We start from the raw sequence: 113,750 nt of genomic DNA, 5'->3' as shown, positions 1-113,750 counted from the left end.
TAACATGTGGCTTCCACTGTGGAAATTACACTCTTACCTTGCATTTGTGGATGCAGTGACGAACAGTGTTTATTGACAATGATTGGTCAAAGTATTCCCGTGTCCAGGGGTGCCTGATTTTGAGTGGGGGTGGGGGGGGCGCATTTTGCTCTCTGATGCTAATACATATTGCCTATCAAACATTAACCAAGTCAAATAATTTCTACACAGGTATGTTTAATGATATAGGATTATATTGATGAAGACCAGTGCTACATATATTAACAATATGGAAGTGTCCAGTTGCAAATAAGACATCATTTTGACATAGTCATAATCTTGAGAAAATAAGCCAATATTTCAACATAATCAGTCAAAATGTCAAAAAGATTTTACATAGAACCATCTACAGCACATTCTCCGCCAATCTGAAGAACACTTTCATAACGCAAAGAACCCTTTAATCATGCAAAGTGTTCTGTGAGTGTTCATGGTTCTTATTTTTTTAAACGAAGAACCCTTAAAGAATCATCTTTTTCAAGGGTGTACAGTCAGCAACTGGAAACTCAAGCAGTGACATATATGGTTGGCACTTCTGATAATATTGCCAATAAGAGTAGATACAATGTAGGACTACCTAGGAAACTGGAAACCCAGTGTCTGTCCCATACAGTACAATACTAAGACATACTGTCACCTGCACTGAAATAAAGCTGCTTGACAGAATAATACTATGTGTAAAGAATGATTATAGAAGAGAATTTGTTATTTCTACCTGCTTGTTGTGTTTGTAAGGTCCTCTTTGTGTTGGTGTCCTCCGTCTCCACTGTATTTTCTCTGTTCAGCTCCTCAGGACACATCACATCATCATAAATCCTCTCACACATCCCTGATGTATAAAACACCCTGAATCTCTGAAGGACGCTGGATTACTGAAATCTGTAGGAACACTACAGTGCTGCACTTGGCTTATATGGTCAGTGGTAAATGTTGTAGTGGTTTTAGTTTAGGAAGTGGCCAAATTCTTAGAAATACATCTAAACAATCCTGCCTTCCTGTCTGTGGTGGTGGTGCTATTATTAATAATATCATTAAAAGCCATCAAGTCGTTTCCAACTCATGGCGTGCAAACCTTGGTCTGCAAACAGGAGGAGTGGATTGCTTTTTGCACAGTTTGACTGTGGGTGTGCACTGGTGATAAATTTAAAACAATAACTACAAGCAACACAATTAACACTGGCGAATGTAAATAACTTACACTGCCATGCCCGCTTCTTGTTCGAATTTTCACGTTCCACCTTAAATGGTCAGGTGTTATAATAATAACTGCAGCACCATTTAAGGTGGAACGGGAAAATGTATTCGAACAGGAAGCCAACTCGAGCCACGTAAAGTTGAATGCCTCCATACTTTAGTATGCTTTTTGTTTGTTTTCATGAGTAGAAGAATGTCTGAAGGACAAGATGGTTGCTTATATCTACTGCCTCGATAGCAGGCAAGCCTTCAGTTCAGTTGAAAATTCACTCCTCTTCATAACATGAGGATCACGTCCAATTTATCTTGTAATTTTCTGTTTAGGTGACATTACGAGAGAAACGTATAAACAGAAAATCATGTTAACATGCTGTGATTTTCTGTTCATTCCTTTCTCTCATAATATCACCTGAACTAGCACTGTACTGGCCTGCTTCTCACCTCCAGCCACACTTAAGTCATGAGAGAAAACAGATTTGTTATTAAAAGCAAGCTTTCTTTTTGTCTTCACTTAAAAAAAATTCAAATTTTTTCAAGTTTTTTTACCTTGGCCTGTATATTAGCTTTTCCCTGTATGAAAAAAATGCATTTATCAATTACATTTAAAGAAAATGTGAAAAGGCCAAAAAGTGTTCAGTGCACTTTTGGAATACATATAATGGGTGCAGTCGTGGGCTGGAGGTAAGGAAACCAGCCTCGTGACCGGAAGATCGCCGGCTTGATCCCCTGAGCCAACAGTACATGACTGAAGTGCCCTTGAGCAAAGCATCTAACCCCCAACTGCTCCCTGGGGCTGCTCACTGCTCCAGGGCAAGTGTGCTCACTGCCCCCCCAGTGTGTGTGTGTGTTCACTAGTGTGTATGTGGTGTTTCACTGCACGGATGGGTCAAAAGGCAGAGGTGAAATTTCCCCATGTGGAACTAATAATGGTCACTTAACTTAAATGTTTAAAGATACATGTGTTCTGACCGGCCACTTCCTTAAGTACACCTCCTTGTTTCTACACTCATTTTCCATTATATCAGCTCCACTTACCACATAAGTGCACCTTGTGGTTCTACAACACACTACAGACTGTAGTACATCTGTTTCTCTGCATACTTTGTTAGCCCCCTTTCACCCTGTTCTTTAATGATCAGGACCCCCACAGGACCACCACAGGGCAGGTATTGTTTGGGTGGATTGGGACCAGGACTGAGAGACGCTGGTTCATGCCTTGCAGTCTCTCTGATGTACAGTTTATTTTTTTCTGAAACTGCATAACACCAGAGTCTAAAAACAGTAAGCAAGAGTAATAAAGGGGAACATTTCAAGAGAAACAAATCTTACTTGCCTCATCCCACACTTTCTATCTAGAGTGCATGAAGAAACCTCCCAGACCCACCCAACACTCCCACCCACACACACACACACACACACACAGACACAATCACTCTTAAAGCTGATGATGGTGGTACCATTTGAAACTGATACTGCTCTATAAGTGCTCATCTGGCCATGAAGATCAGGATTAGTGAAAAGAACAGAATAGATATGACAGAGGATTAATAAGCCATTAGGGTGCGAGGGGAATATTAGGACTGCGATTAAGCTGAAATATCAATTTGTGTTTTTCTGGTTGGCATCAGAAAAGAAAAGAGGGAGACTGAGTCTGACAGACATTAAGTGAGAATAGCTGTATTATAGGCAGGGAGTGAGGCAGTAAGTGAGGCAGGGGTGCTTAGAAACACTGTTAGTCTTTTTCATTAATTGTGCTCTTTACCTTTGTTTTAACTTCTAGTGTTGACATAAATGGAGATTTCTATAAGGTTTTGATGAATGTGATATATAGATAAAGTAAACATTCAGGAGCTTTTATGTAGTTTTGAGTAGTAACTAATCTAACAATGGGATATTTTTTATATTTTATATATACAGTTAAGCCAAAAATTAGTCATACCCATGCCAAGTTTTGATTTATAGTATATAAAGTATGATTTATAGTACAGGGTGATTCAAAAACATTCATCCGATTTCAAAGCGCCATATTTTTACCACTGTGAGGCGACTAGGAACCAATCACATACCAGTTGTAAGAGGGGGTCACAGAGTTTCTGACTGTTACCGGAAGATGGCTCCCTTCAGTCTGCGGGGAGATTGCGACCCCTGAGCAGAAAGTGTTTTGCGTTCTCCACTTCAATAAAAGTGAATCCGTCAGAACTATACAGTGTGATTTTCGTCAGCAGTGAACCTCCAACATCTCGGAGCATTCGTTGTTGGTTCCACAACACTGGATGATCTCTGAAATCACAATGAAAGAGCCATGAGTACAGTGACACCCGACATGCTCAATCTAGTATGGGATGAATTAGACTATGGTGTTGATGTTGTCCGTATGGCTGGAGGAGGTTCATATTGAGCACTTGTAAAATTACATAATAAACTTTATGCTCTCTTAAACCATTTACAATTTACTGCATTGTTCTATAATGATTTACAAGTGAAGTAAATCATTTTGAAATTGGATGAATCTTTTTGAATCACCCTGTATATATGTTTTATTTGACCATTAGGTTTCTTCAGGCTGGAAATGACATAAACAACTGACAAACGATTGTAAGACATTGTGCTACGTATAATAATCCTAAAATTTCTGTTTTATATTTTTACTAAAAATGCCATGTCCAAAGTTCATACCCCTTGGAATTGCTGCAAATTTTTGAGAAAATGCAAGCTTCTTTACCATTCCAAATGGTCCTGGTAATTTCTACCATGTTCTAGAGAATTCTAATTAGCTATAAATTGAGAACAGCTGATGCAGTAGTTCTCCGGTCAGTTACAAGTCTAGTCAAGGCTAAAACGAAAGAGCTTAGTAAGGACCTCTGTTTGCACATTGTGGCTGCTCACAAGATGCGGACACAGCACAATGCTGGTCTCCATGGATGTCGATCAAGGAGGACTCCACTTCTGTAAGACAGGCACGGATAAGCTTGCCTAGCCTTTGCAAAACCTCACCTGGGCAATGAAGAAAGCTGCTGGTCTTCAGTGCTATAGGCAGATGAGATATAAATGGAATTGTTTGGACATAGGGACATAGCTTCCATTTGGCAAAAGAAAGGAAAAGCATTCAACCCCAAGAGCACAATCCCCATGTTTTCATCCAGTGGGTCAAGCAACCCTGTCAAAGTAAATGGCATCATGAGAAAAGAGAACTACACTAATATTCTGGAGGAAAGCATCAGGCAGAAAATCTTGGTCTTTGCCAGCACTGAACCTTCCAACTAGACTATGAACTAAAACATAAAGCCAAAGTGGTCAAGAAACAGTTAGGAGAAAACAATATTAACATTTTGGAGTCCAGACCTGAATCCCGCTGAGAATCTGTGGAGGGAAATAAAGACCAGAGTAATGGCAAGGAAGCCGTCCATCCTCAAAGACCTGCAGATTGTCGCAAAAGATGAGTGGTCCAAAATCTCAGTGAAGACATGCAAAAAGCTTGTTAGCAATTATAAGAACTGATTGATTGCTGTTATGGTAAATAAAGGCTTTGAGACAAGAAATAGTTAATTTTTTCATGTATATCTTTAGCACAATATCTTACTGTCTTTTGTTACTTGTTTATGTCATTTACTGCCAGAAGAAACCTGTTGGTCAAACAAAAATTCATTACAAACCAAATTTGGCATGGGTATAAATAAACCTTAGTATATAGTATCTAATATAAGCGTTTGTATCTACAACTCATTTGGACTTCTGGCTACTGTTATTACACTCTCCTATTTTTATTTTGTTTCCTGGCTGCAGATGCAGATGCGTTCCAGCAATCATCAACAGATTACAGAATGTGGTTAAAAGGTCTCTGTCTCAGTACGATGGAAAACCACTGAATGATCTTGAAATCATCCTTCAAGGCTTGAACTTTTTCTTTTTTGTGTTATACATCCATCCATCCATCCATCATCTAAACCGCTTATCCTTCTGGGTCGCGGTGGGGTGCTGGAGCCTATCCCAGCTGTCATCGGGCGGAAGGCAGGATACACCCTGGACAGGTCGCCAGTCCATCGCAGGGCAGACAAACAGACATATACATCCACACACACACTCACACCTAGGGGCAATTTAGCACGTCCAGTTGACCTGACTGCATGTTTTTGGACTGTGGGAGGAAACCGGAGTACCCGGAGGAAACCCACGCAGACACGGGGAGAACATGCAAACTCCACACAGAAACGACCCTGGTCACCCAGCCGGGAATCGAACCCAGGCCATTCTTGCTGTGAGGCGACAGCGCTACCCACTGCGCCACCGTGCCGCCCTGTGTTATACATATATGCTACAAAGTTCTTTAGTCCAAAGGGCAAGGGAATTTTGGTCCTGAAAGTTTGGTTGGTGTGCTAGAGCAGGGAAATTACCACATTGTGCTACAGAAACACAGGAGTTTCTATTGCTTTAGCTGGAGTTAAATCCAACTTTGGGTGTTTTTCAGACTGCGTTGTTTGTTCTCACTGCATTGCACACATTCAACAAAGGACTGGGGAATGGAATTATCTACATACTGAGACTACATACATACCAGAGGAAGGCCACCAATAGCATCCACAAAAAAGACCACTGTAGCCCATGTGGCTTCCATACAAAAAGCATGTGAGACAAATATGTGGTTGTATTGCACTGCTTATATGTTAATGACCAGGTACTTAGAAGAAAAGAAGGTAAATTAGCCACCTACACCACAAAGCATCAGTAGACTGTCTGCAATTAGCACCTCTTTTAGTAAAGCTTTACAAAATCATTACATAGAATTATTGAAAATTATTGAAAATGTCGACTTATTTTCTTTTTTGTTTTTGTTACCTTTCTGGCATTGCATTCATTAACAGCCATGGACATTTTAATATGTAATTTTTTGATAAAATGTGTAACATAGAAGCTGGTGAGGTAGACAAGGAGACGGGGTACAAATTAACATTTTGTCATGGGCTCTGTAGTCCATCTGCCCCTTTGTTGGTTTCTGCCCCTGTCTAGTTTGTTTTCTTGCTCCATGCGCCGTTTTTTTCCCTGTTTTTTTTAAGCTTTTGTTTGTTTTAGTTTCAGCTCCTCCCTGTCCTGCCCTGTCATCAGTCTTCAGCAGTTCCTAGTTCATGGCCCCACCCTCATTTAGTGTTCTCAGGTGTTCCTTGTTATCAGTGTTTGTTTATATATACTCAGTGGAAAATATTTTATGAATGACTCCGGGTGAAGTTAATTTTCTTGAATGAAATGAGAAACAAGATATAATTTAACAAGAATTACCACAACAAGATTTAAAAAATGAACTAAGATTTTCTTCTGTCTGCAGTAATTCTATAGGTTTAATAATGGCATTCCAGCAGAGCCCTCCTCACAAGGAAGGAGAGCATGTTCTCCTTTTTATATTTGTTGTTGGTGTGCTGTGCAGTTAATAATCAGATCAGAATGCTAGTACATATCAAGCTCAGAGGACAGAGGATAAGTGAAGTTTAAATGTTCTAAACACTGGGGTAATTGCACTGTCATTAACTAAGCTATGGTTTAGAGTTTAACCTGAGTTTAAACCTGAATGAGTCATGTGGGCTCTTAAACTCCAAATATGCCCTCAGAAGCTCATCATGGTTTGCTGTCTGTTTCTTTGGGCCCTGATTAGCTCCAGCTTCAATCTGTGCTCCTCTTGGCTCATCTGTACTATTGCCCTTTACAGCGAGGGAGCACACCTGGGGCACCATTCTTAAAGGTGCTGGTTGCTCCTCATTTTCTGAAGACTCCTGCTGCTTGTTCCTAGGTGGAATTAAGCCCAAACAGGTGGCAGGGGCTTGTGGAGAACTTGATTGTGATGTGTTGGATGATCATGACAGAGTCATGGGTGTTTATTTTGTATGGCTAAGTGACCATAATGCAGATCTGTTACTGGATTTTTTTGTGGCTTGGATGACTGGCTGAGTGTGGTGCAGATATTGTGCTGGATGTTTGGCAGCTTGGATGACTGGCTGAGTGTGGTGCAGATATAGTGCTGGATGTTTGGTAGCTTGGATGACTGGCTGAGCGTGGTGCAGATATAGTGCTGGATATTTGGCAGCTTGGATGACTGGCTGAGCGTGGTGCAGATATAGTGCTGGATGTTTGGCAGCTTGGATGACTGGCTGAGCGTGGTGCAGATATAGTGCTGGATGTTTGGCAGCTTGGATGACTGGCTGAGCGTGGTGCAAATATAGTGCTGGATGTTTGGCAGCTTGGATGACTGGCTGAGCGTGGTGCAAATATAGTGCTGGATGTTTGGCAGCTTGGATGACTGGCTGAGCGTGGTGCAGATATAGTGCTGGATGTTTGGCAGCTTGGATGACTGGCTGAGTGTGGTGCAAATATAGTGCTGGATGTTTGGTAGCTTGGATGACTGGCTGAGCGTGGTGAAGATATAGGGCTGGATATTTGGCAGCTTGGATGACTGGCTGAGTGTTGTGCAGATATAGGGCTGGATATTTGGTAGCTTGGATGACTGGCTGAGTGTGGTGCAGATATAGTGCTGGATATTTGGCAGCTTGAATAACTGGCTGAGTGTGGTGCAGATATAGTAGCTGGATATCTGGTAGCTTGGATGGATGGCTGACTGAGGTAGAGTTATAATGCTGGATTATTGGTGGCTTGGAGGGCTGGGGTTGGGAAACAACACTCTGGGTTTCAGGTGCCAGAAGCTTTTCCTTAAGTGAAGAGCAGACTGTGTAGGGTTGCAATGGGAGAGCTTGTTGGATCGAAACAGACAGGGGAAGTTGATACTGCCCTGTTCCTCTGATCCATCTACTACAGGAACGCTGTGATGAGGCACCTATGATGAAACAAAAGACGATGTGACAAGATAAATGCACATGAAGACCAAAACATGTAGATAAAAATGACTACACTTGACAGAGCTTAACGTGCAAGCTCTGTTTACATGTCTTTTTTTTCCTCATGCCCCAGCCTCTTAAATGTCTGTGTGTATGTCTGAATGGTAAACAAGCAGTTATCAGTCATATTATTAGTTTGAAACAGCACATCTCCAGGAGAACAGACAAAACAATGTAATTAGATTAGTTAAAAAATACAATTTTTTTAGGTCAAGCACTAATGAGAACAGACTGTGAATGAGAGAGAGACAGAGAGACAGAGAGAGGTTGTACACAAAAGAAACCACACACACCTATGGCTTATAACCTACATACTCTCAGCTCAGATGCATCCTGTGGGTTTTTTAATTGGGTCACTGATAGTCACACAGAGAAGCTTTGTGAGACATAATTACCATCCAAAATTAAAGCATGGATAAGCATAAAAATCAGTGAGTTTATGACCCCGTAAGCAGCAATAAGGGCTGTGTAAGACAAAGAGAATAGAATATGATGGTGAATATGACAGCAGATGCTGTTAAAGCCCATGACTCAGATGCAGGACACCAACACACACACAAAAAAACCTCACACAGAGATACTGCATATTTAGCTAAGTATGACATTATTGTACCAGTTGATTTTGTGTACATTCTTTTTCATTTTTTTGTAAATGTATGATTCCCCAAGTATGAAACTAAATAAATAAACAATGAAATAAATATTTAGCGCCACAGTTATCTGCATAAGTGTTACACGAGACATTTATTGCACAAATGTGCATGCCAAAATGATTAAACCTCTTACATGGACAACACACGCACAGTAGTCCAGTCTAGAGTCACAAAAGAGAGCTGGTATAGAGATGGGCTTCCGAAAGTGCTGCATGGTTTGTGTGTGAAACGGCTTTCGACTTCCTGTCCAAAGAGCATCACATATATTTTACAATACCACACCCATACAGTCACTTTGAGAGCTCATTCAGACACAATTCATCAAGACTGAAATCGGCTTTATTGCTCTACTTGTTCGTCAAGAACAGAGATGGAGATGAGCAAAGATATATATGGAAACTCGGAAATTATAGCAGACCACACATCAACTGATTCAAATGACTACGAGAATATATATGAAGATATCTATGCCAATGAAGATGTCCCAGAGACGTGCAAGACCAATCGCCCTGGGGGAACCTCAGGTACAGACACACTCAAAGCCAGTCCTGGAAAAGTTTTCCTAGTTTGATTCAGCACATGAGGAGGTTGTTCATTAGCTGAATCAGGTGTGCTAAATGAAGTGTGAAAGTGTGAAAATCTGCAGTATAGGGCAGAGACTGGAATTGGGAAGACCTATTTTTTTCTCAGAAGTAGGGGTGGGGCACTATAAATTTGGGGCCCACTCATAAAAAGGTCTTTTTATTTTTCTGCTTAAAAGTTATATTTCAAACAAACGTCATTGCTCCTTAATCATCACTGTAATAGCATTTATCTAATAATTGTGCGTGTCATATCAAAATAATTATGCAACCTATAGTATACCTCTGAAATGTGTGCAGCAATGGTGTAATGGCTCTTTGTGTTACCTTGTCTGATTTCTCCCTCTAGAGTGTGGTAGTGCAGGGGAATTTTCCTATAACTAACTCCAGGGCTATGGCCAGATTAACTTTTCTGCTGTCCTTGGCTATGATAAACTTCACAGAAGGTGTAATAATTTCTGTGAAGTTAAAAAAATGCCTGTAATTTTTAGGTCCTATCTTATTTAATATGATCATCATGGTTGGAGGCAGACTGTAAATATCGTAGGAATATTCTTACTTCATTGTTCAATTTTGGTTGGAAACAAACGGGTAAATTGTGAAAAATTGTCGAATTAGGATTGTTTTCTCTGTGATATCTAGATAGATATAGCCAAGTGAGCTGTCCTATTGGTTTGGACATCAGAAGTTGAACTGAAGGACTAAAGGTGTCAGATTAACATAATTATGAACTCACATAGAAACCAACCAATCATGGCATGATTTCCATTGAGTGGGACCAATATTGGAAGAAAAAATCCCTCTGTGCCTTCTGGCAGTCCTAGATACATCACTGATTGGATACGAGCTGTAGTCTAACCAGTTTTCAGTGGCATCTCTATTTCATCGTTCTTTACAGAAAGTCACAGTAAAACTGTGCTAAAAGGTAAAATATATGTTAATATGTCTGTTAGAAACTTCAAATAAACATGCAATGTCTTTTGCGTTGAATCTAGAATGGCCAAGGAAAAAAAGTCCAGGTGAATCAGTGTTAGCTTATCACTAACATACTCCTAGAATTACCATAAGGACACTAGCAGAAATTATCATTAACATAGAGGCGTTTTTCCCCTCGATTTCAGACAGTGGTCAACCTTTATGGCCTGAGCTAAAGCCCTAGCTCTAATAATTGTGGTTTGGCACCCACAATTTTGGCACTTTTCTCTTTCAAAAGCATTAGACTGGAACCTTAGTGAAGTGCTTGATAGTTATTGCAGACGGTTTACATATGAAAACAAGCAAAAAAATAGTGGGCCAACAACAAAAGAAAAAAAAAGAGCAAGACCACAGCAGGGCAGTGACTATATGTGTGACAGAGAATACTGGTAAAGTCCCTACAATAACCCCATGCTTCAGAGCACGAGGTTAGTACATGAGTGAACATGAGTGACACACAGCACTGACACACTTGTATTAATGAGAAATAGCAATGATGGAGAGGAGATGGTGCTCATGTTTAAAATTTAAAATTATTTAAAAATTTAAAAAATATTTAAATTGGTTGTACATTAAAAAGTGTAGGTAATCATCAAGTATGTGTTTATTTCTACCTTCAGAAGTCCGCACTGCTGTGGGGGGCAGATTCTGCAGACTGACTGCAGTGTTTCTGGGGCTGCTGTGTGTTCTCCTTTTGGCTGGTATTACAGTGCTGTGGATTCATTTCACCGCAGAGAAAGAGCAGTTACAGATCAGTTACACCAACCTGACTATAGAGAGAGACCAGTTACAGACCAGTTACACCAACTTGATCATAGAGAGAGACCAGTTACAGACTAGCTACACCAAACTCATTAACGAGAAAGACCAGCTGCAGACCAGTTACACCAAACTGACCACAGAGAGAGACCAGCTGCAGACCAGTTACACCAAACTGACCATAGAGAGAGACCAGTTACAAAAGGACAGAGATGGACTCAGGAAAAAGCTTTCTGAACTGGGTGAGTGAATGTTTGTAAGTACGAACACTGCTGAAGTTGTAACTAAACATAGAGCTTAAACAGATAGATATATGACCACCTTTAATAGTGAATTTTGCTCATTCATAAAATGTACCGCCAGATTTACTATGCGTAGTGCAAATTGAGGTAATACATTTGGTCATTCATAAACAAACATTACCAAAGTTTTACCTATTACACTATGTGAGGTGTTGCTGCGTTTTCTTCATTTCCGTGTTTTCTGGCAGCGATTCATAACACTAAACAATATCATGAAAATAATGCCCCAACCAATCTGGTGGTAAGTTTCCCCGTAAACCTTCTAAGTGCTGTTGTAGGAGTATCAGATTTGAAGTTTGGTGAATCCCCCTCCTGTGCATAGAAAGAAGGTTTAACTTAGATTCTAATTACGTTTATATTATGTTCAAACACATTTTGAATATAATATAAAATATATGTAATACAAATTTACAATAGATTTTTCAAATGAATTCTATTTACACAAGAGAAAATGGCATTTTTACAAGTTGAAATTTAATATTTACTAGTGGGAATTTATTTTCACATGTAAATTGAATTTCTGAGATCGAGAAACATAAGAAATAAAAGCTAGAACAGCTTGCCATAGTAAACAGAATTCAAGCACGTCAATTAAATTTTTTAATTGAATGAAAAAATGAGTGCTTGGCATAATTTATGTTAGTAAAAATTGTTACTGCACTTATAATGTATTGGAAAAAGGTTTCAATTCTTATTAATAAGAAATTCAATCTTACATGCTAAAGCATAATTCTTACAACTAAAAGTTGAATTTTAAAAAGTTATAATCACATTTTTATATGTAATTTTTTTCTAGTATCTACTTTTTTAAAAAAGAGACTTTGTTTCTTGTTTAAATGTATCTTTACCAAACAATTTACTATTACTTGCCAACAGTTTTTCCTGAAAAATCAACAACAGCCAACAGTTTTTCCTGAAGAATTTTGGTTTTCTTTGACACATTCTTTCTATTTTGGCAGCCAACCAGAGGTTCACTTGGCGGGTCGTTAATATGTATGACCTCATTTACATTTCAATTCAAAAATGAGTAGCTCTTGCCTAGGACACAGGTGAACATACCACAGCGTAAAAAAGATACTGGGTCACTAATTACTGCCTCAGTGTCTTTATGAATAGTTGTTGTTTACGGTGCCACTCATTTTGCGTGGCATAGCCTTGCTACAAACAAGTTTTATGAATCTTTGGCCCTTTTCCTTCTATTAAAAGAAAAGGTCAGCAATCAGGGATGGATCTGCTTCAACTGTATTCTCTACTGGATCTCTACTGAGAAGAAGAACTGGGCTGAGAGCAGACAGGACTGCAGAGACAGAGAAGCAGACCTGGTGATCATAAACAACAAAGAGGAACAAGTGAGTGAGTGAGTGAGGGAGAGAGAGAGCGAGAGAGAGAGAGCCCTTGTGGGGGTGTGTAGTGGATAAAGGAGGTAAAATAATTTCATGTTTGTCTATTTTACAGTGTATTCTTTTGCAGTATATTATGTAATTTGTTTAGGTCTTTTAAGGGCCTGTAATATACTGGTGGAAACATTGGAGGGTTGGAAAAGAACAAGTTATTGATGTGAACTATATTTATTCGTTCTGTTCTGACAGGAGTTCATCACCAGAAAGTTTGGTGGGACTGAGGCTTGGATTGGTCTGACAGATAGTGACACAGAGGGGGTCTGGAAATGGGTAAATGACTCAGCAATGACCACCGGGTAAGAGACCACTGAACTAAACTCTGGTTGTGCCAGTAGTGGCATTTAAATACAGTATCAGTGTCAGCAATAGAAAAAAACCAAAACCATGAAGGAATTTCTGACACATATGTGCTACTGAATGATGTGTACAGTTGCACTAGTAGGTGGACCATAACTAAAGCACGCAACAAGTTGATAGCATTGGAGACTGTAGTTATCAGATTATTAAGTGCATGTAAATGCACCCACTGAGGACATTTTGATTCTCTGTTTTTTCAGGTACTGGTGGAAAGGGGAACCCAATGATCATGAAAGACGTGAGGACTGTGCTATAACTAACTACAGGTCTGCTTCATCCAATGTGTCAACCTGGGCTGATTATCCCTGTTCACACCCTGTAGTTGGGATCTGTGAGAAAAATTTTAACTGAGAGTGACTGGCAGAAATTGTAGTTTTCACTTCAACTAATGCATTGGATTATTAAAAAATGATTGAGAAGTGCACAGTGGTCTATATGAGGGCACTTGTGCACATGTGAGTCACTGTAGATTGTCAAAACTGTAAACTAACCTTCAGTGTGTTAAAATGTAAACCCTCACAACTGTACAGTAAACAATAACGCATCAGTGTTTTGCTGTTCGGAGCTTTTAGGTTCAAGCAAACTTTTTACTGAAGGATTCTTTTGAAATAAATTTGGTTGTAGTTGTTCTCTGTGTTCTCAGGAGTGAGAAACAAGGGGACAAGAGGAGTATACAGACTGTTAAGACTACACAGGCACAGAGGCTGCACTATGTCATACATGGACCAGTAATAAGCACCAGTGTCCAGCCGTCTTAACGCTGCAGCAGTTTATTTTGAAGTGCTTCATTATATAAGGCTAAGCTCTTTCGATTAAATGTGTGTTTGTTTATATTGCAGAGACAGTTGTACCTGTAGTGATAATAGCCACTGTTTTTCTTTTATTCTTTCTTTAAGTATATGCTGGTTGTGTTACATTGGATATTTGTGTAGAATATGATCAGGGATTAAACTGGGTGCCCAGTCTTTTAATGTGTGTAGTAATGCTGTGAATGATTCAGCTCCTTAATGATGAGTAGTAGTGCTGAGCTCATGTGCGCTAAACTATGGACTATATCAGACTATACTAGGCATTTTTAGCACAGATTTCAAGTAGGCCTCCCTCCCTGTTTTCCTGTACCCTGTATGCTGGGTTGTGAGTGCCCTTTTTAGGAACTGGTGCCTGATTGACCTGTAATTGCAATGTCCCATGACAGTTATCTTTAGCCACTTTACAAGGCCCTTTAATTGAATGGATTTCATCTTTTACTGGTTATTCTATTGCCCTGTTTGTAAACTGAGCTTCAGAAAATATAAGTAATAATAAGTTGTTTAATTTGTTCTTTTATGATTGAACTGGTTTTAGAGACCAGCAGGTTTGACTGCTTAAGTTGAATAAATAAACTTTCCTACAGTGTCAGCCTCAGTCTGTTTTGGTGTACCTATTCAGTAAAATTTGATTTTAAATTAGAGATGAGACGGATCTGATCCCATATCGGGATCGATGTTGACGTAAATCAGTAATCAGATATCGGACGGACAGGGCCGATCCACTTACCAATCCATATTCCAGTCCGCGGCTTACGCTAAACCATGAACCTGCCATAACGTAACAAAACGTAACATGAATTGTCACAAATCCAGATTTCTTTCCACATCTTATCATGAACCTGCAGCAACTAAAGTCTGTAACTGAGTGAGCAAATAACATCAGCTGTTGGTTTGACTGAAATGTCATTTGGAGATATTTTTGTCAGGACACGGCAAAAAGCAAGGCCGTTACTTGTGTGTAAACCGGTGTTTCAAGAGCTGGTAGTACGGCTGCATCGTACAATGCAACCAGTTTAATCAAGCACCTGCAGAGGTTTTACATGAAAGAGTACCAGGAGTTCATTAACACCTTAAACACAATACCAACAATAATAAAGATAATATTAAAGTAAAAAGAGCTCTTATATTGGAATCTGTATCAGTATTGGCAGTTTTGTATCGGAATGGGAACTGAAAAAATGTGGGTCGGCCAATCACTACTATAGATTAGATAGTTTTTCTCCTACTTCTGCACTGAGTTCTGCAGTGCACTGTTAATTGAATGCTCTTTTCTTGTGCAAACTGTTGCTCACAGAAAGAGTTCTTATTAGAACTGAGAAGTCTAATTATATCAGACCTGTTTTTCCACCTTTCACTCGATACTGATTAAAAGTATTGATTCGAAACTTTGTTAATGTATAAAGAAATACACAGCTTAGCCCACCACTGTTTAAGTGACCTAGTGACTTTTTTATAAACCTCCTTGTTCAATAAAGTAGGATAGGATTGTAGGTGTTACTGCTACCAAGGGTCAAAACATCTACATCAGGAGAAAAGGCACACAGAGCCTTGAAATTATGGAACAATGTATCAATTAAAATTAGTTGCTGTAAGAAATTTAAGGTAGTAGTGGAATTAAGGAAGCATTGAATTTAAGAGAAAAGTGAATTCAAGGTAGCACAAGATTCCAGGTGGCACTGGATTTAAGGTGGCAGGGTCTTCGATGCAAACTTGCTAAACTATTCTTAAGGTATAGAAATGTGAAACTTACACACCTGGCTATGGAGAATAAGCTGTCAATAAGAATTACATCTGGTAGTATTTAAAATAGCTAAACAGTTTTATTGCTGGGTAACATAAACTAATATTGGTGAATATAGATCCATATAAAATAGATGCACCTAAAAACTGCAGATGATTTTTACACATAGTTTAAATAGTATCTGCAATTAATATTTACAATATGTGTACATAGCAACTTCACTGTATTTACACTAAGTGTAATAGCCTGATGTTACTATGTACGCTTGTAAATAGCATCTGCAGGTACTATTAGCAGTAAGCCTACATAATAACTTCATTCTATTTACAGTTAGTCTAAATATTATGATGTTACTATATACACTTAATATACATAGCATGGATGTAGAGTGTTTTAATCAGTGAAAGCTAAGCTGTAGTAGGAAACCTTCTGAGTGTTTGGATTCATCAGTAGGTCAATTTGTAAAAATAAGTGAGAAATGGCATATGGTGGGGGGTGGTGGGTGGGGGGTGTGGGCAGTTTTTACTCATATTCAAATAGGGCATACAATGTTGAATTTCACACTACATTAAATCCAGAAACATTACAATGGAGTTTTTATCAACACTGTCAAAGTAGAGGAACAGCACTGCTTCATGTGTTCTGCCCCAAAGGAACTTCAAATACATTCACTGACGTCACAGGGTCACAAGGTCTTCTCACGGTAGGGCTTATTTTCATATGAGTCATATATTTGTAAGGTGCACATGAAAGTTTTTCAGTTTTGGAGATCTAATGGGGGTTATTTATTTATTTACTTACTTACCTTCCTCTACAGCTCAGCTCTATTGACATTTAACACAGTCATCCCATATAAACTCTCAGAAAAGCTCCTCACCCTCGGACTGACACCCGCCCTCTGCAACTGGGTGCTGAACTTTCTAACAGACAGACCCCAGTCAGTCAGTCGGCAGCCGCACATCCAGCACAAGAACAGTGAGCACAGGGGTCCCCCAGGGCTGTGTGGTTTGCCCCCTTCTGTACACGCTCTTCATGTATGACTGCATGGCCTCCCAGAACAACACCAGCATCATCAAGTTTGCTGATGATACTACAGTCATTGGACTGATCACTGGTGGGGACGAGACAGCGTACAGGAAGGAGGTGGCTGAGCTGGTGGCTGAGCTAGTGTTATGACAACAATCTTTCCTTGGATGCAGACAAGACCAAGGAAATGATTGTTGATCCAAGGAGGAAGCGGGAGCTGCACACACCCCTGTACCTAGGTGAGACAGAGGTAGAGAAGGTGAAAACCTTCAAATTCCTTGGCATCCACATCAGTGAGGATCTCACCTGGTCTCACAACACACCTCATCATCAGGAAGTCCCGGCAGCGACTGTACTTTCTGAGAAGGCTGAGGAAATTTGGCATGCCAGCCAAAATTCTCAGCACCTTCTACAGGAGTACGATCGAGAGTGTTCTTACCAGCTCCATCACGGTCTGGTATGGAAACTGCACTGCTCAGGACAGAAAGGCTCTCCAGCGTGTGATCAAAACTGCACAGTCTATCTCATCATCACACCAGGGTCATCAGGAGGGCCCACAACATTATCAGGGACAGTACACACCCCCAGCACAGAGTCCTTCCAGCAGACGTTACAGGAGTGTCAAGTCCAGGACTACAGGACTGACAAACAGTTTCTATTCACAGGCCGTCAGGCTTGTGAACACCTCACTCACTACCTCTTCCCCCCTCCCACTCTGAACCATTTTAACTTTGTGCCGACTTTGCACTCAATAACTGCACCTTACATACACTGTACTGCTGCTGTGAGAACACTACCGTTTACATCTGTTACTTGCTTGCAACATGCACTTTATGAACCGCTGCTCTGCATATTTGCACATATGCACATGTAACTTTAATTTTTCTTTCAACTTTGCACATAAAACGGTACTTTTTTTTTACCTTTTTACTATTGTTTTTAGTGTTATATTTTCTAATTTTTTCTATTTTTTTCCTAGGATTATATTAAGATTATATTTGGTGAATGGAGGAACAGCAAAGTAAGAATTTCACTGTACAGTGTAACTGCCTGTTGCTGCTGTGCATATGACAATAAAACTCTAGAATCTTGAATCTTCCTCTCCCGAAGTCTCACTCTACTCTCGAGCTCAGTAGGTGGCAGTAATGCACTGTGTTGGCCTGACATCCCCCATTCACATAGAGGAAGAAGTGGCCGGTGTTTGAGAGCTGTCCGGTAAACACAGCTGCTCTCTGCTCCTCCGTGTCTCTGTGGGGAAACCGTTTAGTGTTGTGTCCTCTGTAAGTACATGTACATCTGTTTTTTCTGTGAAAACTACATTGTTACACCTGGTTTTATTGCATCCTTTGTATGCCTGTTTTAAAGGACTGACTTCAGGTTGTTATGCTAACACGCTAATGCTAACAACGTAATTTGCTTGCTGCACTCTGTATGCTGGCCATGCTTTACTTATTGAAGTGTATGTTTACACTGAGGGAGATCTATATTATATCCTCATTAAACTGCTCTGGTTTGAAGAGGATTCCTGTGATGTTGTGTGGCTTCCTATGGTGTGAACAGTAAAATGTAGGTTACAAGACTGACAAACTGACAAGGAGAAAGGCAGACTCGGATAGATAGAAACACTCTGGGAAGCAATGCCTTAATTCAGTGGTTCCCAAACTTATTACAGTCCCATAACCCTTCAGACGTTTGACCACCTGCTGCGTACCCCCTCCAACTCTTAATACATACACAGGCACATATTGCCGTGATGCATTTGTAAGATATGTAGCAATTTAAAGTCAGTGCCCCTTAAATTATCAAACATTTATGATGCAAAGAGAGTTATTACCAGGTATACTGAATAATACTGAATAAAAAATGATTCCGAAGTGCACAGTGGTCTATATGAGGGCACTTGTGCACATGTCAGACACTGTAGATTGTCAAAACTGTAAACTAACCTTCAGTGTGTTAAAATGTAAACCTTCACAACTGTACAGTAAACAATAACGCATCAGTGTTTTGCTGTTTGGAGCTTTTAGGTTCAAGCAAACTCTACTGAAGGATCCTTTTGAAATATATTTGGTTGTAGTCACTAGTCACTAGTGAACTAGTGACTTTTATATAAACCTCCTTGTTCAATAAAGTAGGATAGGATTGTAGGTGTTACTGCTACCAAGGGTCAAAACATCTACGTCAGGAGAAAAGGCACACAGAGCCTTGAAATTGTGGAATTAAATTATCAATTAAAATTTAGTTGCTGTAAGAAATTTTAAATCTAGCTTAAAAGTAATTGGTTTTCCAGCAGCTGATACAAACTTTTTCCACTTGACTACTGATAAACCTATGTTTGTCAAACATTTGTTGCATTTGACATTGAATGTTCTTTCTTGTTTCTCTTTTCCAGGGGATGCTAGAGAAATACTTTTGAAATCAGTAGAGATTTAACGTGAGCCTGTTGTATCCAGAAGCAGCTCTGGTACTGCAAACACCATCTGATTCTCTCCACACCAACACATCTCACAGGAAAAATGCCAAAGGATTCCAGGAAAAAGAGAACTCACCACTGCTCTGAGTGTGGAAAGAGTTTTGCTGACAGACGTGCCTTCCAAAGACACCAGCGCATTCACACAGGAGAGAAACCGTATCAGTGCTTAGAATGTGGGAAATGTTTTATTGCACACTGTACTCTCCGAAGACACCAGCGCGTTCACACAGGAGTGAAACCCTATTACTGTCCAGAGTGTGGAATGAGTTTTAATCAAGAAAGTCATCTTCAAGTACACCAGCGCATTCACACAGGAGAGAAGCCATATCAATGTTCAGAGTGTGAGAAATGCTTCACTATACAGAGTAATCTCCAAGTACACCAGCGCACTCACACCGGAGAGAAACCGTATTACTGTTCAGAATGTGGAAAGAGTTTTACTGTACTAGGTAATCTCCAAGCACACCAACGCATTCACACCGGAGAGAAACCATATTACTGTTCAGAATGCGGAACGAGTTTTAATAATAAGAGTAATCTTCATGTGCACCAGCGCATTCACACAGGAGAGAAACCATATTACTGTTCGGAGTGTGGAATGACTTTTAATCAAGAGACTCATCTTCAAGTACACCAGCGCATTCATACAGGAGAAAAACCATATAAATGCTTAGTGTGTGGGAAATGTTTCACTATACAGAGTAATCTCCAAACACATCAGCTCATTCACAGCGGAGAGAAACCATATAACTGTTCGGAGTGTGGAAAGAGTTTTAATGTGCAGAGTAATCTCCACAGACACCAGCGTGTTCACACAGGAGAAAAACCATATAACTGTTCAGAGTGTGGAAAGAGTTTTTCTGTGCAGAGTAATCTCTACAGACACCAGCGTGTTCACACAGGAGAAAAACCCTATCAGTGTTCAGAATGTGGGAGGTGTTTTTCCCACATTAGTGCTCTCAAAAGACACCAGAGTATTCACACAGGAAAGAAAGCTGAAGAGAAGTAGATAGCCAAACATCTCCACTGGACTTCAGCCTCCTTAACCCCACTGAATCAGATAAGCCAGCAAAGTGAAAATACTAGCACTCTACAAAATCTTTCATTTCATTCTGTAAGATAGGTAGTGGGAGGTAGCAGAGTTTAAGGCCTTTTTGTGTGGACCATCAATGTTTGTACACATTATAAAACTCCTCCTGCTTAATATGTTTTGTTCGTGATACATTTGAGAATGATAATTTGGTGTCTTAGTGTCTTATTATTGAAGTATTGTTACATTGTACATTGCTGAATGTATAATATTAAATTGGATTTGTTATGTTGGCTGGGTGGGTAAAATATGGTATTATTTAATGACCTTCTCAACAGCTGTAATACAGCACCATTTTAAAGCATAGGTAGAGCTGGGTGATATGGCCAAAAACGCTATCACGATAAACAAAATTCATATCGTTCGATATCGATACATATCGCGATAAATGTCAAATCATGATTTCTTTCACGTTTGAAGGCTGATTTTTGCTCCTGGGTGGTTAATTGTGGTTTTAAACTATCACTTATAGTCCGATCATGACAAACACTCAGCAAACAGTGGAACATTTCACAAATCTGTCATGGAAGAGTGGGAGAAGGTTTCTGAGCTGTTTTTATCAGCTGGAAAAGCACGGCTGCAATTTTTGTAATAGTCATGATTTAAGAAAGAAAACCCTCTCTCCCTCTCTAATCAAGTCGAAAAATTCGGAAGTGCGCCCTCTCCTGGCGACAGCAGAGTAGTGTCGCTTTCCTTGCAGTAGAAAACGCCACCAAGGCTTTCGCTGAAAACGTGGAAGTGTGAGAATGGTGTATTATATCGAACATTTATCGAACCTGTCTTATCGCTCTATCGAGGAAAAGTTATATCGCAATACTTATCGTTATCGTTTATCACCCAGCCCTTAAGCATAGGCTATAAACAATTCACAGTGAGAGCTAATCAAGCAAACGTACAGCCACCACTGTGGGGGCTCAGTTTTCTAAAAGCATCTTAAGCCATATTCGAGCTGGATTAGTTTTATCAGAAGTGGTCTGGTAATGTAATTTGTGCATGATTTGATTACATCAGCATTATGCAAAAGAAAACACATTGCCTTCCGAATGATGCTTTCAAGTTAATTTTTATTCTCCTGGATTAATGAAAAATCCATTTTAGCTGTTAGCCTTGTCTTAAGGTTACAACAACGAAAACAGTGCCTTCCTTTAGTTTTCTCTTGAAAAACAACACCATTCAAAGAAGAAACAATAAATAAACAACAACCTTCTCTGGGCCTGAGCTCATTTAAAATGGACTGAGGGGAAATGGAAAAGTGTCTGATGAATCAAAATTTGAAATCATGGACACTGCATCCCTCACGCTAAAGACCATCCAGCTTGTTATCAGTGACAGTTCGAAAAGCCAGCATCTATGATGGTGAAAGGGGTGCATTAGTGCACATGGCATAGGGTGAATTACATCTGTAAAGGCACCATTATTGATACAAAACAACAAAATGATTGTTAGACAATGTCTTTTTCAGGGAAGACCTTGCTTATTTCAGCAAGACAATGTAAAACCACGTTTTGCATGTATCACAACATCTTTTGAAATCATTTTCAAACTGCTTCGATACTGGGACCGAAATGCCATCCTCTAAGGTGCTCGTGCCGAAGGTCCGATACAACACAAAGGCAGACAGCTCCAGTTCTTCCCAGACTACAGCACTTTCACCACGAACAAGAGGAGAGCAATGGCCCAAGCCAGGAAAAAGCTCACACAGATTGGTGTGTCATCGTTTCATGCTTTACCCTGCTGTGGTCATTCACAAAGGGAAGTCACTCACAAAGGGAATGTTTCTCTTTACCCCCGTGGATGTTAAGCAGCTTGCAGCTGAAATGGCTTCATCTTTCCCTCCAAGCACCGTTGTGATGAGTGGTGACAGGATCGATATGTAGATGGATATTTTGAATGGTTATCCATAACAGGGGTTTACCTTGTGAAGATGGAGGCCGGATGGGATGACTAACAGAGGCAACCCAATGCCGTTTTGGCCATGTATCCTTTTGTTTATTTTTCTCGTTTTGATTTCTAAAGTAAATTATAGGAGGTTACCTTCTTATATTTTAGTTGTAATGTATGGTCAGTGGAATAGGCTTTATTGTTCTTGTTTTTCTGTTGGATGTGTTGAAGTTACATTATGTCTATTAAGATAATATCGTGGAATGGGCTAAATGGTGCTGTTAAACAGACCAAAGGTTTAGATTACTTATGATGTAATGGGGCATCAATTTCTCTGATACAAGAATCTCATTTAAAGTCCATAGATGTGCACACATTTCAAAATAGATATTTTAGGGTGGTAGCCTCATCTTCGGCTACAAATAAAGCTGAAAGAGTACTAATACTCTTTGCAAGAAAAATGCACTTTTCTGTCGATTCTTCTGGTGGGGATAATGAAGGCGGTATCACCTATGTTCTTGGCACTTGGAATAGTACAAAATATGCTCTGATGTCTGTATATGCTCTAAATGAAAAGGACCCTACATTTTTTTTTCCTAATTTAATGCATATCATCCTAGGTTTTGGGGCTTGCCGCCAAATCATAGGCGGTGACTTCAATGCAGTTTGTAACCCCACATGGGATAAATCATGAATGTCTCCAATTGACACTTTATAGTCAGATTCTTTGAGTCATTTTCTGACTGAGACTAATATTTGTGATGTTTGGCGTTTAAATAATACTGGAGTAAGAAATTACACTTTTTTTTCAAACCGTCATAAAAGCTATTCTCGTATAGATTACTTTTTTATCTCACCTACTCTTATTCCCTTCTTCAAAAAATGTAACCATCTTACTCATTCTATTGTCTGATTATTCTCCATTATCCTGCTTTTACCCACCCCAATATTACATAAATCTAATCGCTGGAGGTTTAATATCTCCTTTTTACAGGACCCAGAATTCCTACCCCCATTACGTAGTTCCCTCATCGAATTCAACAGTCAAGCCACTAAGTGTCACGTTTGGGGAAAACATATAGCTTTTTCCTCTCATCAAAGTAAGATTAGTTGTACATGCATGGTGGAATTGGAGAACTTAATGTTCTGGAGCAGGAGCTGAAGGGCCAATATTGTTTAGAGAAAGCCAACGAGCTGAATGCTCTTAAATCAGAGCTAAAGGGCATATTTTTAAGAAGAGCAGAATTTATCATGCATCGTACTAAACAGTCCTACTATTTCAATGGTGAACGGCCTAGTAAACCTCTAGCTTTACGGTTAAAATTTAATGAACAGAGAGCTCACGTACATGCAATTAGAGATGAGGGTGTATTGTATACTCAGCCGAATGAGGTGAATAGAGCCTTTGTGAGATTTTATCAGTGGTTATACACTTCAGAATTTCAGACATAATGAGTCATTCCCCCTGAATTGCTGTGTGCCCTCTGGGACACTGTTGGTCCCCTCATTTTAAATTCCTTTCATTTTGCCTTAGAGCATGGCTCTCTCCATAGGGACCAAAATACTGCATTGATAGCGCTTTAATTATAGAAAGGAAGGGACCCCTTAGATTGCTCCAGTTACAAACCAATTAGTCTGATATCTACTGATTCCAAATTATTTGCCAAGAACTTGCTTCAAGACTTGATCAGTGTATTGGAGATTTGATCAATTTCGACCAAACTGGCTTCCTCAAAGGAAGATAAGCTGAGGCGATTGCTTCATATTATTGAACAGTCTGACTCCTATATATCATCTGCTGCAGTTCTTTCTCTTGATGCAGAGAAAGCTTTCGATAGAATTGAATGGAGCTATCTATGGTCAGTTTTAGAATACTTTGGTTTCGGGTCCAACTTATTGAAAATGGTAAAAACAATTTATTGCAACTCCCCAGCTTGTGTACTTACTGACTCCTTGCAATCTCCATCATTCAAACTCGGCAGAGGCACACGCCAAGGGTGGCCTTTATCACCATATTTGTTCAATATGTCTTTAGAACTCTTGGCTCAAGCAGTGCAGTTAAACTCATCAATATTCCCTATCATATGTATGAATACCTCCCACAAAATCTCACTCTACGCTGATGATGTTTTGCTTTACATATTCAATATTACTGATTCTGCTCATGAGTGTTTAAAACCTTTTGGAAGATTTGGCAGACTTTCTGGTTATAAAATTAACTGGAATATTAACCCAAATTCCAATAACCAAGAACTTCACCTACTTGGGTATTTCAATTTTGCCAACATCATCGCAAATAACTAGATATAACTATATTTCTCTCTTAGATAAGATTAAGAACAATCTCGACAGGTGGTCCCCACTATGTCTGCATGGTAGGATAGCAACTGTTAAAATTAATGTTCTACCTGGATTAAATTTCCTTTTCTCAATGCTTCCAGCAGCACCACCCAGTTGGTATTTTAAGGTACTTAATTCTGCGGTGAGTAAATTTATATGGAACAACAAGAGACCCAGAATTCGACTCAAAAATATACAACACCTCAAATGTGTCAGAGGATTATCTCTTATCTTTCTTCCAGGTTTTAAATCATACTATCTGGCATTTCAAATTAGACCTCTGAAGACCTGGAACAATGCTGATTCCTCTGTACCTTGGCACAGTCTAGAAGCTAACATTGTTCACCCCATTAGACTAAAGGACTTGTCCTTTACAGGGATTCCTAAAAAACTTTTGGCTCTATAGTTTCCCACTCTTTTAGAATTTTAGAATCTGGAAGGAGGTGGAAGCAATTATGGGAGCCCCCTTTCCTTATACTATTAGAACATCTCTCTGGCATAATAGTAACCTCAATACAGGCTATAAACCATTTGTATATAAAGTTTGGTCTAAGCAAGGCATACATACCCTAAAAGATATTTTTAATGAGGAGGGTTTGAAGTCATTTCAAGATCTCGGAGAAGAGTTTATTTTGCCTGGCTTTTCCTTTTTTTTTACATCAAAGACTGAGATCTGGCCTAAAAGCTTATGGTGTCCCCTGGTCCAACCAAATCATTTCACACCCTCTACAGAAATAGATAGATTTTGCTGCTATATCAAGAGGCATGGTATCTACGGTGTATACGTCACTCCTTAAACAATCGTATTCTAATCCTTCAGTGTCTTTGTTTTGGGAGAAAGAACTTAATGTTAAACTTAATTGGGTTACGGTGTGGAAGAATTGCTTTATTACTTCAAAAACCCCAGCACACCACATAATTCATTTTGAGCTCACACATAAAAGCATATGTCACACCTAATTTGTTGTATAAATTTAAAGTTAGGACAAGATCCTTATTGTCATTTATGTAACTCAACAGTAGTCGGTACATGTATGCATATGTTTTGGACGTGTCCTATCGTGGATGTCTTGGTCATATGTTCAAAATACTCTCTCTGATATTTTGGGAAAATGTGTACACAAAGATCCCTGGACTTTCCTCCTGCTTGATGACTCTTTTCTACTCATCAAAAAAGTTCTGTGACCCCCCCACAACAGATAAAAAGACAATACTGAAAATATGGTTTGAACCCTCCGTTCCTATGCATTTTCTTTGGCTTACTTATTTTCGGGACCTTGCTCTTTTGGAATGTTCAATGGCCAGGATAAATAAGGTAAAAATAAGAACGATTGTGTCCTGGGGGGGTATTCCACAAAACAGGATTTCTCAGTTTAGCTAGGTAACTTAAGCCCAAAGAGCAGAAGGACATTCCCATTGGACAGTCCTCATCTTTGGGCTTAGGTTATCTGGCTAACTGAGAAATCCTGTTTTGTAGAACACCCCCCTGGTCAAATACTGAGAAAGAATTGTTAAAAACAATGAGAGCATAGCAATCTTTGCTAACTGATATGAGGGTGGAAACTTCAGTATACTGAGTTCTATGTAGTTATTAATTTGTGTATATATCTTTTGCTGTATGTCTTTTCCTCTTGTGTTGGTATGCCACTGACCATCACTGCTGTCGTCGCTGGTGTACTTTGATGTCTAGCATCTGATTGTTGACTCTGTACTATGTCTGTTGTGGGGAGCTCTGTGGGCTTTTTGAACATAGTTCTTGTGTTCTTTGCGTTTGCAAATAAAATAAAATATTCATCACAAAAAAAGTGACTAGGTCTAGTGGCTTAGACAGGAATGAGGCAGAAATACTTTTACCACAAAGGATTAGTGGTTGTATGAGCCCATAATTTATATTCATATTAAATATTAGTCAGTAAAAAGAGACCCTGGCTACAGAAAAAAGACCTGTGGCTGTAGCCCAATAGTCAGACCCTAAACACACACCTGGGCAACTCCAGTTCTGGAGAGGCAGAGATGGCTGCTGTCAAAATGCTTGTACAAATCAGCCTACTTAGCACCTGGTAGTGCAATTCAAGTCCTGTGACCCCCACCCCCTCACTTTTAATCCCTGGGATATCTTGTGTATTTAAAAGACATTTGTAGTGATGTTGTGGACTTGCTAGCTTCTAGTTTTGCACGAGAGTATTCTCTAAAACTAGGCGAGCAAGTGGCCAGCCCCCTCTGTTGGCCAAAACAAGCACAACATGAGGTGTATGCTTGTTTACTCTGCTGCCAGGTCTTTCTTGGGACTATCGAGTATGTTTTTTATTCACAGTTAAAACGGACACATATCTGGAACAGGTCCAGCTAGGGAAAGGCCCCCAAAACGGGGATGTCTGGTCACCCTAACTAAAGACAGCTCAAAATGAATGTGAGTGAAAAAAGAGCTTCTTTCAAATGGTCCTCTCATGCTTAAGCAACTCACGTCTTGTGTTGGAAGGCCTGATCTGTTGTCATCTTAATGAAAGGGCACTCCATGGTAGAAGGCCCAGGAGGACCCCACTGCTGGCATAGGAAGCCAAAATCCTGGGAGAATCTGGGATAATGTTTTGTGCACATATGAGACCAAAATAGATCTTTTTCGTAAAGAACATTATTATTCTGTTTACCAAAAAAAAAAAATGTGTATGCATTAGTTGAACGTATGCATTACATCTTTAAATCCGAACACTACTAAATAGTATTGAAGTGCAACGTAGGGCCCAGGGTCAGTAAGTTGGGTCTTTGTCAGAGGTCATGGGTCTTTCAGCAGGACAGTCACCCAAATCACACACCAAAAAGCACCCAGAAATGGTTTGATAGGAAGCACTGAACTGTTTTGAAGTGGCCCATGGGAAGTGCACAGAGGTGGGTAGTAACTAGATTTACTCAAGTACATCTACTGCATTAAAATATCTTGATGGATTAGTGTTCTTCTGGTTATTTTCAAAGCCTATTAATTTTACTTGAACTCATGTATAGTAGCGAGTAAAGGAATCTACTTTTTACTCAGTTACATGTTAATTACATTTAGTTACTAGTTACCCTTTTGTGTTAAATTTCATGTTGTGTTGGTGACAACTGTACTGCTTTGTGATTGGTCTCATCTCTGACTTGGAAGCTTTAGCAGTTCTTTTTAGACCAAAAGAATCCCAAAAAGAGAAGAATAGTGCTGTACAATCTTTAGTTCCTATGATGATAAATGCTGGATTTAGTATGTTTTTTGACCTGATATTGTTGTGCTTTTTTCTATATGAGTTGTTTTGGGAAGGTACTTTTACTTTTAACCGTGTCATTATTTGACCCCCTCCTCTTTTTTCCTGAATGGATATATTAAGTTCTGAGTGGATAAAGGCTAGAATTGTGGAAAGCTTACAATTTAAGCTGTTTTTGGAGTGAATCAGATTTTTTCATAGTAATGTGTGAGTAATTTGCAAGAAAAACTGCAAGGCAGCCAATATTTCTGGTCATGACTGTACATAACGCAGCAATCATTGATGATTTTATGCAATGTATGTGACTGCAGAACATACCATATACCAGTAATAATGTGTGTTGCTGTTGCCAAGTACACGCCAGGCTCTTGCTCTGAGTAGCGCATTATCCCCAGCCACTTTGGCGTCCAAAAAAGCATCGTCAAGAAATTTGTTTTGCAGTGGACTGGTACAGTTGCCAATTACAAAACGTATAAAGAAGAAGCTTTGTAGCTGGTCTGGAACTTCCCATATACCTCAGATTATGGGATGGATTAATGGAACACATTCCAGTCCTGCCCTGCACAAATGTGTAGAGAGATTTTGGAAAAGGAAAAGGTCGGCCCTCCTATGTGCTTCAAAGAGTTGCTGATGAAAAAGACTGGTAAGTCAATTTTACAGTATAACATTTTATATTATACATTTGTATTTCATAATTGTTGCAATTACAGAAAACCTATACATAAATTAGAACCTGTGTTGAGCTATATACTAAGCAAGTTAGTAACTTTACTAGATGTATGTATATGTATATTGAAAAAGATTCATTTTTTTGTTATGGTTATGACCATACAATACAGATGTCAATCAATTTTGTTATCCATCTTTACCATCTTTTCTAGCTGCAAAAATGCCTGGGAGCGCACATGATGCCATTGTGCTTCATAGACCTGAGCTCTTTCAGAAGGCTCACTTCCTGCTCAAGGTAATGTGACATGTATATATACAGTGTTCGTAAAGCCTGTTCATAGTTATGGTAATAATATCCCTTCTTATTTTATAGGGGGTGAAAAACATTGAGAGAGAAGAAGTTCGGCTCCTGATCAGGGTGATCCTGCTTACCCGTTACTTGCCTGGTTAATCAAGGGTTACACAACTCCCCTAACCTTCTACCAGAGCAGGAATCATTCAGTTTTTACTTTAGCTCACTCAGGGTAGGGGTACAGATGGCAGGTTTTAGCAAGTTAAAGTGGCAGGGTACTGCTAAAGAGACATGACTTTCACTTCTCATTCGCACCTATGATGATTGCCACATGCTGTGCTTTGCACAGTTTTTGTGAGAAGCAGAAAGATAGCATCAGTACAAACTGGTTGGAAAGGTTTAATCAAAGTATTGAAATACTTCATCAGCTCATTTAACCAATTCATACATTTACCAGCACCAGTGGCACCAATGCAAGGGAGGTACTGACCAAGTATTTAGCCAATAAGTTTCTTAGTCTGCGAAACGACACCATCGATCATATGTTTCTGGAAAATGAAGCAAGCACCGATGCAGTTCTTCAGACTAAAGGGCGTTGCTTTCTTGACAGATGCTCTGGATCTTAAGTATCAAAGGTAACATCACTACATTTTAACTCTGGGGGTGTGTTTTATTTGGGAGATTTATCAGTGCACTTCCTAACTCATGGAACTTCGTCTTTTGTGTTAGGTTTTGTTCGTTTCTTTGGTGCTGCCCACAGTTCGATTCACCCACACAGTGTTTTTATTGTGGTTGGATTTAATAAAAAGGCTTCAAAAGCTGTATTTGTTTGATGCTTTTATACCATCATCACCAGTTCAGTGTTACTGAACTGCTAATGCTACTGAACCCACAGTGCCCTGCACAAACTGTGTGGTCATCTTCTTTTATTAGAGGGCAAAAAAGCACGACTTGGTGAGACATTCAGGGTAGTGTTGTACACAATAACACTACAGGTGAGTTTGAGTCAAGACCAAAACTAGATTAAGAAATTGTCAAAACATAAAACTGTATAGAAGAAAGAGGGAAAACTTTAATTTGTTTGTGTTTCACTGTAAATCCATTAATGTTTATTATACATGATTATATATTAATAAATAATATTATTTTACAATACATACTGTAAAACATAAAGTTCATTAATATATAGCCTAAAATATTTTACAATTATAATGATATTATACTGTTAGTCCAACTTTGCATTGTAGCCTTTGGAAACACATGACTATGAGGTTATTCTCTGTCACTTGTTCTCTAAGACTTATTCAGAATCACCATCTAAAGTCAATTGAATGTAAATCAAACAACATGCATTCATTTTTATTATTACATTAAAACATTACAATCTGCCCAGTAAGGCTATCATGGAAAGGATCAGTTAGAGTCTTCATTTGCAGCAATAAGGGGTTTTATTCAAATAATAACCTGGTGGCTACTAGCAAGGTGGTCTTCTCCAAAAGGGGCTGGTAGAAAAAATGTAGGGAAAAGTGTCCCATATTTTTTCTTCAAGTATGAAATTGAACTACATGTATGCACTCGTTTAAGCACATCTTAGCCAATGCTCATTAGCAGGTTTTCTGTCACCACAAACCAATGCAACCACTACTACTGATTACTATTATTATTATTGTTATTACTATTATTATTATTATTATTATTATTATTATTGTAGAATAAATACAACATGTAAATCATATTAGTGTTTACTTGATTTCTACACTTACATTTAACAGCAGAAATGCATGGGAATCTTAAGCCGCTTTTCCACTGTATGTTACCAGATCGACTTGACTGTACTTGTCTTTTTTTGGTTTTCCATTACACAAATCTGGAACCTGGTATCTGGTACTGGGTAATATTTTGGTACCACCTCTGAAAAGGTTCCAAGTGAGCCCAGCTGATACCAAAAGGTGACATAAAAAAGCCACAGACTACTTTTTGGTCAGAGAGAATTGCTAAACAAATATAATAGCTAATGTTAGCTACCAGGTTAGCCTCTTGCATCGCCTTTGAACAGTTTTATTCTGTTGAAAGAATTTCTTGAAATCCACTTCGATCCACTGAGGTTTATGCGCGTATATTGGCTTTTATTTTTATTTATTTCATTTTTTTCTGCTCCTTTTGAGGGATGTACTGGGTGGTCCTGCTTTCCTGAAGTCTCACTCCACACTCGAGCTCAGTAGGTGGCAGTAATGCACTATGTGTTGGCCTGACATCCACCATTCACACAGAAGAAGAAGTAGCTGGCGTTTGAGAGCTGTCCGATAAACACAGCTGCTCTCTGCTCCTCCGTGTGTCTTTGTGGGGAAGCCTTTTAGTGTTATCTCCTCTGTAAGTACATGTACATCTGTTTTTCTCTGAAAACTACATTGTTACACCTGCATCTGTTGGAATTGCATTTACTGAATGTGTGTTTTAAATGACTGACTGGGTTGTTATGCGAACATGCTAATGCTAACATGCTTATTTACTAATAGTCTTCTGTATACAGGCCGTACTTTACTTAATTCATTGTATATTTACACTCAGAGAGAGATTTATGTTACTTTAAATCGGTCTGGTGTTGGTTCTGGATTCTTATTTTCTGGGTTCCTGTTTTCATAATAGGATTTTAATAGGATGGCTTCGTCTTGTGGGAACAGTACTGTATAGATAGATAGGTTAGGTAGATAGAGTTACAGCCGTATGCAGATAGGAAAAACAGCTTGATAGAGAGATGGATAGACAGATACAGATAAGCATAAATAGGCAAATACAGACATAGACGAGATATAAAATGAAAGATATTTTCAAATATGTAAAATCTGATTTACTAATTGAACAATAATTAAACTAATTTGTAAATTTGAGTTGATTTAAAAACTAATTTAAATCTCAACACTGTATTTACATGAGATTTATCTAATATCTATAGTAGAAAAAAAATAGATGCACTTACTGCTGCATGAACAGCAATGTTACAAGCATAAATAGTGCAGCGCTTCAACAGACATGAATGTGGCTTCATAATGACTCCTTGAAAAAGTCCAGTTGTTAGCATTAAAATCTGTATCCATTAAATGCAACCAGATGATAAACTGTCAGTTAAACGTCACTGTTTATTTCTATCAGACACATTATGACTTCTTTACACATTATATTCTCTTTATAACTGGATATGTTCTGCCCTCACCAGTACACTGGACAGGTGACAGAAAGCTAACCAGCTAGCAGGCTAATGCTACAACAACAAAAAAAAGACCTCAAATTCAAGCCTTTTAAAATAGAGCATTATTTAAAAACTGAGACATACAAAGTAAGGAATGTTGCTCACATTTCTGTTACAAATTTAAAACAAGCATGAAAATCCCAAATAGCACTAAGCTAACCCTGCTAGCTTGACGCCAACACAGCTACCAGGGGTGAAAATACGAGGAGCATTATCGAAATGCTGATTTGTTTGGCTGATGTTTGTAGCTAATCGATCTGTGAATAGAAGCCTGAACCTGTGTGAGAAAAACGCTTTAGTCAGAGGATCCTATTTATTACCTACACAGATTATTCACATTAATGAAGTCATGACATTAGAACTTTTTGTGTTTACACTGAGAATAAGGAACAAGCAGAGAAGCATAAAGCAATGGCGTTGTGCCCTCTAAAATCCACTAGTCATGTTTTTTTTTGTTTTTTTGTTTTTTTGTTTCTCTCTTTCACAGCTATCAGATCTTTAAGTGTTGTGGCACCTAAACTCACAAACTGTCACAGAGCATCCGTAGCATCTCTTTCATCTCAGCCAATCCCAGTTACAGACTCATCTGTTCTCTCCATTCTATCCATCTCATTCTTCTAAAACTTTATTATTATTATTATTATTATTATTATTACTATTAGTAGTAGTAGTAGTAGAAGCAGTAGTATACCAAGGGTTACGAAGCAGGAGAAAAGATATTTGCATGTAAGTAATTCATGTCTGTGATAATGCCTTGCAAACCCAGCAGCTGATGCAGCCTTTTTTTCCCCTTGGCTACTGTAACCCCTAATCAATTTGTGCTTGTAAGTTTTGTTGCATTTTACAATGAATTTTATATTTGTTCTTTTTCTTTTCCTCCTGCAGAAAGAAATGACTTCCTACTGCAGGTCTTCTCCAGCTCCTATCGTCCACTTCAACAGGAGATGGTAGAGGAAAACATCTGAGAATCTAAAACCTTTGTGAGCAGCCAGAAGCAGCTCTGGTACTCGGCAAACACCACCTGATACTCTCCAGACTAACACATCTTACAGAAAAATGCAGAAAAATACCTGCAAAGAGAGAAATCACCAGTGTGAAGAGACTTTTTTTGACAGATATAACCTCCAAAGACACCAGCGCATTTACACAGAGAAACCGCATCATTGCTCAAAGTGTGAAAAGAGTTTTAAACGAAAAACTCATCTCCAAGTGCACGAGCTCATTCACACAGGAGAGAAACCATATCAATGCTTAGAGTGTGGGAGGAGCTTTAATCGAAAGAGTAATCTCCAAACACACCAGCGCATTCACACAGGAGAGAAACCGTATCAGTGCTCCGAATGTGGGAAGAGTTTTAACCGAAAGAGTAATCTCCAACTACACCAACACATTCACACAAGAGAGAAGCCATATCGCTGTTCAGAGTGTGGGAAATGCTTTGCTGCACAGAGTAATCTACTCGCGCACCGACGCATTCACACAGGAAAAAAGCCGCATCACTGCACAGACTGTGGGATGAGCTTTAATCAGAAGACTCATCTCCGATCACACCAACGCATTCACACAGGAGAGAAGCCGTATCAGTGCTCTGAGTGTGGGAAATGCTTTACTGCACAGACTAATCTCCAAGTGCATGGACGCATTCACACTGGAGAGAAGCCGTATCAATGTTTAGACTGTGGGAAGAGTTTTACTGTACGGAGTAATCTCCAAGTACACCAGCGCATTCACACAGGAGAGAGACCGTATTATTGCACAGAGTGTGGAATGAATTTCACTCTGCAGAACAGTCTACAAATACACCAGCGCATTCACACAGGAGAGAGGCCGTACCACTGCTCAGACTGCGGGAAGAGTTTTTCGCAGAGTGGTCCCCTCAAAACACACAAGTGCCTTCGGACAGGAAAGAAAGCTGGACAGGGGTAGACGGACTCAGACATCAAGACTGTACTTCAACCTCCTTAATTCTGCAAGAGCAGATGAACCAGCAAGGTCAAAAATATGTGTAGGATCTACAAACTCTTCAAGGTTACTTTCATTCCTCAGAATTTATAATGGGAAGCACTTGTTAGACACAAAAGCCTACCTGTTTCCCTGGGCTGTTTTTCAAAAATAAAAATATTTCAAAATTATTCCTGTGTGTTGCTAAGTTTTTGTGAAACTCATATTTTTTTAGCTCCCAACCCCAATAGTAAGCCTACAGAACTACGCTAATGTCAGCCAAAGTAGTTTTTAATTTGTTGCTGAGGCGGGGACAATGCAGACTCTAAAGTATTAATAATTAATTGGTTATTTTTTCAGCTAATGACTGCACTCTGCTTGTACAAATACACAGTTTATCATTTACAAGATTATGTAGGTATGTGAGTTACACAAATACTAGTAACACAAAGATTTTTATGTATAGGTTTAATTAATGAGTATGTGCTATCAATGTAAAGCCACAAGGGTCAGCTACAGGATAGTAACGTTTAATGGCATGTATTAATGTGCATTAAACATATTTTAAGGAATAAAAATCATTATCAAAACTCATGGTAATATTTTCTATGATTTCTAAGCATGTTTTTGATTTTATTATTTTTCAAGGATTATTCAGTACTGGATTTTTGCACATTTGTATGTGGCATTTGTTGTTCACCATTTCAACAATACGGCCGGAGTAACAGTGATGTGGAAAGAATTGGCAGTTCAAGAAATGTTCTCAGACTTGTATTTAAACTACACTATGTGCTGTTACATCCACTGTAAACGAATAATGTTAGTAATACATAAATACCTGTACTCACCACTGAGCAACCGTATGAACATTGTCCACAGCTATTCCAAAGGCCACTGAAATAAGTGTTTGAAAAACGAACTTGCTCCTCAACTATTATCACTAATGAACATGAGCCAAAACCATCAATTATTTTGTTTTACACCTAAAGTTGTAAACAGCTGGCTGGGCTTGGCAAACTTTTACCACATCCTATTGGCCAACAACCTAAGACACATCTTTTCTTCTGGTACACTATATAGACAAAAGTCTCGGGACACACCTCTTAATCAATTCAAATGTTTCATTCAGTCTCATTGCCACAGGTGTATGTCAAGCACCAAATAATGGGTTGCTCTAAAGAGCTCACTGAATGTGAGTGTGGTACTGTAATAGGATGCTGCTGTTGCAACTAGTCAGTTTATGAAATTTCTTCCCTCCTAGTTTTTCTACTAACAACTTTGAATGGTATCCTTGAAGAGTGGAAGCGTTTAAGAACCACAGCAACTCACGAAGTGTCAGACCACGTAAAGTTACAGAGTGGGGTTGCTGAGTTCCAAACCTCCTCTGACATTAACATCAGCATAAAAACTGCGCTGGGAGCTTCATGGCATGGGATTCCATGGCTGAGCAGCTGCATGCAAGCCTTACATCACCAAGCACAATGGCAGGCGTCGGATGGAGTGGTGTAAAGCACACAGCCACTGGACTCTGGAGCAGTGGAAACAGATTCTGTGGAGTGACGAATCGCACCTCTCTATCTGGCAGTCTGATGGATGAGGCTGGGTTTGGCGAATGCCAGGAGAATATTATACTGTAATGTTTGGTGGAAGAGGGATAATGCTATGGGGTTGTTTTTCAGGGGTTGCCCCGAATTTCAGTGAAGGGAAATCTTCATGCTTTATCATTTTGGACAATTGTATGCTTCCAACCTTGTGGGAACAGTTTGGGAAAGATCCTTTTGCTGTAATGCACAAAGCAAGCTCCGTACAGGCATGGCTGGGTGAGATTGGTGTAGAGAAACTTGACTGACTCACACAGAGCCCTGACCTCAACCCCATCGAACACCTTTGGGACGAACTAGAACGGAGATTTTGAACCAGGCCCTTTAGTCCAACTTCAGTGTCTGATCTCACAAATCCTTGTCTGGATGAATGGGCAAAAATCCCCACAGACACTCTCCAGAATCTTGTAGAAAGCTTCCCTGAAGAGTGGAAGCTGTTATAGCTGCAAAGGTGGGACCAACTCCATATTAATGCCTATGGATTTAGAATGGGATGTTATAAATCTTGCATCAAAACACCACAGGACCAGCAAGTTTCTATCCAAGTGTTGATAATCATGTGCATATGTGAATATAAAGTAATGCTTTATATTTTTTGTAGACCAGATAGAGATGAAGTTCTACAACCCAGATCTAGTAAATGATTTGGAAATGTGGCACTGTTTTGAGAAGTGATTAATATAGATATGCGCACTAGGAGCCTAAATACTGTCAACAGACTTTTACTTCCATTATGAGGCAACATCTGCCAATAAAATTGCAGAGATGTGTATCTAGACGGGACTAAAATTATTAGAGCACCACTGAATCCAAAACTAAGAAAACTGCCCTTAAAGATTCTACTGCATTCCATCAAGGTTGTGTTTAATCAGCATGCAGCAGGATACAATATAAGAAACTTTAAACAATCTGCTATTGTATTTATGAACCACGTTTCCATGGAAACATTTTGCCCCATCAGTTTCACTGTTACTCCTAGAAATCATTTTCAAACTCATAATAAATAACAAGACTGGGCTGTTATCCCAACCTGCTGCTATTTCCTTTCTTGCACACACTGCCATTATTCATTCTTTCATTTTCTTTCACTTTCGTATTGTGTACTGTTATCTGTGTTTGTTTACATTGGAAACAGGTTACCATAACATGGTTGAAGCCATTCAAATATCTGCAGACATTTCTGCTGGTTTAGAAGGTTTTCTAGGCTGTTGTTAGGTGTGTCAGCGAATCAAGCACGTAAAAGAATCAAGGTACCAAAAACAGGTGTTTTTCTAGTTGTTTATTGTTCTGACATCTTCACTGTATTGGCTGTGTGTCTGTGTGTGCTATTGGTATTGTCGGGACTAAGTGCGATTCTCAGAGCCCCAACATATGGATAATTAAACACTAATCTGTTCTATAACTGTGTTTCAGTTCTTTAATAAATCTGATTGCTTGTTCTCGTCATAAACGCAAAATGAAAGAAAGTTCAGTCAAAAAATAAAATAAAGTTGAATAAATGATTTCAGCCGTTGAGTTCTTTTGGAAGGAATGAAAAGGCCCTCTTCTTTATTAAGCTTCAGGTGGCAAGATGGCTTCCGGACAACCAAATGCAAAGTACATTACAGAAACATCCTTTTTTATATCTTGTTTTCCCATATCATTTTGATTCCCATTATTTCCTGATTCTACACTTCAGTTGGAAACCCTTATTTCCAACCGCACCTGACCTTGATTTTTTAAAAACTTTCCATGCTTGGCTATACCAAGCTGCCCCCATCCTTTCAAGGCTATTAATTAGCTCTTGTTTAAAATTTTGTTTAAAATTGCCATTTTACCCACCATTTTTCTTCCTTCTTTTGTCTATTGCAGAACTGGGATATAATACCCACCACAGACTGTTCAACACTAATCCTATCAAAGGTTTTCTTGTTTAGAAATACATCCTGAGGTAATTTCTACATTTGTTTTTAGAGTAGATTCAAGGTGTAATGTTTACTGTTAAAAATGACTGACATGGCCTATTCAGACAGGACTAAAATCACTGATTTTACCCCACCTCCCCATGTAAAACCCTACTCACATCTACTTAGCAGTATGTACCTGGTATGTCTGGTCAATTTCTGTATATGATGATAAGAGAATAAGTAGTCGCTGTGTAATTGATACACTTTTTACAGTCCTGTTTCCACAGTATTACAGTGTATGAACCACTATGTAACTGGTAGTATGTGTGGTTAATTTCTGTATATGATAAGGGCAAAAGAATAGATCAGGATTTCCCTTTAGGAAACCATCAAATGCATTCAGAATCAGCCACTGCTCACCTGTTAACCGTTATAATCCTTTGTGTTGAGATGTCAACCTATTAAAAAAGCCAAAACACATTACAAAATCATCAGGAGCCAACAGAAACATTTGGTTTCCATGGGTTTTTTTGATGGTGATGGTGCTCACATTAACGCAACTGATGTATATTTGTTGATGTAATTGGTAGCTAGCGAACATTAGAGATAAAGAGAGCCAAGCGAGCTAACTTTTTTGAAACAGTGACTAAAAAATATGTAATGTTACAACATAAACTCATTCAAAAATGAAGCAACCACATTTGATACATTTGCCTTTCATGTGCATATCATTCTCACTAGCATTAGCCACTTGGTTTTGTTTTAACATGTAACTTAATGTTAAAACTCTACGAAAAAGTTAAATTGTCTTCATAACTTGATTTCAATACATTTTGCCAAATACACACACAAAGACATACACAGATAGCTTTTCTAATTACTATTTTCAGTGGAACTGAATTTTGTTTGTTTGAATTATGTTTGTCTTGTATTTAAAATGCCTTTTTATTACATTCTGTTCACAGGGGAGCACTAACTAAACAAACTTTTTTTTTTCCATTTCCTTTAAGGAAGCACCAGCACAATGGAGCGAGTACAAGTTAGTGATAAGTAACTAAAAAAAGAACATTCGAGTCATAGTAAAATGTAATGGGGGGAAAAATCTGAAAAACTCATACTTTAATCACAATGACCCAATCATTACGACGTAATGATGTCCTGCTCATCTACTCCAGCAGGACCCATATGGGGAAAAAAAAACATATGGACATGTATTTTTATATATTTAAAATACATTTCAAATACATTGCAGTCCATGCCAAAATAGATTCTAAGCAATAAACTGTATATCAGAATATTTTGCCAGCTCAATCAAATATATTTAAAAATACATTTATTTTTAAATGTATGGGGAAATATTACATCTAGAAATACACCATACAAAAAAAAATGTAATGTCTTTATCAAATACATTTGAAAATGTAAGAAATAGGCAAAATACTATCTAATGCACTTCACTGTTTGGACAACCTTTTAAAATTAATTTGTATTCCAGTGTCTTAATTTTAAGTATTAGCAAATGAACCTTTAACATGACAAAAGCAAGTGTTGTAGGTATTGATGCACTGTGAAAAGGCAGTTTGATGATTTGATATCTTGTTTTATTTGAAATACATTTAGTGTCTTACTGCATACATACATGATTAATGCACAGTACAAAACAAAACACAGTACCATTGATTCAGTTCATGTATATTTTGTTATATGTGTAATCTTCGTTAATAAAACAAGGAAAAAATATTTCATAACAAATAAATGCATTTTGATAAATATATATAACAATTTTTTGGCAATTTTCATACATTTCAAAAATATATTTGAGAAATACATTTTAAATATATATTTTTTCTATATGGGGAAAAACCTCGAATGAATTAAGAGAGTCCATCTCGTTGCAGGGCTTTACCCACAGATGAGGATCATGTTGTCTGCAATCACCCAGTGACGTAAGTGGAGATCCGCAAACCTAAAGAAGATCAGTAGGTCCTGGAAATGAGTGAACAGTGTGATGGCTAATTCTGTTTTGATTGTCAAGGGGGGTATCAAACATCATCCACCCATAGTGTTTGACAATCCTTGGCTGTTGAGATGATGTTCATTTGTCTCTTTTGGGAAATATTTTTTAAAGTGATACTGCTGAATGTCTGAAAGCCTTAACCCAGCAGGGCCCACCAGAGGGAGACACAGAGCCAATCCGCCATGATTAGGGGCAATCAGCTGCACCTGTTCCTCCTCTACTCAAGGGAAGCCAACCTCTGTGCTCGGCATTTCTTGGCATTCTTTGTCTCCTTTCTTTCCGTCCTCTGGGAAACTTATTCTTTGCTTGTTTCCATGTGTTCTGAGATCTCAAGCTCTTTAGTTATCCCTTGATAACCTTTGTTTCCCCCTTTGCCTACTTTGTTCACTTGCCCTGTCTGGTGAGGTTATGCCAGGCTTCCGTTTTTGACATTGGCTGTTTCAATCCTGCTTCAGGCTTCAGCACCTTATATTTATATTTATATTTGCTTTTTATCTTTTTACCTTTTGTTTGTTTTCCCTGTTCCCTGGGTGAGCTACCCTGTTACAGGATTAATCTTTCAGGCAAACAGTTTTGCCTGAAACAGTCCAGGCTTTTAAAATTAATCTGTGGTGTGATCTGCCTTTTCTCTATTTGTATGTAACTGCATATATTATTAGTGGTAACATTGTTAAACATTATCACTGTTCCTCCCCTTTTAATCTTCCCCACTGCTTTTTTTCCCCCTGTTTTTAGCCCCTCACTCACCCTAGTCATTCCACCTCAAGGACCTCCTCTCTTTTCACCCCACTGTGAATCTAGCAAGGGGAGTTATGCTATACAGAACTGGTATGGTCTACCCATACTGCATCTTGGCTTATACTCCTTTGGCTCAATTGGTAGAGCAAGGTGCCAACAAAGTACTAACTAAAGTTTTGGATTTGAGACATCAGAGGCATCTGCATGGTACTGTACCTTGCTTTAAAGCATCAGCAAATGGAATGTAGCTTGCCAAGTTTGGTTGCCTCCCAAATGCGGGCACCTTCATGGGTAATATGCATTGCCTAGAGTCCTGCTAAATGGGTTAACTGCCTGGTGTGCAAGATGGCATCTATCAACTTCTAGGATTTGAGGGTGTGGATGAAGTACGTCCAGTTTGAGCATTTCTGCACTGCTTATAACAGAGGAGTTTTGACATAGACATTCAGAGGCATCTAGTAGGTAAGGAAGAGTACCAGCACCTGATCATGATTGCTGTGTGACTCCAGTGACAGCAGTGATGGCAGATTAGATGACCAATGAGAATGAAGCCTTGCATCGGAATATAAGTGATTAGTGCACTCCAACACCAACTGGAAGTACTACAGCTGTCAACCCATTTTGGTATAACACGCCTGGCAGGGTTGGACAAGGACATTCACTTTTACACCAGGCTGGTTCATAAGACATTTGGAAAAGCATTACACTGACCTATTATTAGTGTGCTGTGTAACATACTGTGGCTATGAGAATATCCTCCACTGCAAAAACATCACACCGATCCATCTCTGTAAGTAGCGCCAGGTTTTTCAGCAGAACTCCGTAAGTGGGAAGAAGTTATTCTTGGCCTCCTGACACAGTGCCACTCCACAGTGTTGCTCTGCTCCCTGGTAGCAACCTCTATTTTCCTTGCCATGCCTAATTTAGTGACAAGTGACTGCAGATGGAGGTGTTGTTGGTAATTGAACATAAACTGGCAGCTAGCAGGTACCAGCCTATAGTCATCTACAGGTAGAGGTGGTGGTGGAGGGGCATCTGGTTGATGTACTACAACCCAGCTCACTGGTAACAGATGCAGGTAGGAGATGGGGCTACCTTCCTGGACTTTCCCAAAAGCTGAATCAACCAGTGGGACATCTGCACTTATTGCCATGGTGATGATAAGAGGAGCAATATCTAAGAAGTCCTTGTACACCTTGTCAACTTTGAGGACATCCAGATCTCGCAGCTGCCCCGTACTTCCTTGTAACGTTTACGCTTTTGAAGAATTTAATTTCACAATACGGACTTTCAGAACAATTTTACACTCAAACAACAATCACAAAATTATGTAGTAGGCTATACAATTACACCAGACAATAGATATTACCTTACACTGGTTTGGCTTGGTGGAAATGAGCACTGCGTCACTCACTTAGTACATGTCTCCATTCTTTATGGGTGACGTTACTTTTCTGTGAAGAACTTATGCATCAGACACTTCTGAGTCTTAATGGTCCTCCAAAGAGAGGGACTGGTGTTTAGCGATGTCTATGGGTTCAAGTTTAATGCAGTTATTTACTCCAACAGAGTTGCAACCATGTATTAAAAAATGACAATTTACTTTAATAGTTTGGCCAATTTTGAGGCAATAAAAATATGGGAATGTATAAAAATGGACTATGGACTCTGCACTATGAGTTCATGCTTATTTAATTTAAACTTCAACATGCTGTAATGCACAACTAAAATAACAATAATTGTCAAAGTCCAAATATCTGTCTATCTGTTGTCCATCAGTTTTATATTTTATCTATATTTTTCTGTCTATCTGTCCAACTGTAGGCTTGGAGAGCTTCGGTTTTGAAAGCGTTCTGGCTCCTCCTCAAATCAGTCTACATAGAGGAAATCTGCCATACATGGTGGAGAAGCTTCAGAGACACACACAAAAAAGAAAAAAAACAAAGACAAGGAAAGGAACAGGAGTGGGGCTGGGGCCTCATCACATAGGCCTTGGAAATTGATCAATCAGGTCAGACAGCCTAGATCAGCCAGCAGCAGCGCAGGAGCAGTCGGCAGCTTTATCCCCCAGTCAGCGAGCAACAATCTCAGAACAACAACCATAGCCTGCCCCACCAGAACAAGAAGCAACCACCCTTGAACAGGTAGCTGCAGAGAAAGGTGCAGCCAGACCAGACCTTCTTCCCAACACCCCAGGGCTTAGGGCAGGAAGAAAGAAGCACTCTGGGGGACGTATCTGTCCCAGCGACACCTCCACCATGCACAGATGAGGTTCAGCTCTTTTTTTCTAGATTTAATCCCTTCGCTAAAAAGGCTCTCTTTGTCCAAAAAAGCAGAGGTGAAGTTTAAAATACACAAGCTAATTTTTGAGGCAGGGCAGGAGAATCAATAAATAAATCAACAATACCTGAAACAAAAAAGAACTGAAAAAAGGAAGTTTGGAATGCTTTATAAACTGAGTTCATGTGAGTTCAATTAAATATTTGTGTAGAAAATAATTTGTAGTATGTCTTTGTTAATATATATTATATTAATATGATAATATATTAACATGATGGGGTTCATAGTCCATATATACAGTAATGGATATTCAGTACTGTAAATTTGAGAATGTAGCTCCATAAAATTTGAATGTGTCTACTTCAACATTACATACATAGGAGGGGTACTGTTGTACACTAAAGTAGATGTTCTGACAAGGATAATATACACACTTAAAAGAGATGGTTCTTCAAGGGTTCTTTAGTAAAAACATTCAAAGAACGCTTTGCATGATTAAAGTGTTCTTTGCGCAGTGAAATTTTTCTGCAGATTGATGGAGAATGTGCTATAGATGGTTTTGTATAGAACTTTTTTGAGGCTCTATATAGCTAAGAAAGGGTTCTTCTATTGTATACAAGCTGTATACAATAGAACCCTTTTCAAAAAGGTTCTATACAGAACCATCTACAGCACATTCTCCATCAATCTGCAGAAGAATTTCACCATGCAGAGTGTTCATGGTTCTATATAGAACCATTTCCTTTACCAAAGAACCATTGAAGAACTCTCTTTTTAAGACTGTATGTGTTATGTTAAATGTAATTTTAAGATTTATACATTTTTGTGCTTGTGCAGACTTTTGAGTACAGCACTGACTAAACACGGATGCAGCACTCTCTTGATTAAAGTAATAGGTGAAAGTGGCCCCCATCCTGGATACTTCCTGGAGAGCAACATGACCATTATCCTCTGGCACAGGGTTAGGATCTGATCCCCTCCACTCTGCCCTCAGGCTTGTGACCCTAAGAAAGTAATAAAGTATGCAGGTGGCCTTGATACACATCTCAGCAGTGGCAGCGATAATAGAACCCCTCAGCTATGGTCTCTCACAGTTGGAATGGGCATGAAGTCATTCAAGAGGGACACGCAGATAGGCTCATGCCACTGCAACAGCAGAGAATTCGGTTTTTGATTATTAGAAAATTAATTTATTAATTAAAATTTGACTTAGCAGGACGTGGTTTAATTGGATGATGCAGGGAACGTGTTTGTTAATGGCCAGCTGAAGAGGAGGAGTGCGTTCACGTCCGTCGACACATGAGCGTATGCTCACAAAAAAATATATATATTTTTTATATACATATATATATATATATATATTTATTTATTCTGTGACAAATAAAACATGCAATTTGCATGAGTGCTGTGGAAGCTCCATGTTTACACAAATATTGTCTTAAGAAGGATACAATTAGGTTACAATGGGCCTCTACCTGTGAATCATAAAAGGCACCTTTTCTAGATAAAAGACCCCTTAATTCAAGTACCATTGGTTGTTCAGACTGTTAATCTGAAGGAAAACTGTTATAATGAAGACCAAAGATTATTGTAAAGAAAAGAGAAATAAGGTTATAGACATGCACAAGATAGAAAAAGACCACAAAATAATATAATCCAAAAGTGTTTGGATATCCCAGTGAGCACTGTTGGATCGAATCTGAGGAAATGGAAGCTGCATCTTATCATCCAGGCACTGCCTAGGTAAGCTGTCCCGGATATGTGGGATAAGCTCATCAGAAGAGACAAAAATAGAGCTTTTTGGCCCAAATCCAAAATGCTATGTGTGGTACCGACCTAACACTGCTCCTTCCGTAACAAACAGCATTCCAATAGTGAACTATAGGGATGACAGCTGGAACAGCAGAACGTCACAGTACACCAGAGAGTGAACCAGCATGGCAGAATGCCACAGTACGCCAGAGAGCCAAATCAAAGCATAAACTGAAAATGCCACCATTTATCTTACCATTATATTGTGCACTGTGCTTGACTTTGCTAAACTGCTGCTGAGTTGCAAGGCAGAATCTCTGTTCTCCATTAAATAAGAGAACTTTTTATAGACTCACTTATCTCGACAAGCGTCCATCTCATTACTAAGGTTGGGTCTAACTATACCTCACCGACCCAGGCATCTGCTGCTCTGCTGAGCCAGGCTGACAGCCCATGGGTCGAAACCCAAGTTTCTGGTCAGCTCTAAAACTTGCCCATCTAAGCTTTGGATTGTAGCTCGTATTCATCAGGCTGTGTATTACTGGTGGCTCTGTAGCCGAGTAATAGATACTTGGTTTTGGACGAGGCTTCCATCTGCCAGTCTCGAGCTGCATACCACATCCTTCGTTGATCCCAGCAACACGAGTGGCAAGGCTTGCGAACCATTGGCCAAGGACTCTAAAGAAATCTGCTCAAGGACTGCTCTCTACAGGGGATCTCCTACCAGGTGATGCACAGTGCGGCCTGCTCCCGGGCAGTGCATATCAGGAGGTTCTGCTATGCCGGCACAGGCAATGACCTTGCCCATTGGAGATTCCATCATTAGGGGGATGGGGTGAAAAATACAGTAACTCTGCGTGGTGCTACAGTCCTGGATGTTTTAAGGAATCTCCCTGACATTTTGTATCAGCAGCCATTGTTGTCCACGTATGCACAAATAGCATTGTGTATCAGGAGTCAGAAATCCTGAAGTTGGATTTTATTTGTTTGCTCAACTCCCTGTGGGAAAAATGTTTTGATCTCGGGTCCTCTGCCCACATCTGGCCATGGGATTGACCATTTTGGCAGACCCGTGAGTCGTCACACTAGGCTGTAATCGTATCTGAGTAGATAATGTCATTTCTGGATTATTTTCATCTCTTTTGGGATTGGGTTTTTCAGGAGAGACAGTCTTCATCCAAATAGTTTGGGGACACGCATGTTGGGTGCAAACATTTTCCACACATCTTGTGCCAGTGAAGCTTCAGTGAATCAGACTATAGGTCTATCCACCTCTGTGACTGGGTTTGTACCTATCAAGCAGTTTTTTAGTATTTGGTATATCCACATATTTGTTTGTCTACCTTTCCGTCTGTCTGCTTTCTGTATACATGGCTGTATGTATCTATATATCTGAACTGCAATAAAACACCACGGTCCAGTCAGATCTTTCCCATTTTTGAATAATGAGTAATTTAATCTGTGGCATTCATGGCAGGGTCTTAATATTAAAGACTTCCTTCCTTCTTCTAGTTAACTCCTACTTGCTTTTGAATGTTATATAAATATTTTCCTCTCTTTTCCTTCCTCACATCTGTCAAAGCTTGTTTCCACTCACTTTAATGAAAGCTTTTGCTTTTATCTTGCATAATGAGACTTTTAATGATTAATTTCCTTCAGACTACTGATTGGACCCATAGGAGTGCCAGAAGGAAGGCTACGAGTTCAGCTGAGGATACTACTCACTTTGTCGTTGCCACGCTGCCAGCAGTCCTTCAATATATTCTTGACAGGATGCCCTACACTGTGTCCTTTTGACTCTACCCCGTTTGACATTACTAATTTAAGCCTTCTAATCTCCTTCTCTTTCTACTTGTATTAGCATTAACATATTTGTGTTGTGTTGCCTGATTTGTAGTCCCTTGATATATATAAAATATTAAATATATAAATAAAAAATAAGTCATGCCCACTCCACAAACTGTGAACTGGCACCATAGTGGCAGAATGTGTCACGTGTATTTTAGTCAATCTCTGGTGTTGCAGTGGCATGACTGACATTTTAAACATTGTTTTCAACCTTGTTAACATTCAAAAAAAAGTGCCTTGTTGGCTGGGTCAGGCATAGATAGACATACCTAGATGCCGCGTTGTCTGTGGTTCTCTATCTGAGGTGATACGTCTGCGCGTCCACCATGTTGGACTGGTCAAGATCCGCTTGTGAACCAATACACTTGTATTGAGAGATGATGACTCTCAGGACTAAATCGGCCACAACCTATTTATTACTCAAACGATTTTCTCCAAATCCGTTTTGTTATAATCCTCAGACACAGATTAATTGAGGCTTTCTTTAATAACTGATCATGCTAATTAGCCGTTCGGACCAGTAGGAAAGTATTCAGTCTGCACCTGACGTTAAAAACCGTGTTTAGCGTGAGAAACATAATCACACACGCATCAGCAAATCCATCAATGTGTGAATCACACAAACAATACGCATAGCAAAAACATAAGCATGGGTCGCTGCATTCCCTCTGTTATATAATCCTATCCCACTTTCTCAGTGCAGTATACTTTAAATAGTGTAATTATGGACGAGATCTTTCTTAAACTGCCGCTCTGTAACTATACTAAATGCAGTCCAGCAGCGATGTTGACTGCTCTAAAATGGCAGAGTAAAGAAAACACAAAAATGTGCAGAGCAAATGGTTGCCAGGACTGGTATTGGGAACCTTTGGGTTAAATCATTAACAAAACATGTTTGGGGTCGTGCAAATCAAACTACATTACACTGTCATAAAAAGCTGTAAGCCTTTTTTTTGTAGATGCTAGCACTAACTAGCCTAGCAGTGTTAGCTTAAGGGCTGAGGAGACTAGACTAGCAGTTAAACCAGTACTTGTTTAAATGTCGAGCTCACTGCATATTGTGTATTAATGTGCAAAAAAGTGCAGCAACTGGAATGCCGACATAGAAATCTGGTTTCAGTCACTGAAATTGACACTAGGTAGTCTCAGTTTCATTCCTATTTATAGCGATCAAACAATCAGCCATGTTTGTTTTTAAACTGCTATTGTTATTTCTTTGATCTGAAGTGGCTACAGTCAGCATTTTCTACTCAAAAATAAATGCTGCAATTGGCTGTGATAGTTACTCATAGGTGGCAGCTATCAGTGCCACTTTCCACTCTTGTTACTGGTACACCACATGCCAGTGGCACATTAACATTCCTTTCTTCTACACGTGGTTGTTTTTCTTTATTTACATAGTCACATTGCTAGTCTTCTCAGCTCTTTAGGCTATAGATGGTGCTAGCATCTGCAAAATTGAAAGGCTTGTAGTTTCACCTGACAAGAAAATTTACCTCATTTGGTTCAATTTGCAATATATATATTTTTTTACATGGAGTGACACATAACCCCAAATGTGTAACATTAATCATTTAAATGAAAAATATAAAACACTGAAATCTCAGATATGCCCAAGATTGACTACACTTGACACAACGCATTCCACCATGGGCGTGGCTAAGGGGTCAGAGCACCAGTCGCTCCAAATTAGTTGACCAATAGATACTCATAAAATGTGCCACAGGTCATGAGCAAAAAAAGAAGTACATCAGCAAAATGAACAAGCAATAAAGTTACTAAATACTGTAAAAATGATTTTTGTTTTGATTTTTCATTATTTGTATTTAGACATATAATATATGACAAAGTATGTGGATACCCCTCCTAATTACTTCAGGTTTCAAATACACCCTTTGTTAACAGGTCTATATAATCAAGCACACAGTCATGCAATCACCATAGACAAACATTGGCAGTATGGATAATACTGAAGATCTCAGTAGCTTTAAACATGGCACTGTCATAGGATGCTGCCACAAGTCAGTTCATGAAATTTCTGCACTCCAAAATCTGTCCTGATCAACTGAATCTGGGGACAAGTGAAGTTTGGTTGAGGAGGAATAATGGTCTGGGCTGTTTTTCAGGGTCTGGACTAGGGGCAGGCGATATGGCCCTAAAATAATATCACAATATTTCAGGGTATTTCTGCGATAACGATATTTTTGGCGATATGACAAAACACTGAATATTTTATTAATTTCAAAAACATACTATTGCAACAAAATAAATGTTAAAGTTTTATTTAGTATAAATATGTGTTTCAAATATTCAGTAGAAACAAAAAAAAAACTAAACTTTTTTTCTATTTTGTAATCAGTAGCTTACCAACTCTGATTTTGTATAAAATAATAAATTACAAATAAGATCTAATAATGTAACAAAGGTAATGTATTGTAACAAAAGTAAAAAAAATCTACCACAAAATTAAAGTGCAGAAACGTTTGTGCATGCAAATAAACTGCAAATGTAAACAATTACTCGTAAAAAATAATAATACTCTCAAAGCTTCACAGTAAATGCAAAACAAATATGGCCTTCAAAAAAAGGCATAATGTGCAACACATGTACCTTCATTTCTGAAATGCTGCCTAAACATGCTGTCAATTAGAAGCAGAAATTAGTAACCCATGTGGCTTTCCATGCACCAACATCACAGTCTCAGATTCTTTGTCAAGAACACAAGCATGTTCACTGTAGCAGGCTTCAGTGCTGATCTTTGGCAGGTCACAATATTGCCTCCTGTGCTAAAAAGCCTTTCAGAGGCTGCACTGGTAGCTGGGATGCACAGGTATTTTTTTGCTAAACGACTAACCCGAGGAAAGTTAATCTCGTGCAGTTTCCACCACACAGAGGATCACTCTCACTGTCTGCTGGAGAACACTGTAAATAGCTGTTCAGCTCTGCTTCAATTGTCTCTTTTTCAGACTGTCCACTCTTGTCAGGTACTGCCCTCTTGAAAAAGCTTCCAAGAGTCTTCTTTGGCCTCTTTGCATCACTTGCTATGCCTTCTGCTGATCCTGAACCTTGTAAAGGTGCTTCAAAGGCGGAGGTGCTACTCTGTTCTGACAGAAAAGATTCCATCTCTTGAACTGCTCTGGCTTTCATCATCTGGATCTCTTCTGGGCCCATGTACTGAGTGTGGAAGCCTGGGTCAAGCATAGTTGCCTGACTTATCAGTTCCTCAACCTCAGGGTCTTCATACTTGCTGTTCAAGTACTCCAGTATTGAGTTTTTTATAGTCTTGGTGAGGTCTCTGTCATTCTCCTTCACTTGTAGATTGTCACTGTTAAATAACTGAAGTACAGACTTCAAACATGAAACAGTGACACAGTCCTCAGCAGACAGTGCGTCTGTAAATTCTAGAAGAGGACCAAGGGCCTTGTTCACGGAGTCAAGAACCTCTATATCTTGCCACGTCAGGACTAGGTGCCTTGTTGACCTGTCAGCAGTCAAGACCTGAGTGATGGCCTTTTCTTGTTCCAGTAGCCGCTGGATCATCCTTTGCCTAGAACAACATCTCGTGGGAGTTTCTGTTACAAGTTTATGTTGGGGTAGGCCCATGTCTTTCTGAACATCTTGAAGAGCCCGTTGCCTCTTCCAACTGTGAGAAAAAGCACTCACAATCTTTTTGCAAACTCCCACTGCTCTGTCAACCCTGGCGTCCTTAACACTTCTCTCTGCAAAGCAAGGACAAGAAACGTTAAAGTTAGACATTTGGAAACCATATATTTTTAATATCAACATTAGCTTAGCATAAATATTAAATGACTTGTTAATGCAATAACTATGTAACATTTCTCAATTTATAGAATTTTAATCTCCTCAAGGTCCAAACAAAACAAAACTTATATCTATAGTACGATTTGATGGGTAAACAGAAAACAAACCAGTCAGTTGTCCAGGCTAAAATATATGCTACAGTTCCACCGTTCACCACTAATGTACACTGGCTTTGATTCACTTGGTAGCAGTGAATCAGTTTGACACTGACAATGACTCTATAGCAAAACGAATTAGTTGAATCACAATCGGTTAATTGATTCGCAATCGGTTCAGGAAAATGAATCAAACTTTCTATCAGGCTCTGAATGAAACTTCAGACAACGTAGACGTTAATTTCAGACGATATCAGATGTTTTATGGGCCCTCTGTGTAACATTATTGTAAAAGTATTTGTTCATGTGCTATATTAACGTCAAAGGGTAATATTTCATAGAAATTAAAAAAGGAAACTTACCAAAAGCAATGTGGAGACGATGTCCAAAGCATGACAGTCTGGTTCAGTTATTCAGTTTGATTGCCTTAACAATGTTTGCCCCGTTTGCTGCCTTAACACTTGTTTCTCCTCTTTGAGACACCACGACTGGAGAAACTCCCTTAAACTATCTGCTATATTTTGCCCTGTGTGGTCCTTGGGAAAGTAGCTCGTCTCAAGACAGGAGCTGCACAGCTTCCATTTGCTGTTAATGTAGTGCACTGTTAGGCTAAGATAAGGCTCTGTAGTTCTGCTTGATCATATGTCCATGGTTGAGGCGTAGAACTCTGCACAAGACAGTGAAGCTGCTACCTTATCACGGCATTTTTTATACATGTCTGGGAGTGCTGTCCTTGAAAAATATTACCTTTTAGGAACGCTATATTCACAGCATTTTTCGCGGCATTTTTGACTTTTCTCATACTCAACTGAGTGCTTCTGCTTGAGGTGGTGAAACAGATTAGTTGTGTTTCCCCCTTTCGTTGTTACAGGCTTCTTGCATATCTTGCATTTTACTGTGGTCTGTTGTACATCCGAGATTTTATAACCAAACCACCTCCACACTACCGAAGTCGCTCCCCTTTTTGGAACAAACTTCTCCACCACAGAGCTGCTTTCTGCCATACTTCTTTCTGTTCCAAAATGACTCACGTAACGAATGTACGCCATGCGCATGACGCCATTACGTCAACAAGTCAGAATATCGCTATTATCACGATATGGATTTTTTTTATCGTTTAAAAAATTATACCGGTATTATCGCGAGCGATACAATATGGTACACCCCTAGTCTGGACTCATAGTGCAAGTGAAGGGTAATGTTAATGCTATGACATACAAAGATATTTTAGACCATTTTGGACCTTAGAATATTCTTTCAGTTTTGTGGCAGCAGTTTGGAGAAGGCCCTTTCATTTTCTTACACTGCTGTGACCCACAAAGTGAGCTCCATAAAGACATGGTTTGATGAGTCTGTTGTGGAGGACTTCCAGTGACCTGCACAGAGCCCTGACCTCAACCTCACTGATTGCCTTTGGGACGAATTGGGGTGGTGACTGTGAGCCAGATCTTGTCCAACATCAGTGTCTGACCTCACAAATTCTTTTTTGACTAAATGGGTACAAATTCCCACAGACACTCTTCAATGTCTTGGGTAAAGCTTCTCTAAACAGTGGAGGCTGTTATAGCCACAAAAATGAGCAATATCCACATATGTTTGGCCATATAGTGTATTTGTAATATTTTGAAACTTAATATTTTGCTTGTAGATTTTAGAAACTTTTTAGAACTTTGATTATTTAAACAAGTTTTGTTAACAAATCATGATTGGTTCAATTTGTAGCAGTTAAAAATCAATTTTTGACACATGCATATGATTCAGTATCCCGTAGTTTCCTTTTACAATTAATGCAGTTGTATTGAAAGGAGTCATAGGCATTTTTAAACAAGTACCCCAATACTGCTGATAGGCTCTTCCAGTAATATTCCGAGACAGGCTTTAAGTTCAAATATTTGGAGTCACAGAAGGAGTCGCTGTAAAACTGCAGCAAAGAATGAAGTATATTTCTTGAATGTTGATGGCTTGGAAGCATCAAATGTCTGTATTTAAGCTAAAGCTGCCATGAAATGTGAATGTGCACTACCATTAGCTTGCTGCTACAATAACATTTCAAATTTCATAGGAGTGCTAACAGAAATTAGCATTTTGGAGCTATTTGGATTTTGTGTTTTGTGAAGAAACACTTTCCATCTCTTTAAATAGATTGTAACACATATATTAGGTTATGACAAATAAAGAAGAGTCACAGAACTATTTGTCTACTATAGCCTCAAAACATTGTCATATATATCTGAAATATAACATGATACCTGTATGTAATCCTGTACAAGGTAAATGCTTGCCCTCTTTAACACTTCTCCCTTATGCACATATTCACACAGGCATATGCCTAATCAGACAGATGTATTTTATAAACTGAGATTGTTTATTGTACAGTTTTATACTAAAAAAAACATTTTCATGTAGGAAAGAATATTTTTTACATTAAATTATTTTCTGTATGAGTAAAATTAAGCAATTTAACAAGTGTCTTATTTTAACCATATCAGATTCTTCAGGTGTGGATTTCCACCCACCCCTGTCTATTCCAACTTTGAAAAAAATCAACAGATATCATCAATACAGGTGTCGAATCTAGCTAAAAAGGGACTGTTCACTCATATGCAGCAGTTTAGCTAAATACTCTTCTCACAGATCCAAACAAACTTGTCTTCACAGGTAAATCAGCCCAGTTTTCTACAGGATCAAACCGATGGCCAGTTACAGCGCAGTCCTCTTCTCCTGCACTACTGTCTGGTTCCTTAATTCCCCAGTGTCTGAAAGAGAGAATCAGAAAAAGAGTGTCCACTGAATGTTATCAGAGCAGTGAGGCGTAAAGGCTGCTACGCACCGAACGCGACACGAATAAACAGCACGAAAATGCAAAATATTCAGGCGTGTTTTTATTTTTTGCTATTTTTACTGTACACGCCTTACGCGACATGCTTTTTCTTGGAATTTTGCCACGCTGCACCTGGCAGAATATTTATGGACAAATGGTAACATTGTGCAGGGTGCTTTCCACCTTAGAATAGCCAAAAGAGAACGGTAGAGTTACTCCACCTCATTTCAGAAGCTAAAACTTTGCGAGTGCTTTCAATCACAGCTGGGATCTCAGCTCAGTTTGCGCTGGTATTGGAGATCTACACACTAAATAAAGTACAAAACGAACAGGCTGAATGTCTTGAAGTTCAAATAAGTTCTTTGCTCCCAGCAAAACGGACAAACAGTGACACTGGGCTACTGTCCATTTTGTTAAGTGCAAGTAGTGTGAAGCGCTTCATCACTTCATTCAGAAGCTGAAACCCTGAGTTCTTCCACATAAAACCTCAATGTCTGTTGTCCAGTTTGAGCTGCTTTGGGAGAGTTCAAGACAGTAGCTCACTTACACAATGGTCAGTGCTGAGCCATCCACCCATTTCCAGATCCCCTCTGTCTCACTGTCAGTCAGACCAATCCAAGCCTTCTGACAGCATCTCAACTTCTCAATAAAGTCATGTAAAATGTCACACCTGTTAACACACTCACAGCGACAAACACACATACACACATACAGTTCTATGAAAATTTTTGGGGCACCCTTGGCCAACTGTCATATTTTGTGGATTTTTTAAGTGAACCGAAACTACAACCCCATTTCCAAAAAAGTTGGGACACCATGCGAAATGTAAATAAAAACCAAATGCAATGATGGGCAAATCATTTAAACTCTAGATTTTATTACAAATAGTACAAAGACAACATTTCAAATGTTGAAACTGAGAAATTTTATTGTTTTTTGAATAATATATGCCCATTTTGAATTTGATGCCAAGACGTTCCAAAAAAGTTGGGACGGGGGCAACAAAAGGCTGGTAAAGTTGTGTAATGCTAAACAACACCTGGTGGTTGATTGGCAACAGGTCAGTAACATGATTGGCTATAAGAGTCTGTGTCTGTCTATGAAAACAGTTCATCGCTGCATCCACAAATGCTAGTTAAAACTCTAAAACACAAAGAAGAAACTGGACATAAACAGGATCCAGGAATGCTGCCACCTTCTCAGGGCCCGAGCTCATTTAAAATGGACTGAGGGGAAGTGGAAAAGTGTCCTGTGGTCCGACGAATCAACATTTGAAATTCTTTTTGGAAATCATGGAAACTGTGTCCTCCGGGCTAAAGACCACTCAGCTTGTTATCAGTGCACAGTTCAAAAGCCAGTATTCATGATGGTATAGGGGTGCATTAGTGCACATGGTATGGGTGACGTGCAAGTCTGTGAAGGCACCATTAATGCTGAACGATATATACAAGTGGTTTGTGGAAATGGGGTTGTATAAAAACAAACAAACAAACAAACGAAATGTCAATACATAGTAACACCCCCCTTTACCAGATACCCCAGCCTGCAAACACTTTTGGTAAGCAGCTCGGAGTCTTTCTGTTCTTGTTTTAGGAATTTTCACCCACTCTTACTTGCAGAATGCTTGTAATATTACAACTGGAATGGTCTCTGATTTTTATTTTTTAAAACAAGTTTTTAGGTTAATCACATATAAAGTAACTGTGTGTTAACATTTGCAGTTAACACTAACAGTTAGCTGCGGGGTTTATGTTTTTTTTGACATCAAAAATCAACAAAAGATGTAATTTGGCAGTAATTGTCTAAGATCAGAATCAGAATACTTTATTGATCCCAGAGGGAAATTGCAGTTGTTACAGTTGCAACCATTAGTGTAAAAGAATAGACACTCTAATAATTTAAAACAAATAATTTAAGAACAGTGCACATTATCTATTACTATCTACAACCTCATTTTCAAAATACCATTTCACTTTCAAAACTACAGCAGTTGGTCTCCTATGTTCTCAAACGAAGAGGTGATGAAACACAGTGGTAAACAGGCCCCCATCCCAACTTTTTTGGAACGTACTGTTGGCAACAATTTCAAAATGGGCATATATTTTTAAAAAAACAATAACATTTCTCTGTTTCAACATTTGATATGTTGTCTCTGTACTATTTTCAATGAAATATAGGGTTTAAATGATCTGCAAATCATTGCATTATTGTTTTTATTTACATTTTGCAAAGCGTCCCACCTTTTTTGAAATGGGGTTATATGTGTATTATCTAATAGTTCCAAATCTGCTCCTAGGTAACTTCACACATAAGGAATATTTTTAAAAATGCTAAATGATAATTGGCTTTGGCACTATTGTCTGATGGGAGAATAAATGGCATAAAAGGAGTTCATTCTGGGGACATAAGCAGCCAAAGCAGTAGCTCAGCTTATGGAAGACAAGAATAAGGCTGTTTAGCAACAGCGACAACAATGTTATCTTGGCTGTTGGAGTTACACACTCATTTCTGCAGGAAGTCTCTAAAAGGTATGTTACTGTTACTCTGGCTGCATCGGGAAACACTGAAAGTTACTGCTTTTTCCTAGTGATCCTCATCCTCTCTTCCGTGGCACGCAAACCAATTTTGTCACTGCATCTTACCGGCTGTCCGAATAAGAGTAGGTTAGAGAAGCCGCTAAAAATATCCCCCGAAGTGGCTACAAGCAGAGGATACACCAGTGTGTAATGCCAAGGATGCCCTATTTTTTATTGATTTTAAAGTGACATCGCTGCAGACATGCCCAGAGACAACGAACAAACACAGAGCAATCCAGCTATACTTTAAAAGTTTTATTTGGGTTAATGTAATTATGTGCTCTGTATTACATATTCAGTATGGGAAAAAAACATGGAGTAGAAAACCACAAAAATGCGAATAAGCGTGCTCTGTGTAGCTGTATTAGGGGTGTGCTTTCAACGCTAATTTCATCAATAGTCGACATCAAATTTAATGAAGTTTAAAGTAGTCAGCTGTCCAATTTCCCCAATTTCTGGTCATTCTATCCATTCCTCCTCCTCCTTTCCTCTGCTCGATTCCTCTGCATTCTTCCGGGGAAGGAGAGGAGCAGTAGGAAGAGAGGGGGAGCACAGGAGCAGTAGCAAAAGTTGCTGGACGCAGCCTCAGTCTAATGATATGGAGGAGCAGTCATAGAAAAAAAAAATGAAATAGGCTTATGAATCTGTAACTCTGTAACACAGAACCCCTCTCTGTCCCTTCTTCTTGCCCTCTCACCTGTTCCTCTCTGCTGTTGATGATCAGCAAGTCTGCTCCTCTCTCTCTGCAGTCATGTCTGCCCTCAGCCCAGCTCTTCCTTTCAGTAGAGATGTAATACATACTGGAGTTGAATGTGATCCATCCCTCCTTCTCTGCCTTTTCTATAGACAGGATTAAAAAAAAAAGTCAATCCTAATACAGCCAACATGATCTGTCTATTGTGAAATATGTGTATCTGTTCATTGCTGTTAAAACACTCAGAAAATTTCTAGAAAGAAAGTGACAGACTTGTGTTAAAGGCCCAATCCCATTTCTTATTTTTACCCCTACCCCTTGTTTTCGAGTGTCGCCCTGCCCCTTGGAACTGAGTTACAAGAGGTAGTGGTTGAAATCTCCCCCTATAAAATGGGACAACCCTCAAATAAAGAATTATTTCATTATAATTTCATTACTTCATTAAAAGACTACTATCGGTGCTCTGACAGCGACCCTGCCAGTCTGCAGTGATAGCAGAGGAGGATAAAGTTCAGAAACCTCACTGCTGGTCTTTAGTTACATTTAGTAAATCATATGCCTTTAAAGGGGGGGTGCGACAATCATTTATCATTATTATTCTTCGGTGATATGAAGCTCAAGTCAGCTATTTGCTTCTTGCTAGAATTTTCCTGTTCCCCCTTAAATGGCGCAGCAGTTCTGATGTCTGAGGCACCAGAATGTAACTACTGCACCATTTAAGATGAAACAAGAAATTTAGCTAGCTAGCGACCGAGACATCAGCAAACTACTAGCAATTTTTTATGCTAGTTATGAAGAAAAGGACCATAATACAATGAAACGATTAAACTAAGATAATACAGTGGTTATTACAATTTTTATCGAAGAAAATTCTCACATTTGTGTGTTTCTTTGGTCGCTTGTGCAGCCATCTTGCTCTTTTTTTTCTCATAACACTCTGTTTGGAGTGAGAGTCTGGAAAACCTCCGTTTGGAGGGCCATGAAGCCCTTACACTTCACCCTACTCCTCTATCTCAACAAAAATCGGTACACCCCCTAGGCACGAATGGCAGCTAAGTGGCAGGGTCAGTGGGTGAAATGGGATTGGGCCTATTTGTCTATTTGGACAAAACATTAAAATATTAGCTACAGTCTGCATTTTTATGAAGAAACACAATAACTTTTATAAGGGCAATACATTATGAGCACAAAACGCAAATCAATCAGATAATTGAAAACTACAACTATTTGCTTACCCAGTTCAAAAAGCCTCATCTGGAATTCATCTCTCTCCATCTGTAACTGGTCTCTCGCTGCCATCAGGTTGGCATAACTGGTCTGTAACTGGTCTCTCTTACAGTTAGATTGGCATAACTAGTCTGTAACTGGTCTCTCCCTGCAGTCAGGTTGGCATAACTGGACTGTAACTGGTCTCTCTCTTTAATCAGTTTGTGGTAACTGGTCTGTAGCTGGTCTCTCTCTGCAGTCAGATTGTCATAATTGGTCTGTAACTGGTCTCTCTCTGCAGTCAGATTGGCATAACTGTTCTGTAATTGGTTTCTCTCTGTAGTCAGGTTGTCATAACTGGTCTGTAATTGGTTTCTCTCATTAGTCAGGTTGTCATAACTGGTCTGTAACTGGTCTCTCTCTGCAGCCAGATTGTCATAACTGGTCCGTAACTGGTTTCTCTCTGCAGTCAGATTGGTATAACTGGTCTGTAACTGGTTTCTCTCTGCAGTCAGATTGGCATAACTGGTCTGTAACTGGTTTCACTCTGTAGTCAGGTTGGTGTTACTTGGTTGCAACTTGTCTCCTTCTTTAATCAGGTTGAGGTAGCTAGTCTGTAACTGATCTTTCTCTGCAGTCAAGTTGGTGTAACTGGCCTGTAACTGATCTCTCTCTGCAGTTAAGTTAGTGAAACTAGTCTGTAACTGATCTCTCTCTGTAGTCAAGTTGGTGTAACTGGCCTGTAACTAGTCTCTCTCTTTAATCAGGTTGATGCAACTGGCCTCTAACGGGTCTCTTTTTGTAGTCAGGTTAGTATAACTGGTCTGTAACTGGTCTCTATTTTTAGTCAGACTGGTGTAACTGGTTAACTGGTCTCTCTTAACAGTCAGGTTGGTGCAACTGGTTTGTAACTGGTCTCTTTAATCAGATTGGAGAAACTGATCTGTAACTGGTCTCTCTCTGAGGTCAAGTTGGTGTTACTCTTCTGTAACTGGTCTCTCTCTAGAGTCAAGTTGGTGTTACCCATCTGTAACTGGTCTCTCTCTAGAGTCAGGTTGTTGTAACTGGTCTTTAACTGGTCTCTCTCTAGAGTCAGGTTGGTGCAGCTGGTCTGTAACTGGTCTCTTTCTAGAGTCAGGTTGATGTAGCTGGTCTGTAACTGGTCTCTCTCTAGAGTCTGGTTGTTGTAATTGGTCTGTAACTGATCTCTCTTTGCAGTCAGGCTGTTGTAACTGGTCTGTAACTGGTCTCTTTCTAGAGTCAGGTTGATGTAGCTGGTTTGTAACTGGTCTCTCTCTAGAGTCAGGTTGCTGTAACTGATCTGTAACTGGCCTCTCTCTAGAGTCAAGTTGGTGTTACCCATCTGTAACTGGTCTCTCTCCTTAATCAGTTTGGAGTAACCGGTCTGTAACTGATCTCTCTTTGCAGTCAGGCTATTGTAACTGGTCTGTAACTGGTCTCTTTCTAGAGTCAGGTTGTAGTAACTGATCTGTAACTGGTCTCTTTCTAGAGTCAGGTTGTAGTAACTGATCTGTAACTGGTCTCTCTCTAGAGTCAGGTTGTTGTAACTGGTCTGTAACTGGTCTCTCTCTAGAGTCAGGTTGTAGTAACTGATCTGTAACTGATCTCTCTCTAGAGTCAGGTTGTAGTAACTGATCTGTAACTGGTCTCTCTCTAGAGTCTGGTTGTAATTGGTCTGTAACTGATCTCTCTTTGCAGTCAGGCTGTTGTAACTGGTCTGTAACTGGTCTCTTTCTAGAGTCAGGTTGATGTAGCTAGTTTGTAACTGGTTTCTTTCTAGAGTCAGGTTGTAGTAACTGATCTGTAACTGGTCTCTTTCTAGAGTCAGGTTGTAGTAACTGGTCTGTAACTGGTCTCTCTCTAGAGTCAGGTTGTAGTAACTGATCTGTAACTGATCTCTCTCTAGAGTCAGGTTGTTGTAACTGGTCTGTAACTGGTCTCTCTCTAGAGTCAGGTTGTTGTAACTGATCTGTAACTGGTCTCTCTCTAGAGTCAGGTGGGTGTAGCTGGTCTGTAACTGGTCTCTTTCTAGAGTCAGGTTGAAGTAGCTGGTTTGTAACTCGTCTCTCTCTTTAATCAGCTTGAGGTAAATGGCATGTAACTGGTCTCTCTCAAGAGTCTGGTTGGTGTAGCTGGTCTGTAACTGGTCTCTCTTGATCCACAGCACTTTGGTGACAGTCAGCAGGAGAACACGCAGCATCCCCAGAAATGCTGTGGTCCATTTGTAGAATCTGGTCCTGGCAGTGTAACACTCTACAGGAAATACACATAGAAATATGTGAGCTTTAGTCATAACCAACAATCACTGTTTAAACAGATATCACAATCACACTATCGCTTCTTATTCCTTTGCATTAGAACCAGTTTTTGGACATGAATGATTTGATGTTTTGTATGGTTATTTGATTTAGTTATTTTAGATTAACACTGCTGCCAGCAGTATGATATTTATCTGAAATTCCAAAGCCGTTCTAGGTAACATACCATCCAGTAGGTGTCAGCACCACCAAAAAGGCCACAAAGCAAGCTCCTATCAAAGAAGAAAAAGGGGCATGTATAGTATCACTTGTCCCCAGGTTTTAAAGACCTCTCCTAGCAGTTTTGCTTTTCTCCACTGTCTGTGCAATGGGGGCGATGGGACAGATAAAGAAGGAATCAACTACCAACTGGCCTATCTTCAAATAGTTTAACTATTTCAGGTTAGATTACGTAAATGTAGACTGAGAGGCAGATCACCATTCAAGAATACTCAAACTCTCATTCAAGCTTGCAAAAGGTGGTGTAAAGTGAAGGTGGTCCTTCATTTGAAACTGCAGACAATACTCTTCCTGGATTAGTAGCCATAGGATCAGCCACTGATTTTCAACAGTAAAAGCAGTAAAAATTCCCTCCAAATTCCACAGAGGAATGCTGCAAGAACAATGAACTTGGGTATATTCGAAAACATCCATCACATGAAACTGAACTGATCTTGGCAGAGCATAGTTTAAAACCCTCAAAGTTTGTAAAATGTAATGCCTTTTGTAGGTATTTATGCTTTTGTTTATAAGCAGCTTTGTTGAGAAAATCTAAACTCAGGTTTTTGCACACAGCAAATTGGTTCTCTTTGCATGCAATCTCTATTTCACTAACATACCAACCTAACCCTAACCCTAACCCTATTTTTTTTTAGCATTACCAGCCTTTTGTTGTGCCTGCCTCAACTTTTTTGAAACATGTTGCTGGCATCAAATTCAAAATGGACATATATTTAAAAAAAAACAATAAAACTTGTCAGTGCAGTGTTTTGATGACCCCACAAATGCCTCCTGCATTCAGGAGGCAACAGATGTCCTCACAATGATTTGTGTTGATATAAGAGACTACTGTTCTTCCAACATGGATGACAAAGTGTATCATGTACCTTATTGCAACTTTGTGATACCAAATGCCATGAGTTAAACACAGCAGTGCAGTTCATGAGAGAAAAGGCAGTGTCTGGAATTGTGGCTTACTGAAGCATTTATTAATTAAATATTCATTATTGATTTTGCGCTTTTTTTTGTGTACAATCCCAAAAGTGTTAAAAAAGTTAAAATTTTACTCCAGTGGAATTATCTGTGTGACATCACTAGTACAAATTCAACAGTAGGCAATGTGGAGTAGTGTTAACTTTCTTAACTTGTTCAACTTACTCAGTGTTTAAAAAGTAACACTAGTGTGAGTGTTTTTTTGGACAAATCTACACACGTTTTCAGTGTTATATTTAACTGTCAGAGTTAATTTAAACATTAGCGAGTTTACTTCGTTAAATTAGCAGACTTTAGTAGACCAAACGAATTTCAAAAGATGTGTACCTGGGTTTTCTGATTCATCGTGTTGGTGTCCTCCATGTCTATAAGAACCATTATCTTCTTTCAATATCTTGTGGTCAGCTCCTTTAAGCAGTTCCCGACATTCTGAGCCATCTCTAAAACATTAAAGATAGAAGATTCACTAAACTTTCTATTACTGTGTCATGCTGCTGTACAGATGCACCTCATTACTCGTGATTTAAGTAGCTGACTGTCTCCTGTGAGGAAGTGACCAGGCATGGGCTTTGTTCCTGTTTGGGTGGACAGAGCACCAGCACTTACATTTGATTTTGTGTTTGTAATTGAAACGTTGCTATGGGAAATTATGCTATGGCATAGTAAAACAGAGCAGGTAAGGAAGAGGAGTGGTTTGTGTTTATAATGGTGATTTTAACTGCCAAAACACCACTGTTGGCCAATTTAAGTCTTTTGAGTAATAGAAAATAGAGAAATAGTATTTTTTTTTGCAGAACTTGCAGAATTACTCTTGATTGCTTCCACTCGCTATGATAAAATTCTTCTCTCTGGGGACTTCAAGCATATCAATTAACCATCAGACAGGAGTGCTATAGAATTCATTAGACTCCTCAATACCTTTGAATTTAAGCAGCACAACCCACAAACTAGGCCACAACCTGGATCTGGAAAAAGTAAGGAACAAAGTGCCTGAATGTAATTTTTGAGAATGTTACAGACTCAGAAAGAGTTGAGAAGCTTTAAACATGTAATAGTGCATCAAATACAGCTGACTACATCCTGTAATGACCTCTGATCTAAATGCAAGTCGAATAGAAGAAAAATTGGCCAGCATCAGAAAAACTCGTGCTTATGGAGGAAAACTAAACTGCTGGTACATTATGATATTCTGAATAAGCAGATCTCCACCTACAGAAATGCTATGAAAAGATCAAGACAAACCTCTCTAGTGTAATTAACAAGCACAAAGATAACAAAAGTCCTTTTTTCCACCATACACCAATTAATTTACCAGAACTTTTATCAGTTTTCTCCCCTATTTAGTCACGTCCAATTCCACCCACTAACTAGGTCTCCCCCAGTCACCAGCACTAGGAGGATGAAGGCTAGCATGTGGTTCTTCAGAGTCTTGTGAAGTGAGCCGCTAACACAACGTCATTAGACAGCTCTATGTGCTTGGAGGAGAACACAAACTGCCAGTTCTTTAACATCAACTAACACAGTGGCGTAACTACTGGGAGTGCGGGGGGAGTCGCTCTAGGGCTAATGGTACACTAAAGATGAACTAAATTAGTACACAGCACAGTCACATCTATTAATATGTGAACAAAGATATTTATCTGGGCAGTAAGTGTTTAGCTGTTTGTTCCCAAACACTAACTAGAGTCAATACATATAAAGAAATAAACAATCCAGCCTGTTTAGTAATGTGTGCTAGTTTAACCTTTTTCCATATCTCTCCTCAAGAAAGTCAAGTATTTACGGTTTCTATTCAATATCAATTTTATCTAATCAGCTCTTCATTAAATAAATACAAATAATAATAAATAACTTCACTGACAAATTACTCTACTGTATATGTTTACTGTATTTATTCTGTTATGTAGCAATTCAAATAGGTAGTCTTACAAACATGTAACATTAGATGCTAAAGGGTGGAGCGGCATGCCTTGAGAGCATCAACTCTCACAAGAGAGAATAAACCTGCAAATTGCAATCTTTTTTTTATATTACATAAGTAATTTTGGTAACACTTTCTATGAATGTCATCTTTGTAAGCATCTATAAACACATTCATAACATGTTATAATGCATTCATAAGGCATTATAAACATGGCTATAAATATTTATAAAAATGCACCACACGTTATAGCCATGCTTATTATGCATTATGAATTGTTATCATAATACATGAGTACTGTTCGTAACAAATAAGAGCTCATAAGTCGTATTTGTCCGCTCTGAGTAAAGTGAAGCGTACTGTACTAAAGCCTCCTCCATTGTTAAGAATGAGGCTTCAAGTTGAAGTATTTACTGAAGAATTTACTGAAACACTAAAACATACACAATAAAGCACATTACAGGCTTCAAATGTCAGATTTTAAACTAGTGCTGCCATCAGTGTTTTACCCAATGTGGGAAAGGTAATGTACACCATCGTTAGCTTGGCACTAACTTAACACTACTTGGTTTGCTGTAATGTAATGTAACATTTAAAGTGAGAGCGCTGGTTAAGAAAAACTAATTGTAGCAATAATTCTAGGCTGGACAGCCTGTTTGGAGCATCTGAACATTCAGGACTGAAGCCCTGAAGATACAGCCCTAAGCGCTGAGAAATAAAATATTGGAAATCTCAGGGCGTAAATAACTTTGTAGTTGTCTTTAGTTTACGCTCTTCAAGCTGGAACTGACTTCTTTGGCACTAACATTATAACATATTATGAACACTACTTATAATGCATTATATTAAAATTTCATAATGTAGAATAAACATGTTTTAACACCATATGAATGCATTATAACATGTTATAAATGTGTTTATAGATGCTTACAAATGTGACATTCATAGAAAGTGTTACCATAATTTTCATATGGGGGAACAATTAATCCCTTAAAATCCCAGGCTTATTACATTCTAAGGCTTATTATTCAGCAACTACAGGAACTTCAGAATGCAAACTGGCTGAGCTATTATTAGGTTATAGAAGTGTGTAATAAAACTTTGGGCCAGTGGGCCTGGCTATATAAGGGTTTTTAAGATCCTAGTTACACCACTGAGCTAATAGATGTCTGCATTGGCTAGTATCATGATGTGTGACGGCGAAGCGGGAAGGTCATCCTACCCACCTAGAGAGAGAAAGCAGAATTGTGCTCTCTTGGACTCCTGGCCACAGCTGTAGCAACACTGGGGACTTGGGCCAACGACTGGACAGAGCATCAACAGGTGCTTTTCCAGATTCCTTTAAAATTGCCCTGGTGAAGCTCGCTGGGTAGGAAAAAAAATTAAATCACTGAGTAGGAAAAAAATTAAATTAAAAACACTAATTGTTAATTTCACTAAGCCATCATTACTATTATTACTACTATTGTTGTTATGGCAACAAAAGATAAGAGAATGAAAACTACCGCTCCTTTTTAAGAGTCTCATTAATCAGTGCACTTTGAGAGTTTTATCTCTCTCTCTACAGCTCTGAATATGTGAATGTGAATGTTTTTGATTCATCTCTCTTGATAGATCTACATAATGTTCTATACTGTCCTCTAGTGGGGAAAATATGGGCAGAATTTTTCATACTGTGAGTGAATTCTGATGTTCATAATAGAACTTTATATATTTATTTAAAACTGTCACTCGGTTAAGAATGACGTCCTGTGCATACAAAATGCTTCTTTGTCCACTTGAAACATTGCTGTTATGGCAGTCTTGTTCTAGTACCCAGTATTTAGCCTCCTGGTCGCTGTACTATAATTCCAAGAAAACATGAAATGTCTTTGCATAAAGCTGTGAAGTTGGAACAAACACCTATTTTATGATTCTGGAAAAACAAAATATCTAAAATCATCCAATACAGGGATGAAAGTTGGATTCCAGAGAGGACATGTATGAGATCAGTGTAGATCCAAAGAGAAATAAAGCAAGGGTTGGGAGGGTTTTACGGGAAGAATCATACTACCAGATTTGTATAGGCATTCAATCTACTTGGATGTCTCTAATTATATGTATCCTATAGTGTCTGGGCACTGTACTGCACATAATTCACTGCCAGCTGTTACCTGCCCAGTTGTCATGCTGTTTATAGCAGTGCTGTATTGTTGATTGATGATGTGCTGTTCCGTGACATGTTGTGGTGTGTGTGCATAAACCAAAGAACTTACATTAACAAGAAGTGAAAGCTAACTGATCGTTCTATTGCAACATCAGCGCACAGCAGTGGAGCTATGCCGCCACCATTTTGGACTGAAGGCGACTATCAATGCCAGTAAAACGTCCCACCTACACAGTGGCATACTACAAAACAAAAGTGTAAAACAGAATGCTTTCTATTCTGTAGTCATATATTTGATACCTCTCCTGAAATGGCCTGGGTTGGACAATTAAAGGTATTATAAATAAGTATACAGTTACACCTGATGAAGGTGTTTGGGTGAACAGTGAATGCTGACTTTCATTTAACAGTCTAGTGATTTTATTAAACATTTTTAAACACTGTAATACCTGAGTGTTAGTGTTAGTGCTACTCATAGCACTAGCACTCAAATGTATGAGTGCTATTCATACATTTAATGATCACTTATTTTTAGAAGTTTCCTGTTGCGCTTCTGATTTGGCTGTAAGATTTGCTTATTATGGGTGATGAATTCGGATCGATATGAACAGTTTAACCATGTAGATGAGTGACTTTTTGCAGTTCCTTTAACACTGGTCATTTTTAAAGTTTATTGCCGAACAATGGGCCTCATTCACCAATATCTTCCTAAGTTTTGTCTAAATTTCCCTATCCAATCTCTCTGGAGAGTCAGTTAGTAGTGCCCAGAATCAGAACGAAACAGGATGAGGCAATATTCAAATCAGATTCAAAAAACAATTTCACTTCATAAAATTACTTTAATGGCCAGACTGGTTCAAGCTAACAGAAAGGCTACAGTAACTCAGATGACAGAAGTTATGGTAAACGCCTGCCTGTTGAACCTTGAGGCGGATGGGCTACAACATCAGAAGAGCCTGGCGGCTTCCACTTCTGTCAGCCAAAGACAGAAAGCTGAGGCTGCAGTGGGCACAGGCTCACCACAGCTGATCAGATTTAGACAGAAAAAACATTACCTAGTCTGATGAATCTTTGCTGAGATGCTGGGGTCAGAATTTGGCACCAAAAACATGAATCCATAGACTTAAACTGCCTTGTGTCAAACAGTCCAGGCTGGTGGAGGTAGTGTAATAGCATATGGAATGTTTTCTTGGCACATTTTGGGCCTGTTAATATCAATCACCGCTTGAATGCCACAGCCTATTTGAGTATTGTTGCTGACCATGTTCACCCCTTCATGGCCCTAAGTTACCCATAAGTCAAATGATTAATGGCTGGTTTCATGTACATAACAATGACTTTCGTGTTCTTCAGTGGCCTTCCCAGTCACCAGATCTGAATCGAATAGAACACGTCTGGGATGTGGTTGATTGGGAGATTTGCAGCATGACAGTGCAGCCTAAAAATCTGCAGTCACTGCATGATGCAATCATGTCAACATGAAATGTTTCAAACATCATGTTTTCATGCCATAAAGAATTGAGGCTATTTTGAGAGGCCATCAGTTTATCAGTCTTAAAGATAGTAGCAACAGCCTGTTTAATTCTAAGCGATAAAGAGAGGTTAGAAAATGGCCATGTAAAAATGTACTATGACTGTTTTGGTACCTAAAGTGAACTTCAGGAACAAAAATATGCAAGAAAAATGTAGGATATCAGAGTTATTTCCTCAAATGGTGCCATATTACAGCTGGTAAGAGGCTAAAAAAGCAGAGGCCAGCACAAAAAATATTATTTCACATCAACTAATACTAAAAAACTGAGTGAATGACACTAAATTGTCACTGTCAGATTTATTCAAAATAAAACTTCTTTGGCAGCACCCTTCCCACTCTACTGATTTCCACTATCTATACTAAAGAATAAAGTGCTCATTTAGTTCAGTAATGTTTGTTTTTTTAAGGGACAGAAATGATGGTAGATGTTTTGAAGCATGTGGGAACAGATCAGAGTTACAGTGATTTGTTCAAGATGTTGGGTGAAAATTTGTGTAAGTTGGTAACAGCAGTATTTTAGGGTGGATGGAGAGACTGATCAGGTCCTGGAGCTTTTCTCACCTTCTGTCTGCTGAAAAGTCCTGTTAACGTCCCGCTTGTTAATGATGAGATATGGGGGGCAGAGGTGAGAGAGGTGGTGGAGGAGATCGGGGGACTGGCAGAGGGGCTAAAGATTGTCCTTTTTCTGTTTAAATCTGTAGTAAACTCATTTCAGGGTGTTGGTGAGTTGGTTGTCTTTCCTTCTCACCTTCTAACTAGTGATCTCTTCGAGGCCTTTCCAGACTGATGTTGTGTTCTTAGCAGCACTGTGACTTTTAAGAGTGTTTCTTCTTTGCTGCTTTAAACCCTTTCTCCAGCTTGTGTTTGGCCTCCTTGTAGAGAATTATGTCCCACTCCTGAATACTGCCTCCTTTTCCCTGCCTCAGTTCAGCTGAAAACCAAGGTTGTTGCTGTATTTCACCTAAGCTGTAGTTGAAATGCAACTGTTCTTGCAGATACTAATGTACGACAATACAGTGTCTGTGTTTTCATCTTGACTGTCTGTTTTTTTTTTTCAAAAATAGTCCAGTTTGTTGATTCAAAGCAACCTTGTGGCTTCACAGTGTCTTCACTGGTCCACATCCTTACTGTTGTGATGACAGGCTTGTTGACTTTGAGTTTCTGCGTGTATGTGGGGATGAGGTGAACAAGACTGTTGTTACGTTGCGGTACGATTTTCAGTAGTGGTGTAATAATGGTCCAAAATGTTCTCTTCTCTCATGGCATAACTGTTGTCTGTACTTGGGCACTTATTTTGTTTGATTTGCACTGTAAAAGTCTTCCTTAATGATAAGCAGTTAACAAAAACAAGCACAAAACCTACAAGCATCTCACCCTCAACTGCTATGAATTATTGTGGAATGTTTCAAAACAGTGTAACTTGAACATTCTATAAACTTTTCACTCTTATTTTTCTCCGGGCTCTACTTTTTTTAAAGGGGGGTGTTACAGGCATCAGATTCAAAATTTGTTTATATTCATAAAATACAATCAAGTTGGCCAGCCAAAACATTAAAAGTCACTTCTTTGTACTTTTGTCAGTAAATAATGATTCAAAAGAATTAACAAATCACAGATTCTTGTTTTTATTGCATTTTACAAAATTTCCCAACTTTTCAAAAATGTGGTTTCAGTGTTATTTAATCACCAATCACCAAAATGCTATGCCAGTAAGGCTATGCCCCAGGTTTTGTGGAGGAAAGCACTTAAAGATGGTAATGTTTAGATGAGGGTTGCTGGTTAGTGGCTCCTAGATTAAGAGCTAAAGTGGGTGATTGGGGGCTTTTCAACAGCGTGAAAACAGAGCCGTTCAGGATGGCCTGGCCATAGAAACTGTCCTAAAAGCTGATGGTTCTTATTCTCACTCCCACTCCAGACAGCATGAGTGTGAAGAGAGTGTGAGTTTTCCTGCAGAAGTTTATGATTTATGACCTCTTGTGGTAAGAGGGCCTCATCATTCTTGCCTAATCTAGAACAGTGAATTGTTCCAAAAAAATATGGAGTGCCAGAGTTCTCTGTGGGGGAGGGGTTTGGCTGGATGATTGTTCCTGTCTAGCTCTTGTGGCCAAACGCTGTAAATCCTGCATGGTGCCAAAAAGCATGTATTTCCATAGACTTTCATTCAAAATGACCTTTTAAAAATGGGGTGGTGGGACTTCTGTCATGGTCCCCAGCTTTTGCTGCGGAAAGAAAAGACCCCATGAGGCAAAGATGGCAGCACATACTTCTAGGTGTAAATGCACCACTGAGAAAATCCCGCTGAAAAAAATGTACATTCATCTTTCTCCTGCTCCCTTTTCTCCCACTCTCGGTTTTAGTGGTCTAAATGATGATAAGAAACATTCTTAGAATGTGAAATTTGTTAGTTATTGTTATTAAAGACTCAATGATACTTCAGATGCTTTCAAATATTGAAATAGAGGTGTTTTCTTTTCCTGTGTCACATGTTCTTATATATTCTGTGCCTGCAACAGTGATGTGAACCACTTTTCATCTGGCCAGTTGTTGGACTACTTGTACGAACTATTAGCCAATCCTAGCACAGGTGGTGGGGTTTTCAGAATATGGGTGGGGTATAAAAACACCCTCAAGTGCTGCTGTGATCATGTGGTTCCAGTGTGAAGCCCCTCACCAGTATTGTCAGCAAGAGAGACAGGAGCTGCACTACTGAAGGTAAAGATCTTTTCAAATAGTTTACATTGTGCTTTTAATTAACATTAAAATAAATGGTTGGAGAGATGTTCACTCTTTGAAAAGTAGACTTTAAAAACATTGTCTAAACTTGTACTGTTTGCCGTTGTGCTTGTGATTTGATGTTAACTGACATTTTTTGTGGGGTTTGAAGGTTTGTTTGATTCTTTATTTAAGATTCACACTATATATCCTGAAAAAAATACATTTTGGTCAGTAGTGTTATTTATGGAGATTAATAATGCTGTTTTGATTTCAAGCAAACTTTGCCAGGTTGATCCCAAAGGCAGAGGTGTATCCTATGTGCTTCTTTTCATTTCATAAACCAACATGAAAACAGTGTGCACAAAGATATATGCATAGAGTCATCTATAATTAGCTATATTGCATGTGCAGGTATAAACAATGCAGCAGTATGAACAGAGACACAGATATAATCCAGTGTACCTAAACTGTGCAGCATGTGGGGAAAATAGCTAGTTTTAGAAAAAGATGGAGTACTCTATGAAAGGTGGTAATTGTCTACGGTGAGTCATTTGTGGGCATTTAAGAGAGTGATAAAAGAACCTTTTCAAGGGAGCTTGATGGCCTGGTGGTAGAAACTGTCTTGAAGTCGATGATCTCGGTCATTCTCCAGACAGCATGAGTGTGAGCAGACTGTGACAGGGGTAGATCTAGTAGGTGAGTTTTCCTGCAGAATTGTGGAGTATTATTGCCACTGATAGGACAGCAGTAGTCCATTGTGTACAACTGTTCATTAAATCATTGGTTACTTAGTTTTGCTGTTTGAGAAAATAACAGTTTATTGACTTCAAAATATTATTATTCTTGTTACTATCCATCTGCTTCTGGTCTCTATTCATTATTTACTGTCATTTATAGAGATCTTCTCAGGTTCAGTGGTATGTGAGGATAAAGTGCCGGTAGTATTTTTAAAAGGAAAGTGATCTTGATTCTGTGGCATTTGTGTTCATCTATTTCTAATCACAACCTTCCATATGTTAGAATTAGAATCACTTTATTTCACCAAACATATTACACATACATGGTGCACGCATGTATGACACGTAACATGCTAAACAGCTAAATAGCTTTTTTCAGACTGGGTTCAGGACTCCTTACAGCACTGAGACTGCATTAATATATATATATATGTTACAATTAGGAGATATAATCTGCAACATGGAATGTATTGTCAATTTTATGCAGAGAGAATTATATTTGTTTGTTAAGGCAGAGGAACTATGATCTCACAATGATCACCTACTGTGATCATATCTAAACTTAAGATTTACTCACTGAGTTCGTTTATGTGCACTTAATAAATCCAATAAAATATAGACGTGACGGAAACATCACATAAAACGCAAACTTCATGCCTTGGCATTTTTTTTAAAACAATGTGCCTCTTTAACTGAAAATGTGAACATACAATATCTAGAACAGGGGTCTTTAATTAATATTCATTTAATTAAAAGGTCCATTTAAAGACAATTTCCTCAAGCAAAGGTCCGGAACATCATAATGTCTAACTTGCGTTATGATTCAGTGCCATATACTGTAAACTGAAAGTACAATTCAGTAATATTTCAGCAACATTGTCTGTTTCCTTTTTTTAGAGCACACCATGTAAAATAATCACTCATTTGAGTCTCAGTGCTCATCGTAATGCACAGATCTGATTGGCTGAGTAGCGTCACATGTGATATTTTGAACGCATGCAATTGGTCTGTGAGTTTCCTGGGCTGCTAAACCGGTATCGTAATGACTAGAAATGATATGCCGATTCAAATAGGACCACCCGTCGAAATTAAATAATTCTTCAGAGAACGTAGTTGGTTTCAGCGCTGCTCCACATGTTTTGCTGCCATCTTACGGCAACGCTGCTTATTTCCGGTGCCACGGTCTGTTTTGCACATGCGACTGAGAAATCTGAAAGAAATCAGAGTAAGGTTATACATGCACTAAGAAATCTGATTACCGAGCTAAAATTCTGCTGTCCTTATCAGATATGTAAATCGGATTTCTAAACGTTACTCCGATCTAACAAATGCTTTTTACATGATTATTTAGTAATGGCCATGACTAATCAGACAAATGCAGAAATATGATTATGATTGGATTATTAAGTGCATGTAAACACGCTTGTTGACTGTAAGAATATCTGAAATTTTAATTGATGGTTATTCTGTTGCCTTAAGGACTGTTACAGAACTCGGCATCAAAACTGACTCTGAATAATCATTTACTTAATAAAGGTATAACGTCTAATTTTAAAGTACAAACTATTAAAGTACAAAGCTGTTGAGACATTAGATTGTCTTTATTACTTCAAATAATTTTAAAAAGCTGGAGCACCAGAATTATGAAATACTTTACTAATCTTCAAGATTCAGTTACTGTAGTAATTTATAAATCTAGGTTAAACTGTTTTATGGTTGAATCTTAATGAAGACACATTTCCTATAATTAGAGGTCATCTTTGTCTGTAAAACTACCTTGTAACCCCAGCAACGGATACAACCTTTTCCCACTTGACTACTTTAAACTGTGTATTTATTATGTTTTATTTAAAGCCTAAAAAAACCTTTAACATCTAAAATTTTTACAGTCAAAAAAGTATTAATATATATATATATATATATATGTATATATATATATATATATATATATTCCTTTTCTCCTGCAGAAAGAATAACATCCTTTTTCAAGTCGTCTCCTGCTTCTAGTATAAACCTTCACGAACACATGAGGAGCTGCTAGAGGAACACTTCTGAAATCCAGACAGACTTAGTAGGCATCCACAAGAAGCTCTGGTACCCAGCAAATATCACCCAACACTCTCCAGACTAACATATCTCATAGAAAAATGCAAAAAAATACCAGCAAAGAGGGGAATCACCACTGTTCTGAGTGTGGAACGAGTTTTGCTACCAGAACTAGACTCCAAAGACACCAGCGCATTCACACAGGAGAGAAACCGTATCACTGCTCTGAGTGTGGAAAGAGTTTTAGTCTGCGTTCTACCCTTCAGACACACAAGCGCATTCACACAGGAGAGAAACCGTTCCAGTGTTCGGAGTGTGGGAAATGCTTTACTACACAGAGTTGTCTCCGAGGGCACAGACGCATTCACACAGGAGAGAAACCGTATCACTGCTCAGAATGCGGGGCGAGTTTTAATCAGAAGAGTCATCTGAAATCACATCAGCGCATTCACACAGGAGAGAAACCGTATCACTGCTCAGAATGCGGGACGAGTTTTAATCGGAAACATCATCTGAAATCACATCAGCGCATTCACACAGGAGAGAAACCGTATCACTGTTCAGAGTGTGGAAAAAGTTTCACTGAGGGACGTCTTCTTCAAACACATCAGCGCATTCACACAGGAGAGAAACCGTACCAGTGCTCAGAGTGTGGGAAATGCTTTAAGGCACTGCCTCAGCTCCGTGTGCACCAGCGCATTCACACAGGAGAGAAACCGTACCAGTGCTCAGAGTGTGGGAAATGCTTTACGGCACTGCCTCAGTTCCGTGTGCACCAGCGCATTCACACAGGAGAGAAACCGTACCAGTGCTCAGAGTGTGGGAAATGCTTTACGGCACTGTCTCAGTTCCGTGTGCACCAGCGCATTCATACAGGAGAGAAACCGTATTACTGTTCAGAATGTGGCAAGACTTTCACTGTGCTTCACAGTCTCCAATATCACCAGCGTACTCACACAGGAAAGAAAGCTGGACGGGGGTAGACGGGGTCAGACATCTACACCATACTTCAACCTCCTTAAACCCCACAGAAGCAGATAAACCAGCAAACATCCATAGATTTTCCCCGTTGTTGTTCTGTTTTGGGTGTGCACCCCCAGTCAAATGACAGTTTTTGTTGTAATTTGAAGTGAAAATAAGTTAACACATCCTCTGCTGAGAACACACTTAAATATGCTTTTTAAATTGGACAACATATTCTATTCTTGTTTAATATCTTTGGAGTTAAAGATATGCCATTGCCTTTGCACAGCACCACATTTTCTTTCCACCCAATATGTTAATTTCAGCAAATAAACAGTAATTGGGCATTTAAATGTGCAGAAGTGTGTTCACTGTCTCCAAAAACACTACCGTACACACACAGGAGAGACAGCTGGACAGGGTAGACAGACTCAGACATCTATGCTGTACTTCAACCTCCTTAAACCTCACAGAAGCAGATAAACCAGCAAGGCCAGAAGTGCTAGCAGGTTCTCTTCCTGCAGGATGAGGGTTTTGAATGAATCTGTCAGGACAGTTTGCTGTTGTGTTTGTTACAAAAGTATTCTTAGATTACATTTTGATAGATTTTATTGCTTTACAATATTACTAATTAATGTAATATATATCAAAATATTAGGTTCCGTGCTGTTCCCTTTGGCGTTCAGTCTAAAACGGCAGCAGCACTACTGCAGCACCATCTAACGGGAGTTGTCAAAAAAGCAAAAAAGTATGGCTTCTATGCTCTTCTTTAACTGACACATGTGGATTAAATTGAGTCAGAGTTAAAAATTATAAAACACCTCTCTCTGTGTCTTTGCTTCCCCTTCAGGGAGTTAGATCAGCTGTCTGTCTTTTGTTTATTCTTTTGATTTGCTTAAGGCTCGTATGTATCTTGAAGTTAGTGTGTGTTCTGTTTGTTGTTTTGGCCAAACCTGAAGACAAACTGCTGATTAAAAGGTACAGCTGTATAATACATTGTGAATTTGCCATTTGCTATGTTTGGTCTTATTATTATACACTACACACACAATCACAAAGCATATATTTCTCACTTACAGCACTGAGACTGCATTAATATATATGTTACCATTGGGAGATAAAATCTGCAACATGGAATGCATTGTCAATATTATGCAGATAAAACACAATTATATTTGTTTGATAAGGCAGAGGAACTATGCACTCGCAACGATCACCTACTGTGATCATATCTAAACTTAAGTTTTACTCACTGAGTGTGTTTACATGCGCTTAATAAATCCAATAAAATATAGATGTCACAAAAATGTCAGGTAAAACTCAAACTTAATGCCGTGGCTTTTTTTAAAACAATGCGCCTCTTTACCTGAAAATGTGATCATATAACATCTACAAGATATTCAAATCCTTCCTTTCATAAACCGTGTGGTTGGTTTCAGGGCTGCTTCACAGTGTTTTGCACATGTGCAGATATTCTGAAAGAAATCAGAGTAAGGGTATACATGCACTAAGAAATCTGATTACTGAGCTAAAATCCAGCTCTCTTTATCAGATTTGTTAATTGGATTTCTAAAAGCTATTCCGATCTAAGAAATGCTTTTTACATGACTATTTAGTAATGACCATGACTAATCAGACAACTGCAGAAATATGGTTATGATCGGATTATTAAGTGCATGTAAACACGCTCGTTGACTGTAAGAATATCTGAAATTTTACTTGGTTATTCTGTTGCCTTAAGAACTGTTACAACTCCTTATTTTAAAGTACAAACTATTGCCAAGTTTGGAAAAACATTAACCATAAAAGCTGTTAAGACATTAGTATGTTTTATTATTTCAAATAATTTTAAAAAGCTGGAGCACCAGAATTATGAAATACTTTAGTGACTAATCTTCAAGACTCAGTGTAGTAATTTATAAATCTAGGTTAAACTGTTTTATAATTGAGTTTTAAGACACAGTGTGAACCTTCACAAACACATGAGGAGCTGCTAGAGGAACACTTCTGAAATCCCGACAGACTTAGTAAGCATCCAGAAGAAGCTCTGGTACCCAGCAAATATTACCCAATACTTAATAATAATGTCTGCAAAGAGGGGAATCACTACTGTTCTGAGTGTGGAAAGAGCTTTACTATCCGATATAGTCTCCAAAGACACCAGCACATTCACACAGGAGAGAAATCGTTCCAGTGTTTAGAATGTGGGAAATGCTTCAATAGACAGGGTCGTCTCCAAATTCAGAGACACGTTCATACAGGAGTGAAACCATACCAGTGCTCAGAGTGTGGGATGAGTTTTAATCACAAGAATCATCTAAAATCACATCAGCGCATTGACACAGGAGAGAAGCCGTATTACTGTTCAGAATGGGGCAAGACTTTCACTGTGCTTCACAGTCTACAAAAACACCAGCGTACTCACACAGGAAAGAGAGCTGAACAGGGCTAGAGAGGGTCAGACATCTATAATGTACTTCAACCTCTTTAAACCCCACACAAGCCGATAAACCAGCAAGGCCAGAAGTGCTAGCAGGTTCTCTTCCTGCTAGATGAGGATTGTGAATGAATCTGTCAGCACAGTTTGCTGTTGTGTTTGTTATGAAAGCATTCTTAGATTATGTTTTAGATAGATTTCATTGCTTTACAATATTCCCCTAGGCATTCAGTCCAAAATGGCAGCAGCACTACTGCAGCACCATGGCAGTTGTCAGAAAAGCAAAAAAAAGTATGGACATGTGGATTAAATTGAGTCACAATTAAAAATTATAAACCACCTCTGTCTGTGTCTTTGCTTCCCATCAGGGAGTTAGATAATGTTTTGCTTAAGGCTAGTATGTATCTTGAAGATTGTGTGGATTCTGTTTGTTGTTTGGGCCAAACCTGAAGACAGTGTATGGTACAGTTGTGTAATACACTGTGAATTTGCTATTAAGAACCGTTTTCTGTGTTTGGTCTCATTATTATACACTACACACACAATCACTAAGCATACATTTCTCACCACACCATTCTTTTACAGCCTTACCCTAGACAGGGTCATACCGGAACATTACACAGTGATGCCAAAAAAATAGATAGTCTGGTTTGAGCATTTTTAGAACTGCAGATCTCTTGGGATTTTCACTTGCTGCAGTCTGTAGTGTTTAAAAACACTCAGTGAGCAGCAGTTCTGCAAACAGGAATGCTGTATTTCAACTGAGAATGGCTATAGTAAATTAGACAACCATTCTGTATAGATATAATGAACAGAAGAGCACATCAGAATGCCTGTTTAACCTTAAGGAGGATGGGCTACAAAAATAGCCCATCTGCTGCTAACCTGGTCTGATGAATCTTGATTTTTGCTGAGGCACAGAAACAGATGGTAAGATCAGAACTTTGTGTAAACAGTCCAGGCTGGTGAAGGTGGTGTAATGGTGTGACGAATGTTTCCTTGCCACAATGGGGGCCTGTTAATATCAATCTGTCATTGCTTAATTGCCACAGCCTGTGTGAGTACTGTTGCTGACCATGTGCATCCTATCATGGCCATTTGTTACCCAACTTCTAATGGCTGGTTTCATGAACATGACAATGAGTTCAGTGTTCTTCAGTGGCCTTCCCAGTCACCAGAAATGAATTCAATAGAACACATCTGGGATGTGGATGCATTTCAGCTTGACCAACTCTCAATGTAACATTTATATTCCTATAATGGTGCTATATTACAGTCGGTAAGAGGGTGATTAAATAATGCTGCACTTTCCCCACCCAGCCAGCAAATTTGAATATTTCATGTAATGAATACTATAAAACTTTTTTGATGGTCCAAAAAAGCAATTTTTTCCAAAAATGCGACGTTGGGACACTGTGCAAAATGTAAATAAAAACAAAATTCAATGATGTGCAAATCATTTAAACTCTGTTTCATTGAAAATGGTACAAGGACAATAAATGTTGAAGCTGAGAATTTTATTTATTTATTTTTTTAATATATGCCCATTTTAAATTTGACGCCAACAATGCGTTCTAAAAAAGTTGGGACAGGGTCATGTTTACCACTGTTTCATCACCCCTTCTTTCAACAATGCTATGTAAGCATTTGGAAACTGAGGAGACTGACTGCTGTAGTTTTCAAAGTAAAATGTTTTTCCATTTTTACTTAACATGGGATTTGAGCTGCTCAACAGTTTGGGGTCTACTTTTTAGTATTTTTCATTTTATAATGTGCCAAATGTTTTCAGTGGTGACAGGTCTGGACTGCAGACAGGTCAGTTTAGCACATGGGCTTTAGCCCAGAGGACACAGTGTCCATGATTTCCAAAAAGAATTTCAGATTTAGATTTTCGGACCACAGGACACTCTTCCACTACCCCTCAGTCCATTTTACATGACCTCAGGCCCAGAGAAGGTGGCAGCATTTCTGGATCCTCTTTATGTACAGTTTCTTCTTTGCATTTAAGAGTTTTAACTTGCATTTGTGGATGCAGCGCCAAACTGTTTTCTCAGAAGTGTTTCTGAGCCCATGCAGTGATTTCCACTACAGAATCATGTCTGTTTTTAATGCGGTGCCATCTGAGGGCCCAAAGATCACAGTCAGCAAATACTGGTTTTTGGCCGTTGCATTAAGATATATATCCCTTGCATTAAGAGATTTCTCCAGATTTTCTGAATCTTTTAATGATATTATGTACCATAGATGATGAAAAGCACAAAAAAATTTTTGCACTATTTGCTCGTGCAGTCTTTCACAGAGTGGTGAACACCTTAAGCATTACACAACTTTACAGCAATAAAATTTCTCAGTTTCAACATTTGATATGTTGTATTTGTACTGTTTCCAATTAAATATAAGATTTAAACAATTTGCACATCATTACATTTTGTTTTTATTTACATTGTTCACCGCGTCCCAGCATTTTTGAAAATGGGGTTGTAGAAGGAAAGTCAAGAAGAAAAAACATAAAAGGCACTAATATTCATAAGAGCTGATTATTTTGTGATTTGGAAGATCCATCCTCTCCACTATACTGCTTTCCACTATCTATACTAAAGAATGAAAATAACCTTAACCTTTTCTGTTGATCTGATCTGTCCCCGTCTACCCATGTCCAGATTTCTTTCCTGTGTGAATACACTGGTGGTTTTCTGCAGTAGAACTCATTCGGGGTACTGGTGAGTTGGTAGTCGTTGAGGAGAGGGTCAGTCTTTCTCACCCTGTAGTTGGTAAATCACTTGAAGGCCCCAGACCAAAGTTGGGTCGCTCTCTAGCCTATATTTTACCTACTTGTACAGACTCCTACCCTTCGAGGTCATCCAAAAACCATGCGTTATTGTTGCTGTATTTCACCCGTGCTGTAGATGAAATGCAGCTTTTCTCACAGAAACTGATGTACGATGTATGTACAGTATCTGGGTTTTCATCTAGACTGTCTGTTTTTCTTCAAAAAGAAATTAATTCAAATCAGCCCTTTAGCTTTTCAGTGTCTCCACTGGTCTAGCTCTTCACTGTTGTGATGACAGGCTTGTTGGTTTGGAGGTCCTGCCTGTATGTTGAGATGAGGTGAGCAAGACTGTAGTTGGAATGACTGACAACTGCATTCATGATTTTCAATAGTGGTGTAATAATGATCCAAAATATCCCCTTCTTTTGTGGCACACCTAACATGTTGTCTGTACTTGGGCACTTAGTTAGATTTGTGCTTTCAAAGTCTCCCTTAATGGTGAGCAGTGAGTCCAGATTCCCTCTTCCTGCTTGCATTATCTGTTTAGTCAGCAGTTTCTGTTTGTTGCTTGTGCACGTCCAGCAGAATGTAAACAGTGACCAAAATGCAAGAAAAAAACTCTCTGGGAGAGCAGAACGGTTTACAGTTAAAGAAAGGTTACTCTAGATTAGGAGAGAGTCAGATTGGAAAGACTGAAGGTTTTTGAATAAACTCTGGACTAATATTAGGTGAATTGTTGCCCCTGAAAGTCATTAACTGTTCCCTGCACCAACTGACTGAGTTTGACATACAATAGATGATGTTAACAAACAAAATCAAACACATAATGTACAAGCATCTCTCCCTTAACTGTTATGAATTATTGTGCAATGTTTTAAAACAGTGTAACTTGAACATTCTATAAACTTTTCACTCTTATTTTGCCCCAGTCTCTACTTTTTTTAAAGGGGGGCATCAGATTCAAAATTTGTTCTAGAACAGTGTATTGTTGAATCAAAGTGGGTTGAATGAACATGAAGAACCAAGAGTGCCAGAGTTCTCTGTGGGGGAAGAAAGAATGTTCTTAGAATGTTGGTTGCTTAGCTATTATTTTTAGAGACTCAATGATACTTCATACACAGTCAAATAATGAAATAGAGGTGTTTTCCTGTGTCACATGTTCTCATGTATTCTGTTCCTGCAACAGTGATGTGAACCACTTTTCATCTATTAGCCAATCCTAGCACAGGAGGTGGTGTTTTTCAGAATATGGGTGGGGTATAAATAACACCCTCAAGAGCTGCTGTGATCATGTGGTTGTACTTGCTCTGATCAGCAGTCCAGACCAATGTTGTTGGGCAGATACAGGAGCTGCACTTTTTTTTGGTTAACATTGTGCTTTTTAATTGACCTTCTTGGAGAGATGTTCACTCTTTGAAAGTAGGATTTAAAAATATCACTCAACACTGAAGGAGCTTTTGTCCAAACTGGTACTGTTTGCTCTTGTGATTTGATTTTAATTGATATTTTTGTTGAATTTGAAGGTTTTGTTGATTCCTTATTTAAGATTCACACTATATATCCAGAAAGCATGTAGTAGTGTATTAATTGTGGTTAGTAATGTTATTTATGGAGATTAATAATGCTGTTTTCATTTTAAGCAAACTTTGCTAAGTTGGTCCCAAAGGCAGAGGTGTATCCTGTGTGTTTCTTCTGTTCTTTTGTGTGTTAGTGAGAATGAGGATGTTACAGTGTAAGAAAAATGACTTGCATTAATTTCTGTACATGTCAAACAGATCTTACACACCGTTATGTAGAGATATCAAGCTATATCGCATGTGCAGCTAGAAACAATGCGAGAGTATGAACAGAGACACAGATATAATCCAATGTGGATATAAAATGTGCAGCATGTGGAAAAATAAGAGCTGATTTTAGAGAAAGATAAAGTATCTTATGAAAGGTGGTAATTGTCTATGGTGGGTGAGTTGGGGGCTTTTAAGAGGGTGAGAAAAGAACCTTTTCAGCAGCTTGATGGCTGGTGGTAGAAAAAGTCCTGAAGTCATTGATCTCATAGCATGAGTGTGAACAGACTGTGATGGGGGTAGATATGATAGGTGATAGGAGGGCAGTGGTCTGTTGTGTACGGATGTTAATGAAAACACTGGTTACTTAGTTCTACTGCAAAAGTTTTGATCCAGTAAGATTTGCATTTGTGTTCATCTATTTCTGATTACAACCTTCTACATATCAGAATTAGAATCACTTTATTTCAACAAGTGTGTTACACATACAAGGAATTTGTCTTGGTGAGTCACACATGTATGACATGTAACATGCTAGACAGACCAGACAAGCACACAGACTTGTATTTAGCTGTAAAATAAGTATTTAGCTGAAGGAAAATTAATACAGACTGATGAATATTTGTAACTAAACAAGATTATGGGCTCATGGTTATGGATGATGTGAGGATGGACTCGATGATTGCTGTGAAGAACTGGATCATCAGGCTCTGTGGCAGATTGAATGTCTCAGGAAAAGCATTCATTGCTGGGCTCTCTTGGCAATGGAGAGTGTCCTGCTCCCTTACTTCAGATCCCAGGTGGTCGGTCAGAAGAAGGGGAGCAATGTTGTTGTTCAACAGAACAATTTTAAACAACAAACTAATGAAACTGGCCTGGACACAAATGATGGTACCCTTAACTTAATATTTTGTTGTACAACCTTTCACTGTGAAGGAAGTTAATGTGCTGTGTTGTGTGTGTGTGTGTTTTGAAGCTGTATTTTACGTTGCCTATTGTTGTCTTTCTCCTTATGGTCATGTTGTCACACGTGTTACTTGTCCTGTATACGCTGGGTCTAATCTTGGCATCAGTCCAGCTATAAAAGTGTGACAGTCCATTGTATGGGGGGGCTGGCTGGGTGTCTGGAACCTGCGCGCGCAACAAATAAACTTCACCTGTCCAGACAACAGATTGAGTCTCCCGGGTTTAGATTCTATCAAGTGGTGCCGTTCCCGGATTGGACATCTCATCTCTATGCTGTAGGTGAGTGCCCATTTCGAAGCAAACCCTGTAACCAGTGGAATATCCTCCTCTTGTTGACGGAACAGAGGAGAAGACCGCGGTAGTGTTCCCATAAGCCCATGGCAGGAGAGAAGGCTACCACACAGAGGGGTGGTAGGGTGGCACCTGATTGGCCTGATGATGTATTCATTGTCAGACTGGATGAACAGTTATGTAAACATATAGACTCATCTAGTTTGGACAAATACTATCAAAAGAAATTGCCTGTTCATCCTGATAAAATTTGGTCTCTAGATGAGTGTAAGAAAGCCCTAGGTTATGCAATACGGAAAAATAGTGGTAAACACGTTGCATATGACGCTAGGCAATTTATGGAGGCTGAGCGAAAACACTATGAGCAAGAAATAACATGCCTTAATACTAGAATTAATAAGTTGGAGTCAGCGTATAAAAAACTGCAACAAAAGCATCAAACTAATTTGCAGGAGGAAAAAGTAAAGTCAAATCAGTCTGTAGTCCCCTGTAACCCAACACCAACAACCGGTAGTCCAAAATTATATGCAGATTTGAGGGCAGAACTTCCTACTGATTGTCAGGATAGTGAGTCAGGATCAGATTCCGATAATCATGAACCATCTCAACTGCAGTGTGCTCCGCTGGTAAGGACGGTTACGCATTTAGCCACAGGGGGAGTATGTGTAAAAGACCAGCATATACCCCTTAGTCCAGAACAGCTTGATAAACTAAGCAAGGATTTTAAACATCCTCGGGTTATGGGTACTGTTCCTTTCATCAGTATGTTGCGTAGCAAAAGACGATTATATAATCTGCATCCATTGGATGAGGTGTTAATTTTATCCCAACATATTGCTGAAAGGGAGGTCCAAGAATTGCATGATGAACTAGTTGTGGATGAAACCTCTACTATAGATGAGCACAGGAAAGTAATTGAGGCTTTTATTAAAGAGCATGGGTCAGATGTTACATCCTGGGCTACTATAGCTGATTGCAAACAAGGAAAAGGTGAATCTGTACCTGCTTACACTACACGATTTCGTGAATGTTTCCTGGCACATTCTGGTTTGACAGAATATCGGGATGATACTTTGGACAGAATTACAGGTCCTAGTCCATTACCTCAATGTTGGTTTGATGGCTTGAGTGACAAAATTAAACAACAGTTGCCCATTGCATATAGAGACTGGAAAGTCAGGAATTTTAGGGACCTTGTGACCTTAACGTCAGATTTAGAACGTGACCTTTCTAAGTCCCATAAAGTGCATGTTATTCAAACTATACCAGGGCAACAGGTCAGTGCTAAACAAGGAAATGTTGTAGCACAATCTAATGTACGTAGGGGCCATTGTTATTATTGTGGGGCAGTAGACCACTGGCAGAAAGATTGCCGAAAAAAGAAGCGTGATCAGGACCATAAATCTTCTAATTATAACAAGGGCCAAGGTAAGGCTGTTGCTCTTTCTCCTGAACAAGCAGGGGCCATCCTAAAATATGTACAACAGCATACCATACAGCCCACAGCTCCTCCAGCAGGATCTTTAAACTAATAGATGCTGTGCAACGCAATTTGGGTGCTCGGTCGAATGTTAATCCATATGATAATCGTTTGTTTGTAACATTGACCGTGTGTGGCACAGACGTTGATTTTTTGTTTGATACAGGCGCCCAAATATCTGTCTTACCTTCAACACTGGCACAGTCATTACAAATACCTTTGTCAAAAGAAGAAAGCTTAGCTTCTGGAGTTACAGGTCAGATTCAGTTGCACTTGTCTGAACCATTAGAGGTACACTGTGGTCCACATACATTGTCAGTGCCTTTGTGGGTGGGACAGATATCCACATCTCCTATTTTAGGTATGGATATAATTACTCAGTTTGCATCTAAGCTTACACTCTCACCGACTTCTGTGACATGGTTATTAGCTACCATTAGTTTGTCTACCATTAAAGAACACCCTATCTGGTCCAAATCTCCCACAGACTGTGGTTTACTAAAGGTTGAATCTGTCAAACTGGCTGGTACTCCTCCCCCGAATACCAAGCAGTATCCAATTAATGATGCAGCATTGGCAAGTATTCAACCTATAGTGGAGGATTTGGTTAGACAAGGTGTATTGTGTCCAACCCAAAGTCCCAGCAACTCACCGGTATGGCCGGTTCCTAAAGGGGATTCATTTCGTCTGGTTGTAGATTATCGTGAAGCTAACAAATGCGTAACAAAAATTGCACCTATGGTAGCTGATCTGTCCACTATTTTTAAGGGATTGCGTCCAGAACATTGTATTTTCTCTGTAATTGATATGGCAAATGGATTTTGGTCTGTACCTTTACATGAAGATTATCAACCATGGCTAGCTTTTACTGTAGGTTCCCAACAATACCAGTGGACAAGATTGCCACAAGGCCTTCATAATTCACCTACTATTTATCATCAAATCCTGCGTAGACAGTTAGCATCATCTGATGCTCCAACAATGACTAGTGCGGATCTACAATATATAGATGACATTTTGATAGCTTCCTCAATTGCAGAGGAACATGAACGTGACTTGCTAGCTTTGTTAGATTACCTACATTCGGTAGGACACAAAGCCTCTTTTAAAAAGGCCCAGATTAACCAATCCTCAGTTCAGTATTTGGGACAGCTGGTGTTGCAGGCTCAGAGGTCGATCTTGCCTGACCGGTGTGCCGCGGTACGTGCTATTTCACCACCTGTCACCCTAGCACAGCTACGCTCTTTTCTGGGATTGTGCAATTACTGTCGGCCTTGGATTGAAGATTATGCAAAAACGGCTCAACCGCTATACGATCTAACCAAAACAGAAAATCAGAAGCCTGAGTTTCAGCTAAATGATGATCAGTTACAAGCGTTCCATTCCCTTAAAACTGCTCTATGCAAGGCCCCAGCACTAGGCTTAGTGAACATGGAACTACCATTCACCCTGTATGTTTCAGAGTCACTAGGATTTGTGTCTAGCTGTCTAACCCAAAGTCATGGAGAGAGAGAGAGGCCGGTGTTTTATTACTCTGCTAAAATAGACACGGTAGCACTAGGAATGTCACCTTGCCTGAGAGCAATCCAGGCAACATATCTGTCTGTTTTAGCTGTTGCCCCAGTTGTTTTGGATCAGATTCTTACTGTTAAATGTCCACACTCAGTTTCCTCTTTGCTCTTAAATGGCAGGATTGTTTCAGTGACAGCACAAAGGTGGGGTAACTGGCTTGCAGTTTTAACTGCCCCTAATATAGTGATCAAAAGGGCACCTGTGAATGCTATTTCAGAGCATTTGGTGGAACTGGAGTATGACGCAGATGATCATGACTGTGAAACTCTGGTGTCTAGTGCGGTGCAGAGCATGTATGCTGAAACACCTTTGCTAAATGCTGATATTGTGTTGTTCACAGACGGCTCTTCCCACATCCTTGATGAGGGACGACGCACAGGGTGGGCTGTCACTACACAGTATGAAGAAATAGCTACCGGTAGATTGCCGGATCATTATTCCACACAACAGGCAGAACTGGTAGCACTAACTCGTGCCTGTGTGCTTGCTAAAGGTTTAAAAGCAAATGTATATGTCGATTCGAAGTATGTCCATGGCATATGCCATGATTTTGGCTTGTTATGGAAGCAGAGACATTTTTTGACAGCAAATGGAACCCCAGTGAAAAATGCTCAGCAGGTGGCAGACCTAATGGAAGCGCTCACACTTCCAAAACAGGTTGCTATTATTAAAATAAAAGCCCATTCTTCTGCCACATCTGCTGAACACCAAGGCAACTGTTTAGCTGATAATGCAGCTAAGAGGGCTTGTCTTTTGCCTATTGAATATATCCTGTCACCCTGTGAACAACCTGTTGTTAAAACTTTGGATGATCTACTTGCTTTATACCAGCAAGCCCCGGGTTTGGAAGTTTGGACTTGGGTTGAGCGAGGTGCAGCTCTTCGCGATGGTATCTGGGTAAAGGGGGGGTAAATATGTGGCTCCTGATGCCCTGCTTCCCTATTTGGTGGCTAACATACATAGCCTAGGTCACCCTGGAGTAACCCAGATGGTACACCGCTTCAACCAAGTATGGTGGAATCCTAAATTCCGCAAGTATGCAGAGAGTCATTGTCTAGCTTGTACCACCTGTCTTAAGGCAAACCCAGGACTTGCAGTCTCCCTCCCCTACCAAACTGTAAGACCACCAAGTGGCCCGTTTCAAGAATTGCAGGTAGATTATATCACTTTGCCAAGATGCCAGGGAAAACAGGACTGTCTGATAATAATTTGCAAGTTCTCAAGGTGGATTGAGGGATATGCCACTACTAAAGGCACCGCCCTGCATACCACTAAATGTCTGGTGAAAGATTTTATCCCAAGGTGGGGTCTCCCAAGGGTCATTGAGAGTGATCAAGGAACTCATTTTACTGGGAAGGTTTGTCAAGAAGTAGCAAGGTTGTTGGAGATAAAGTGGCATCTCCACTGTCCCTATCGACCTCAAGCATCAGGTCAGGTCGAAAGGATGAACAGAACTTTAAAGTCCAGACTAACCAAGTTACATCATGAAGGGGTTTCATGGGTGGAAGCGTTACCAGCTGTACTTTGCAGCATCAGAGCTTCAACTAACAGAAGTACCCGGCTGTCACCATATGAGATTATTACTGGTCGTCCTATGTCACTTCCAGGAACTATTGATTTAAGAGCGGCAGACATACATGTTATGTCTGATAGTTTGCTGCAATACTGCCAGACATTATCTGAGGCTGTTGCCGCTGCTCAGAAACAAGTGTTGGATGCATGGAAAGAACCCACAAAGGGGGGTCATCCTATCGTTTCAGGTATGTGGGTAATGGTTAAGGTGCATAACACTCCGCCATTAGGGCCAAAGTGGGAAGGTCCATATCAGGTCCTCCTTACTACACCCTCTGCTCTAAAATGTCAAGGAAAGTCAAAATGGATACATGTGAGCCATACCAAGGTGGTACCACCACCTGATGGTGATGGCTCATTTAGGGATAAAATGGGTGACTCTGGTTGGGAGATGCTCTGAGGAGGAACTATGATGTTTAGGTCATGGGGGTCAACCTCAGGAGTGAAGATCTTCCTAATTCCCCTTTGCGGCTAGCGCTCCCCTACTCCCATCAGAGGCCAGGACCCAGGTTAGGTAGGGAAAGAAGGTATCCATTACAAGGGCTAAACCAACCCTTTATACAAGGGCATACGACATGGGTTGTGTACTAAGAATATGATGCTGCTGCTGTGTCTGTCTGTTTTGTTTCCAGGATATACCCAGAGCAGACCTGACACTGTGACGAAGGAACAGGACATCAGACGAGTTCCTGAATGGTGGTCGACGAACTGACATCAAAGCCTATCTAGGTCCCTTGACGCTGCCCTGTGAGCTGTGTGGACACATCAACACTTTCTCCCTATATTCTGGAAGAGAAGACGGCTACCACGACGACAAGCTGCAAAATAAAAGACTTTTATAACAAAAAGGGAATAAAGAAGAATGAGATCTGTGGTTTTCATAAACATCCTGACAATAGCTTTTGCAGGCATGATGGAGGATGTTTGTGACCACAACATGGTCTGTGCTCAGGCCATCCTGTGGGCACAAAATCATACCTTAGGAGGTGATGGGTGTTTTGTCTGTCATGCCTTGCATCACCGCTATTATGTGATTCCAATGTCTAACATTTCTGCGCAAGCTTTATGTACAGACCATTCTGCATCTGAATCCATGAGAATAATAGCACAAATGATGGTAGATGGTATAAGTGAAGATAACTGGCCATTGCATATTGTTAGATGTCTCAGGTCAAATAGAGCTGCCTGTTACAATCCTAATGCTGATAGCTCCCGGATTGTTGGCTGGCAGTATACTGTTAGAGTTGATAGTAGTAATTACAACTTTATGGTTTATCCAAATTTAACCATAGCGCGTGATTATCAGGATAAATCTAGCTGGAATTATGGAGTAGCAGATCCCATTCCTGTGAGGGCTTCCTCAGGCTGGGTATGTATTGACAAACCTTGTTATCCAGAGGACACTTATCTTGGTAACAGTACATGTTCCGTTTCAATCTCTGCCTTCTCTATGAATGGCACATTTTGGTGTAAACATTCTACCGCCACAAATACCAACCCATGCGGTATTTGGATGAAGGAACCACTCCCTTTGGGTTTCTATTGGGTTTGTGGAAACAAGGCTTATCCATCACTCCCATCTGATTCATGGTGCGGTTCCTGTTACATGGCTGTAGTCATGCCTCCTATTACGGTCCATACCAACCCATGGACCACATTACAATCTCATGGACTTTTACTTCGTATGAAAAGAGAACTTGGCGTTTCCCTAACAGGTAAACAAACATGGAATGGTCACATTATAAAGGACCCCTGGTCTAGTATAGCGCAGACAGTAGGGTGGGGAATATTTCCATTTGGAGGTGTTGTAGATGCCTTACAGAAGATAAATTATTTGGCTTATTCCACACAGAAACTAGCTAATGAGACTAGTGAAGCCCTCCGCTTAGTAAATGATGAACTCCGTGCGTTACGAGAAGTAGTGCTGGAGAATAGGAAGGTTTTAGACTTGCTGACCTTAGAAAAAAGGAGGGGTATGTCACATTCTCAATACCTCTTGCTGTATCTATGTCCCAGATAACTATGAAAATATTGATAAATACGTAGCAGACCTTCATAGACTCATTCCAAATCCTGCTCCGGAGGGATCGCTTGATAAGATCTTTAACTGGGTTGGCAACATTTTTGGAGGTATATTTTCTGGAATCTTACAGCAACTGCTCCGTTATGTACTTCCCTTTGTAGCACCGGTAATAGTTGCTATTGTTATTTACTTTTGCCTCAAATTACTCACCGGCATCGGCGTTCCCTATAACCATGGAACCACTTAATTTCCCCAATTTGCCTGTATGCGGACTGAAGGGAAAGAGACCCATCTTTAGGACGTGAAGAAAGAGGGAAATACTGGCCATATTTCTCTGGAAGAGAAAAGGATAGATTGATTAAGCTTGCGAGAACATACCTTTTCTAGTATGTTCTAAGGGGGGAATGAAGGAAGTTAATGTGCTGTATTGTGTGTGTGTGTTTTGAAGTTGTATTTTAGGTTGCCTATTGTTGTCTTTGTTTGCCTTCCACAGATGTTCAACAGGATTTAGATCAGGGCTCATAGAAGGCCACTTCAGAATGGTTGAATACTTGGATGTTTTTAGCTGTGTGTTTTGGGTCATTATCCTGTCGGAGGACCCATGACCTGCGACTGAGACCTAGCTTTCTGACACTGGGCAGCACGTTTCGCTCCAGAATGCCTTGATATTGTCTTGGGATTTCATTGTACCCTGCACAGATTCAAAATAGCCTGTACCAAATGCAGCAAAGCAGCCCCAAAACATAACCGAGACTCCTCCATGTTTCACAGTAAGTACAATGTTCTTTTCTTTGTATACTTCATTTTTGCGTCTGTGAACATAGACCTGATGTGAATGGCCAAAAAGCCCCGGTTTTGTCTCATCTGTCCAAAGGACATTTGAATGTGAAGCTGCTCCACCAGGCGGGCGTGAACGAAATTTCCTTCTGCTCCGGAATCTATTAGGGCTGAGAGAACAACAGATTGGGGATGACAGTATACAGTTACGGGTAACATGAAGGATTTTGAAACCAACCCCTTTGTGGGCACACTCACCACATTAGCACGTGGAGTATACTCCATGTGCTGTCCAGGGATTGGCGCCTTATGCATTTGTGGTCTGGCTCGGCACTCACAAAGTTGATGTCCGGCTTTACCACAACACAAGCAGAAGTGGTCTCTCATCCAACGCAGTCTCTTGTGACAGACATGATGAGTCACACTGCATGGGTTCCGAGGTCTCCCTCTGTTTGAAGTTGGTTCTAGCCCTGGTGACTAGTCTTCTGTCATTGCTTTCAGTTTTGGGCTTACTGCGATGATGCTTGAGTTGATCTAACCGGATGGCTAGAGTGATAAGCTGTTCCAGGTTCAGGTCGTCATCTTTACAGGCTAGTTTAGTTAGTATATCTGGGTTCAGTCCTTGCTGAAACATGACTAACAGCGCAGCCTCAGTCCAGCCACTGCTAGCAGCTAATGTACAGAACTCAAGAGAATAATCCACTACTGAGCGAGTCCCCGACAAAACTTCGAAAGTAATTCCCCATTCACTTTACCTTCATACTGATGGTCAAACACAATCTTGAATTCTTTAATAAACTGAGTGTATGAAAGGTGATGAATGCTGAATATGAGTCCAGTTTGCTGACGCCCACTCTAGAGCTTTGTCCGTCAAGCGAGAAATGATAAATGAAATTTTGGCTTGATCAGAACTGTTTGGGGAATTCTCAAAGTAAACAGAACATTGCAGCAAAAATCCATGGCACCTGTCTAGGTCACCTTCATATTTATCAGGCTTGCTGACAGGAAAAACACAAGATGAGGCTTCAGCCTGAAATCGGGGGCTAGTAACATTCACCTCAGTAGCGGCTAGGTTCATGCTTTGAAGCTGAGTGGTTAACCCCTTAACACTAGCGACTAGTTGGACCAATTGAGCCTGCTATTCAGATTGCTGTTGGGCTAAAGATTCGAGGGAATGAGTGACTCCTGACAATACCTGTTGGTGCCGTCCAAGGAGTTGTCCTTGCTCTGCCAGAGCTTTCTGAAACGCCTCCGGGTCTGCCGTCTGCATTTTAGGCGAGGTATTCTGTAACGCGCCAAGCAGATTCAGACGCTCGCAGATGTAAAACTCTAAGGAGGCTTTACTGATAGAATCACAATCCAAAATCGTCGTTACAAAACAAGCATGGGTCAATTCCAGAAAGCACAAAAGAAGCAAACACACAATCATAACACCAGGTGGAATGTCCAAAAAGGGAGAGGCAAAAATGTAGTCGGGAATACAGGCAAAAGGTCAAAAATCAGAGATCGTACACAATGGCAAATAATCCAAAGGGCAGAGCAAAAAGGGCAAAGTCGAGAAATGAAAGGCAAAGGTCATACACGAAAAAACATACAATGGAATGAACGCTCAGTAGATCACGCAGTGGATACAATACCTTGCAAAGTCCCTATGCTAAAGCCCAGGCTATAAACTAAGCTAGCTTTGTCATATGAACAAGAACACAGGTGGCACACATCAGAATTCAGGTGACCGAGAGCGCTGATAGGAGCACGAAGTCACGTGAGGAGTCTCGTGACCTCCCATAGAATTCTGGGATGTTGAGTCCAGGTTAGTGTCGGCATTGGTTGACTGTGTGGAGGTCATGTGATTGAGTCTGAATCCAACGAGGTACGCGGAGGATGCGTGACATTTTTATTGACCTTCTTGGAGAGATGTTCACTCTTTGAAAGTAGGATTTAAAAATATCACTCAACACAGAAGGAGATTTTGTCCAAACTGGTACTGTTTGCTCTTGTGTTTGTGATTTGAGTGTGAAGGTTTTGTTGACTGTGTATTTAAGATTCACACTATATATCCTGAAAGCATGTAGTAGTGTATTAATTGTGGTAAGTCATGTTATTTATGGAGATTAATAATGCTGTTTTCATTTTTAAAAAAAAATTTGCAAAGTTGATCCCAAAGGCAGAGGTGTATCCTGTGTGTTTCTTCTGTTCTTTTGTGTGTTAGTGAGAATGAGGATGTTACAGTGTAAGAAAAATGACTTGCATTAATTTCTGTACATGTCAAACAGATCTTACACACCGTTATGTAGAGATATCAAGCTATATTGCATGTGCAGCTATAAACAATGCGAGAGTATGAACAGAGACACAGATATAATCCAACGTGGATATAAAATGTGCAGCATGTGGAAAAATAAGAGCTGGTTTTAGAGAAAGATAAAGTATCTTATGAAAGGTGGTAATTGTCTATGGTGGGTGAGTTGGGGCTTTTAAGAGGGTGAGAAAAGAACCTTTTCAGGAGCTTGATGACTGGTGGTGGAAACTGTCCTGAATTCCTTGATCTCACAGCATGAGTGTGAATAGACGCTGAAGGGGTTAGGTATGATAGGCGATAGGAGTGCAGTGTTCTGTTGTATACAACATACAACATATTGTTTTCTTAGTTCTACTGCAAAAGTTTTGATCCAGTAAGATTTGCATTTGTGTTCATCTATTTCTAATTACAACCTTACACATATCAGAATCACTTTTTGACATGTTGTAGTACGAAGTGCAGGGCTAAGTTGACTGGGATCCAGCAGAGGGTTTGTAATGGCCTTCAGGTTGTCTATGACCAGGCAGTTCAAAGGCCTTTATGACTACAGCAGTCAGGGCTACTGGCCTGTAGTCATTTAGCCCAGTAATGTTCACTTTTTTGGGAAACAACAGATTTCCAGGGATTTGTTAAAGATGTTGGTGGAATTTGGCACTAGTTGGACACAGTGTTTTAGGGTGGATGGAGAGACTAGGTCAGGTCATGGGGCTTCTCTTACCTTTCGTCTGCTGAAAAGCCTGTTAATATTTTGCTTGTTAATGGTGAGATGAGGAGGGGACAGTGGTGAGAAAGCCAGGGAGAGGGCTTACTTACAGGGTTAGTTAGGCTAGCTAATAAACAGAGATTAATCTATCATAGGTGGTCACATTCAAATCTAGACCCCCAGTAATCTTTGCAATTACAGATATTAGACATTGAGTTTATCACAAAGATCTTACAAAAGGCAGTAACTGACCAATTCACTTTCTTTCCTAAGAGGAATCAATATACTTGATGTTTTTTTCAGTCTGGGTTCAGGACTCCTCACAGTACTGACACTGCATTAATATACACATGTGGACAAAATTGTCGGTACCCTTCTGTTAAAGAAAGAAAAACCGACAATGGCAAGTGAAATAACTTGTAACTGATAAAAGTAATAATAAATAAAAATTTACTGAAATTCAACTAATGAAAATCAGACATTGCTTTTGAATTGTGGTTCAGCAGAATAATTAAAAAAAAAACCAAAACTAATGAAACTGGCCTGGACAAAAATTGTGGTACCCTTAACTTAATATTTTGTTGTACAACCTTTCACTGCAATTAAATGATTTCTGTAACTCTCAATGAGACTCCTGCACCTGCCCACAGGTATTTTGGCCCACTGTCCATGAGCAAACTGCTCCAGCTGTTTTAGCTTCTTCCACAGATGTTCAATAGGATTTAGGTCAGTTCTTATAGAAAGCCACTTCAGAATAGTCCAATGCTTTGCTCTTAGCCATTCTTGGATGTTTTTAGCTGTGTGTTTTGGGTCATTATCCTGTTTGAGGACCCATGACCTGTAACTGAGACCAAGCTTTCTGACACTGGGCAGCACATTTTGCTCCAGAATGCCTTGATATTGTCTTGAGATTTCATTGTACCCTGCACACATTCAAAACACCCTGTGCCAAAGCAGCCCCAAAACATTAACAAGCCTCCTCCATGTTTCACAGTAGGTGCAATGTTTTTTTCTTTGTATGCTTCATTTTTGCGTCTGTGAACATAGGGCTGATGTAACTTACCAAAAAGCTCCAGCTTTGTCTCATCTGTCCAAAGAACATTCTCCCAGAAGCTTTTTGGCTTGTCAATATGCATTTTGGCAAATTCCAGTCTCGCTTTTTTATGATTTGGTTTCAACAGTGGTTTCCTCCTCAGTCGTCTTCCATTAAGTCCACTTTGGCTAAAACAGCGATGGATAGTGCAATCTGACACTGATGTACATTGCCCTTGGAGTCCACCTCTAATCTCTTTGGAAGTTCTTCTGCTCTTTGGTTACAATTCGTATTATCTGTCTCCTCAATTTGTCAACAATTTTCCTCTTGTAACCACGTCCACATCCATGTCCCTATGGTCAAATTATTTTCAATGTTTTCTAGGGGTGCCATCATTTTTGTCCAGGCCAGTTACATTAGTTTATTTTTTTTAATTATTCTTTTGAACCACAATTCAAAAGCAAAGTCTGATTTTCATGAGTTGATTTTCAGTAAATTTTATTTATTATCACTTTTATCAGTTTCAAGTTATTTCAGTGACCATTGTGGGTTTTTCTTTCTTTAACGGAAGGGTACCAACAATTTTGTCCACGTTTGTATATGTCACCATTGGCAGATATAATCTGCAATATGGAATTAATTGTTAATGTCATGCCAACAATACAAACTTACCATTGTTTGTTAAGGCAGAGGAAGTATGATCTCGCAATGATCACCTACTCTGATCTTATCAAACTCACTGACTACATTTACATGCATTTAATAATCCGATAACTGCAGAAAATCAGATTTTGTCAGTAATCTAATCAACACATTTACACGCACTTGAGTGATCAGATATTGTGAAATTCTGAGTTTATGTGAGTCAGGCAATAATCAGATTTCTGCTTTGCAACCAGGCAATAAGCTCACAGAAGAAGATGCGACATAAACATGATATAAAACTTCATGTCGTGACTTTTTAAAACATTGCAGCACTTTACCTGAAAATATGAACATACATCATCTAGACGATGAAGAATATTCAAATTCTTCTTTTTGTCAAGAAAGTAGTTGGTTTCAGCATTGCGGCAGAAGTTTTTTGCTGTCATCTCACAGCAACACTGCTTGCTTATTTCTGGTACCGCTGTCTGTTTTGCACATGCAACTGAGAAATAGGAAAGAAATCAGAGTAAGAGTTTACATGCACTGAGAAATCTGATTACTGAGCTAACCTTCAGCTCTCTTTATCAGATTTCGGATTTCTAAGCATTACTCTGATCTAAGAAATCTCAGTGTGCTTTTTACATGATCATTTTGATAATCAGATAACTGCATAAATATGATTATGATCGAATTATTGTGTGCATGTAAACGCAATCACTGGCTCTAAGAATATCTGAAATTTTACCATCTGCTAAAGTCTTGATGGTTATTCTGTTGCCCTAAGAACTGTTACAGAACGCTGCATCACAACTGCCTCTGAATTACTTAATATATGTAAAACTACTATTTTCAAGTACAAACTATTGTCAAGTTTAGAAATGCAATCTGCTGAGACATTAGTATGTCTTTATTACTTCAAAGGTGGATTTCTTTAAAAATCTGAAGAAAAGGCATTTGCATGCAGAGCAGTAAACTTTTGGAATACTTGACTAAATAAGACTCAGTTGCTGTAGTAATTTATGAATCTAGGTTAAACTGTTTTATTATTGAATCTTAATGAAGACATATTTCTTATAATTAGAGGTCATCTTTGTCTGTAAAACTACCCTGTAAACCCAGCAACTGGTACAACCTTTTTCCACTTGACTACTTTAAACTGTGTATTTATTATGTTTTATTTAAAACCTAAAAAACATTAACACCTAAAATTTTTACCGTTAAAAAAGTTTCTTGTATTTAAAATTGAATTTTATATATGTGTATTTTCTTTTTCTCCTGCAGGAAGAATAACATCCTTTTGCAAGTCGTCTCCTGCTTCTAGTGTGAATCTTCACAAACACGTGAGGAGCTGCTAGAGGAACATTTCTGAAATCCAGACAGACTTAGTAAGCATCCAGAAGAAGCTCTGGTATCCAGCAAATATTACCCAATACTCTCCAGACCCTTCCTGGATCGGGGCCTTGTCGTGGCGGAAGGGCTTGTGTGGTCTAGGGATCTTCAGAGCTAAGTCGTCGGGAGCAACATGCTCCTGGTAGGGTCTCCCAGGGCGAACAGGTCTGGAGTGAAGAACCAGACTAACTCGATCCAAAAACCTCCATGAAAAACGGACACAGAACATCGTGTACCCTGCCCGGGAGAGGGTCACCGGGACCTACCCCTGGAGCCAGGCCTGGGGGTAGCGTCCCTCGGCGAGCGCCTGGTGGCCGGGCAGCCCACGTAACCCGGCCGGGCTCAGCCCGAAGAGGCAACGTGGGGGGACCATGTGGGCCCACCACCCGCAAGGTCCAGCATGGGGGAGTGGTGCAGTGCCGTACAGGCAGTTGGAGATTGCAGGGGGGCCCTTGGTGGCCTAGGCCCCTGCGGCAGAAACTGGCTCTTGGTACGTGGAATGTAACCTCACTGGGGGGGAAGGAGCCGGAGCTTGTGCGGGAGGTTGAGAGGTACCAACTAGATATAGTTGGGCTCAAATCCACCCACAGTATCAGCTCTGGAACCAAACTCCTGGATAGGGGTTGGTCTCTCTCCTCCTCCGGGGTTGCACAAGGTGAGAGGCGCCGGGCGGGTGTGGGGATACTCACGAGTCCCCGGCTGGCGGCAGTACAGTTGGAGTTTGTCCCGGTGGACGAGAGGGTCGCCTCAATGCGTATTAAAATCGCAGAGAGGAAAACTCTGACTGTTGTGTGTGCTTATGCACCAAACAACAGGTCGGAGTATTCGGCCTTCTTGGAGCAAGTGGGCGGGGTTCTGGAAAGGGTCCCGACTACAGACTCCATAGTCTTACTGGGAGACTTCAATGCTCATGTTGGCAATGACTGGGAGACCTGGAGAGGCGTGATTGGGAAGAACGGCCTGCCCGATCTAAACCCGAATGGTGAATTGTTATTGGACTTCTGTGCCAGGCATGGATTGTCCATAACGAACACCAAATTCGAACACAAGGATGTTCATAAGTGTACATGGTACCAGAGCTCCTTGGGTCAAAGGTCAATGATCGACTTTGTTGTCGTTTCATCTGACTTGGGACCATATGTTCTGGACACTCGGGTGAAGAGAGGTGCTGAGCTGTCAACTGATCACCATCTGGTGGTGAGTTGGATCAGATGGCAGGGAAGACTGAGGGTTAGACCCGGTAGGCCCAAGCGAATAGTGAGGGTGTGCTGGGAACGACTGTCGGAGGCCCCTGTTCGGAATGATTTTAACTCCCACCTCCGGGAGAGCTTTTCTCATGTCCCGGAGGAGGTAGGGGACATAGAGTCTGAATGGACCCTGTTCAAAACCTCCATTGTGGAAGCTGCCAGGCGCAGCTGTGGCCAAAAGCTTGTTGGTGCCTGTCATGGCGGTAACCCAAGAACCCCCTGGTGGACACCGGTGGTGAGGGAGGCCGTCAAGCTGAAGAAAGAGGCCTTTAGGGACTGGATGGCCCGAAGGACTCCTGATTCAGCAGATAGGTACCGACATGCAAAAAAGGTGGCAGCTGCAACGGTGGCAGAAGCAAAATCCAGGGCGTGGGAGGAGTTTGGTGAGGCCATGGAAAAAGACTTTCGGTCGGCCTCGAGGAGGTTCTGGACAACTGTCCGGCGACTCAGGAGTGGTCGGGGTGGCTGCGCCCAGGCTGTATTCAGCAGGGGTGGAGAAACTCTGACTTCAAATGAGGATATTGTCGGTCGGTGGAAAGAGCACTTTGAGGAACTCCTTAATCCGGGTGACATGCCTCCCTCATGGGAGTCAGGGCCAGAGGCCTCTGGCGTGTCAAGCTCCATTTCCCTGGTGGAGGTCACTGAGGTAGTTGGCAAGCTCTTCAGTGGCAAGGCACTGGGGGTGGATGAGATTCGTCCGGAGATGCTTAAGGCTCTGGATATTGTGGGGCTGTCGTGGCTGACACGCCTCTGCAATAGTGCATGGACCTCGGGAACAGTACCTCGGGCATCTGATCCGGATGCCCCCGGGACGCCTCCCGGTGGGGGTGTACCAGACACGGCCTACCGGAAAAAGACCCCGGGGTCGTCCTAGGACCCGCTGGAGGGATTATATCTCCAAGTTGGCCTGGGAGCGGCTTGGGGTCCCCGGGAATGAGCTGGAGGAAGTTGCGGGGGACAGGGTCACCTGGGATTCTCTGCTCTCCCAACTGCTACCGCGACCCTATCTGGACTAAGCGGTTAACGATGATGATGACTCTCCAGACTAATACATCTAAAAATATTGCAGAATAATACCAGCATGGAGAGGAATCACCACTGCGCTGTGTGTAGAAAGAGTTTTACTACCAGACCTAGTCTCCAAAGACACCACCGCATTCACACAGGAGAGACACTGTATCAGTGCTCAGATTGTGGCAAGACTTTCACTCTGCTTCACAGTCTACAAAAACACCAGCATACTCACGCAGGAAAGAAAGCTGGACAGGGGTAGACAGGGTCAGACATCTACACTGTACTTCAACCTCCTTAAACCCCACAGAAGCAGATAAACCAGCAAGGCCAGAAGTGTTAGAAGGTTCTGTTCCTGCTGGATTGGGAGGTTTGAATAAATCTGACAGGACAATTTGCCATTGTGAATTGAAATTGATTTCATTGCTACATTCATTGATACATTTGCAGTGCAGCGTCCTATAAACCTAATCTGGATCTAGAGTGCAGTATAACCACTACAGAGACGCTGGAGTCTTTTACTTTACTCCAACAAACAGAGCTCGTCCAAATTATTTCATCTACAAAAATAACAACTTGTATACTAGATCCTATTCCTACAGGTTTAACTAAAGATGTTTTGCCAGAAATAACTAAGCCCTTTCTAATTATAATAAACTCTTCTCTCAGCCTCGGGTATGTTCCAAAATCTCTTAAATTAGGTGTAATTAAACCCTTAATAAAGAAACCTAGTCTTGACCCCTCTGAGCTATCAAACTATAGACCTATTTCAAATCTTCCCTTTTTATCAAAAATTTTAGAGAAAGCTGTGGCAAAACAATTATGTTCCCATCTGCATAGGAGTAATATATATGAAAAATTTCAGTCTGGCTTCAGGCCTCACCATAGTACCGAAACAGCGTTAGTGAAAATTGTAAATGATCTTTTATTATCCGCTGACAAAGGAAACATGTCCTTACTGGTTTTACTCGATCTTAGTGCAGCATTTGACACAATAGACCATTCCATTCTATTAGACAGGCTTGAGAAACTAGTAGGAGTGACAGGTAAAGCTCTTTTGTGGTTCAAATCTTACCTTAGTGATCGCTTTGAGTTTGTTAATGTAAATGGTGAACCATCAGCTCTCACAAGAGTAAAGTATGGTGTTCCACAGGGCTCTGTCTTAGGACCCATGTTATTTACCTTATATATGCTACCACTAGGTACCATCATTAGAAAACATGGCATCAGTTTCCACTGCTATGCCGATGATACACAATTATATATTTCAGCTAAACCAGAGGACAAAACTGAACTTAATAAGATAGAGGACTGTGTCAAAGACATTAAAGACTGGATGTCAAGCAACTTCCTTTTACTAAATTCAGACAAAACCGAAGTCCTTCTTCTTGGTCCAAAAGCTGCTAGGGATAATCTGCCTACATTTACTCTTAATCGCGATAGTTTCTCAATTGCACCAGGCACATCTGTAAAAAGCCTTGGTGTCACGATTGATCCCAGTCTGGCCTTCGACGAGCATATTACCAATATTACCAGAATAGCTTTCCTCCACCTGCGTAACATCGCTAAATTAAGAAATGCACTGTCGCTACAGGATGCAGAAACGTTAGTTCACGCCTTCATCACGTCCAGGTTAGATTACTGTAACGCTCTGCTTTCTGGCTGTTCCAGCCAAAACCTTAACAAGCTTCAGTTAGTCCAGAACGCTGCAGCCAGAGTTCTCACCAAAACCAGGAAATTCGACCACATTAGCTCAATTTTGTGTACCTTACATTGGTTGCCAGTTAAATTCCGCATTGAGTACAAAATTCTTCTACTGACGTATAAAGCTCTGAATGGCCTTGCTCCTCAGTACCTCAGTGACCTTATTTCCTATTATCAACCGACACGCCCACTTAGATCACAAGGTGCGGGCTCATTATTAGTACCCAGAATAAATAGAGTTACGTCAGGGGGAAGAGCCTTTTCATACAAAGCCCCCCAGCTTTGGAATAGCCTACCAGTCTGTGTTCGGGACTCAGACACAGCCTCTATCTTTAAGTCTAGGCTAAAAACTTACCTGTTTAATCGAGCTTTTGGTTAATTTGTTTTTCTAACTATGTCCCTCTCATCCCCCCTCCCCTCTACCCCCCCCCCTTCCCCCTCCCCCTCTCTTTCCCTGAGCTGAGCGGCTGCCTGTCCTAAGAGGGTCTGACCTGAGATGCGGCCGGTGCACTGCACAGTGGTGTTAAACTGTATCCACTATACTGTTTTGTGTCTGTCCTCTTATCCGGTGTCGACCAGAGGAGGATGGGTTCCCCTTTTGAGTCTGGTTCCTCTCAAGGTTTCTTCCTCCTTTTGAGGGAGTTTTTCCTTGCCACTGTCGCCAAGGCTTGCTCACTGGGGGCTTGGACCCGGATTCTTTGTAAAGCTGCTTTGTGACAACATCTGTTGTAAAAGGCGCTATATAAATAAATTTGACTTGACTTGACTTGACTTTATCATATTATTAATTAATTTAATATACATTAAAATAATAGTTTAGGTTGGGTTGGTAAATTTCCCAACAACATCCATAGATTTTCCCCTTTGGTGTTCTGTTTTGGTCAAATGACAGTTTTTGTTGTAATTTGAAGTGAAAATAAGTGAACACATCCTCTGCTGAGAACACACTTAAATATGCTTTTTAAATTGGACAACATATTCTATTCTTGTTTAATATCTTTGGAGTTAAAGATATGCCATTGCCTTTGCACAGCACCACATTTTCTTTCCACCCAATATGTTAATTTCAGCAAATAAACAGTAATTGGGCATTTAAATGTGCAGAAGTGTGTTCACTGTCTCCAAAAACACCAGTGTACTCACACAGGAGAGAAAGCTGGATGGGGTACACAGACTCAGACATCTATGCTGTACTTCAAACTCAACCCCACAGAAGCAGATAAACCAGCAAGGCCAGGAGTGCTAGCAGGTTCTCTTCCTGCTGGATGAGGGTTTTGAATCTGAAACCTGTCAGGACAGTTTGTTACAAAAGTAGTCTTAGATTAAATTTTTGATAGATGTCATTGCTTTACAATTTTACTAAAATATTAGGTTCTGTGCTGTTCCCTTTGGCATTCAGTCCAAAATGGTAGCAGCACTACCGCAGCACCATCTAGCGGGAGTTGTCAAAAAAGCAAAAAGGTATAGACTTCTATGTTCTTCTTTAACTGACACGTGGATTAAATTGAGTCATAATTAAAAATTATAAACCACCTCTCTCTGTGTCTTTGATTCCCATCCGGGAGTTAGATAAGCTGTCTGTCTTTTGTTTATTCTTTTGATTTGCTTAAGGCTACTATGTATCAAAGTCAGTGTGAGTTCTGCTTGTTTTGGTCAAACCTGAAGACAAACTGGTGATTGTCAGTCAGTGTGTAATACACTGTAAATTTGCTATTAAGAACCATTTGCTGTGTTTGGTCTCATTATGATACATTACACACACAATCACTAAGCATACATTTCTCACCACACCATTCTTTTACAGCCTTACCCTAGACAGGGTCATACCAGAACATTACATAGTGAAGACAAGTAATGTACTTGACGTTTCTATCTTTAATTTTAAATGTACACACAGCCTTGCTGTCTCAATACACAACACTGGCAGTAGAATGGGTCATACTTATGAGCTCAGTGACTTCAAACATAGCCCTGCCACAGGATGCCACCTCTGCCATGAGTCAGTTTGTGAAATTTCTGTCCTGCTAGATCTGCCCCTGTCAACTATAAGTGCTATTAATGTGAAATGGAAGCACCTGGGAGCAACAACAGCTTAGCTGTGAAGCGGCAGACCATGCAAACCACCAGAGTGAGGCCAGCATGTGCTGAAGTGCACAGGGGCTATCCTCTGTTTTTTAATTACTCACTACAGAGGCATATTGTGTAGGTGTCCCAATACTTTTGTCCATATAGTGCACACCTGCCCATACAGCCTACAGCAGTTCAGCCCCACCAGTTCACACTTAAGTTAGAGCGGTTCAGCTCAGACTGCTTTTTGAGTAAAGCATGAAACAAACCAACCAATCAGAACAAAGCTCGTTTACATACACTCACCAAACACTTCATTAGGAATAACTGTACACCTACTTGTTCATGCAATTATCTAATCAGCCAATCATGTGGCAGCAGTAAAAAATGTGATCTTGGTGATTTTGACCGTGGCGTGATTGTTAGCGTCAGAAGGGGAGTTTAGGCAGCAGTCTGTAGTGTTTACTCAGAATAGTGCAAAAAAGAAAAAACATCCAGGCAGTGACAGTTCTGAGGACAGAAACACCTCATTTTAACTGAGAATGGTCAGACTTGATCAAGCTGACAGAAAGGCTATGATAACTCTGTATGGTTATGGTAAACAGAAGAGCACCTCAGAACGCCTTTTGTGGTCTGGTAGATCCACCTTCTCCACTCTACTGCTTTCCACTATCTATACTGAAGAATGAAGTAGTCATTTAGTCCACTAATGTGTGTTTGATGTTTTGAAGCATGTGGGAACAGAGCAGAGTTCCAGTGATTTGTCGAAGATGTTGGTGCTAGTTGACCACTGCTGTGTTTTAGGGTGGATGGAGAGACTAATTCAGGTCCTGGAGCTTTTCTCACCTTCTGTCTGCTGAAAAGTCCTGTTAACGTCCTTCTTGTTAATGGTGAGATGTGGAGAGCAGAGATGAGAGAGGCAGTGTGGAGGAAGAGGGCAGGGGTCTGTCAGAGAGGCCAAATAGTGTCCTTTGTGTGTTCAAATCTGCAGTGGAACTCATTCAGGTCATTGGTGAGCTTGTGGTCATTCTTTCTCACCTTGTAGCTGGTAATCTGAAAAACCTTTGGTGGATATCCCATCACGACACCCTCACCTCTTACTAACTCACCTGCTAATTGTGGAATTATTCAAAACAGTGTAACTTGAACATTCTTTACAGTTTTCACACTTATTTTGCCACAGCCCCTAATTTTGCTTTAAAGGGGGGTGTTACAGGCATCGGATTCAAAATTTGTTTATATTCATGAAAAACAAGTTGGTGAGCCAAAACATTAAAAGTCATTTCTTGTACTTTTGTCAGTATCACCAAAAAGCTATGGCAGTAATGTACCAGGTTTTGTGGATGAAAGCACTTAAAGATTGCAGTGTTTAGATGGGGGTTGATTGTTAAAGCTTCTAGATTAAGAGCTAAAGTGGGTGACTTTCAATAGGGTGAGAACAAAGCCATTCAGGAGACTGATGGCCATAGAAACTGTCCTAAAAGCTGATGGTTCTTATTCTCACTCCCACTCCAGACAGCATGAGTGTGAAGAGAGTGTGAGTTTTCCTGCAGAAGTTTATGATTTATGACTTCTAGTGGTAAGAGGGCCTCATCATTTTAGCCTAATCTAGAACAGTGGATTGTTCCTAAAGAGTGTGTCGTCACAAAAGCAAGCAACTTATACTTAAAAATTTCAATAAAAATCCAGGACTGGCAGGAAAGGCACTATTTCTTTTATTAAGATTAAGGCTCTCCAACAGACAAGCGTTAATCTGAGTTGGTCCAGGCAGCAACTGACCAACTCACAAAACACAAAGCTTGCACCTCACGCCCCTTTCATCTTTCTCCCACTCCCCTCTCTCCAACCCTTGATGTCAGTGACCCTGATCTGTTATCAGTGTTGGAGACTGAGAGTCCAAATGCTGATAAGGAACATTCTTAGAATGTAAAGTTGAATATTTGTTGTCATTAGAGACTCAATGATACTTCATTACAGTCAAATAATGAAATAGAGGAGTTTTCTTTTCCTGTGTCACATGTTCTCATCTATTCTGTGCCTGCAACAGTGATGTCAACCACTTTTCAACTGGCCAGTTGTAGCCAATCCTAGCACAGGAGGTGTGGTTTTCACAGTATGGGTGGGATATAAATAACACCCTCAAGAGCTGCTGTGATCATGTGGTTCCAGTGTGAAGCCCCTCGCCGATGCTGTTGTACTTGCTCTGATCAGCAGTCCAGGCCAGTGTTGTCAGCAAGAGAGACTCAGGAGCTGCGTTACTGAAGGTAAAGATCTTTTCAACACTTTTTTCAAATGGTTTATGTTGTGCTTTTAATTGACCTTTAAATAAAAGACTATGAGAGATATTCACTCTTTGAAAAGTAGGATTTAGAAATATCACAACACTGAAGGAGCTTTTGTCCAGACTTCTACTGTTTGCTCTTGTGCTTGTGATTTGATGCTAATTGATATTTTATGTTGAGTTTTGTTTTTAGTTTTTATTTCAGATTCACACTATATATCCTGAAAAAAAACTGTACTAATGTATTAATTGTGGCCAGTAATGTTATTTATTTAATAATGCTGTTTTCATTTCAAGCTAACTTTGCTAAGTTGGTCCCAAAGGCAGAGGTGCATCCTGTGTTTCTTCTGTTCATTTGTGTGTTGGTGAAAATGAGGATGTTTCAGTGTAGGAAAAATGTTGTACTTGCATTAATTTCTGTGCAGGTTAAGCAGATTTTGAAAACTTATATGAAATCAATGTGCAAAAAGAGATCATGTCATATTGCATGTGCAACTATAAACAATGCAGACACTATGAACAGACACAGATGGATATAAAATGTGCAACATGTGGCCAAATTGGGGCCTTTTTCTAAAGGAAGATGAAGTAATTGTCTGTTTTGGGTGATTTGGGGGGCTTTTAAGAGGGTGAGAAAAGAATCTATTCAGAAGTTTGATGGCCTGGTAGTAGAAACAGTCCTAAAGTCCTTGATCTCACTCTCTCTCCAGAGAGAGTGTGAATAGACTGTGATGGGGGTGGATCTGGTAGGTGATAAGAGGGCAGTGGTCTGTTGTGTACAACTGTTTATGAAAACACTGGTTACTTAGTTCTACTAATTGAGAGCAAAATTTTGATCCAGTAAGATTTGCATTTGTGTTCATGTATTTCTGATTACAACCTTCTACACATCAGAATCACTTTGTTTCAGCAAGTGTGTCACACATACAAGGAATCAGTCTTGGTGAGTCACACATGTATAACATGTAACATGCTAGACAGACCAGACAAGAACACAGACTGTTAACAATTATGTAGCAAAAGGAAATTTAATATAACAATACAATAGACAGACTATACTATAAAAACTATTATATGCAGAATATTACAGACGGATATGAATATTTGTAAGTTAACAAGATGATTATGGATGATGTGAGGATGGACTCGATGATTGCTGTGAAGAACTGGATCATCAGGCACTGTGGCAGGTTGAATGTCTCAGGAAGGACATTCTCTGCTGTGCTGTGTTGGCTATGGAGACTGCACAGCAGTGAATGAATAAAGAATAATTGCTGAATACATGTAAAACTCCTTATTTTAAAGTCCAAAATATTGCCAGGTTTAGAAATCCCTTAACCATGCAAACTGCTGAGACATTAGTATGTCTTTATTACTTCAAAAAGCTGGAGCAGAATTCTTATTATGAAATACATCACTAACCAATCTTCAAGACTCAGTTACTGTAGTAGTTTATGAATCTATGTTAAACTATTTTATAATTGAATTTAACGAAGACACTTAGTCTATAATTAGAGGTCATAAAACTGTCTTTTAAACCCAGCAACTGATACAACCTTTTTCCACTTTACTTTAAACTGTGTATTGTGAAAAACTTTTACACCTAAAAATGTTAAATTCAAAGTTTCTTGTATATGAATTTTATATATAAATATTTTTGTTTTTCTCCTGCAGGAAGAATAACATCCTTTTGCAAGTCGTCTCCTGCTTCTAGTGTGAACCTTCACAAACACATGAGGAGCTGCTAGAGGAACACTTCTGAAATCCAGACAGACTTAGTAAGCATCCAGAAGAAGCTCTGGTACCCAGCAAATATTACCCAATACTCTCCAGACCAACACACCTCACAGAAGAATGCAGAAAAATACCAGCAAAGAGGGGAATCACCACTGTTCTGAGTGTGGAAAGAGCTTTACTACCAGATCTAGTCTCCAAAAACACCAGCGTACTCACACAGGAGAGAAACTGAATTACTGTTCTGAGTGTGGAAAGAGCTTTAGTGTGCGTTCTGCCCTTCAGATACACCAGCGCATTCACACAGGAGAGAAACCGTATCAGTGCTCTGACTGTGGGATGAGTTTTAATCAAAAAAGTAATCTCAAATCACATCAGCACATTCACACAGGAGAGAAACCATTCCAGTGTTTAGAGTGTGGGAAGTTTTTTCGTCAGAAACATAATCTGAAATCACATCAGCACATTCACACAGGGGAGAAACCGTATCACTGCTCAGAGTGTGGAAAGAGGTTCACTGAGGGAAGAAGTCTCCAAAGACACCAGCGCATTCACACAGGAGAGAAACTGTATCAGTGCTCAGAGTGTGAAAAATGCTTTGCTACACTGACTCAGCTCTATTTGCATCAGCGCATTCACACAGGAGAGAAACCATATCAGTGCTCAGAGTGTGGAAAGAGGTTCGCACAGATGGGTAATCTCCGAACACACCAGCGCATTCACACAGGAGAGAAACCATACCAGTGCTCAGAGTGTGAAAAATGCTTTACTACACTGACTCAGCTCTATTTGCATCAGCGCATTCACACAGGAGAGAAACCATATCAGTGCTCAGAGTGTGGAAAGAGGTTCACACAGAAGGGTAGTCTCCAAACACACCAGCGCATTCACACAGGAGAGAAACCATATCACTGCTCAGAGTGTGGGATGAGTTTCACTGAGAGAAGTAGTCTCCAAACACACCAGCGCATTCACACAGGAGAGAAACCATATCGGTGCTCAGAGTGTGAAAAATGCTTTACTACACTGACTCGGCTCCATGTGCACCAGCGCATTCACACAGGAGAGAAACCATATCAGTGCTCAGAGTGTGGAAAGAGGTTCACACAGAAGGGTAATCTCCAAACACACCAGCGCATTCACACAGGAGAGAAACCATACCAGTGCTCAGAGTGTGAAAAATGCTTTACTACACTGACTCAGCTCCATTTCCATCAGCGCATTCACACAGGAGAGAAACTGTATCACGGCTAAGAGTGTGGGAAGAGGTTCACTGAGGGAAGTCGTCTCCAAAGACACCAGCGCTTTCACACAGGAGAGAAACTGTAATAATGTTCTAAATATGGCAAGACTTTCACTTGGCTTCACAGCCTCCAAAATCAGGTTCTCTTCCTGTCTGATGAGGGTTTTGAATGAATCTGTCAGGACAGTTTGCTGTTGTGTTTGTTATGAAAGCATTCTTAGATTATGTTTTAGATAGATTTCATTGCTTTACAATAATCCCTTGGCATTCAGTCTAAAATAGCAGCAGCACTACTGCAGCACCATCTAGCAGCAGTTGGCAAAAAAGTATGGGCTTCTATGCTCTTCTTTCACTGACACATGTGGATTAATTTGAGTTATAATTAAAAATTATAAACCACCTCTGTCTGTGTCTTTGCTTCCCATCAGGGAGTTAGATAATGTTTTGCTTAAGGCTAGTATGTATCTTGAAGATTGTGTGGATTCTGTTTGTTGTTTGGGCCAAACCTGAAGACAGTGTATGGTACAGTTGTGTAATACACTGTGAATTTGCTATTAAGAGCCATTTTCTGTTTTTGGTCTCATTATTATACACTACACACACAATCACTAAGTATACATTTCTCACCACACCATTCTTTTACAGCCTTACCCTAGACAGGGTCATACCAGAACATTACATAGTGATGCCAAAAAAATAGATAGTCTGGTTTGAGCATTTCTAGAACTGCAGATCTCTTGGGATTTTCACTTGCTGCAGTCTGTAGTGTTTAAAAACATTCAGTGAGCAGCAGTTCTGCAAACAGGAATGCTGTATTTGAACTGAGAATGGCCAGACTTGTTCAAGCTGACAGAAAGGCTATAGTAACTCACACAACCTCTGTGTATAGATACAGTGAACAGAAGAGCACCTCAGAATGCCTGTTGAACCTTGAGGTGGATGGGCTACAAAACATGTAACCTGGTCTGATGAATCTTGATTTTTGCTGAGGCACAGAAACAGATAGTAGTTCAGAACTTGGCACCAACAACATGAATCTATGGACCCACTCTGCCTTGTGTAAACAGACCAGGCTGGTGGAGGTGGTGTAATGATGTGACAAATGTTTCCTTGGCATATTGGGGGCCTGTTAATATCAATCAGTCATTGCTTAATTGCCACAGCAACTTTACTGCTTTCCACTATCTGTACTGAAGAATGAAGTAGTCATTTAGTCCACTAATGTGTGTTTGATGTTTTGAAGCATATGGGAACAGAGCAGAGTTCCAGTGATTTGTCGAAGATGTTGGTGAAAATTGGTGCTAGTTGACCACTGCTGTGTTTTAGGGTGGATGGAGAGACTAATTCAGGTCCTGGAGCTTTTCACACCTTCTGTCTGCTGAAAAGTCCTGTTAACATCCTTCTTGTTAATGGTGAGATGTGGAGAGCAGAGATGAGAGAGGCAGTGTGGAGGAAGAGGGCAGGGGTCTGTCAGAGAGGCCAAATAGTGTCCTTTGTGTGTTCAAATCTGCAGTGGAACTCATTCAGGTCATTGGTGAGCTTGTGGTCATTCTTTCTCACCTTGTAGCTGGTAATCTGAAAAACCTTTGGTGGATACCCCATCACGACACCCTCACCTCTTACTAACTCACCTGCTAATTGTGGAATTATTCAAAACAGTGTAACTTGAACATTCTTTACAGTTTTCACACTTATTTTGCCACAGCCCCTAATTTTGCTTTAAAGGGGGGTGTTACAGGCATCGGATTCAAAATTTGTTTATATTCATGAAAAACAAGTTGGTGAGCCAAAACATTAAAAGTCATTTCTTGTACTTTTGTCAGTATCACCAAAAAGCTATGGCAGTAATGTACCAGGTTTTGTGGAGGAAAGCACTTAAAGATGGCAGTGTTTAGATGGGGGTTGCTCATTAAAGCTTCTAGATTAAGAGCTAGAGTGGGTGACTTTCAATAGGGTGAGAACAAAGCCATTCAGGAGACTGATGGCCATAGAAACTGTCCTAAAAGCTGATGGTTCTTATTCTCACTCCCACTCCAGACAGCATGAGTGTGAAGAGAGTGTGAGTTTTCCTGCAGAAGTTTATGATTTATGACTTCTAGTGGTAAGAGGGCCTCATCATTTTAGCCTAATCTAGAACAGTGGATTGTTCCTAAAGAGTGTGTCGTCACAAAAGCAAGCAACTTATACTTAAAAATTTCAATAAAAATCCAGGACTGGCAGGAAAGGCACTATTTCTTTTATTAAGATTAAGGCTCTCCAACAGACAAGCGTTAATCTGAGTTGGTCCAGGCAGCAACTGACCAACTCACAAAACACAAAGCTTGCACCTCACGCCCCTTTCATCTTTCTCCCACTCCCCTCTCTCCAACCCTTGATGTCAGTGACCCTGATCTGTTATCAGTGTTGGAGACTGAGAGTCCAAATGCTGATAAGGAACATTCTTAGAATGTAAAGTTGAATATTTGTTGTCATTAGAGACTCAATGATACTTCATTACAGTCAAATAATGAAATAGAGGAGTTTTCTTTTCCTGTGTCACATGTTCTCATCTATTCTGTGCCTGCAACAGTGATGTCAACCACTTTTCAACTGGCCAGTTGTAGCCAATCCTAGCACAGGAGGTGTGGTTTTCACAGTATGGGTGGGATATAAATAACACCCTCAAGAGCTGCTGTGATCATGTGGTTCCAGTGTGAAGCCCCTCGCCGATGCTGTTGTACTTGCTCTGATCAGCAGTCCAGGCCAGTGTTGTCAGCAAGAGAGACTCAGGAGCTGCGTTACTGAAGGTAAAGATCTTTTCAACACTTTTTTCAAATGGTTTATGTTGTGCTTTTAATTGACCTTTAAATAAAAGACTATGAGAGATATTCACTCTTTGAAAAGTAGGATTTAGAAATATCACAACACTGAAGGAGCTTTTGTCCAGACTTCTACTGTTTGCTCTTGTGCTTGTGATTTGATGCTAATTGATATTTTATGTTGAGTTTTGTTTTTAGTTTTTATTTCAGATTCACACTATATATCCTGAAAAAAAACTGTACTAATGTATTAATTGTGGCCAGTAATGTTATTTATGGACATTAATAATGCTGTTTTCATTTCAAGCTAACTTTGCTAAGTTGGTCCCAAAGGCAGAGGTGCATCCTGTGTTTCTTCTGTTCATTTGTGTGTTGGTGAAAATGAGGATGTTTCAGTGTAGGAAAAATGTTGTACTTGCATTAATTTCTGTGCAGGTTAAGCAGATTTGAAAACTTATATGAAATCAATGTGCAAAAAGAGATCATGTCATATTGCATGTGCAACTATAAACAATGCAGACACTATGAACAGACACAGATGGATATAAAATGTGCAACATGTGGCCAAATTGGGGCCTTTTTCTAAAGGAAGATGAAGTAATTGTCTGTTTTGGGTGATTTGGGGGGCTTTTAAGAGGGTGAGAAAAGAATCTATTCAGAAGTTTGATGGCCTGGTAGTAGAAACAGTCCTAAAGTCCTTGATCTCACTCTCTCTCCAGAGAGAGTGTGAATAGACTGTGATGGGGGTGGATCTGGTAGGTGATAAGAGGGCAGTGGTCTGTTGTGTACAACTGTTTATGAAAACACTGGTTACTTAGTTCTACTAATTGAGAGCAAAATTTTGATCCAGTAAGATTTGCATTTGTGTTCATGTATTTCTGATTACAACCTTCTACACATCAGAATCACTTTGTTTCAGCAAGTGTGTCACACATACAAGGAATCAGTCTTGGTGAGTCACACATGTATAACATGTAACATGCTAGACAGACCAGACAAGAACACAGACTGTTAACAATTATGTAGCAAAAGGAAATTTAATATAACAATACAATAGACAGACTATACTATAAAAACTATTATATGCAGAATATTACAGACGGATATGAATATTTGTAAGTTAACAAGATGATTATGGATGATGTGAGGATGGACTCGATGATTGCTGTGAAGAACTGGATCATCAGGCACTGTGGCAGGTTGAATGTCTCAGGAAGGACATTCTCTGCTGTGCTGTGTTGGCTATGGAGACTGCACAGCAGTGAATGAATAAAGAATAATTGCTGAATACATGTAAAACTCCTTATTTTAAAGTCCAAAATATTGCCAGGTTTAGAAATCCCTTAACCATGCAAACTGCTGAGACATTAGTATGTCTTTATTACTTCAAAAAGCTGGAGCAGAATTCTTATTATGAAATACATCACTAACCAATCTTCAAGACTCAGTTACTGTAGTAGTTTATGAATCTATGTTAAACTATTTTATAATTGAATTTAACGAAGACACTTAGTCTATAATTAGAGGTCATAAAACTGTCTTTTAAACCCAGCAACTGATACAACCTTTTTCCACTTTACTTTAAACTGTGTATTGTGAAAAACTTTTACACCTAAAAATGTTAAATTCAAAGTTTCTTGTATATGAATTTTATATATAAATATTTTTGTTTTTCTCCTGCAGGAAGAATAACATCCTTTTGCAAGTCGTCTCCTGCTTCTAGTGTGAACCTTCACAAACACATGAGGAGCTGCTAGAGGAACACTTCTGAAATCCAGACAGACTTAGTAAGCATCCAGAAGAAGCTCTGGTACCCAGCAAATATTACCCAATACTCTCCAGACCAACACACCTCACAGAAGAATGCAGAAAAATACCAGCAAAGAGGGGAATCACCACTGTTCTGAGTGTGGAAAGAGCTTTACTACCAGATCTAGTCTCCAAAAACACCAGCGTACTCACACAGGAGAGAAACTGAATTACTGTTCTGAGTGTGGAAAGAGCTTTAGTGTGCGTTCTGCCCTTCAGATACACCAGCGCATTCACACAGGAGAGAAACCGTATCAGTGCTCTGACTGTGGGATGAGTTTTAATCAAAAAAGTAATCTCAAATCACATCAGCACATTCACACAGGAGAGAAACCATTCCAGTGTTTAGAGTGTGGGAAGTTTTTTCGTCAGAAACATAATCTGAAATCACATCAGCACATTCACAAAGGGGAGAAACCGTATCACTGCTCAGAGTGTGGAAAGAGGTTCACTGAGGGAAGAAGTCTCCAAAGACACCAGCGCATTCACACAGGAGAGAAACTGTATCAGTGCTCAGAGTGTGAAAAATGCTTTGCTACACTGACTCAGCTCTATTTGCATCAGCGCATTCACACAGGAGAGAAACCATATCAGTGCTCAGAGTGTGGAAAGAGGTTCGCACAGATGGGTAATCTCCGAACACACCAGCGCATTCACACAGGAGAGAAACCATACCAGTGCTCAGAGTGTGAAAAATGCTTTACTACACTGACTCAGCTCTATTTGCATCAGCGCATTCACACAGGAGAGAAACCATATCAGTGCTCAGAGTGTGGAAAGAGGTTCACACAGAAGGGTAGTCTCCAAACACACCAGCGCATTCACACAGGAGAGAAACCATATCACTGCTCAGAGTGTGGGATGAGTTTCACTGAGAGAAGTAGTCTCCAAACACACCAGCGCATTCACACAGGAGAGAAACCATATCGGTGCTCAGAGTGTGAAAAATGCTTTACTACACTGACTCGGCTCCATGTGCACCAGCGCATTCACACAGGAGAGAAACCATATCAGTGCTCAGAGTGTGGAAAGAGGTTCACACAGAAGGGTAATCTCCAAACACACCAGCGCATTCACACAGGAGAGAAACCATACCAGTGCTCAGAGTGTGAAAAATGCTTTACTACACTGACTCAGCTCCATTTCCATCAGCGCATTCACACAGGAGAGAAACTGTATCACGGCTAAGAGTGTGGGAAGAGGTTCACTGAGGGAAGTCGTCTCCAAAGACACCAGCGCTTTCACACAGGAGAGAAACTGTAATAATGTTCTAAATATGGCAAGACTTTCACTTGGCTTCACAGCCTCCAAAATCAGGTTCTCTTCCTGTCTGATGAGGGTTTTGAATGAATCTGTCAGGACAGTTTGCTGTTGTGTTTGTTATGAAAGCATTCTTAGATTATGTTTTAGATAGATTTCATTGCTTTACAATAATCCCTTGGCATTCAGTCTAAAATAGCAGCAGCACTACTGCAGCACCATCTAGCAGCAGTTGGCAAAAAAGTATGGGCTTCTATGCTCTTCTTTCACTGACACATGTGGATTAATTTGAGTTATAATTAAAAATTATAAACCACCTCTGTCTGTGTCTTTGCTTCCCATCAGGGAGTTAGATAATGTTTTGCTTAAGGCTAGTATGTATCTTGAAGATTGTGTGGATTCTGTTTGTTGTTTGGGCCAAACCTGAAGACAGTGTATGGTACAGTTGTGTAATACACTGTGAATTTGCTATTAAGAGCCATTTTCTGTTTTTGGTCTCATTATTATACACTACACACACAATCACTAAGTATACATTTCTCACCACACCATTCTTTTACAGCCTTACCCTAGACAGGGTCATACCAGAACATTACATAGTGATGCCAAAAAAATAGATAGTCTGGTTTGAGCATTTCTAGAACTGCAGATCTCTTGGGATTTTCACTTGCTGCAGTCTGTAGTGTTTAAAAACATTCAGTGAGCAGCAGTTCTGCAAACAGGAATGCTGTATTTGAACTGAGAATGGCCAGACTTGTTCAAGCTGACAGAAAGGCTATAGTAACTCACACAACCTCTGTGTATAGATACAGTGAACAGAAGAGCACCTCAGAATGCCTGTTGAACCTTGAGGTGGATGGGCTACAAAACATGTAACCTGGTCTGATGAATCTTGATTTTTGCTGAGGCACAGAAACAGATAGTAAGTTCAGAACTTGGCACCAACAACATGAATCTATGGACCCACTCTGCCTTGTGTAAACAGACCAGGCTGGTGGAGGTGGTGTAATGATGTGACAAATGTTTCCTTGGCATATTGGGGGCCTGTTAATATCAATCAGTCATTGCTTAATTGCCACAGCAACTTTACTGCTTTCCACTATCTGTACTGAAGAATGAAGTAGTCATTTAGTCCACTAATGTGTGTTTGATGTTTTGAAGCATATGGGAACAGAGCAGAGTTCCAGTGATTTGTCGAAGATGTTGGTGAAAATTGGTGCTAGTTGACCACTGCTGTGTTTTAGGGTGGATGGAGAGACTAATTCAGGTCCTGGAGCTTTTCACACCTTCTGTATGCTGAAAAGTCCTGTTAACATCCTTCTTGTTAATGGTGAGATGTGGAGAGCAGAGATGAGAGAGGCAGTGTGGAGGAAGAGGGCAGGGGTCTGTCAGAGAGGCCAAATAGTGTCCTTTGTGTGTTCAAATCTGCAGTGGAACTCATTCAGGTCATTGGTGAGCTTGTGGTCATTCTTTCTCACCTTGTAGCTGGTAATCTGAAAAACCTTTGGTGGATACCCCATCACGACACCCTCACCTCTTACTAACTCACCTGCTAATTGTGGAATTATTCAAAACAGTGTAACTTGAACATTCTTTACAGTTTTCACACTTATTTTGCCACAGCCCCTAATTTTGCTTTAAAGGGGGGTGTTACAGGCATCGGATTCAAAATTTGTTTATATTCATGAAAAACAAGTTGGTGAGCCAAAACATTAAAGTCATTCTTGTACTTTTGTCAGTATCACCAAAAAGCTATGGCAGTAATGTACCAGGTTTTGTGGAGGAAAGCACTTAAAGATGGCAGTGTTTAGATGGGGGTTGCTCATTAAAGCTTCTAGATTAAGAGCTAGAGTGGGTGACTTTCAATAGGGTGAGAACAAAGCCATTCAGGAGACTGATGGCCATAGAAACTGTCCTAAAAGCTGATGGTTCTTATTCTCACTCCCACTCCAGACAGCATGAGTGTGAAGAGAGTGTGAGTTTTCCTGCAGAAGTTTATGATTTATGACTTCTAGTGGTAAGAGGGCCTCATCATTTTAGCCTAATCTAG

At 39.8% G+C, this 113,750-nt stretch overlaps 3 protein-coding genes across 3 annotated transcripts; all 3 read left to right on the top strand.

Annotated features, from left to right (window-relative positions):
• The first annotated feature begins 17,891 nt into the window (after window positions 1–17,891).
• LOC118816535 (gastrula zinc finger protein XlCGF7.1-like) lies at window positions 17,892–20,509 on the top strand. Its single transcript, XM_036582964.1, has 2 exons — window positions 17,892–17,991; window positions 19,104–20,509. The coding sequence occupies exon 2, from the start codon at window positions 19,228–19,230 to the stop codon at window positions 20,191–20,193; it is 966 nt and encodes a 321-aa protein (XP_036438857.1). The 5' UTR covers window positions 17,892–17,991; window positions 19,104–19,227; the 3' UTR covers window positions 20,194–20,509.
• A 10,443-nt stretch (window positions 20,510–30,952) lies between these two features.
• Window positions 30,953–75,257, top strand: LOC118816811 (gastrula zinc finger protein XlCGF26.1-like). The gene is made up of 4 exons (XM_036583406.1): window positions 30,953–31,059; window positions 32,822–33,825; window positions 72,027–72,762; window positions 74,934–75,257. The coding sequence occupies exons 2-4, from the start codon at window positions 32,993–32,995 to the stop codon at window positions 75,255–75,257; spliced, it is 1,893 nt and encodes a 630-aa protein (XP_036439299.1). The 5' UTR covers window positions 30,953–31,059; window positions 32,822–32,992.
• A 29,453-nt stretch (window positions 75,258–104,710) lies between these two features.
• On the top strand, window positions 104,711–111,703 carry LOC118816810 (zinc finger protein 850-like). Its single transcript, XM_036583405.1, is given in 2 exon segments — window positions 104,711–105,779; window positions 110,805–111,703. Coding segments are annotated over 2 exon segments (1,968 nt in total).
• Window positions 111,704–113,750: the final 2,047 nt, after the last annotated feature.

Source organism: Colossoma macropomum, unplaced genomic scaffold (genome assembly GCF_904425465.1).
Source record: "Colossoma macropomum unplaced genomic scaffold, Colossoma_macropomum, whole genome shotgun sequence".
NCBI lineage: Eukaryota > Metazoa > Chordata > Actinopteri > Characiformes > Serrasalmidae > Colossoma > Colossoma macropomum.
This window is presented reverse-complemented; position numbering and strand designations above follow the sequence as displayed.

What these genes read in the sequence shown, in the direction of transcription:
- LOC118816535 (XM_036582964.1), top strand. Translation starts at nt 19,228, where the DNA reads ATGCCAAAGGATTCCAGGAAAAAGAGAACTCACCACTGCTCTGAGTGT.
- LOC118816811 (XM_036583406.1), top strand. Translation starts at nt 32,993, where the DNA reads ATGCAGAAAAATACCTGCAAAGAGAGAAATCACCAGTGTGAAGAGACT. An exon ending in GGTCCCCTCAAAACACACAA is followed by an intron (nt 33,826 to 72,026) that starts GTGCCTTCGGAC and finishes TAGACTCCAAAG; the next exon opens with ACACCAGCGCATTCACACAG. An exon ending in AATGTGGCAAGACTTTCACT is followed by an intron (nt 72,763 to 74,933) that starts GTGCTTCACAGT and finishes GAGTGTGGAAAG; the next exon opens with AGCTTTACTATCCGATATAG.